The following is a 127,138-nucleotide window of genomic DNA, read 5'->3' as shown; positions in this document are numbered from 1 at the left end:
GACTTAATAGTAACTGTCGGTAGGAAGTTTCAAACACATTTTTGCCATGTTCGAAGCTCTTTATAATAAAATTTTTACTACTTTTACATTTTCTCTGTATTTATATGATATCTTTGAAAATTTTATTTATATTAATTTACGTTGTAAACATAACAAAAAAAGTGTGAACAATATTATACATTTTTTACAAATGTGTACGTTTATTTAACATTTTACAATAAATTTACATTGTAATATTAATATAAACCAATAATTATCTAATAAAAAATTATTAGTTACTCAAACTGTGCAAGGATATCCTCTCATCTTGTACGTATATTGGGTCCATCATGAGTTTAGAAATATTCGGATTTTGGGGTAAAGTAAAGTAAAACACACTTTTTTGTAGGGAGGTCCAAGACGCCTGCATTTTAATTATTAAATTATTACAAGTTAAGTTCTAGCAACTGTTTGATTGTATTGTTTAAATAATAGTTTATGTTGTTTAAACAATATAATATGTATTTTACAATAATTTTTTACATACACGTATTTTCACAATACTTAACAATGTTATCATAACAACATTATCAAATGACACCTAATTATCGTAAAAACAAGAACTAAGCTTTGCTTGAAAGTTTGGACTCACTACTGCCTGACCAAACCAAATTAAATAAGGATAGAAATAGTGCTTCATGCACTACAGAATTACGTGATAAAGGGTTTTTTTTTTTCCTTTAAATATAAAACCTTTCGAAAATTTTCCATTGTTCTTTCAATCAAATGGCTCTATAGTACGCTATTTAAAAGGGGTAGTTCCATACTCCCCGTTAGTTTTATACAAATATATGATTCTTTGAAACAGGTTACATTACTGCAAAATGTAGATATTTGTGAATGCTACAATTTGAATTCAAAATTTTATATATATTTCACTAATACACTAACCTTTAGATAAAAATTTTTTTTTCTTTTTTCGGTTCGTTAATTAGTTTTTTTTTTTTTGTTTGTACATTTTAAAAACAAAATTTTCCACATTTTTAGTATACAAAATTAGGGGTGTCCTTTCAACACGGCACCTAAAGGATTTAAAATTGATCCACCTAAATGAGATAGGGTATTAAAGCAACAAAATAATAAGTGAAAATAGTACTCTCCTTACATGTTTAGAGAGGGCATATTATATAAAGAGGTGTTATGTTCACAACATTTTCACAACAAATTGTAGGTGTTAAGTTGTCATTAGTTCTAATTTGAATCTTACAACTTAAATTACTTTTTGGTTCACCTATAACAACTAATAACAATTTACCATTTAAGATTTGTTTTGAAAATATTGTGAATATATTGTGCATATATCATTTTCCTATTATATAAGACAGTCTTGTAGCTAAGTAGGAGTGATCTCCCCAAATGGTTTGGATAATCATCTACCTATATTTTGATCACATGACTTATTAGTCATCTAAAACAATCACATAATTATTATGTTATCTAAAAAAGTCAAATAATTATTAAATAGAGTATTGATTATAATTTTTTTTAAGTATGTTATTAAAAGTATATTATAGTAAGCTCATAAAGTTTACTTAGTGGATTGAAAAAAATTTCTCCAAATTGATATAATGAAAAATCTCTTACCTTATCATATATGAGAAAAAGGATATAAAGCTCCAAAACAATTGAGGCATATCAATAAAGACAGCTTCGTCTTACCAAATTAAGCTAGTTTAATTTCCTCTCCAACATTACTCATCTTATTTATTTATTTTTTTTTTTAAGTTTTAGTTTTACTGTCATCTAAATTAATAGGTTTTCTTTCTCTCTCAAAAAAAAAATTAATAATAATAATAGGCATTCTAAGAGGGTTTGATGTGCTAAGAGGTTTCTTTGTTCTGTGAAACTTTTTTTTTTTTCTTTCTTTTTTGGATTTCTTCTTTTACTTTCTCAATTGGTGATCTGGCTGCGCATGATTGGTATAACCTACTTTTGAGAAAGACTCGTATAAATCTACATATAAAAGAAACAAAATGAAGCACGCCGAGCTTGACCGCATTATTAGTGAGTTTGTATCTTTCTCTCAAGACTCGTATAAATCTACATATAAAAGAAACAAAATGAAGCACGCCGAGCTTGACCGCATTATTAGTGAGTTTGTATCTTTCTCGAGAGAAAGATACAAAATCAGCACACCATGATTGACTGCTTTATTGGTAACTTTATTAGTGCTCAAGACTTTTGGAAGGCAACCATTATTAATTCCACCTTCGGGAATCAACTTAAATGAATAAGTTAAATAATAAAATGCCGGTTGGAAGTTTCAAACATATTCTTGCCACTTGCCACTTTATTTTATTATTATTTAATAAAAAAATTTTAGTATTCATTTTTCTTATGTGTGTATATATATTGTGGGGAGTAAAAGGACCCAAGCAGGTATTTGGGCCTTTGGGCTCTAATAAGGAAGGTCAATCTGTTCTTAATTAAGAGCCTGTTAGTACTGCAAATCGGCCCATACGCCGAGGGTCCGAGGACACATCCGAGGGTGAGTTTCTCCTTGGATAAACCCAGGAGGACTCGGAGATTCGCTAGAATGATCAAGACAGAGTTCCAAAAAGACTGTTGGTTAAAAAGGGGATCCCTGTACTCTCTAGAGGCACCAGTGTTAGAGAAATATCTTAGGAAAATGCTGCTACCTCCACATTAAAGACCCTGCACCCACCTCCCAGGCCGCATTAATGGGAAAGTGACCCCTGAACAGTAGAATTGAACCTTCTGGTTACTATTTAAAACACTTGAAAAGGGTGGTGTCAGAGAGGGAGGGGAAGATTTGAGCAACACGTGGATAAAGCACCAAGAGAAGAAGTATTTAAGGAGGGTGAAGACCAAAGAAAGAGGGATCGGTCAATTACGAAGGAAGAAATTAAGAATTGTAACATTTAAGAAAGAAAGAGAAATAATACAAAAGTTGTCCTCGGCTTAGGTCCGAGGAGGTTCCTTTGCAATAATCATTCACTATTTGCAAGTATCTTTGCACCTGAGCCTGTTGTCAAGTTTCCAGCACTTCTAAATTAGATTTCAAACCCACACTTTACAAATTTCATTATTTAAGGCTCATTGGGCTTGAGCCCACAGTTGTCTCTGGGTCCAGGTGCAATTGTGCACTTACAATTGGCGCCGTCTGTGGGAATCTAGTCTTTAACGAGCTGGGATACTATGGCAGGCCTAGGCTTACACCATGCAGAGTCTCAAGGATCACAACCTGAGGATCTTTTCGAGCGTCTTGAGCGTCGGAGGGATCGAGAGGGAAGTGTTCATACGGAATACCCTAGGACGAGCCATACTCATGGCGGAGGCAGCACCACCCACGAGGATGGTGTTAAGGCCATGCAGAAGGAGATTAATCATCTAAAAAGGAAACTACGTCGCGTCAGACGCAAGCATTCACCGTCCTCATCTAATCCTTCTTCAGTGGAGGCCCGGGGAAGTAGCTACAGCTCGAGGTCATGGTCGCCCCCCAGCGCAACATCCTCTTGTGAGGAGGACGACCTACCAGCTCGCAGGCACAAGAAGCTCCCCTCCAAGGGCTTGGGGAACGATGCTATGAGTCGGGCGTTGCACCAACTCTCTAAATCGCCATTCTCACGGAGGATTGAGAAGGGGAGACTCCTCAGGAGGTTTACCCAGCCTACCTTCACCATCTATAATGGCCGGACTGATCTGGTGGAGCATGTGAGTCACTTTAACCAGAGGATGGCGGTGCATTCTCATAATGAGACCCTGATGTGTAAAGTTTTCCCCTCTAGCTTGGGACCTGTTGCTATAAGGTGGTTTAACGGCCTTAAATCGGGGTTTGTAGGGTCGTTTGGGGAGCTTACTAGAGCATTTGCGTCGTGGTTTATCACGTGTAGCAGAGTGCCTCGACCATTGGACTCATTGTTATCTATGGCCATGAGGGAGGGAGAGACGTTGAAAGCATACTCTGACCGGTATTGGGAGATGTTTAACGAGATAGATGGTGATTTTGATGAGGTGGCACTCAATACCTTTAAGGTAGGCCTTCCTACTAATCACGACTTGAGGAAGTCCTTGACCAAAAAAGCCTGTCCGCAGTGTACGTCGCCTCATGGATCGTATTGATGAATACAAAAGAGTAGAGGAAGACCAGCAGCAAGGAAAGGGTAAGGAGAAGGTTATCTCGCAAGAGAGAAGGGATTTCAGGTCGGACAGATATCACAACAACAAGCCAAGAAGAGATTACACCGGGCAGTTCGGCTCAGCAGCACCTCAGACCGTAAATACTGTGTTCCGAGAACCAGTACACCAGCTACCGGAGAAAGTTCGTAAGGAGCCCTACTTTAGGTGGCCTAGTAAGATGGCAGGGGACCCTGCGAAGAGGAATCAGAATCTCTTTTGCCAGTACCATCAGGACGTGGGTCATACTACCGAGAAGTGTCGGACCCTCTGGAACCACTTGGAGCAGCTTGTCAGTGAAGGAAAACTGAAGCAGCACCTTTATCAACCTAACGGGCAGGGCAATCAGTCCGGCTCAAATAATCAGAAGAATAATTCATCTCGGTCAGCATTGGGAACAATTAACGTTATCTTTGTTGCACCTGGCAGGACCGGCTGAGGTCCCACCAGGGTGATGGCAGTTTCGCATTCTTAGGCCGAAGAGGCAGGCTGCAGGCCGAATAAGTTGAAGGTGAATTTACCCGTCTTGGGATTTTCAGAGGAGGATAAGGTTGGTACCATCCAACCCCACGACGATACTTTTGTGGTCAGTGGTCACTCTTAGGATAGGGAATTATGACGTAAAAAGGGTGATGATTGATCAGGGCAGCGGTGCAGATATCATGTACCATGATTTATTCAAAGGGCTAAGGTTGAAGCTGGAGGATCTTACTCCTTATGACTCGCCACTTATAAGCTTTGAAGGTAAAGCTGTTGTACCGAAGGGACAGATTCGTTTGCCCGTTCAATCTGGCTCAGAAACAGTGGAGGTGGATTTCATTGTGGTTGACGCGTATTCCCCATACATAGCCATCCTTACCAGGCCATGGCTGCACACTTTGGGTGCTATCTCCTCTACCTTGCTTGTTAAGGTTAAATTCCCCTCGGGGGAATATGTTGAAGAGATCCTCGGCAGCCAATCCGTGGCCAGGCAATGCATATCGGCTGCAGTGCTGCATCAGACAGAAGCCGAGTCCTCGGCTTTGGTCATCAAAGACTTATAGCAATTAACAGCTCTGGATGCGCCCGATGCGATGACAGGAGAGGAAGCCCTATGTGAGGGTTTGGAAAAATTTTTGATAGCAGATGACCCTAAAAGATTCTTTCAAGTTAGCATACGTTTGCCACATCAGGAGAAGATGGATTTTTTGGATTTTTTGAAAGACAACATTGATGTTTTTGCGTGGGATCCTTATGAGGCTTCAGGCGTAGACCCAAGTTTCATTTGTCATCATCTGAATGTCAACCCCACCTTTGTTCCGAGAAGGCAGCCACCTCGGCGCTCCTCCAAGGAACACTCCGAGGCTGTCAAAGAGGAAGTGCTCAAACTCAAGAGGGCTGGGGCTATTAAGGAAGTTTTCTACCCCGAATGGTTGGCGCATACGGTTGTGGTCAAAAAGAAGAATGGAACGTGGAGAGTATGTGTGGACTTCACGGATTTGAACAAGGCTTGCCCCAAGGATTCGTTCCCAATGCCACGTATTAATCAGCTGGTGGACGCCACTGTTGGACATCCTCAGATGAGTTTTCTAGATGCCTTCCAGGGTTACCACCAGATTCCATTGGCATTGGAGGATCAAGAAAAGACCGCTTTCATTACTCCAACAGGGAACTATCACTACAAGGTCATGCCGTTTGGGTTGAAGAACGCTGGGGCTACCTATCAAAGAATGATGACCAGAATGTTTGAACTACAACTTAGGAAGACCATTGAGGTATACGTGGATGATATGGTGGTGAAGAGTAAAACAATACCTTCGCACGTTAAAGATTTGGCCGACACCTTCCAGGTGCTTAGGAAGTACAAGTTGCGCCTTAATGCCTCAAAGTGCTCTTTTGGTGTGGGTTCTGGAAAGTTCTTGGGTTATATGATTACTTATAGAGGTATAGAGGTAAACCCGGCACAGGTCAAAGCTATTCAGGACTTACAGCTGCCTCGGAACCCAAAAGAGATCCAAAAGTTGACCGGAATGATCGCCGCACTCAGCAGATTTATCTCTCGGTCAGCTGACCGGTGCCGTCCTTTCTTCCAATTGTTGAATAAATGGAAAGGGTTTCAATGGACCGAGGACTGCGTGTTAGCCTTCCAACAGCTCAAACAATATCTTTCTCGGCCACCCATTTTGTCTCGGCCAGAAGTGGACGAGGTCCTGTTTGCGTATCTGGCAGTGGCCGTTCACGCAGTCAGCCTGGTCCTCATAAGGGACCAGGGCGGGGTGCAGAGACCGGTATACTACGTCAATAAGTCCTTGAATGAGGCCGAGGTGCGCTATCTACTTTTGGAGAAAGCACTGCTAGCCGTAGTCCATGCCACACAGAAGCTTCCTCACTATTTCTAGTCCCACACTGTGGTGGTTCTGACCCAACTGCCCCTCAAGTCAGTGTTACGCAGTGCCGATTACTCTGGCAGGGTGGCTAAGTGGGGAACCATTTTGGGAGCCTTAGATATTAAATACATGCCTCGCACCTCGGTGAAAGGCCAGGTCCTTGCTGATTTGGTGGTAGAGTTTGCCAAACCATTGTTAAAGGAAACTCTAAAGGAATCACACATGGATGAAAAATCAGTTGGTATAATCACAGGTGCAGCACCTCCGACTTGGAGAGTGTATGTGGATGGGGCAGCTAATCAGCGAGGGTCTGGTGTTGGACTTGTCCTAATATCCCCTGAGGGAATTATCTTCGAAAAATCTCTGAGATTGGCATTCTCGGCTACTAATAATGAGGCCGAGTACGAAGTAGTCTTGGTGGGCATGAGCATGGTACATAGGATGGGCGGAAAGGAAGTTCATATGTTCTCGGATTCTCAGTTAGTGGTCGGCCAGGTCACGGGGACCATGGAGGCTAGGGATTCAAGAATGCAAGAGTACTTGGCCCAGGTCAAACGTCAGCAAGCTAGATTTGATTCTTTCGCCTTATCTCATGTTTCTAGAAGTGGAAACACTCATGCAGATTCTTTGGCAACGTTAGCAACGTCCTCGGCTCAGTGTTTGCCCAGAATTATCCTTGTAGAGGATTTGCTAGAGCCAACTCTTACCACTGTCAATTCAGCCTGTATCCATCTGATAAGGCCTGGACCTAGTTGGATTGACCCGGTGATATCTTTTCTGAAAAATGACATCCTTCCTAAAGACAAGTCTGAAGCAGATAAGGTTCGTCAAAAGGTGTCGCGTTTCTGGTTGTCCGAGGATCAGAAATTGTATAAACGATCCTTCTCAGGACCATACTTATTATGTGTGCACCCTGAATCAACGGAGGCGCTTTTAGAAGAACTGCATGAAGGGATTTGTGGGAGCCACACTGGAGGGAAGTCCTTAGCTCACAGAGCCCTGACCCAGGGATATTGGTGGCCCAATATGTAGAGGGAGGCTCAGGACTACGCCAGAAAGTGCGATCAGTGCCAGAGGTTCGCCCCTAACATTCATCAACCTGGAGGGGTTCTCAATCCTCTCTCCAGTCCTTGGCCTTTCGCGCAATGGGGATTAGACATAGTAGGGCCATTTCCGAGGGCTGCAGGAAACAAAAGATGGCCGCTCGTGGGGACCGACTACTTCACTAAATGGGTCGAGGCTGAGCCCTTAGCAAATATTAGAGATGTTGATTCCAAGAAGTTTATTTGGAAAAACATCGTTACCAGATTTGGTGTACCACACACACTTATTTCGGATAACGGCGTTCAATTCGACAGCAAGGCTTTTAGGAAATATTGTGGTGATATGGGCATCATAAATAGATACTCCACTCCAGCTTATCCTCAGGGAAATGGGCAAGCCGAGGCCGTTAATAAAGTCATAGTTAGTGGGCTCAAGAAAAGGTTGGACGATGCGAAAGGCAGATGGGTAGAAGAACTACCACATGTTTTATGGACCTATCGAACTACGCCGCGCAGGTCCACTAGAGAAACTCCATTCTCTATGACTTATGGGGCCGAAGCAGTGATACCTCTGGAATTTGGTTTTCCCACCCTAAGGACGAGTTCTTTTAGCCCAGAAAACAACAATGGCCTCCTGGAGAAAGACCTGGATTTAGTTGAGGAACAACGCGAGGCAGCTATGGTCCAAATGGCTTATTATCAACAGAAACTTAAGCGGGGGTATGACGCCCACGTGAAGCTAAGGCCACTCGCACTTGGGGATCTTGTACTAAGAAAGGTTGTGGGCACTGCTAAGAACCCAACTTGGGGTAAGCTAGGGCCGAACTGGGAAGGGCCCTATCGCATTGTTTCAGTAGCAGGCATAAGGTCGTACCGACTAGCGGACCTAGATGAAAGAATTGTACAACGCCCATGGAATGTAAATAATCTTCGAAGGTATTATTATTAAATAAAAGGTGCTTTTGTTGATTAGCAATTCAAAGTTATGAATACATTAGAGGCTTACAAGTTACTATTCCTAAGTGTCAAACAGAAACTTGGTTAAGTATGGTCCTCGGACCATAAACCTTGTGGAAATTGATATCTTATCATTTGTTAAACAGAACCTTAGTTATGCCGGGTCCTCGGGCCTTCTACTTTGGGAAAATTAACATTTGAAGTTACTATTCCTAAGTGTCAAACAGAAACTTGGTTAAGTATAGTCCTCAGACCACAAACCTTGTGAAAATTGATATCTTATCATTTGTTAAATAGAACCTTAGTTATGCCGGGTCCTCGGGCCTTCTACTTTGTGGAAATTAACATTTGAAGTTACTATTCCTAAGTGTCAAACAGAAACTTGGTTAAGTATGGTCCTCGGACCACAAACCTTGTGGAAATTGATATCTTATTATTTGTTAAACAGAACCTTAGTTATGCAGGGTCCTCGGGCCTTCTACTTTGGGGAAATTAACATTTGAAGTTACTATTCCTAAGTGTCAAACAGAAACTTGGTTAAGTATGGTCCTCGGACCACAAACCTTGTGGAAATTGATATCTTATCATTTGTTAAACAGAACCTTAGTTATGCCGAGTCCTTGGGCCTTCTACTTTGGGGAAATTAACATCTGAAGTTATTGTTCTTATATATCAAACAGAAACTTGGTTTTGTACGGTCCTAGGACCACAAACCTTGTGGAAACTAATATCTTACCATCTGCTAAACTAAATCTTAAGTTGTACATCTTTAAGTGTTAAGCAAAAATTTTGTAAGGTATGGTCCTCGGATCTTACACTTTACTACAATTATTGCCTCGGGGTACAAAGTTTAACTACCATGGGAGTTTCCAAAGTAAGGCACCATATACCATTTAAACTAAGTTAGTTTTTGTCAGGTTCTTGAATGTTTTACTTTGCACAGCAAGTATGTGCATGGCTGTTTAGAGTTGTAATTGTTCAACTGTTGAAGTTAGACTTATTTATTTTGCTCTTTCTTTAGCTACATGCTAGTGAGAACTTTCATGGCAAACATAAAAAGAACAAAGTAAAATAAACACAACTCAGATAAAAATTGAATAAAGCTGTTCTTCATTAATTATCATGGAATACATCGTTATATGAAAAATTGCAAGTACAGAAAAAGTCCTAAGCTAGGCCCTAAGCTTTTGGAGGGGGTCTTGAAGGGAAGTGCTGCCAGCCTCGGTGCTTTTCAACTCCAACTAAAAGGCAGACAAGGCTTGTTTCCCTTTGTCAGTTGTAGTTGTTGGAGGAACGATGGGCTCCACACTCTCGCTTTGTTCCTTCTCGACACCTCTACACCCATCCTTCTCTTTATTGGAACCTTCAGGTTCTGTAGGATCCGGGATGAGTTCTGGCATCAAGGGAGGAAGAGCAGGAGAGGCAACAACAGGAGTGTCTTCAATCTCCTGTATGTCAAGGGGAAGCCAAACGTTCTTGGGCTTCCTCAGCTTGGAAGCTTGAGGAACCCCTGCTGCGTTTAAAGCCTCCCCCCAAACCTGCTGACAGTATTCTCGGCATAAGGCCGCGAAAGCTTCTGTCAGCTGGTCCTGTGTTGCAGCCACACCCTCCTGATAACTGGCCTGCTTCGCAGCCTCTAGTGAATGCTTAAAGTTGCACGCTTCCTCCTTCATCCGCGCAAGCTCCCTTTCCAAGTCAGAGCGTTCCTTTTGGGCTTGGGAAAGCTCATCATCCTTTTGGTGAAGGAGCTTATGTTGCCCCTCCACTTGGTTCTTCATCGTCTTCAGGCTGGCTTCGGCACCGTCCTTCTCTCTTTTTAGATCGGCCAGCTGAGAGGTGAGCTTCCCATTTTCCGCTAGGGCCTGGCATAGGGACTTTTCTGTCTCTTGTCGTATCTCCTGTTCCATTCCAGCTCGCTTCCGAGAATCCTCCACGAACTTCTCGGCAGCGAAAACTTCTTGGATGGCCTGTGATAAATGTCAGGGGGTTAAACGCAGTAAAGTGTTTACAAACAACCCTAGAGTATAAGTACGAAGTGAAACTTACCAGAGCCAAGTCCCTTTTCAAAGAAAGGAACAGCTGAGGCTGGCTCATCTTTTCCAAGGCTTCCATATCCTTGGGCAGCAGAAAAGGACGCTCCAACGCATCGGCCAGGTGGAGGGCATGGCCTTGTTGGAACGCCCTGATGTTAGATTGGAGGGGAATCGGCGCTCCATCCAATCTCAGTTCAGAAGACCATATGGCCAGTGCTTGGCGCACCTCGGCCATGTCTCTGATCTCCCCACTTTGAACTGAACGGGCGCCCTTTGCCCTTGTCCAGCTTCTGCTGCTGAGCTTGTGGTGGCTGCTGTTTTAGTTTTTTCTGTCTGTCGCCACCAGCCTCCTCGGTCTCTACCTTCCTCTTCTTCTTAGGCTCTTCAGTGGGAGGCTTGGGGTCTGTTAGAGGAGGGGGTGGTGGCAAGGATGGGGGAGCTTGAGATCCCCTCGCTCCCTTCTTGGCGACTCTCTCGCCTCTCACGGTCAGAAGGCCCTTAAGCACGTCTATATCTTCTTCAATAGAGCTGTCGTCTGGACGTGCTATCACTAGGCCGACGATCCCAGAGGTCTCGGCGGCCTATTCTTCCTCGTCAAAAAGGACGACAAACTAGCTTCCTCGAGGTCTTTGGGCATCCTTAAGCTGAAACTGGTTTATCTCCTCGTCCAATGTGTTCGACGAAGACACTTGCTCATCTGGGATAACGGTTGCCTGAGAGTGTGCTGCGAGGGGGATTGCCGCGATGGGTTGCGTGTACAGGATGGTGTGGGGGTCGTCGGGAATGTCGTGGTCGGCTAAAAAGTGTGGTCTGGCTACATGGATTCTCCTACGCCTCCGGTCACTCGCAACAATTGCGTTCTCGATCTCTAGGAAATTCGAGGATATAAGGTCGTACCCTAGTATCAAGTGAGCCGCTCTAAGCTGCAAGTCCTCACTCACGAAAACTTCTGAGCGTAGCACTCGGTTCAAATCCGCAACGTTGCAGTGGCTCAAGCGCGGGCGCACGTGTTGTTTGTCTGCAAAGAAAGACACCAAAACAGACAAACATGGTCAGATTTGTAGGACATGTGATAAATCAAAGTTAAACGGTTTGTAAGTGTAAATGAACATGTCAAGATGTTTAGATGGAGCTATGGGGTGGGAAGTTAGATCCTAAGGAGTCACACCTGGGTCTCCCCATTCGACTGGGCAGTGGGGGCCGTCGTGCTAGTTGCCTGAGGCGATGAGGTAGTCGTCCTTCATGCCTTTATTGGACTTGAGCAGACAGGAAATCAACCTAACTACACTAGAGCGGGATTTGATGTAATAGCCTACCCTAGTAAGTTTGTGGCATTCGTACATAAAAACGACGTCATGCCAAGTAAGGTTTAAGCTCATTTGCTCATTTAGAGCATCGACGCTTCCTAAGACTCTAAAGACATTAGGAGCGCAATGGTCTGGACACAACCGGTGGTTGCGAAGGTATTCCCTGGTCACACTTTTCATAGGGAGGGTCATTCCACCTTCTATGAAGGCAATCATAGGGATGATAACCTCTCCCGTTTTCCTAGACCCAGCCACAGCTTCCGCCGGACAGTATCTTAGACCTACGTCGCTGGGAATGTGGTATTTGGCCCTAAAACCCTCCATCCCAGCGGCGGTGTCAACTAAACACTTGAATCTACCCGTCAGTAAGAAATGAAAGGGCGAGTTTTAAGAAAGAAAGTGGTTAAGAAGGGAGCCGAGGATAGAATTCGAAGAGAAAGGAGTAAAGAAAAAATTTGGAACTTACGAGTTTGAAGTTGTGCGAGTTTCCACGGGTTTCTGTAGAGAAAAGGCGAACAGCTGATGTTTTCATGTGATTAGGCTCTGAAGAAATAAATGAAGGAGCATGTTTCCAAAGCATTATGACGTGCGGGAAGCGGCCTTGAAATTGCATCTGTCCCGCCCAAGTTTTCAAGGAGCAACAAGGGCCGTTGGATGCTCATCTCACCGTTGAACATGGGGAACAAGGTGTAACTTACGGTCATAAATGCGCGCGTTTTTGAAATTGAAAGCGCCAAATGGCATCTTCTGGAACACGAAACAATCTCCACATGCATGGTTATTTACAAAACGTGTGGGGAAAGTTCTCGTTGGATCAAAACCCTATTTTTTCTTCTCGGATGCTGAAAAATAGAGTTTTGAGGGGCTATTGTGGGGAGTAAAAGGACCCAAGCAGGCATTTGGGCCTTTGGGCTCTAACAAGGAGGGCCAATCTGTTCTTAATTAAGAGCCTGTTAGTACTGCAAATCGGCCTATACGCCGAGGGTCTGAGGATACATCCGAGGGTGAGTTTCTCCTCGGATAAACCCAAGAGGACTCGGAGATTCGCTAGAATGATCAAGACAGAGTTCCAGAAAGACTTTTTGTTAAAGGGGGGATCCCTGTACCCTTTAGAGGCACCAGTGTTAGAGAAATATCTTAGGAAAAGGCTGCTACCTCCACATTAAAGACCCTGCACCACCTCCCAGGCCGCATTAATGGGGAAGTGACCCCTGAACAGTAGAATTGAACCTTCTGGTTACTATTTAAAACACTTGAAAAGGGTGGTGTCAGAGAGGGAGGGGAAGATTTGAGCAACACGTGGATAAAGCACCAAGAGAAGAAGTATTTAAGGAGGGTGAAGACCAAAGAAAGCGGGATCGATCAGTTACGAAGGAAGAAATTAAGAATTATAACCTTTAAGAAAGAAAGAGAAATAATACAGAAGTTGTCCTCGGCTTAGGTCCGAGGAGGTTCCTTTGCAATAATCATTCACTATTTGCAAGTATCTTTGCACCTGAGCCTGTTGTCAAGTTTCCAGCACCTCTAAATTAGATTTCAAACCCACACTCTACAAATTTCATTGTTTAAGGCTCATTGGGCCTGAGCCCACAGTTGTCTCTGGGTCCAGGTGCAATTGTGCACTTACATATATATATGTGTGTGTGTCTGTGTCTTTATTTGGTCTTCTATCTCTGGAGAGCAAATGGAAGGGGCTGGCTCATCCTGGAAAAATGTCCAGGAGAGTAGGGGTGGATTATATGAGTGAGAGAGAGAGTAGTGGGATAACTTGAAAAGATCATTGTGAAAATTAATTTGATTATCGGACAAGTCTTTATATAGTGATTGGCCAGGTTAAAAGCAATGGTAACGTTGTTCCAACCACTCTTGACTATTGCATTGATCTATGTAAATGATAATCTCTTATTCTTAGATATTTCCAACATTAAAAAAAAAAAAAAAAAAAAAAAAGCAACTTCAGTCTATGGAGAATTCACAAAAAAATGGCTACCCAAGTTTGAAATCCTGAAAAATGATGCTCATAATGGTGAATGGATACAGTATCCCAAAACAGAACACCCCAAGGTTTGGAACGAAGATCACTTCAGCATGTTTAATTGCTAAATTCAATTCTAAAAATGATGTTTGTGCGGAAATAAATATCTTCATAAATTCTATTTAGTTTTTTATGTCAACAAGCATGCTGAGCAAGTTCGAGGAAAACTCAGATGAAAAAGATAAAGAACCATTATACCAACCACAAAAGCCAGTCACAGAGGAATGAATCCCGAACATTTAGCCTTGGCTAAGCAAGAATTATCTTCTCTTCTTTCAGAAGGCCTTTCTTGTATCTTTAGAAGGGGCAAAGAGAAAGCCCTCTATAAGAAGGTATCTGCCTGTGAGAGGGGATCCATGCCCATGGAAAAGTTGTAGGTTCAATAAGGCCTTTTGACAGATCCAAAAGTAGAAGAAGATGATGTCCGAGAGAGAGAGTAGTGTAAGAAGATCATGGAGTAAGAAGGTTACAGAAACTGGTTAATTGCATATATGAAGCATTTTTTAGACCAAAATGCATTACAGTTCACTGATAATGATGGTAGAAAGGTAATCAGTAATAAGGTTAAGGTAATCAGTGATAAGGTTATCTTTACCTTTGATGTGTTTGACCTCTAGATATGAACATGTTGGCTATAGACTCGGACCCTCCAAGCGCAATTTCTTCATTTCTGGTGGATTAATCTAGGAGAATACAGGCAAAAACAAGCCCTGAACATAAGAAATGGAACACAGAACAAGATACAACAACCATGACACATTCCTATTGTCTTACTTTGACAGTTGTCAACCATGTAAGGAGAGATTATATGAGTGAGAGAGAGAGTAGTGGGGGTGTAAGAAGATCATATATATATATATATATATATATGAGAAATGTTTTGTCCACAATATTTTCACAATAAATATTAGATGTTAAGTTATTACTGAATTTCTCAACAAAAAAAAAAAGAAGGTTGTTGCGGGACGTTATTAATGAATAAAAAAAATATAATTTTAATGCTATATCCAAATTAAAGCTAGTAACAATTTGTTACCTAAGATTTATTGTGAGTGTTGTGAAAATGTTATATATGGACGTAACAATTCTCTATTTGTATAACTGAAAGTTGACAAACTTTAGCTCAAAATTGGTTTGGACTTATTTAAAATTTTTATTATATATTTAAACAAACCATATAATTTATTTAAAAACTTATGTGACTAAAATTACATATGAATGATCTCTTCAGCTATTACATAGTGGGTTGGAAGAAGACAATCTCAAACTAGTTAGAAGCTAATTTGTTTTTATTGAAAATTATTAGTTACTTCTACAATAGAGTGACACCCTCTCACATAAATTGTAGAACCATCATGAACTTAGAAATATTCAGGTTTTGGGTTCAGTAGTCAAGCTAAGCCAATCTTAAACTAAAACACACATTTTCAAATCACGACCTAAGAAGCCTGAATTCTTTAAGGTGTAGGTTTCTCATCTTTCTAATTATTAAATTCCAACTAACCATGCTCTGAGTATTCTAATGACTGGAACTGATCTTGATCAAAAGTTTCTACTCACGGGCTCACCAAATGACCAAACCAAAATAAAAAGGATAGAAATTGTACTTCATGCATTACACAATTACGTGATAAAGGTTTTTTTTTCTTTTTTTAAATAAAAATTCAAAAATTTTCGAATTATATTTTAAGGTTTTTCCCTCTTAATCCTTAGTTCTATTAATAAAATGTCAATAGTAACAGGTTATGTTATCACAAAATGCAGAATTTGTGAATGCTACAATTTGAATTCAAAATTTTATATTTATTTCACTAATACACTAACCTATAGATAAAAACTTCTTCTATTTTTTTTTTTGGTTTGTTAATTAGTTAATTTTTTAAAAAACATTTTAAAAGCAAACTGTTCCACATTTTTAGTATTCAAAATTAGGGGTGTCGTTTCAACACAGCACCTAAAAGATTTAAAATTGCTCCACCTAAGTGAGACAGGGGTGTTAAAGCAACAAACTAAGAAGTGAAAATAGTACTCTCCTTACATGTTTAGAGACGACATATTATATAAAAAGGTGCTAAGTTCACAACATTTTCCACAACACTTCACAGTAAATCATAAATAGTAAGTTGTTATTGGTTCTAATTTGAATCTCACAACTTAAATTACTTTTTTGCTCCATTCATAATAACCAATAACAACCTACTGCTTAAGATAGTCTTGTAGTTGAGTAGAAGCAACCTCCTCAAACAATTTGGATGATCATCTACCTATATTTTAATCATAAGACTTATTAGTTATTAGTCATCTAAAATAGTCACACAATTATTATGTTATCTAAAAAAAAAATCAAATAATTATTAAATAAGATATTGATTATAATTTTTTTAAAGTATGTTATTAAAAGTATATTATAGTTGTCATCTAACACAGTCACATAATTATTATGTTATCTAATAAATTCAAATAATTATTAAATAAATTATTCATTATAATTTTTTTTAAACTATGTTATTAAAAGTATATTATAGTACACTCATAAAGTTTACATGGTGGATTGAAAAAAATTTCTGGAAAATTTCCTACCTTATTATACATGAGAAAGAAGAGATAAAGCTCCAAAACAATTGAAGCATACCAATAAAGCTTCGTCTTACCAAATTCAGTTTCCTCTCCAATATTCCTCATCTTAATTTTTTTTTCTATTTTTTAAAATTTTAGTTTAATTGTCATTTAAGTTTTTTTTTAATGAGATATTGTCATTTAAGTTAATAGGTTTTCTTTCTCTCTCAAATAATAATAATAATAATAATAGGCATTCTAATGCGAGCATACAGAGGCCCGCTTAATTTTCTAGTTATTGATATGTAATTTAAATATTGGTGTTTTGGAATCGGTCAAAGGAGAGGTTTTGTTCGTATTTGGAGGGTTACAAAATTGAGGCATTGGCTAGATGGGTAATGTTTATTTTTTTTGGGTACCAATTTAACTTTTTGGTTTTATTTATTTTTTATTATTATTATTTTTTTGTATACAAATTTTTTTTTTTTTTTTTGGATTTTTGAGGTGTTATAAATGTTTAATGTCTATTTTTCCCTTCCTATAAGCAGCTTCGGCCTTCAGCTAGTCCGGTTCCAACAAGGCCATTGTTTGTGGTTCTTAATCGTTTCAAGTCGGAGGTAATTATATCATATTATGTATTTTGATTTTTGGATTTTGATTTTGATTTCTTTTTAATGAGTATCGTTTAGATCTACTTGTTTTAATCGTTTATTTGCATTGGAGAGAAATTGAAGAACTAAAAAGACCATAAGGTATATAGTACATTTAAACCATCCCAACTAGGGCTCCAAACCCGAGCCGAGTCGAGCCGGGTATTAAATGTTCAAGCTTGTTCATTTAATTTTTTTTTGAACAAGGGCTGAGCTCGAGTTTATTATCAAACAAGATTTTATGTTCAAGCTTGACTTATTTTCTTGTCAAGCAAACTCGAGCTTATTCACGAGCTACTTGAATAACTTATTCTTTTCCTATATAGTGTGAAACCATGACTAAAATATTTTATATTTTCATAATTTTATGAATTTTGATTATGAATAGACTATTTATATTATTAATAAGCTACAAATAATAATTTAATATCATATGAACCTACTGAAAAATTTATACAATACAATTTGAAGTCTATATAAATATATTTTAGACAAGTATACATGTAAAAATATAATATTATATATAGTTAAATTAAGTCCTCCTGTTTATGAGCTTGTTCGCCAACACATTATTTTGCTTGAGCTTGGCTCGTTTTTTAATCAAGTCTAAACTTAAGACTGGAGTTTTGACTCATTTTCTAAACAAACGAACATAGACAAGTTCATTCTTGAGCCGAGCTTGAGCTGTTCATAAACAGGTTGGTTCATTTATAGCCCTAATCCCAGCTATAAAATTAGTCACTACAAGAATTTTGGTCTTTTGCGACCAATGTTTTAGCGACGACCAAAAAGTTGTCACTATTAGGCATACATTAGCAACGGAAATATAAGGTCATCGCTAATAAGTGTATTGTAGCGACGACATTAAGGTAGTCCCTAATAAGTCCTTGCTAACGCCATGGAGGAAATTTTATTTACTTTTGGAAAATGGAGGGAAACTTTTAGCAACGACAATAAATTTTGTTGCAACAACATTTACATCACTAAAATAAGGTTTATTTTAATGACGACATCTATCATCACTAATAATCATTTTTAGTGACGGCCTTATGTTTCATCACAGATATGTGGCCAAAAATATATAGTAAATATATTACATATATGCTTTATTTAGCAGTAATGACACATTGGTGGTTGCTATTAGGAAGCTATTAGTGATGACACAACATGTTGTTGCAAATATATCTACCTAAATATAATGGAGGGTAAAATTTTCACTCTCAAAAAGTGGTGGGAATTATTGGAGGGAAGCAGATCTTATATTAGCAACGAATTAGGTTGTCTCTATAAGGGATCTTTTAATGAAGACAAAGATTGTCCTCACTAATATGTGGCCAAAACAATTTTGATATAATATGATTTTTTTTTTATCAAATCCTCCAAATGTCTCTTAAAATATTTAAAATGACATAAATTCCTTTGTTTGAAATGATTAAAATACGATTAACCTTGTCTAAATGACCAAAATACCCCCAAACTTATATAATGACCAAAACAAACTTGAAGCCTCCAAAGTAATTTAAAACTTTCCAATCCATTAAAAAAAAAAGAGACAACGGAAGGCTTGTTGCTTCAAAATACTCTCAAATCATAATGTTAGCTGTAAGGACACAATTCAAATTCCCAAACCACGACTGGGAGGAAAATGGGCTTGAAAGGCCTTTCTTCACAATGAATTTGTAGAGGATGGGTTTGTAATTTAGATTTCAAGGATGGCTTAGACAATCACAAAAAGAACGGGCTTTGGGCCCAATGGAACAAAACAAATAATTGTTTGCAAAAAAGTAAGATTGAGAATTCCTCCTCGGACTGTTTTCGAGGATAGTTTCTAATAGTATTTCTCAAGTTTGGATACAAATATTGATCATCATATACTTTTTCTTTCTCAAAAAGCCTCTCCTTTCTTCGTATGCCTTCCCTCCTATTTATACTCCTCCTCTTCTCTTCATCATCTTCCACTTTATGGCTGCGACCCTGATTTTTGGATACTTGTCCCATCCATTCTTCCCTAAAGCCCGCTGGGATTTGGGACCAAGTTCCAAGCTCTATGCTCAGGTCCCATCCTTCCATCTATACTGTCAGCGTATCAATTACAGGGTCTTTAATATATGGGCGGTGGTAGCAGCTTTACTTTAGACATTCCACCGCTCTTTCTACTGTCCTCCACGTATACTGTGTATCCTCGGCTTAACATTCCGAGGACAAATCTACTCCTCGGACGGTATGGGACACTTAAATACTCCACGATCATTTTGATGTTTTCGGATTTGGGTTTCTAGCCCAAAAGACCTTGTTGGGCCGTCCATTATAAATTACTGGGCCCAATACCCCTACATTAGCCATTTGAAACCTGAAATCGATAAAATAATAAAAATTGAAAAAGTTATGATTCCACTCAAAAAACTAACTAATTCTCATAGTTATCAAAATGTGAATCGTATCGTGAATCAATTTTTGATTTTTCTGTATCATATGTCATAAGAAAGGTATTAGTCAATATTTACCAGATTAATAAATTCATTATAAATATATGAAAGGTATATTCATTATAAATTCATAATATATTCAACTAATAACCAATTCAATCATCAATATATATATGTAATAATATTTACCAAAAGTAAGTAAATAAATCAAATTAAAATATATTTATAACATACATATTCAAATTAATTAAAATCAGAAGTGATAATACATGATATATGAGCCAAAATAATAAATTTTTTCATCATTTTGCCTAATCAATTTTATCTAAGTCAATGTTAACAAGATGTTCGTCATCTTTCAAAACTATTTCTTTATTAACATTTTCTAACAACTACTCCAATACCCAATAATCCACTGAAAATCTTCCCACTAAACCTAATTTAACAAAGTTTAGTGATTTCGAGACCATCTATTAAGTTTGACCAGGTTTGACCAAATTTAACTGTGCCTTCATTTAAATCTAACAGTTTGATTGTAACCATAATTTACTAGAATTAAACTTTCATTACACTTTTTGAATCCAACAGCTAGATCTCAAATCTAAGGATAGCGCGTGATGGACATATGTTGTGTACCTGTATGGCTATGTTCTCTTAATCTGACCATCCAATTATTCTCAAATTTCATCAACACCAATATGTCACCAAACTCTTCAATCCTAATGATCAAGATTCGAATATGAATTTCACCAAGTCTAGTGGTCCCGGGACCATCTATTAACATTCACAGGCTATGTTCTAGAAGTATCCTGTATGTAAGGGTAAAAATGGTAAAGGTGGAAGATAAGAAAAAGGGCAGGGGAATATCTAAGATAAAACTGTTACCACTGCCCCGACATTGAATGCTCTGCAACTGCTACTCTGGCCACATTAATGTGGAAGTGAGACCGGAACATCAAGTTTGAAACTTGGCCCCTATCTCCAGAGACTTTAGGGGAGGTGGATAGGACAAGTATCTAAACCAGCAGTCTAACCATGAGGTGGAGGATGAAAAGGGGGAGAAGGAGGGAGTATAAAAGAGAGAATGGACCTTAGGCAAAAGGGATTAGAAAAAGAAGAGAAAATACACTGTAAACCTTACTATCTATAATTGAAATATATCTTGGGAAGAAGTAATATAAGTTATCCTCGGCTTGTGTCTGAGGAGAATGTTTCATTCATATTCTCATGAATAGCTCCTTGTGAGTATCATTGTGACCAAAGCTCATCATTCTTTGTTATCTAAACATCATTAGAACCTAGATTTCAAGTCCACTCTCTACAAATTTTATTGTAAAAAGGCTTTTTAGGTCCATTCCCTTCTGACTGTGGATCTGGGCTCGAATTGTGTCCTTATAATTAGCGTCGTCTGTGAGAAATCTTGTGTTTTAAGAGGTTTAAATTATGGTAGGCTTAGGACCACAACACCATGCTGAGTCTGTGGGTTCCCAACATGAGAATCATTCCTTGCATCTTGAGCATGAAGAGGACCGAGAGGGTAGTGTACGTACTACGCACACTAGCAGAAGTAGGAGTCATTCACGAGGAAGAAGCAGAGTTCCTCACGAGGAAGAAGCTAAGGCCATACAGAAGGAAATTGACCACCTAAAAAAGAAGTTACGTGACGAGAGGCGTAGGCAAACTTCTTCTTTCTCCAATCCCTCTTCTGAGGGCTCTAGGGATGACAACTACAGATAGAGGTCGAGAACTCCCGCGGATGAATCTTTCTCCCACGAAGAAAATAACATGCACAGGCGGAAGGGTAAAAATTCTTCTTCCAGGGGCTTGGTAAATGATGCTATGGGCCGGGCATTATATCAAATCTCCAAGTCACCCTTCACACGCAGGTTGGAAGAAGGGAGGCTCCCTCGGTGCTTAACACAACCAGCATTCACCATTTATAATGGCTGAATAAATCCTGTAAAGCATGTGAGTCATTTCAGTCAACGGATGGCTATACATTCTAAAAATGAAACTTTGATATGCAAGATCTTCTCCTCCAGCCTAGGACCTATGACAATAAGATGGTTTGATGGCTTGAGGGCAGGTTCAATCAATTCTTTCAAGGAACTTATTAGGGCATTTGGCTCTCATTTCATCATATACAGTAAGGTTCCTCAGCCCTTGAATTCATTATTATCTATGGCCATGAGAGAAGGGGAAATCCTGAGAACATACTCAGACAGATACTAAGAGATGTTCAATGAGATTGATGGAGACTTTGATGATGTGGCAATAAGGACCTTCAAGGTCGTCCTACCTGCGGAGCACGACTTGAGGAAATCTTTGACCAAAAAACCTGTCAGCAGCGTACATCAGCTCATGGATCGCATTAATGAATATAAAAAGGTTGAGGAAGATCAGCACCAAAGGAAGGGAAAGGCGAAGGTTATCCCTCAGGAGAGGAGGGATTTCAGGTCGGACAGATACAACAATAATAGGCTTGGGAGAGATTTTGCCAGGCAAGCTGGTCCTATCACCCCACATGTGGTTAATACCATTTTTAGGGAACCAGTGCAACAACTGTTAGAGAAAATCAAGCATGAATCATATTTCAAGTGGCCCAATAAGATGGCGGGGGACCCCTTGAGACACAACCAAAACCTCCATTGCCATTATCACTAGGAAAGGGGTCATACCACTGAGGATTGTCGGACTCTGTGGAACCATTTGGAGCAATTGGTTAAGGAGAGAAGGTTAAAGCAATTCTTGTATCGGCCTAATGAGCAAGGAAACCACTCAGGAGCGAGGAACTAGGGTGGCACTTCATCAAGGCCTCCTTTGGGTACGATCAATGTTATTTTTGCTGCACCTGGAAGAATTGGCTCTTATCCTTCCAGAGTGATGTTTGTGGCTCGGACCCTGGCCGAGGATTCTAGGGATTAGCTGAAGAGGATTAGAGCGAATATCCTACCAATTTTAGGTTTCTCAAAAGAAGACAAAATTGGGACTATCCAACCATATGACAATGCTTTAGTGGTTACCTTGAGGATAGGGGGCTACGATGTGAGGAGGGTGATGGTTGATCAGGGTAGTGGTGCAGACATCATGTACCCTAACTTGTTCAAAGGGTTAAACTTAAAGTTTGAAGATCTTACAACTTATGATTCACCCTTAATAAGCTTTGAGGGGAAGGCTGTTGTACCAAAGGGGCAAATTAGGTTGCTTGTGCAATCAGGCCCAGAAGTGGTAAACGTGGATTTCATTGTGGTAAATGCCTATTCTCCCTACACGGCCATTGTGGCGAGACCTTGGTTGCATTCTCTAAGTGTCGTTTCCTCAACATTGCATGTCAAGATCAAATTTCCTTCCGGGTATTAGATAGAGGAACTGCTTGGAAGTCAATCTGTGGCTCGATAGTGCATGACGGCTACAATTCTGCATCAGCTTGAACTAGAGTCCTCGGCCTCAGCTGACGGAGGGTCATAGCAATCAAAGTCTCTGGCCACGACCAGGGTACCATCAGTAGAAGAACCTGCATGTGAGGAATTGGAGAATGTTCTTAAAGACGACGACCCTGAGAAATTCTTTCAAGTGGGAGTTCAATTGCCACCTGATGAGAAAGCGTAGCTAGTTATGTTTTTGAAGAAAAATGTGAATGTATTTGCATGGAATGCTTATGAAGCCCCTGGGGTTGATCCGAGTTTCATTTGTCATCATTTGAATGTCAATCCAACTGTAGTACCGAGGAGGCAACCGCCTCGGTGCTCCTCTAAAGAGCATTCTGAGGCTATCAAGGAAGAGGTGCTCAAACTCAAAAAGGCTGGTGCTATCAAAAAAGTATTTTATCCTGAATGGTTAGCTCATACAGTGGTAGTAAAAAAGAAAAATGGGAAGTGGAGAGTATGTGTGGATTTAACAGATTTGAACAAAGCTTGTCCTAAAGATTCTTTCCCAATGCCTCGGATAGATTAGTTGGTGGATGCTACTGTTGGGCATCCACGGATGAGTTTTTTGGATACTTTCCAAGGTTATTATCAAATACCTTTAGTAGTGGAGGATCAAGAGAAGACTGCATTTGTCACTCCTACGGGAAATTACCATTATAGAGTAATGTCTTTCAGTTTGAAAACCGCAGGGGCTACCTATCAAAGGATGATGACTAGGAAGTTTGAGCCACAGCTGGGAAAAACTATCGAAGTATATGTGGACGACATGATGTTGAAAAGTAAAGCGGTTTTCACAAATCTAGAGGATCTAAGTGATACTTTTGAAACGTTGAAAATGTACAAGTTGTGACTTAATGCCTCTAAGTGTTCTTTTGGTGTGAGGTCGGGCAAATTTCTAGGCTATATGGTAACTCATCAGGGAATTGAAGTTAATCCGGCTCAAGTCAAGGCCATTAACAACTTACACCCACCTCGGAATCCCAAAGAGGTTCAGAGGCTGACAGGAATGACTGTTGCCCTCAACCGGTTTATTTCTCGGTCCGCGGATAGGTGTAAACCTTTCTTTTAGTTGTTGAATAAGTGGAAGGGATTTGAATGGACCGAGGAGTGTGCTTTTGCTTTTTAACAGCTTAAAGAGTATCTCTCACGACCACCCATTATGTCTCAACCAGAGATTGATGAAGTTCTGTTCGCATATATTACGGTGGCTAATCATGCAATTAGTCTGGTTCTTATACAAGATGATAATAATGTACAGAGGCCAGTTTATTACGTGAGCAAGTCTCTACATGAGGCCGAGGTGCATTATTTACCGCTAGAAAAAGCAATCCTGGCAGTGGTGCACGCTACGCGTAGGCTTCCCCATTACTTCCAGTCTCATACAGTTGTTGTTCTAACTCAACTCCCTCTTAAGTCTATACTTCGGAGTGCTGACTACACGAGAAGGATTGCCAAATGGGGTACTATCCTAGGGGCTTTTGATATCAAATATATGCCTCGCACCTCTATCAAGGGACAAGTCATTGCGGATCTAGTAGCGGAGTTTGCTGAGCCCTCATTAAAAGAGAATGTTAAGGGATTAGACGTGGATGAAAAATCAGTTGGTATGATCTTATGCAAATAACCTTCATTGTGGAGAGTGTATGTTAATGGAGCAGCGAATCAGAGAGGATTTGGTGTGGGGCTAGTTTTGGTGTCTCCTAAGTGAATTACTTTTGAGAAATCCTTGAGATTGGGATTCTCGGCCACCAACAATGAGGCAAAATATGAAGCTCTACTAGCCGGAATGGACATGGTCCAAAAAATGGGTGAAAAAACAGTACAAATATTCTCGGATTCACAATTGGTGGTAGGCTAAGTGGAAAGGGAGTTAGAGGCAAGTGATCCAAGAATGCAAGGACACCTAACTCAGGTCAAGTATATACAATCCAAATTTGAATCTTTTTCCTTATTACATATATCCAGGTGTGGGAATACCCATGCTGATTCTTTGGCCACACTCGCGACGTCTTTAGTGCAAAGCCTACCTCGGGTCATCCTTGTTGAAGATCTATGGAAACCCATTGGGACGAGTAGTGACACCATCTGAATTCATCAAATTAGGGTGGGACCTAGTTGGATGGATCCAATAGTACATTCCTTAAAGATGATATTTTGCCCAAAGAAAAGTCCAAAGCAGATAAGGTACGCAGGAAAGCACCTCGGTTCTAGCTGTCTGAGGACTAGAAATTATATAAGCACTCTTTTTCAGGACCATATTTGCTATGTATACACCCAGAAGCAACAGAGTTACTTTTAGAAGAGTTGCATGAAGGAATTTGCGGAAGCCACACAGAAGGAAGGTCTTCAGCTCATAGAGCCCTTACCTAGGGATATTGGTGGCCCAATATGCAGCGTGCAGCACAGAATTATGCAAAGAAATGCGACCAATGTCAGAGGTTCGCTCCCAACATCCATCAACCAGGGGGTGTCTTTAATCCTCTGTCTAGTCCATGGCCTTTTTCTCAATAGGGCTTAGACATTATGGGGCATTTCCCAAAAGTAGCAGGGAATAGGAGGTGGCTGTTTGTTGGAACAGATTATTTCACTAAATGGGTTGAAGCTGAGTCATTGTCGAATATCAGGGATATGGAGGCGAAGAAGTTTGTCTGGAAAAACATCGTCACTAGGTTTAGAATCCCCCATACTCTCATTTCAGATAATGACCTACAATTTGATAGTAATGCCTTTAGAAGATATTGTTGTGATCTAGGCATCACGAATAGATATTCCACTCTAGCTTATCCTCAAGGCAATGGGCAGGCTGAGGCGGTCAATTAAGTGATAGTCAATGGGTTTAAGAAAATATTAGATGGTGCTAAGGGAAGATGAGTGGAAAAACTGCCACATGTCTTGTGGATATATCAAATTACACCACAAAGGTCCACAAGAGAAACACCCTTCTCTATGACTTATGGAGCCGAGGCTATAATACCTTTAGAAACTGGGTTCCCAACATTGAGGACGAGCTCCTTCACTCCAGGCAACAATGATATTCTATTGGAAAAAAAGCCTAGACTTAGTTGAGGAATGACAAGAGAATGCCATGGTTTAGCTAACTTACTATCAACACAAACTCAAGCAGGGGTATGACTCTTATGTAAAGCTATGACCACTTGCACCTGGAGACTTGGTACTAAGGAAAGTTTTGGGCACTACAAAGAACATAGCATGGGGAAAACTGGGGCCCAATTGGGAAAGTCCTTATTGTATTACCTCAGTCACGGGCATAGGGGCTTATAATCTTGAAGATCTAGATGAATATGTTGTACAACGCCTGTGGAATGTAAATAACCTACGAATGTACTATTATTAAATGAAAGGCACTTCGGCCATTTTTATTTCTACTGACACTGTATTGCGTTGATTGTCATCTTTTACTAAGTATCAAACTGAAACCTGGTCATGCCTAGATCCTCGGACCACATACCTCGTCTAAATTGATATTTTTATCAAGTGTTGAACATAACCTTAGTTATGTCTGGTCCTCAGATCATCTACTTTGGGGAAATTAACACTTTAGTTCATTTTTCTAAGTATCAAACTGAAGCCTGGTCATGCCTGGATCCTTGGATCACATACCTCGTTTAAATTGATATTTTTATTAAGTGTTGAACAGAATCTTAGTTATGTCTGGTCCTCGGATCATCTACTTTGGGGAAATTAACACTTTAGTTCATTTTTCTAAGTATCAAATTGAAACCTAGTCATGCTTGGATCCTCGGACCACATACCTCATCTAAATTGATATTTTTATCAAGTGTTGAACAGAACCTTAATTATGTCTCATCCTCGGATCATCTACTTTGGAAAAATTAACACTTTAGTTCATTTTTCTAAGTATCAAACTGAAGCTTGGTCATGCCTGGATCCTCGGACCACATACCTCGTCTAAATTGATATTTTTATCAAGTGTTGAACAAAATCTTAGCTATGTATGGTCCTCGGATCATCTACTTTGGAAAAATTAACACTTTAGTTCATTTTTCTAAGTATCAAACTGAAACTTGGTCATGCCTGGATTCTCGAACCACACACCTCGTCTAAATTGATATTTTTATCAAGTGTTAAACAAAACTTTAGTTATGTTTGGCCCTCCGATCATCTACTTTGGGGAAATTAACACTTTAGTTCATTTTTCTAAGTATCAAACTGAAGTTTGGTCATGCCTGGATTCTCGAACCGCATATCTCGTCTCAATTGATATTTTGTTAAGTGTTGAACAGAGCCTAATGACGTTTGGTCCTTGGACCACCCCTTCTAGGGAAATTAACACTTCTTGTTATCCATCTATCTTATGTACTTAGACATACTATTGAGCATTGGTTGAAATTTAACTATGTTTAATCCTTAGCCTGTTTATGTTTAACTTGAATCCAGGCCAAAGTTTGCATTTCTGCTTGCAAAACTTGAAGACTCCCAAATATAGTGATAAATGGATGGAAGCCCATGAGCATCACTTAAAGTATTTGCAAGTATATTGAACATATTTATTGCCTAGTTCATTCCAGATTGCTCCCTTAGAATTGTTAGTTAATTTATGAAAGTAAACAAACTATTGTTCTAAGTGTGGTAAACAAGCATCAAGAACCATGAACAAGATAACAAAACAAGCATCAAATGAAAGAAATAAATTTGCTTTTTCATTAATTCAAAATTTCTTTGGAAGTAAAATTACTTGCAAGTCGTCAAAATTACAAAGGATAAAAGTAAAAAGGAGAACAGGGAAGGAACGAGCTATCATGGGTTTAGCTTTATCTTTAAAGGGCCTCTGGGATCTTTCGGAAGCTAAGGTTGCTCCGAGGAGTCAGCAGCTATCCCTTTGCCTTTCCAATCTTCCTTCAAGGTTATTGGAATTGTCGCTAAGACAAGCTCCATTGTCTGGTCACTCTGTTTGTCCTTGGAAGATTCCTTGGGGTCATTGGGAGGCTGTTTATCCTTAGATGCCGCCCCTTCTGTTAGTTCAGCATGCTTGGAAGATTGATTTTCAGTGGAGATAGGATCTTCAGCTACCTCACTTTGTTTGTCCTCTGCTCCTTGAATGTCAGCACCATCCTTGATTTGGGGAGGGGTAGAGGCTTGAATGGCTAGGGGGAAGTAGACATTCTCTGCCTTCCAAAGGATGGAAGAAGCATCAATCCCAGCTCGAGAAAGTGCCTCATTCCATACTTGGAGGCAGTAATGCCTACATACATCAGGGACTTGAGTTTTGAAAGTTTCTGTGGTATCTGTCACGCCGACCTCATAACCTTCTTATTTAGCTAGGTCCTTTGCTTTTTCAACCTCCTCTTTTTTTTGGAAATCCTCTTCTTTAGCTTTGATGGCCTCCTCCTTTTCCCTCTCAGACTCCTTTAAATCTTTCTTAAGACCCTCAATCAGCCTTTTTGCAGCAGCAAAGTTCTCGTCGGCTTGCCTAAGCTGCAGTCTTTGGTCCTCGGCCTGCTTCTCGGTTGTTTTTAGATCAGTATTCAAACCAGACTTCTCACTCTTTGCTCTGGTCAAATTATCTAAGACCTCTTTTAGTTTCTTCTTCTGTAGGTCAAGGATTTGGGCCTTGTCACGCCTTAATTCTTCATCCTTGAGGGACTTGTACGTACTAATAACAATCTCCTCTGCCCTGTGAGCAGACTGAACAACCTATGTGTAGAAAACGGCAAGGTAACAAAGCAAAGTTAAAAATTTAAAGTGTAAATAGAAATGGAGGTAAACAAGACTTGGACGAGATCCTTACCATAGCAAGTTCCTTCTTCAAGGTCATGAAGACATTCTGATCTCTCATTCTTTTGAGCTCACCCATGTCCTCAGGTAGCAGTAAAGTTTGCTCCAGTGCATCTGCTACACAGGCGGCTGTCCCTTCATCAGAATTCTTAATGGTTGAGTTTGCAATGACCGCTTGGTCGTCCACAGTCATCTCAAGAGCCCAGATTGGGGCATATATGGCTACGTGAGACTAGGTCTGTTTATCTGACCTCGTCCGCACTGTGCGGGCTTGCTTTCCTCCTTTTTCGGCCCCAAGTTCCTTGGGAAGAAGGTCTTTCCCTTCCTCAATCGCGTCTTTCCCTTTTGGCTGATCCCTCTTTCTTTTGTGGTCAGCTTGGTTAGTGCATTGAGATCGGGTAGGAGGAGGAGGAGGAGGAGGGAGCTTGGATTTAGGGATTTTCTCGGGTCCTTTATCTTTGGCCTTAGTTTGGGGTACCTTAGGAAGCTCTTGGGACCCCACCTGAGCTTCCAGTACATCCTTAAGGTTCAACTTTGGCTTGTGTTGGATACCCATGATATCATATTATTATGTGGTGTCTTGTAGGTCTGAGGAGGATGTGCCGAGAACAGCAATTTGGTCTTCAGGGGAATGAGGTCGATTGAAAACCTCGTACTCGTCCTCAAAATCAGGTACTTCAACAATATCTTTTTCTTCCTTTATACTAGGTTGAGAAGAGGTTGCTTCACCAGTTGTAGGCTGATTTGGAATTGGGACAAGAGGGATATCGTCTAATATGGGTTGTAGGGGTTGTATGGGTTGTGTGACCAAGGTACCTTGGGGAATAGGAGCTCCCTCAGGTAACAAAAACCCTTCAACGACAACGCTTATCCGGTGTAAGCGTGGATCCTTGGCTCTGATCACACACTTCGGCGCCTAGAAAGCTTTGGAGATGGGATTGTAGCTGAGGATTAAATGAGCCGCTCGGAGTTGGCCGTCTATATGCACAAACACTTCGGCTTGTAGTATTCTATTTAGTCTCCCGAAATCAACGAGGTGAGAATGACGATCCGCTGCGTATGGGTCTGCAAAATGGTTAAAAGAAAAAACAAGGTTAGAATAAGTAACAGTGAAGAAGAGTGGTTATGAAGGGTTCAACTAGATCCAAAACTTCACTTGGTCTCTCCTCCCTTGTCGGACAGGGCACGCCGTCATGCCAATCCCCTGATATGATCAAGAAGTCATTTTTCAAAACCTTATTGGATTCATGGAGGCATTGGATTAATGTAACTTCTGGATGCCTAGATTTTAGGTAATATCCTCCTTGTTTCTTTAGGTAATATCCTCCTTGTTTCTTTAGGAAGTGGAGGTCATAAACCCAGTTCACATCATGATGGGTGAGTCCTAGGTTAATCTTCTCATTTAAGGCATCTATGGAACCTAGAATCCTAAACATGTTTGGACCGCACTGAGTAGGAGTTAGTCTAAAAGCCCTAAGATAATCCCAAGTAATAGTCCCCATAGGGATTTTCATCCCTCCTTCGATGAATGCTATCATCGGGATTACTACCTCTCTCGTTTGTCTTTTTTCTAAATACTCCTCTCCTGTACAGTATGTAATAGACACCCCCGGTGGAATTCAGTACTTAGCCTTAAATTGTGTAATTTTTTCATTTGAATCAACTAGGGATGCAAATCTACCCATTTTTTGGAAACAGTGTGTGTGAATGGTGGAAGAACGAAGAAAGTAGGGGAGTCGAGGATAAAGAAACACAAGAGAAAGAAGGAAGAAAAACAAAAAGATGATAAAAAAAGAGTCTGGGAGAACTTACTTTAAAAATGACAAAGTCTACTTAGCCAGATATTTGGTAAGTGTGAAAGCACGTGTAGATTGCAAAAGGTGGCAAATACGTTGTACGAGTGTTATGATGTATGAGATGGTTTTTGAAATGTAGTATTTATATGTCATTGGGAATTATGAAGCGGGAGAATTCCCGTCTCTGTCCCAAGGCAATCCTCAACCGTTGGATACGTGTCACATTGCTGAACGTGGGGGACAGAAAGACGCTAGAATTTAATTTAGGGACGCTTCACATGCCGAAACGTCAGGAGTATGCGGTGGGCAGTTTAGAAATCACCATCCCTATCATCAAGAATGCATAGTGTCCACAGGATAATGGTGACAGATGTCGAGATCCTCATTTCCTCCCGAGATCGCAAATTGAGAATCTCGAAGGGCTATTGTAGGGTCATTAGGCTCAGGAATATGTGTAAGATGGCCCAAGAGTATCTTTTTGGCTAAAGGCCCAATCCAAGGACACCGAATGGTCCGAGGATGGATGAATGTCAACTCAGAAAACAATACTAAACAATAAAGAGGTTATGCCTGAATAGGTATGTCCAAAGGGACAGTCCGAGGATGATTGTGTCCTCGGCTATGTAAAGCCGAGGTAAGTGAAGACCTGGTTAACATTCACAGGCTATGGTCTCTATGGTCTAGAAGTATCCTGTATGTAAGGGTAAAAATGGTAAATGTGGAAGATAAGAAAAAGGGCAGGGGAATATCTAAGATAAAACTATTACCACTGCCCCTGCATTGAATGCTCTGCAACTGCTACTCTGGCTACATTAATGGGGAAGTGAGACTGGAACATCAGGTTTGAAACTTGGCCCCTATCTCCAGAGATTTCAAGGGAGGTGGATAGGACAAGTATCTAAACCAGCGGTCTAACCATGAGGTGGAGGATGAAAAGCAGGAGAATGAGGGAGTATAAAAGAGAGAAGGGACCTTAGGCAAAAGGGATTGGAAAAAGGAGAGAAAATATATTGTAAACCTCACTATCCATAATTGTAATCTATCTTGGGAAGAAGTAATATAAGTTATCCTCGGCTTGTGTCTGAGGAGAAGGTTTCCTTCATATTCTTATGAATAGTTCCTTGTGAGTATCATTGTGACCAAAGCTCATCATTCTTTGTTATCTAAACATCATTAGAACATAGATTTCAAGCCCACTCTCTACAAATTTTATTGTAAAAAGGCTTTTCAGGCCCATTCCCTTCTAACTGTGGATTTAGGCTCGAATTGTGTCCTTACACGTTCTATCTTATTAAAAATTAGAAAAAAAAAATGATCATAAGGTATTAATTTAGGTAAGAATTTTAATATGTAACTAATTATGTTTACTTAAAAAAATAATTTGATTAATTATCTATATTTTATGATAAAAATTGTGTTTAATTTTAAATGTATCTATATGTATGCATGAATGCATGTGTTACGTGCTTTAAAAAAAATTAATTTGACTAATTATTTATATTTTTATAGTAAAACTTTTGTTTAATTTTAAATGCATCCATGTGTTTGCATGGAGCTATATGCTAGTTTATTTATAAAGAAACAAACTCACAAACAAAAATAATAATTTTTTTTATAAAAAAAAAAAAACTTAATAGCTACTCCATCTTAGCAACCCAACATTATGTTCTATGCTATATTTAATATTCTTCTAACTTTTTGTCAAGTAATAAATAAATAAATGGAAGGCGATGCTCTAAATGTTCTTGATCCTTTGAAGAATGTAGATTATATCCCATATTTGATGATATTTGTATTTAGCTAAATCTTTAGTAAATATTTCTTTCTCTTTTGTAAATAGAGAGGGAATGTCCCTACTCATCTTCTTGCCTAATGAGCTGTTTTTCTATCTCGGTATAGGCTAGTTCCCATCTCCATTCTACCTTTATCTATGGTGAAAGCTTTAAATAGAGCGTGAAAAAAAGCATAGTAGCACCAAAATATCAAAGTCTCAAACTTTTAACTTATAAATACCAAAAAACAATAGTGTCAACACATGACCATTTTAGAATTCAGGCTTAATTATAACTTATTTTGCCTAAACTTTATAATCTTGTAACATCTTATAATCATTTCTTGTGCTGCTCTTGACCTAAGGCTTGTGTGAAGGGCAATAGAATAATAGGAGCAATTTATCAACATAATCATGCAAATCTTGAAAAGCAATTAGTTTTTGGCATATTGATGACGTCCATGATTAATAAAGTGGTTTTTCAAGATGACATGATTACGATTGCTTTTAAATTATAAGTCATAGCATGATTTCCACGTAATATTAATCATACTATATCTTATACAATATGGTGCAAAAATAATCTATAAAACATGCAAGTCATAAGGTTATCAACAAAACAAAAAACAAAAAAAAAAAACATGCAAGTCATATGTAGTTTATCAAGGCTTTCTAAAAATAGAAAGTAGTCTATCTAATCTAAACTCGCTCGAGCGAATATAAAGGAATTAGCCTAGCTTAAAATGGCTATTCTTCTTTTTCATTACGCTTTCGTTCGTATAGAACCTCGCGAAATCTCCATTCCCCTCTCTTCTGCTTCAACTTTTAACTCATTATCATCAGGTAATCCAACATTCTCTCCTTTGTTTTCTTTTGTAAGACAATTGGGGGTTCAGAATGTTTCAGTACCTCCAATTTCTTTCATTCTAAACTCAAATCTTAGGCTTTGTGTTATGGGTTTTGCAATTTTGCAATTTTTTTGATAGAAAGGTTATGGGTCATGCAACTTGTACTTGGAAAGTATTTAATTCTTAAATGTGGGATGGTTTTTCAAGCATTGTTGCATTCATTTATTCCCACTTTTGGTAATATATATTTTTTGATGACATGGAATTCACCAAAGCAGTGCCCTTTGGACCATTTCTTAGAACTTTAACAGAACCAAAAGAACCTTTTGTTCTCCCATTGATGACCACGAATACACGACCCATTTGCCAGAATCCTAAATCAGGCAATTTACGAAAATTGTAGTTCTCACTTTTGGTAATATACAATAAGTATTTGAAAAAAATGCTAAACTAATGTGCTTTGAGCTTAGAGTCTAATCATCACATCTAAGCTCATGTTATATGACATTGACTGATCACAGGTGCATTATGGCCCCTCGCCGTAGGCGTAATGAATCTGCATCCAATGACTTTGATGAATATCGTTTCCATAACCTCGATGCCCAGACCTTATACCATGGTATCTTTTCCAAACGTCGCCTTTATCTGGAACGGGATGTCGCCTTGTCTGAACTCCAATTCACTTGTATTCCTCATGTTTTCGAGTCTCGGGGATGGATTTCATTGACCTCTGGTTTTCCTACACCTCCCACGAACCTTATACATGAGTTTTACTCAAACATCCATGACATAACAAAGGATGGTTCTTTTTCTGTCATGGTTAGGAATATCAGCTTTGAGGTCACTCCTGATTTAGTCTCCACGGTTTTAGGAATTCCTCGAGTCATGGAGTCTCCATATCCATACACTGCTGGGACTGCACCATCCCAAACAGATATGTTGACTCTATTCTGTGGAGAACGTACCATTTGGCCTCATGGGATTTTAAAGGTTAAATCTGCATCATTTATCCCTGAATATCGGTGGCTGAACCGCATCATGTGCACCAACCTCTTTATTATTGCTCACTTGTCTACACTCCAGGTACCGAGGGCTCAACTGTTGTATGCCCTCATCACTAATGTGCCTATCGACATTTGTAGACATATTTGTCAAGTGATCATTGATGCCTTCAAGTCTAACTGGTCACGTACTGTACTCCCTTTCCCTTGCGTCATTACTCGGCTTATTAAAGCCCAAAAGGTTCCTATTTGTCCTCAGGACATTCTGGCAAAGCCCTTATCTGCCATTGGGAGTCGTACTCTTCAACTCAGCTCATCTCATATGAAACGTGCAAGGGAAAGTGATTTTGAATCCGATGATAACTTGGATCGAGAAATTGATGAGGTTGCTAATGCTATTGCTGCTGAGTCCAGACCATCTACATCTGGTGCTCAGGCTGCTCAAGCAAAGCCCTTATCTAAAAGTGCAAGGCATTCTATTTCTGATTCCGATGATGACTTAAATCAAGAGATTGATGTGGTTGCTGATGTTGTTGCTGCTAAGTCCAAACCATCTACATCTAGTGCTCAGGCTGCTCTGGCAAAGCCCTTATCTGCCACTGGGAGTAGTACACTTCAGCTCAGTTCATCTCATGTAAAACGTTCAAACCACATTGTCTGTGATTACGATGATGACTTAGATCGAGATATTGATGAGATTGCAGAAGCTATGGCTGCTGAGTCCAGACAGCATAAATCCGGTGATGCTCAACCTACATTATCTGATATGATGGATCTCCTGCAGCAGATTCTACCTTGGTTGCATCAGATTTTACCGGGCTTAAATCATATTGAAAAAGATATTAAAGAGATTAAGGAGCGCCAGGCTAGAGCTCGTTGAGACATCCCTCTCTCATTTCATAATAACAAAGGGACTAGATTTGGCTTTTTGGTTTCAGGGGAGTTAGGAGTAAATAATATAATGATGTATTTATGTTCTTTGTGAACTTGCTGGTTTTTGTACCTTGTGAACTTTGATGTTTAGTTATAACAGTCTGCTTTTGTACTTAAAACAGACTGTACCTTATACTCTTTGCTTCTTGTAGATTCTGAATTGTAAATATACGTATCAATTTCTTTCAAACTTTTCTTTTTTCTTGATTTGGTATTAAAATTCGGAAGAATTTAATATTCTTTTGCTCAACTGGCACTTCTATATACTTTCATGTAACTTTCTGGTGACCATGCTATTATTTATGTGTAATCATGCAAGCAGAGAAATTTTTATGAATGATTGAATGGTGGCAGGCTATGTAACTTATTTATTTCTTTTCATAATGTGGAAAGACAAGTTATTTAATCCCTAAATGAATAAAAAGATTGGGCTGTCCCTTAGAGAAAGGCATTCAAATTTTTTAAAAGCATAGGGAAAAAAGATTTGAGAGTGGCATGTGAATCTAATTAATTTAGTTCTCTGTTAATTATAAAATAACAATTGCAATCCTTACAGCTTTGATATTAATTATAAAATAATATTGTTTGGCTTAAGACTTTAGCTGTTAAATAAATATATATATTTTTCATTGGATCAACTCAGTTAGTTGGTCAAGCTCGGCCTTAACCAGGTTCAAGCCTTGCATGCTCTTGACTGATGGACAGCCTGAGAATGTGAGATCATTTAATACAGATTTATCTGCATACTTTCTATACTAGCCAAAATTGGATGCTGACAAGGGTAATTTGATAACAAGTATTCAGAAATTTAATAAAATCTTGTAAAAAAATTGATGACCAAGGAAGAGAGATAAGCAGCAAGAAATAAAGGAAATTTTTTTTAAAGCCAATGAATAGCTTTAGAATCAGAAGTGAAATTATATTGGTCTAATTCATGTACATGTATATAAGCTGTATGATTTTGTAATTTTTCACAGACAAAAATGAATGCCCCTGACAATATTTGGGCTAGTGATTGAGGATGTTCAGAAGGGAAACTCTAGTTTTGACAATACTCCTAGAAAGGCATTCAAGAACTTCTTCAAGATCTTGAATGTTCAATTCCAAATTCCCAAGCCAGGTCTGTACATTATCAATAACCAAAGAGTAATCAGATTTGCTTGGCTTGTGACTGATGAGAGATTGCAATGCTTCATCTACCATCTCAAACTCATTTGCATCTGTTTCTTCACACTCACATGCCACTCTTTTGTGGTGAACTAACTTGGAAACCAAAGACCAGCTGCTTGACTTTGATTGCAACTTCGATTTAGCAATAAAAGTCAACAGGGAGTCAAAGCCAGTTAGAGTTGCAGCTTCTAGGTCTTTTAACAGGCTAATACTGAGAATCTCTTCAGTATTCTTGTAATTAAACTTATTTTTCATGCCCTTTAAGACCATCTTCATTTCCTTTTTTACTCCCTTCCTTGAGGCCAAGTATTTCTCAACCTCCCCTGAGATCTCCATTTTATTGCCTGGTCTTCTGCGCAGAGTTGATTGGAGTTCACGTGTGCATTCCTTTGTTTGCAACAAGGCATCTCTTGCCATGTCACAAATATCCAAGAGCCTGAGAGATCCATCCAACATCTCATTAATCAATTTCTCACATTGCTCTTGGGCTAAGGCTTGTGTGAATGGCAATAGGAGCAATTTATCAACACAATTATGCAAATCTTGAAGGCCATTTAGCTTCTGGCATATTGATGTTGATGATGAAGATGTTGCTTCAAGATCTCTCAATCTGCACAATTGGTCATTGAATTCTAAAATGAGAGGGTGTGTTCTACTGGGTAAACTGTTAGAGCGAGTGTGTTGATGGGATTTTGCATTGAAAGTAGAGGCAGCCATGTTTTCCTTCAACAAGAAATAGGCCTTGCAGTTGAATGTAGAATTTGGTTTTGCAATTTGCAGTGGCATTCCTTCTATATATATTTTTTGAGGTTAGGGGGACATGAGGAATCTCATCCTCCTGGATTATCAATCAGTCATAACATGATTGAGATTGGGATCTGGATTTGGATCTGGATATAAACACACACTCAGCAATGTTTTTGCAATGTCTCCCTCTCACCAGTTCTCCAATTCATTAAATAAAATCTAAAATCACAGGAATATTTTCACATAAGATAATCATATATACCATATGTTGCAAAATAATCTATAAAATATGCATGACATGGGTGGTGTTGACATACATTGAACCAACTCTCCAACTCACTATCTCAGCAATGTTTTAGCAATGTCTCCTGTAACCAGTTCTCCAACTCACATTCAATTACTTTTAAATTCAAAAATCACAATGGAATCTTCCTAAATTTAATTAAATTATATGATATAATGAAGGACAAGAAAAGGCAATAGCCATTTTATTTAGTCCTCATGCCTGCCTTCCAGGCAGACAGTAGTCTGTACCCCTCGTGCACACATAAATATCATTACTTGGTTAGCCATTATGCTGCTTAATGATTTAAGTAGTTAATCAATGTGATTGTTACATCTTTTTTGTGCCACAGGCAGACAAGATCTGGATATGTGACTTCTCCATTTCTGTTCATAATGTAGAAAATTTTATTTATTGTGTTGATTCAATATAAACATGGGTTGTCCCTACTGCCAGGATTTTTAATTGCATTAGCACACAAAATTCAAGTAAACCACGTGATTCTCAAATGATTTTAGATGTGTATTCATCAAATTATTTTGAGACAATTGGAATATTGACAGCTCTGTTGTCCTGTTGTCCTTTCTGTTTTTAAGTTCAACTCCCGGAAGTGGAGGAGCTTGGTTCATAACCAGATTCAAGCCCTGCATTCTCTACATGCACAGTGTTATACGTTGAGCGGAAATTGGAACTCATAGGCTGGATTGATAAAATATTCTAAGGGACCAAATCTAAATTTCAATTACCCCAATTAACTCTTTCAATTAATTAATTTCACAAGTTCTTATGGATTGAGCTAGTGACATGATGATTTACTATATTTTTGTTATCAGATTTTGAACAGTTGACTTGAGATTTTAAATTTTACGAGGTATTTAGCAAGGTCAATATCCTAGAATTTACAAAAATTGAACCATTCATGTGTTTGAAATGAATACTCTTACAATAGAATTCAATAGTGACATGAGCTAATATATGTCAAAGGCAGTGGATTAACTTTGAAGTAGAAGTTCTTAATAAAAAAATTAGAAGTAGAAGAGCAAAATATGTGTTTTTCATTCATGTGTTTATACAAAAAGAGAAGGTCTATCAACTTGTACAAATTTGCAGACAAAAATGGATGCCCATGATGATTTCAGGGCTAGTGGTTGTGAATGTTGAGAATGGAAACTTGGGTCTTGACTAGACGCCTAGACAAACATTCAAGCACCTCTTCAACATCTTGAATGCTTGACTCCAGCTTCCCCATCCTGTTCTGTGCATTCTGAACATGGATGGAGTAATCAGATTTGCTTGTCTTGTGACTAATGAGAGTTTGTAATGCCGCATCTACCTTCTCAAATTCATTTGCATCTGTTTCTTCACCCTCACATGCTATTCTCTTGGGATGTACCAGCTTGGAAACTACAAACCAGCTGCTTGATTTTGATTGCAGCTTTGGTCCATCTATGAAGGTCAAGAGTGATTCAAAAACCAAGATAGTTACAGCCTCTAGCTCTTTTAACAAGCTAACAATGGCCAGATCTTCATTTTTCTTAGAGTTAAACTTAGTTTGCATGCCCTTTAAGGCCTTCTTCATTGCCTTTTTTACCACCTTCCTAGAGGCCAAGTATTTTTCAACCTCCCTTGCAAGCTCCATTTTACTGCTATGTCTTCTGCGCAGGGTTGATTGAAGTTCACGTGTGCATTCCTTTGTTTGCAACAATGCATCTCTTGCAATACCACACACATCCAAGAGCCTGAGAGATCCATCCAACAGCTCATTAAACCATTTCTGATTCTGCTCTTGGGCTAAGGCTTGTGCAAAAGGCAACAGGAGCAAGTTATCAACACAGTCGTTTAAATCCTGAAGGCCAATTAGTTTCTGGCTTAATGATGCTGATGATGAAGAGGTTGCTTCAGAACATCTCAGTCTGCTCAACTGGTCGTTGAATTCTGAAATGAGTGGGTGTGCTCTGGTGGGAAAGCTGTTAGAGCGAAAATGGTGAAGGGAGGTTTGGTTGACAGGAGAGGCAGCCATGTTTTCCTAAAACAGTAAAAGAGTTCTTGCAGTTGAATGTACAATCTTGTGTAGCAATTTGATTTGCCTTAGTTAGCAGCTTCTCAATATATATGATGGGGTGAGGTGGACATAAGGAATCACAATATTTTCAAACGTCAATGAGTTGTAACAGGATTTTGATCTGGATTTAGACACTCTCTCAGCATTGTCTATGCAGTGTCTCCCTCCTGCCAGCCTCCCAACTCAATATACAATTATTTTGTGCCTCTTATCTTACAGGACCATCTTTGCAGAAGATAACCATACATACTGAATTGGGAAAAGATATTTTAAATATAAAACACATTAGCAGTGTTGACACCATCCCTTCTATCACAACAAAGGGCAAAGCTTGTCTATCCACTTTGGCCTGCCTGCCTTCATGGGAACCAGAAGGCTACAGCAGATACTTATTAAATTACAAGTGATGGTCATGGTTATATATGGTAGAACTTCTTTGTTTTCTAATGAAATTTTTTCTATATTTCTGATAATTGGATGGTGTAATACGTTTCTACTAAATATTGTTATATTATAGCTGCGCACATTGCATGATGCTTTGTATGGTGAATGATAAATTAACAATTCATGTAATATACATGCTTAAAAGGAAGATGGTACAGACTTGATCCAATCTTAAATTCATTGTTGTCCCTTTTGTCTCTTTCTCTCTATATGCAGACTTTTTATAGTAGAGGGAAACTTTAATTATATCTCCCCTTTTTTTTTTATGCCCAGCTACTTCGTTAGTTTTTTGTAGTCATTCTTGGAACAGCTTCATGTATTTAGAGAACTGACTTTTTATTGGGGAGTTCAAACCTTTGGGAGGCTCTAATTGAGGCCGATATCTTCCAATCATTAACACTTTTTGGATACAATAGTTTGATCAGATACAATTATTTGATCAGGATCAGGCCATCTTCCCTGTTCTGGATTTTATTAGCAGTTGTAAGGATAAGTACAAGCGCTCTATAAACAAAATGGCAACATTGATTTTCTAGTCCTTACTAGCCATTGGCGCAATCAAAAAATATTGAACAATTTTTTAAAGTTAAGATTGAATCACATTATTCTCATAACGGGTGAAGTTCTATGTTCAATAGCAGTTTTTCAAGTTTGTTAATTCTTGCAAATAAAACTTGTTTACTAAAAAACTAATAGCATCACTTCCAAAAATATCCACTTGTCTTTTGAAGATCTGGAGTTGAGCTAAAAATAAATAACTCTACTATATGTTCACTAGGGGTGTCCACAGGTCAGTTCGGGTCGGGTTTGTGCCCAACCTGCTACCAACCTGACTGGCTCGAGTTAAGGACTTTCAGACCCGCCACCGACCAACGAGGTTGTCACTGATGGAGGTCAGGTTGGTCCAAACCAGCATTCATAGAGCAACGACAGAAACTACCTAAATTCGGCTAGATCTTCGTCAAATCCAACAAGTCCTCACCAAATCTGGTGAGATATCCACCAAATCTGGCGAAGATCTTGTCGAATTTGGTGGATTTTGAGTAAATCTTTGTCAAAAAACTCCAAATATTGCTGATTTTTGTAAATTTCGTCAGAAAACCTTCAAATGTTGCCAGGTTTTTTTGATTTTACAATCGGGTCAAGTGGCTTGGGTTTTGAGAGAGGAAACCTACCAAGCGACCCGAAGGTGTTGGATTCTATGGGTGGGGACCTGCCGCCAATCGCCTTAGTGGTCAGTTTAGATGGTTGGCAGTTCGGGTTCGGTCAGGTGGGTTGGGTTCCCTAGAGGGGTGGACACCCCTAATATTCACTAAACCAAGAATTTATTTCTTATAATTGAAATTTTTTTGCAATTAAAAAAAACAATTAATAACAATGCTCAATTGTAAATTCATCTCGTTAAATGCACTTACTTTCTAGTAGGGGTATGCAACTAACTCGCCAAAATTGACTCAATCCAACCCAACTTACCGAGTTTGTCGATTTTTAGAATTGGTGAGTTGGGTTGGATTGTGAATTTATTTTTACAGTGGGTCAGGTTCGGTTCGGGTAATAAGATTTACAAGTCTGCCTAACCCGGCATGACCCACCTATATTTAATATATATTTAAAAATATATAAAATCAAGTTTGTTATTTACTCTTTTGCCCCTCTTCCTAAAAAAATCCAAACTCTAAGTTCTCCTTATATAGTTTGTGTTAGTTTGGTGGCATGCTTAGGATTATTTGGTTGTAAATTTGCTTTTATTTATGGTGGTATTGTTCAAATGTTCAATTTATTAATAATAATAATAATAAAAATAAAAATAACAATAGTATTTTTTTTTTTAAAGCTGTCCAACCCGATCCAACTTGATCTACGTGGGTTGGATCCCTGTGATGTGTTGGGTTGGGTTAGATATGTTTAACCCACCATGGTAGGTTGAATTGAAAAAACCCCTTAACTTGACCTATGCACACTTCCACTTTCTTGGAGTCAAGGTATTAAGACTGTGTTTGTTTCGATAGAAATTGATTTTTGGAAAATATTTTCCTTATTTGCGGGTGTTTTGGGGTGCCTAAAAGTGTTGGTCAACCGAAATTTTTTTTTGGTTAACTATAAAATAAAGGCACTTCTAGTGTAAATTTTTTTACACTTTCATTTGAGGTCATTTCATTTTTCTTATCGCCCAAAACTAATCAACAAAACCTCCACACCCTACCCCGAAGCACCATCTCGCACTAATGTCCCAGGTGTCCAATCGACAACCACTACCAGTCATCAATCATAGTTTTTTTTATTTATTTAACGATTTTTTTAATATCTAAAATTCTTTTTTTTTTATTATATACTAGTGGCAGTATGATTTAGATTCTTATCCAAGAAAATCATATATCCTATACAATATAATTCAAAATAATCAATAAAATATGCCGTAAGTAGTCCATCTAGGCTTTCCAAAAATAGAAAGTAAGGTCGCGTTTGGATTCACGTTTCGCGTCCACGTTTGTGGAGTTTCACCTTTCCTTTTTTTTTTTTCGGCATGATAAATTTCACTATTGTGGCTACTGTTCATGAACCGTAGCTACAGTTGTTGACTTTTCTTTCGTAAACAGTGCACTTGTGCACTGTTTACAGGACTCACAAATATCATTTTTTAGCAATTTTTTCATTAAAAATTGATCCTACAGTACTATTTACACATTTAAAATTATTTTTTTTATAATATTTTTACATATTTAAAATTATTTTTTTACAATATTTTCAGTTTGAAGTGTTTTCAGTTTTATGGATAAGTTTTATCCGATCAGACCCTTAAGTCTATCCAAAGTCCAAACTCGGTCAAGCGTATATAAAGGAATTTGCCTAGTTCAAAATGGCTCCTCTTCTTTTCTTTTACACTTTCGCTCGAAGAGAACCTTGCGACTTTCCAAAGTGTTTTTTTCGAATTTTGGGGAGAAATCTCCAGTCCCCACTTTTCTGCAACGGTTTTTCACTCAAAATCATCAGGTAATCTTGCTTTCTTTCCTTGTTTTTTTTCTAATACTCTGGGATTTAGAATGTTTCAGTACAAATTTCTATCATTCGAAGCTCAAATCTTAGACTTTGAGTTCTGGGTCATGCATTTTGTACTCAAAGATAGTATTTTTTTCATTCAATGTTGGATTTTTTTCAAGCATTGTTGCATTCATTTATTCCCACTTTTGGTATGTTTTATTTTTTATGTCTTGGAACTCAATAAGGCTGTGTCATTTGGACCCATCTTAAAAAGTAAATTACAAATACACGACCCCACCTGTCGGAATCCTGAATATACTCCAAGAAAAGTTATAGTTCCCTCTTTTGGTAATATACAGCAAGTATTTGACAAAATGCTAAACTCGTGTATTGAGCTTAGAGTATAACAACCCTGCATCGTCACATCTAGCTCGTGTTATATGACATTGACTGATCACAGGTGAATTATGGCCCCTGGACGTAGGCATACTGAATCTGCATCCAATGACTTTGATGAGTGTCGTTTCCATGACCTCGATGCCCAGACCTCATACCATGGTTTCTTTTCCAAACGTCGTCTTTATTTGGAACGTGATGTCACCTTGTCTGAACTCCAATTCACTTGTGTTCCTCGTGTTTTCGAGTCTCGTGGATGGATTTCATTGACCTCTGGTTTTCCTGCACCGCCCACGAACCTTGTACATGAGTTTTACTCAAACATCCATGACATAAAAGAGGATGGTTCTTTTTCTGTCATGGTTCGGAATATCAGCTTTGAGGTCACTCCTACTTTAGTCTCCGCAGTTTTAGGAATTCCTCGAGTCCTGGAATCTCCATATCCATACACTGCTGAAACAGCACCATCCAAAACAGATATGTTGACTCTATTCTGTGGAGAACATACCATTTGGCCTAATGGGATTTCCAAGGTTAAATCTGCATCATTTATCCCTGAATATCAGTGGCTGAACCGTATCATGTGCACCAACCTCTTTCCTATTGCTCACTTGCATACACTCAATGTACCTAGGGCTCAATTGTTGTATGCCCTCATCACTGATATACCCATTGACATTTGTAGACATATTTGTCAAGTAATCATTGATGCCTTCGAGTCTAACTCGTCACGTACTGTACTCCCCTTACCTTGCATCATTACTCAGCTCATTGAAGCCCAAAAGGTTTCTATTTATGCTCAAGATGTACGGGAAAAACCCTTATCTTCCTTTGGGAGTCGTACACTTCACCTCAGCTCAGCTCATATGAAACGTGCAAGGGACAGTGATTTTGATTCCGATGATGACTTGGATCAAGAAATTGATGAGATTGCTAATGCTGTTCCTGCTGAATCCAGACCGTCTACTTCTGGTGCTCAGGCTGCTCATGCAATGCCCTTAGCTAAATGTGCAAGGCATTCTGTTTCTGATTCTGATGAAGATTTAAATCGAGAGATTGATGTGATTGCTGAAGTTGTTGCTGCTGAGTCCAAACCGTCTCCACCTGCTGCTCAGGCGGCTCTGTCAAAGTCCTTATCTGTGACTGGGAGTAATACACTTCAGCTCAGTTCATCTGATGTAAAACTTTTAAACCACATTGCCCATGATTCCAAAGATGACTTAGATCAAGATATTGATGAGATTGCAGATGCTGTGGCTGCTGAGTCTAGACCGTCTACTTCCAGCGCTGCACAACCTACGTTATCTAATATGATGAATCTCTTGCAGCAGATTCTACCTCGCTTGAATCGTATTGAACAAGATATTAGAGAGATTAAGAACTGTCTGGCTAGAGCTCACTGAGACACCCCTTTCTCATTTTGTAATAAAAAGGAGAGTAGGTTTGGCTTTTAGGTTTCTGTGGAGTTAGGAGGTTGATAATTTAGTGATGTACTAGTGTTCTTTGTGAACTTGCTGGTTTTTGTACCTTGTGAACTTTGATGTTTAGTTATAACAGTCTGTTTTTGTACTTAAAACAGACTGTACCTTATACTCCTTGCTTCCTGTAGGTACTTATTTCGTAAATACACGTATCAAATTTTTTCCGAACTTTTCGTTTTTCTGATTTCCGAAGAATTTAATATTCTTTTGCCCAACTGCCACTTTTATTTACTTTCATGTAACTTTCAGGTGACGATGCTATTATTTACAAGTAATCATGCAAGCAGAGCAATTTTGATCAATGATTGAAATGGTGTTATGCTATGTAACATATTTATTTTTTTCATAATGTAAGAAACAAATTATTCAATCCCAAAATGAATTAAAATATTGGGTTGTCCCTCAGAGAAAGGAATTCAAGAATTTTAAATTAGGGAACAAGAATTGAGAGTGGCATTTGAATCAATCAACTTCCCAAAGACGATCGGAATACTTACAGCTTTGATATCAATTATGAATTAATATTGTTTGGCTTAAGCCTTTCCGTCTTTACTGGTCAAATAATTAAAATTTTTTTTTCATTGGGTTAACTCTGTAAGGTGGTCAAGCTTAGCCTTAACCAGGTTCAAGCATTGCATGCTCTCGACTGTTGGACAGCCTGAGAATGTGAGATCATTTAAGACAGATATATCTGCATATTTTCTATCCAAAATTGGAGGCTGACGAGGGCATTTTGATATCAAGTATACAAGAGTTAGATAGAATCTTGTACTAAAAATTGATGATCTAGGAAGTGAGATAAGCAGCAAGAAATAAGCAAGATATATTTTAAGGTAATGAATAGCTTTAGAATCAGAAGTGAAAATATATTTGTCTAATTCATGTACAAGTATATAAGCTGTATGATTTTGTAATTCTTTACAGTAAAAAATGAATGCCCATGACAATTTTTGGGCTAGTGGTTGAGGATGTTCAGAAGGGAAACTCTAGTTTTGACAATACTCCTTGAAAGGCATTCAAGCACTTCTTCAAGATCTTGAACATTTAATTCCAACTTCCTAAGCCAGGTCTGCACATTACCATTAAGCAAAGAGTATTTGCTTGGCTTGTGACTGATGAGAGATTGCAATGCTGCATCTACCATCTCAAACTCATTTGCATCTGTTTCTTCACACTCACATGTGACTCTTTTGTGGTGAACTAGCTTGGAAACCAAAGACCAGCTGCTTGACTTTGATTGCGACTTTGATTTAGCAATAAAAGTCAGCAGGGATTCAAAGCCGATTAGAGTTGCAGCTTCTAGGTCTTTTAACAGGCTAATAATGAGAATATCTTCAGTGTTCTTGTAATTAATCTTAATTTGCATGCCCTTTAAGATCTTCTTCATTGACTTTTTTACTCCCTTCCTTGATGCCACGAATTTCTCAACCTCCCTTGTGATCTCCATTTTATCGTCTGCTCTCCTGCGAAGAGTTGATTGGAGTTCACGTGTGCATTCCTTTGTTTGCAACAAGGCATCTCTTGCCATATCACATACATCCAAGAGCTTGAGAGATCCATCCAACATCTCATTCACCAATTTCTCACACTGCTCTTGGGCTAAGGCTTGTGTGAAAGGCAATAGGAGCAACTTATCAACACAATCATGCAAATCTTGAAGGCCATTTAGCTTCTGGCATATTGACGTTGATGATGAAGAGGTTGCTTCAAGATCTCTCAATCTGCTCAATTGGTCATGGAATTCTGAAATGAGAGGGTGTGTTCTAGTGGGTAAGCTGTTAGAGCGAGTGTGTTGATGGGATTTTGAGTTGAAAGTAGAGGCAGCCATGTTTTCCTTCAACAAGAAATAGGCCTTGCAGTTGAATGTACAATTTGGTTTAGCAATTTGCAGTGTCATACCTTCAATATATATTCTTTGAGGTTAGGGGGACATGAGGAATCTCGTCCTTCTGGAATATCAATTAGTCATAACATGATTGAGATTGGGATCTCGGGTCTGGATCTGGATCTGGATATAAACACACACTCAGCAATGTTTTTGCAATGTCTCCCTCTAACCCGTTCTCCAACTCATTAAATAAATTCTAAAATCATATATACAATATGTTGCAAAATAATCCATAGAATATGCAAGACACGAGTGGTGTTCACATACATTGAACCAGCTCTCCAACTCACTATCTCAGCAATGTTTTTGTAATGTCTCCCCTAACCAGCTCTCCAACTCACATTCAATTACTTTGAAATTCAAAAATCGCAATGGAATCTTCCTAAATTTAATTAAAATATACGATTTAACAAAGGACTAGGAAAGGTAGTAGCCATTATATTTAGCCTACATGTCTGCCTTCCAGGCAGACAGTAGTCTATACCCCTCATGCACACATAAATATCATTAAATTACCTGTTTCATGCAATGCAAAAAATTTCTTGTGTGTATATAGTATTGGTCTTCCTAGTACTACATGCTTCCTGTAGGTTCTTAATTATATGCACATAACACATGTATCAAAGTCTTTCATACTCTTTCTATGTCCTGAATATTATTATTCTTACAAGATAGAGTATGTCATGGTCAATGTTATTTCTAATGAAACTTTAATTTCTCCCACATTTAGCAGCAATGTTTAGTGTTTAGTATATCTGTACCATCTTGGAGCTTCTAAAGAGCTTCACTTTGTCCACAAGGTGCAACTCCTGTCTCTAATCACATGTACATGTATAACTGTAAACGCTAGTATGCTGGTTAATGATTTAATCAATGTGATTCTTACATCATTTTTGTGCTATAGGAAGGCAAGATCTGGATATGTGACTTATCCATTTCTGTTCATAATGTAGAAAAATTTATTTATTGGGCTGATTCATTATAAACATGGGATGTCCCTGCAGTGAGGATTTTTAACTGCATTTGCACATGAAATTCAAGTAAACCATGTGATTCTCAATGATTTAGATGTGTACTCATCAGTTTAATTGAGACAATTGGAATATTGACAGCTCTGATGTCTTGTTGTCCCTTCTGTTTCTATGTTCAACTGCCTAAAGTGGAGGAGCTTGGTCCTTAACCAGATTCAGGCCCTGCATTCTCTAAATGCAAAGCGTTATATGTTGAGCAGAAATTGGAACCCATAGGCTGGATTGCTAAAATATTCTAAGGGACCAACTTTAAATTTCAATGACTCAAACCACCTCCTTCTATTAATTAATTTCACAAGTTCTTATGGATTGAGCTACTGAGATGATCATCTACTATATTTTTGTTATCAGATTTTGAACAGTTGACTTGAGATTTTTTATTTTACAAGGTATTTTGTTAGAACCATATCCTAGAATTTATAAAAATTGAACCATTCATGCACTTGAAATGAATACTCTTAGAATAGAATTCAATAGTGATATGAGCAAATATTTGTAAAAGACAATGGATTAACTTTGAAGTAGAAGAGAAAATATGTGTTTTGCATTCATGTATCTATACTTGTACAAATTTACAGACAAAAATGGATGCCCATGATGATTTTAGGGCTAGTGGTTGTGGATGTTGAGAAAGGAAACTCGGATCTTGACTAGACGCCTAGACAAACATTCAAGCACATCTTCAACATCTTGAATGCTTGACTCCAGCTTCCCCATCTGGTTCTGCACATTCTGAATGTGGATGGAGTAATCAGATTTGCTTGTCTTGTGACTAATGAGAGTTTGTAATGCCGCATCTACCTTCTCAAATTCATTTGCATCTGTTTCTTCACCCTCACATTCTATTCTCTTGGGCTGTACCAGCTTGGAAACTACATACCAGCTGCTTGATTTTGATTGCGACTTTTGTCCAGCTATGAAGGTCAAGAGTGATTCAAAAACCAAGATAGTCACTGCCTCTAGTTCTTTTAACAAGCTAACAATGGCAAGATCTTTATTTTTCTTAGAGTTCGAATTAGTTTTCATGCCCTTTAAGGCTTTCTGCATTGCCTTTTTTACCACCTTCCTAGAGGCCAAGTATTTTTCACCCTCTCTTGTGAGCTCCATTTTACTGCCATGTCTTCTGCGCAGGGTTGATTGAAGTTCATGTGTGCATTCCTTTGTTTGCAACAATGCATCCCTTGCAATACCACACACATCCAAGAGCCTGAGAGACCCATCCAACAGCTCATTAACCCATTTGTGATTCTGCTCTTGGGCTAAGGCTTGTGCAAAAGGCAACAGGAGCAAGTTATCAACACAGCCATTCAAATCCTGAAGGCCAATTATTTTCTGGCTTAATGATGCTGATGATGAAGTGGTTGCTTCAGAACATCTCAATCTGCACAATTGGTCGTCGAATTCTGAAATGAGTGGGTGTGCTCTGGTGGGAAAGCTGTTAGAGCGAAAATGGTGAAGGGAGGTTTGGTTGACAGGAGAGGCAGCCATGTTTTCCTAAAACAAGGAATGACTTCTTGCAGTTGAATGTACAATCTTGTGTTGCAATTTGCTTTTCCATAGTTAGCAGCTTCTCATATATATGATGGGGTGAGGTGGACATAAGGAATCACAATATTCTTAAATATCAATGATTTGTAACATGATTTTGATCTGGACCTAGACACTCTCTCAGTATTGTCTATGCAGTGTCTCCCTCATGCCAGCCTTCCAACTCAGTATCCAATTATTTTATGCTTCTTCTCTTACCGGAGCAACTTTGCAGAAGATAGCCCTACTTATTAAATTGGGAAATTATCTGTTAAATATGTAACACATTAGCAGTGTTGACACCATCCCTTTTAACACAACAAAGGGCAAAGCTCGTCTATCCAGTTTGGCATGCCTGCCTTACTGGGAACCAAAGGCTACAGCATGACACTTATTAAATTGCTAGTGACGGTCAAGGTTATATATGGCAGAACTTCTTTTTTTTGTAATGTAATTTTTTTCTACATTTTGTGATAATTAGATGGAGTAATTATGTTTTCACTAAATATTGTTATATTATACTTGCACGCATAACTCATTGCATGATGCTTTGTATGGGGAATGATAATATAACAATTCATGTAATATACATGCTTAAAAGGAAGATGGTACAGACTTGATCCAATCTTAAATTCATTGTTTGTCCCTTTTGTCTCTCTCTCTATATGTAGATTTTTTTAAGTAGAGGGAAACTTTAATTTATATCTCCCCTTGTTTTGTGTGCAGATTCATTGTTTTTTGTATCGTAGTCATTCTTGGAACAACTTTATATTTTTAGAGTATCTAAAATCACAACTCAAATTCTGTTACTTTTTATTGGGGAGATCAAACGTTTGGGAGACTCCAATTTAGGCCATCTTCCAATCAGTAACACTTTTTGGATACAATAGTTTGATAAGGATCAGGCCATCTTCCTTGTTCTGGATTTTACTAGCAGTTGTAAGGATAATTACAAGCACTCTATAAACAAAATGGTAACTTATTGATTTTCTAGTCCTTACTAGCCACTGGAGCTATTAAAAAATATGTAAACAATTTTTTGAAGTTGATATGTCGAATCACATTATTCTCATAATGGTGAAGTTATATGTTGTGTTCAATAGCAGTTTTTCTAGTGTGTGAATTCTTGCAAATAAAAGTTGTTTACTAATAAGCTAATATCATCACTTCCAAAAATATCCACTTGTCTTCTGAAGATTAGGAGTTCAGCTAAGAATAAATAACTCTACTATATGTTTACTAAACCAAGAATTTGTTTCTTGTAATTGAAAATTTTTTGCAGCATAAAAGAAATCCAACAAATAATAATGCTCAGTTGTACATTCATCTCGTTACATACACTTATTTTTTGGGAGTCAGGGTATTAATGGTATGTTTGTTTAGACAAAAATTGTTTTTTTTAGAATATATTTTCCTCATTTGCAGGTGTTTAGGGTGACTAAAAGTATTGGTCAACCGAAAATTGTTTTTTGATTAACTATAAAATAAAAATTAACCGAAAATTGGTTTAGCAAAAAATGTTTTCCACTTCCATTTGTGGTCATTTCATTTTCCGCCTCACCCAAAACTCATCGACAAAACCTCCACACTCCATTCCCCAACTGCCCAATTGGGCAACCACCATCCTGCACTAATGTCCCTAGTTTCCAATCGCCAACCACCACCAATTATCAATCATGATTGTTTTTATTTAAAATTCTCCTTTTTTTTAACATTTACACTTTCATTTGCAATCATTTCATTTTCCGACTTACCCAAAATTCATCAACTAACCTTCACACCCCACCACCCACTATTAGCTACCCAACCACCACCGCCCACTAGCGTCCTAGGTCTTTAGTCGCCAACTTTAGCCGCCAGCATCGATAGTTGATCACGTTTTTTTTATAAAAAAAAAAATCTAAAAGTCTCATTTTTTATTATTATACTAGTCGCAAACGCGCGTGTTGCGTGTGATAATTTTTTAGATAAAATTCTATTTTAGTCCCTAGACTTTATAAAGAGTTTAAAAAAAAAAAAAAAAAAAAGTTTTATCATATTTTTCATAATCTTGTCTATAACATTTTTTACCATTATCATATATATATATATTGGTTGATGATTTGTATAAAATAGACATTAAATAAAAGGTAGAACTATTCAATAATTTTTTTTAAGTCAAGGTATATGAAGATTATGATATATATATATATATATAATTTCCCTAGTTAGAGTTTGATTAGTTTTAAGTTTAAATTTTGTTTGTTATATTTAATTGTTGATTTTATTGCACTATAAAGTTTTTAATGTCCTATGTATAGTCATCTCTATTTTATTTCTTACTCCTCTTTACCACTTTTTTATTTTCCAAATAACAGTTATTAATTGATGTTTGATTTCATTTCTTTTTTTCTTCCTTCATTTATTCTTTATTACTTTGTTTGTTCCCTTGCTAATTGTAAATTTTATGGTTATCAATAAGAAATAGATATCATGGATGGCTTAAATAGTTATAGATGTAGTTACGTTAGTGGTATGTCAAAGGGGTTTTTTTTTTTTTTTTCCTTATGAATTTTCAAAGAAATATAAAAGACATTTCTCTAGTTTGATCTCAATCAATTAAGATATCCATAATATATTAACAGAAATAATAATGAGCCTTAAATTTTTTTAATGTATGAAGTGGTTAGGTTAGTGGTATGTCAAAGGTTTTATAAAAAATAATTTAAAAATAATTCCAAGGAAATGTAAAAGGTCTTTTTTTGAAAAAAGAAATGATGACTTTTTGAATTGTAGAAATATGATTGTTTTAATTATCTTGTTTATATATTTCATTATTAAGTTATAAACATCTAAATTGAAGTAGATGAATATATAAATGCAAAAGTTTATGTAAAGTTACAACTGCACAAGATAAATATGTGTGTGTATATATATATATATATATATATATATTTTATTCAGGAATCATTATTTCATTGTTCACTTATAAATATCTAAATTAAAAATATTTTTTGAAAAAAAAATTCTAAATTAAAATAGATGAATGTGTAAAAAAATTTTAGTAGATAGTAATATAAATCATTTTGTAAGGGCACAATTTGCTTCCCTAGCCCAAAACTGAAAAGGACTAAAGCCCAAAGAGCTCAAAACAATGAATTTGTAGAGGGTGGGCTAGAAACTGGAATCCTATGAGTTGGACAACAATCAAAGTAGGTTAAACAATACAATAAAGTAAGAATAAACAATTTTATGCGAGGAAAATCCTTCTTGGCAAAGTCCGAGGAAGGTAGTTCTTATATATTTCTCTTGGACTTGAGCACAATTACAGTTCTTGAGTGTGCAATGTTTTTCTATAGATTATCTAATGATCTCCCTGTAATGAGATTTTTCTTCTTTATATTCCCTTTCTTTATTTCCTCTCAACCCTCCACATGTAGATCAAGTTGTTGGCTTTGATCATTGTCCCACCAGCACATTTTTGAAATTTTTGTGGGTAGTTGTAAGGCTGAAGGTTACTGTTCAGGTATCACCTCCACATTAATGCAGTCAGAGTAGCTGCAGAGCATTCAATGTGGTGGTAGCAGTTTTCTTCCAGATATTTTTTAGCTTTCCTTTGTCTTATCATTTTGTGATGTCTATCCTTATTAGTGTGGTCGTCTGGTGCCCTGTTCTTGACAAAAGGTCGGACCTTTGACCTCTACTCTGCTTAGTCGAAGAGGTACTTCTTCTCGAACTACAATCCCAACCCCTCATGACCAAACTTCTTCCCCGAAAATTTAACTTGTATGCCCCCACTATTGTCTACCTGTCCTCGGACGTTAATGTCCTCGAGCACAGCCCACGGCCCAATACCCATTTTTAAGCCCTTTATCCCTACACAATTTTTTTCTCAATATTTTATGTAACTTTTCCCATAAGATCAATATTGTTGGCATCCTTTAAAGATGATACATAATATTTTTTAGAAGAAGATCTAGAAGAAACAGAGACGATGCTGACACATAATATAAAATTATTAAGTTTGCATGATTTAAATATGTGGCAAAAAAAATATTAATGTATTTATGATAAAAGTTTTTATCTAAATGATATATAGTAGTTCATATTTTTTTAGACTTAATTCAAAAAGTTCATTCTCAATAGCCTTTTTAAGTATAAAAATTACTCGATCTATGGGCCTAGTCACATTCAAAATGTACTATCTAAATTATAAATTATATGACCCTTTATCACACAAATATATTGATTCCCCCAACGTATGGTAAAGGGAGGCAGGTTTGTGTCTAGCCATGTTCTTGATTTGTGCCACATAATTTAACAGTATGGAGGATGTGACTGGATTTAAATGTTGAATAAAATAAGATGAGAGGAAAAAAGAGTAAAAATAAATTATATAGCAACACACATCAAACTATCCAAGTCATTCTATGTAACATAATAACATTATATCATTATATACTATATGCATAGTGTAGTAGGATAATATTTAATCAAAGGGAATATAAAAAATAACAACTTAAAACAAAAAAATAAATTGCATCAACCCACAGTAGAATTCTAATTAACATAAAAATTCATCAACCTAAGGAATTGATGCAATGAAAATAAAAAAAATAAACAAAAAATGAAAAAATTGAGAGAGAGAGAGAGAGAGAGAGAGAGAGAGAGAGAAAATGTTAAAAAAAATGATATTAAGGTAGAAAGTAGTGGGGAACTGAAGAGGTAAAAGAGAGGGAGAGTTTTAAAAAATTAATAATAAAAATAATGGTTAAAAGATATTTTAATTTTTAAATAATGGAATTTTTAAGTCACCTTTAATGAGAAAATGTTTAAAAATATATATATAACAAAAATTGAAAACAAAAAATGATGGCGTGACTGCTAATGTGGCTCAATGTGAGCGTAGCAACATTAAATGCTACTCTTCAGCTTTTAGATATAGATATAGACATAGATGTGTGTTTGGAAGATGAAAAAATGTAAAGAGTAGTGGAAAATATATTTTCCATAACATTTTCAGGAGCTAGCGCAACTAAACACTTGATTATTTTTCTGGATATTATTTTACGTTGAAATTATTTTAAAACAAACCAAAAAAAAAAAAAAAACTTAAATGTTTAAATTTAATTATGATAACTTGGTGTTTTTATCTCATTATGAATCAATTAGGCCTTTTGAAGCTATAATCAATTATAGTATGCAATTCTGTTTACATGTGTGATTCCAAAATCTAAATAGTGGTAAGGGATATGGTGTTTAAATAAACCTAGGTGTTTATCTCAATATGATTACAAAACAAAAAAAAAAAAAAAAAAAACTTTTTAATACATTTTTACTTAATCATTTATCAAAGATTAGTCTCTTCTTGATTTTTCATGATGAATGGAGGCTTTTGAGACTCTTTGCCGTGTCAGGCTAGTCATTCAGCAATAAATGCGACTGTATCAAGTAGGTGAGCTTCATTAATGTGGAGGTGACTATAGAATCATCAGGAAGCTTTCTTAAACAATGTCATATGTCCCATAATCCTTCCTTGGTAGCTTGGATAATGCTTCATCCTAGTCCGCTTGATAATTGTCTTATCCTTGAATGGGGTTCTAGTCAAATTCATGTCTTTGGACTCAAGGTGATATATTGCTCACTTCGAGGTCCAAGGTTTGACTTTGACTTTGTCTTTAGGGCTTGCCCTTAAAGGCCTATGTTGAGCTTATTTTCGCCCATGGCCCAAGTGGGCCAAGGCTATTTGGGCCCTAAATGAAGCCATCTCCTTACAAAAGCCTCCATGATCTCATGCCCATTTACTTCATGGGGTGAGATCAAGGCAAAATACATGGGTTGCTTTGAAATTTCTTATTTGACATTTATAAGTGTAGCTGTCTAGGCATTAAATGGGCAATGGAGTGACTCTTCGATTTCCAAACTATTGTGCCACTTGTCAGTATTTGGACGGTAAATGCCAAAAGGTGGAGCGTGTAGTGGGGGAAACCCAAGCGACATGGTTTGCTTTTCCTACTTGTATTTTGTTCTACTTAAGGCAATGTTTACCACCTCTTCTCCATTTTTGCTTTGTTTCATCACCCTCTCTTAAGAACCTTCATTTTGCGAAGTTCCAGCCAATTTCTTTTGCTGCTCTTTACCTTTGGCTTGTGTGAATGGCAATAGAATAGGAGCCATTTATTAACACAATCATGCAAATCTTAAAGGCCATCTAGTTTTTGAACCCCTATATATTTACATTGTACTTGCAATGTAGATTTAACAAAATGTTACAAAAATTGTACACATTTGTAAAAAGTGTACAATATTCACTATTTTTTTTCTTTCTAAATGTGTACAATATTGGCATTTTTAATTTGCCTACAATGTAAATTTATATTATATTGTACAATATAAAAGAAGAATTGGTTTTCTCACATATTAACATCGACATTTAGGAGCGTAGCTAGCTTTGGACAAGGGGCAATGGCCCCCCCCCTAATTTAAAAAAAAAAAAATTATTATATATATATATATGTGTGTACTAATTTTAGCAATTTTATTCTATAAAATTACATTTTTCCCTTAAACAATATCATTAACTTTTTTAAGAGTAATGCTATACTCACAAAATTTTTGACAATAATTTTACAAACTGTTTTGGTAGAAAATTCTTATTGGTTCACACATAGACCCACCACTCACATCATTTTTTTATTTACTAGTAACTATTTATTACATCAATAATTTATATATAAAAAAAGTTTGTAGAGTTAGTATTTTTCTCATTTTAGTGATTATTAAAAAAAAATTATAGATCTAAAATCTAAAACAAAATATATAAGCTCAAAAAAAAAAAACTCAACAACAAAAATTACCAATAGTAAAATTAAAAAAAATTAAGCTCAATTAACTAATTTTATTTAAAATAAACAACGATGTCATTTAAAAAATTATAAACAAAAATAATTTTGTTCTTACTAACAAAAAAAAAAAAAACCCTCAAACCCTCTTAATTCAAAACTCTGGCTCCGTCTTTGTCGACATTAAATAAGTTGTCTTTCAATTTGCTCAATTGGTCATCCTTTCATATCAATTTTTTTTTTTTTTATAGGACATATCAAATTATTAATAGGCCACAACAAGATTACGATTACTTTTAAATTCAAAGTCACAGCATGATTCCCATGCAAAATACAGTAATCAATATATATCCTAATCCTATGCAATATGGATCAAAATAATCTACAAAATATGCCAGACATAAGTAGTCTATCTGGGCTTTCCAAAAATAGAAAGTAGTCTAAATAAACTCGCTCGAGCCTGTACATAAAGGAATTTGCCTAGTTCAAAAATGGCTCCTCTACTTTTCCTTTACGCTTTCGCTCGAAAACAGCACTGCCACTTTCCCATTTGCTTTTTCAACTCTCGGTGAGAAATCTCCAATCCCATCTCTTTTGCTACGATTTTTCACCCAATATCATCAGGTAATCTTTCTTTCTCTCCTTGTTTTCTTTCTAAGACTCTAGGATTTAGAATGTATCAGTACTTCCAATTTCTTTCATTCAAAGCTCAAATCTTAGGCTTTGTTTTATGGGTTTTGAATTTTGTACTTAAAAGATAGTATTTTATCATTCGATGTGGGATTTTTTTTTTCAAGCTTTGTTGCATTAATTTATTCCCACTTTCTGGTTTTTTATTTATTTTTATTTTTTTTTTTTACGTCATGGAACTCAATTAGACTGTTATTTGGACCCACTCTGACGAGTAAACCACGAATACACGACCTTAACTGCCAGAATCCTGAATAAGGTAATCTAAGGAACTTTATAGTTCCCACTTTTGGTAATATACAACAAATATTTGACAAAATGCTAAACTCGTGTTTTGTGCTTATTAGATTCTAGCAACCTTGCATCATCGCATCTAAGCTCATGTTATATGACATTGACTGATCACAGGTGCATTATGGCCCCTCGCAGTAGGCGTACTGTATCTACATCCAATGACCTCGATGCCCAAACCTCGTACCACGGTGTCTTTTCCAAACGTCGCCTTTTTCTGGAACGTGATGTCACCTTGTCTGAACTCCAATTCACTTGCATTCCTCGTGTTTTCCAGTCTCGTGGATGGATTTCATTGACTTCTGGTTTTCCTGCACCGCCCATCAACCTTATACATGAGTTTTACTCAAACATCCATGACATAAAAAAGGATGGTTCTTTTTCTGTCATGGTTCGGAATATCAGATTTGAGGTCACTCCTGATTTAGTCTCCACGGTTTTAGGAATCCCTCGAGTCATGGAGTCTCCATATCCATACACTGCTGAGACTGCACCATCCCAAACAGATATGTTGACTCTTTTCTGTGGAGAAAAAACCATTTGGCCTAATGGGGTTTCTAAGGCTAAATCTGCATCATTTATCCCTGAATATCAGTGGCTAAGCCGTATCATGTGTACCAACCTCTTTCCTATTGCTCACTTGCATACACTCAATGTACCCAGGGCTCAATTGTTGTATGCCCTCATCACTGATGTACCCATTGACATTTGTAGACATATATGTCAAGTCATCATACATGCCTTTGAGTCTAACTCGTCACGTGCTGTACTCCCCTTCCCTTGTGTCATTACTCAACTTATTGAAGCCAAAAAGGTTCCCATTCGTCCTCAGGAAATTCGGGCAAAGCCCTTATCTGCCATTGGGAGTCATACACTTCAACTGAGCTCATCTCGCATGAAACGCCCAAGGGAAAGTGATTTTGAATCTGATGATGACCTGGATCGAGAAATTGATGAGATTGCTAATGCTTTTGCTGCTGAGTCCAGACCATCTATATCTGGTGCTCAGGCTACTCTAGCAACGCCCTTATCTAAACGTGCAAGGCAATCTGAATCTGATTTTGATGATGACTTAGATCGAGAGATTGATGATGTTGTTGCTGCTAAGTCCAAACTGTCTACATCTGGTGCTCAATCTGCTCTGGCAAAGCCCTTATTTGCCACTGGGAATAGTACACTTCAGCTCAGTTCATCTCATGTAAAACGTTCTAACCTGATTGTCTGTGATTCCGATGATGACTTAGATCGAGATATTGATGAGGTTGCAGATGCTATGGCTGCTGAGTCCAGACCATCTACATCCGGTGCTGCACAACCTACATTATCTGATATGATGGATCTCCTGCAGCAGATTCTACCTTGCTTGCATCAGATTCTACCTCGCCTAAATCGTATTGAACAAGATATTAAAGAGATTAAGGAGCATCAGACTAGAGCTCATTGAGACATCCCTTTCTCATTTCATAACAAAAAGGGGAGTAGGTTTGGCTTTTTGGTTTCAGGGTGTTAGGAGTTGATAATTTAGTGATGTATCTATGTTCTTTGTGAACTTGCAGATTTTTGTACCTTGTGAACTTTGATGTTTAGATATAACTGTCTGTTTTTGTTCTTAAACAGACTGTACCTTATACTCCTTGCTTCCTGTTGGTTCCGAATATTGCAAATATACGTTTCATTTTCTTTCAGACTTTTCTTTTTTCTTGATTTGGCCTTAAAATTCCCAGGAATTAATTTTTCTTTTGCCACTTTTAATTACTTTCACGTAACTTTCAGGGGACCATGCTATTATTTACGTTTAAGCATGCAAGCAGAGCAATTTTTGTCAATGATTGGAATAGTGGTAGGCTATGTAACTTATTTATTTCGTTTCATATTGTAGCAAGACAAATTAATCAATGCCTAAATGAATAAAATATTGGACTGTCCCCCAGAGAGAGGCATTCAAGTTTTTTAAATTCATAGGGAAAGAAGATTTGAGAGTGCATGTGAATCTAATTAAATTTAGTTCTTTGTTATTCAACTTCCCAAAGACAATCGGAATCCTTACAGCTCTGATATCAATTATAAATTAATATTGTTTGCCTTAAGACTTTCTGTCTTTAACTGTTAAATAAATAATATTTTCTTTCATTGTGTAAATTCAGTTAGGTGGTCAAGCTTGGCCTTAACCAGGTTCAAGCCTTTCATGATCTTGACTATTGGACAGCCCAAGAATGTGAGATCATTTAAAACAGATTTATCTGCATATTTTTTATCCTAGCCAAAATTGGAAGCTGACAGGAGTATTTTAATATCAAAGTATTCAAGAATTAAACAAAATCTTGTACTAAAATTAGATGATCTAGGAAGAGAGTTAAGCAGCAAGAAATAAGTGAGAAATTTTTTAGGCCAATGAATAGCTTTAGAATCAGAAGTGAAAATAAATTTGATTCATGTACATTTATATAAGCTGTATGATTTTGTAATTGTTTACAGACAAAAGTACGCCCCTGACAATTTTCGGGCTAGTGGTTGAGGATATTCAGAAGGGAAACTCTAGTTTTGACAATACTCCTAGAAAGGCATTCAAGCACTTCTTCAAGATCTTGAATGTTTAATTCCAACTTCCCGAGCCCGGTCTGCACATTATCAATAAGCAAAGAGAAATCAGATTTGCTTGGCTTGTGACTGATGAGTGATTGCAATGCTGCATCCACCATCTCAAACTCATTTTCATCTGTTTCTTCACGCTCACATGCCACTCTTTTGTGGTGAACTAGCTTGGAAACCAAAGACCAGCTGCTTGACTTTGTTTGCAACTTTGATTTACCAATAAAAGTCAACAGGGATTCAAAGCCAATGAGAGTTGCAGCTTCTAGGTCTTTTAACATGCTAATAATGAGAATATCTTTGGTGTACTTGTAAATAAACTTAATTTGCATGCTCTTTAAGATCTTCTTCATTGCCTTTTTTACTCCCTTTCTTGAGGCCAAGTATTTCTCAACCTCCCTCGTGATCTCCATTTTATAGCCTTGTCTTCTGCGCAGAGTTGATTGGAGTTCACGTGTGCATACCTTTGTTTGCAACAAGGCATCTCTTGCCATATCACAAACATCCAAGAGCCTGAGTGATCCATCCAAAATCTCATTAACTGATTTCTCACACTGCTCTTGGGCTAATGCTTGTGTGAATTGCAATAGGAGCAACTTATCTACACAATCATGCAAATCTTGAAGGCCATTTAGCTTCTGGCATAGAGATGTTGATGATGAAGAGGTTGCTTCAAGATCTCTTGATCTGCTCAATTGGTCATTGAATTCTGAAATGAGAGGGTGTGTTCTAGTGGGTAAGCTGTTTGAGCGAGTGTGTTGATGGGTTTTTGAGTTGAAATTAGAGGCAGTCATGTTTTCCTTCAACAAGAAATAGGCCTTGCAGTTGAATGTACAATTTGGTTTAGCAATTTGCAGTGGCCTCCCTTCAATATATATTTTTTGAGGTGAGGGGGACATGAGGAATCTCATCCTCCTGGAATATCAATCAGTCATAACATGATTGAGATTGGGATCTGCATCTGGATATAAACACACACTCAGCAATGTTTTTGCAATGTCTCCCTCTCACCAGTTCTCCAACTCATTATATAAACTCTAAAATCACAGTACTATTTCCATATCAGATAATCATATATACAATACATTGCAAAATAATCAATAGGATATTCAAGACATGAGTGGTGTTGACATACATTGAACCTGCTCTCCAACTCACTATATCAGTAATGTTTTTGCAATGTCTCCTCTAGCCAGCTCTTTAACTCACAATCAATTACTTTTAAATTCAAAAATCACAATGGAATCTTCATAAATTTCTTTAAAACTACGTTATAACGAAGGACAAGAAAAGGCAACAGCCATTATATTTAGTCTACATGCCTGCCTTCCAGGCAGCCAGTAGTCTGTACCCCTCATGCACACATAAATATCATTAAATTACCAGTTTCATGCAATGCGAAATCTAGAAATTTTCTTCACTGTATATAGTATTGGTCTTCCTGGTACTACTTGCTTCCAATAGGTTCTTAATTATATACACACGTATCAAATTCTTTCATACTCTATGTTTGCCCTGAATATTATTATGCTTACAAGATTGAGTATGTTATGGTCTGTGTTATTTCTAGTGAAACTATAATTTCCCCTGCATTTAGCGTTTATATACGTTCCAAGTTGAATTTCAAAAGAGCTTCACTTTATCCACATGCTGCAGCTCCTGTCTTCAATCATATGTACATGTATAACTTTACTGTAAACACTAGTATGCTGCGTACTGATTTAATTGGTTAGTCATTTGATTGCTATATCATTTTTGTCCCATAGGCAGGCAAGATCTGGATATGTGGCATCTCCATTTCTGTTCATAATGTAGAAAATTTTATTTTTCGGGCTGATTCATTATAAACATGGGTTGTCCCTACAGTCAGGATTTTTAATTGCATAAGCACACGAAATTCAATTAAACCATGTGATTCTCAATGATTTTAGATGTGTATTCATCATTTTATTTGAGACAATTGGAATATTGACAGCTCTGATGTCTTGTTGTCCTTTCTGTTTTTATGTTCAACTGCCCAAAGTGGAGGAGCTTGGCCCTTAACCGGATTCAAGCCCTGCATACTCTAAATGCACAGCGTTGTATGTGGAGCTGAAATTGGAACCCATAGGCTGGATTGCTAAAATATTCTAAGGGACCAAATTTAAATGACTCAAACCACCTCCTTCTATTAACTAATTTCACAAGTTCTTATGGATTGAGGTAGTGAGATGATCATTTACTATATTTTTGTTATCTAATTTTGAACAGTTGACTTGAGATTTTAGATTTTACGAGGTATTTTGTGAGAATAATATCCTATAATTTATAAAAATTGAACCATTCATGCGCTTGAATTGAATACTCTTAGAATAGAATTCAATTGTGATATGAGCAAGTATTTGTCAAAGGCAGTGGATTGACTTAGAAGTTGAAGAGCAAATGTGTTTTTCATTCATGTATATTTACAAAAAGAGAAGGTCTATCAACTTGTACAAATTTACAGACAAAAATGGATGCCCATTATTATTTCAGGGCTAGTGGTTGTGGATGTTGAGAAAGGAAACTCGGGTCTTGACTAGACGCCTAGACAAATATTCAAGCACCTCTTCAACATCTTGAATGCTTGACTCCAGCTTCCCCATCGCGTTCTGCACATTCTGAACATGGATGGAGTAATCAGATTTGCTTGTCTTGTGGCTAATGAGAGTTTGTAATGCCAGATCTACATTCTCAAATTCATTTGCATCTGTTTCTTCACCCTCACATGCTATTCTCTTGGTGTGTACCAGCTTGGAAACTACAAACCAGCTGCTTGATTTCGATTGCAACTTTGGTGCAGCTATGAAGGTCAAGAGTGATTCAAAAACCAACATAGTTACAGCCTCTAGTTCTTTTAACAAGCTAACAATGGCAAGATCTTCATTTTTCTCAGAGTTCAACTTAGTTTGCATGCCCTTTAAGGCCTTCTGCATTGCCTTTTTTATCACCTTCCTAGAGGCTGAGTATTTTTCAACCTCCCTCGCAAGCTCCATTTTACTGCCCTGTCTTCTGCGCATGGTTGATTGAAGTTCATGAGTGCATTCCTTTGTTTGCAACAATGCATCCCTTGCAATACCACACACATCCAAGAGCCTGAGAGATCCATCCAACAGCTCATTAAACCATTTCTGATTCTGCTCTTGATCTAAGGCTTGTGCAAAAGGCAAAAGGAGCAAGTTATCAACACAGTCATTCAAATCCTGAAGGCCAATTAGTTTCTGGCTTAATGATGCTGATGATGGAGAGGTTGCTTCAGAACATCTCAATCTGCTCAATTGGTTGTTGAATTCTGAAATGAGCGGGTGTGCTCTGGTGGGAAAGCTGTTAGAGCGAAAATGGTGAAGGGAGGTTTGGTTGACAGGAGAGGCAGCCATGTTTTCCTAAAACAAGAAAGACTTCTTGCAGTTGAATGTACAATCTGGTGTAGCAATTTGCTTTGCTTTATTCAGTAGCTTCTCAATATATATGATGGGGTGTGGTGGACAAAAGGAATCACAATAATTTCAAATATCAATGAGTTGTAACATGATTTTGATCTGGATCTAGACACTCTCTCTGCATTGTTTGTGCTGTGTCTCCCTCCTGCCAGCTCTCAATTCAATATCAAATTATTTTATGCTCCTTATCTTAGAGGAGCATCTTTGCAGAAGATAACACTACCTATTGAATTGGAAAATAATCTGTTAAATATGCAACACATTAGCAGTGTTGACACCATCCCTTCTAGCACAACAAAGGGCAAAGCTCGTCTATCCAGTTTGCCTGCTGCCTTCCTGGGAACCAGAAGGCTACAGCGCGACACTTAATAAATTACAATTGATGGTCATGGTTATAACTTAGACTTTAATGTATAACTTAGTCTTAAAATTTACCTAATTTCTCAAGTTTGCTCAATATATATTATCTGTGAGGTTGACATGTGAAATCTCACTTTTAGATATTAATGAGTCCTAACATGATTTTGATTTGGATCTAAATGCTGTGCCTGCCAATGTTTGCAAAAAATAACCATTATGGATGGATCCGGCTTCAAGTTATATTGGAGTGACTCATGTTATTTTATGGAATGATGAATATAAGATTTTTAAAAAGCTATGAAATGATAAGGAAAATTTAATGGATGATTCATCAGATGACAACATGATTGTAAATAATGTAACACATATTACACAGTCATGGCTATTTTATAGTACATCTGTGAACAAGTAACACAGCCATCTTGTCTCCCAGAAACTAAGGCTGAGCTATTGTTAGAATGGCTAATGCTTATCTTTTATTAGAGAAGTTGGTGCTGATAACACACGGGTGTTGAATATTTGATATATTATTGCACAATATTTTATGTCATGAAGGGAAGTATTCGTGTGATTTTATTAGTTAAATCACATGTGTACACTTGTAAACGCTAGCATGTTCCTTAATGATTTAATTGGTTATTATATGTGATCCCTGTGATAGTAACATGATTGTTCTGCCATAGGCAGGCAAGATCTGCATACATGACTTCTCTATTTCTGTTCATAATGTAGAAAATTTTATTAGGTTGATTCATTAAAAATATGGGTTGTCCCTCAAAGATAGACATGCAGGATTTTTAATTGCTTAACCATATGAAATTCAAGTAAACCATGAGAGTCAGAGTCTCAATGATTTTAGATGTATTTTAATCAATTTATTTGAGACAAGCAGAATATTGACAGCTCTAGTCTTGTTTTTTCTTTTTCTGTTTTTGTGTTCAGCTTTTTGAGTGGAGGAGCTTGGTCCTTAACCAGATTCAAGCCCTGCATCACTAAATGCACAACATCGTAATTTTATGGGTCCCGTGAACAGATGCCCTTGGGACATTTTTTAAAGAACCATTTTAGGAAAGTTTTGATGCTACTTTCATAGGAAATATAAAAAGTTGTCAAAAAAGTCAATTGATTTTTTCTTTTCTCACAAAAAGTTTCTAAAAATGGTTAAATAACAAATGCCCTTAGGCCAAGCAGAAATTGGAACTCATATGCAGGATTGCTAAAGTCTAGGCCACCAAATTCAAATTTCAAAGGCTCAAACCTCGTCCTTTTAACGTATTTCACAAGTAGTAATGGGTTGAACTAGAATCATTCCCTATATTTTTATTACCAATATTGTACAGTAGACTTGTAATTTATAATTTTATGAGGTATTTTGCGAGTCCACTATCCAAGAATTTATTAAAATTGAACCATTCTTGCACTTGGAATGAATACTCTTGGAATATATTTCAAGGAAAATTATTGTTACACACACTGTCTTGCACCCAACAGTACACACACAGGCTAAATCGTGTGTTCAAAACTTGATTTCAACTGTGCATCCCATACACACTGTGTAACTGTCATTGCTCACATTTCAAAAGTGATACTAGCAAATATTTATTTAAGACAATGAATTGAGTTAGAAGTAGAAGACAAAATGTGTGTATTTCATTCATGTATTTGTACAAAAAGTGAAGGTCTATAATGTTGTACAAATTTACAGACAAAATTGTTGCCCATGATGGTTTCTGGGCTAGTGGTTGAGGATGTTGAGAAAGGAAACTCGGGTCTTGACGAGATGCCTAGACAAACCTTCAAGCACCTCTTCAACATCTTCAATGCTTGACTCCAACTTCCCCATCCAGTTCTGCACATTCTGAACATGGATGGAGTAATTAGATTTGCTAGTCTTGTGACTAATGAGAGATTGCAATGCCACATCTACCTTGTCAAATTCATTTGCATCTGTTTCTTCACCCTCACATACTATTTTTTTTGGGTGCACCAATTTGGAAACCACAAACCAGCCGCTTGATTTTGATTGCGACTTTGTTCCAGCTATGAAGTTCAAGAGTGATTCAAAGACCATGACAGTAACAAATTCTAGCTCTTTTAACATGCTAACCATGGCTAGATCTTCATTTTTCTTAGAGTACAACTTAGTTTGCATGCTCTTTAGGGCCTTCTGTGTTGCCTTTTTTACCACCTTCCTAGAGGCCAAGTATTTTTCAATCTCCCTTGTAAGCTCCATTTTACTGCCATGTCTTCTGCGCAGGGTTGATTGAAATTCATGTGTGCATTCCTTTGTTTGCAACAATGCATCCCTTGCAAATTCACACACATCTAAGAGCCTGAGAGATCCATCCAATAGCTCGTTTAACCATTTCTGATGCTGTTCTTTGGCTAAGTCTTGTGTGCAAGGCAACAGGAGCAAGTTATCAACACGGTCATGCAAATCTTGAAGGCCAATGAGTTTCCGGAATAAAGATGTTGATGCTGAAGAAGTTGTTTCAGAACCACTCAATCTGCTCAACTGGTCATTGAATTCTGTAATGAGTGGGTGTGATCTAGTGGGAAAGCTGTTGGATCGAAAATGGTGATGGCAGGTTTCATTGACAGGAGAGGCAGTCATTTTTACCTAAAACAAGAAAGACGTCTTGCTGTTGAATGTACAATTTTGTGTATCAATTTGCTTTGCTTTAGTTAGCATCTTCTCAATATATATGATAGGGTGAGGTATACATTAGGAATCTCAATATTTTCAAATATCAATGAGTTGTAACATTATTTTGATCTGGATTTAGACACTCTTTCAGCATTGTCTATGCAATGTCTCCCTCTTGCCAGCTCCCCAACTGAATATCCAATTATTTTAAGCATCTAAATTACAGGAGCATCTTTGCAGAAGATAACACTACATATTAGAAGCATTGAACCTGCTCTCCAACTCACTATTGCAGCAATGTTTTTCCAATGTCTACTCTCACCAGCTCTCCAACTCACATTCAATCACATTTAAATTCAAAAATCAGAAGAGAATCTTCTTAAATTTATTTGAAATATACGATATAACAATTGACAAGAAAAGGCAATAGCCATTATATCTAGCCTACACGCCTGCCTTTCAGGAAGATAGTCTGTACCCCTTGTGCACACATAAATATCATTAAATTACTAGTTTCATGCAATGAAAAATAATGTTTATTACAATCAGGCAGTAATTCCTAAAATCTGGAAAATTTTCTTCAGTGTATAAAGTGTTGGTCATCCTGGTACTACTTACTTCCTGTAGATTTTTAATTATAAATATGTGTATGAAATTCTTCCATACTCTTTGTTTGGCCTGAAAATTATCATGTTTACATGATAAGAGTATGTCAAGGTCTCTGTCATTTCTAATGAAACTATAATTTCACCCATATTTAGTGGCAAAGTTTAGTATTTAGCATATCTTTACCATGTACTTTGTCCACATGCAGCAACAGCTGTCTAAAATCACACGTACAGCTTAATAATTTTTTTACATCATGTTTGTGCCATAGGCAGGCAAGATTTGCATGTGCGACTTCTCCATTTCTGATCATAATATAGACAATTTTATTGGCTGATTCATTAAAAACATGGGTTGTCCCTACAGTCAGGATTTTCAATTGCTTAAGCACAGAAATTCAAGTAAACCATATGAGTCACAATTATTATAGATGTGTATTAATCAATTTATTTAAGACAATCAAAATATTGACAGCTAGGATTTCATGTTTTCCTTTTTTGTTTTTTTGTTCAATTCCTTGAGCTAAAACAATCTAAGGCACCAAATTTAAAATTCAATGACTCAAATTCTGTTAATTAATTTCACAAGTTCTATGTATTGAGCTAGTGAGATGACCAATTACTATATTTTTATAACCAAATTTTGTACAGTTGACTTCAGATTTTAAATTTTACGAGGTAATTTGTGAGACCGATATCCTAGAATTAATAAAGATTGAACTGTTCTTGATCTAGAAATTAATACTCGGAATATAATTCAATAGTGACATGGGAAAATATTTGATGGAGGCAGTGAATTGACTTAAAAGTAGAAGAGAAAATATAAGTTTTTCATTCATGTATTTGTACATAAGAGAAGGCCTATCAACTTGTATATATTAACAGCCAAAAATGGATGCCCATGATAATTTCTGAGCTAGTGGTTGAGGATATTGAGAAAGGAAACTCGGGTCTTCACTAGACGCCTTGACAAACATTCAAGCACCTCTTCAACATCTTGAATGCTTGACTCCAACTTCCCCATCCAGTCCTGCACATTCTGAACATGGATGGAGTAATCACATTTGCTTGTCTTGTGACTAAAGAGAGATTGTAATGCTGCATCTACCTTCTCAAAGTCATTTCCATCTGTTTCTTCACCCTCACATGCTATTCTCTTGGGGTGCACCAGCTTGGAAACTACAAACCAGCCGCTTGATTTTGATTGTAAATTTGATCCAGCTATGAACGTCAAGAGTGATTCAAAAACCAAGATAGTTCCAGCCTCTAGCTCTTTTAACAAGCTAACAATAGTTAGATCTTCATTTTTCTTAGAGTTCAACTTAGTTTGCATTCCCTTTAAGGCCTTCTTAATTGCCTTTTTTGCCACCTTCCTACAGGCCAAGTATTTTTCAACCTCCCTTGCAAGCTCCATTTTACTGCCATGTCTTCTGCGCAGGGTTGATTGAAGTTCACGAGTGCATTCCTTTGTTTGCAACAATGCATCCCGTGCAATACCACACACATCCAAGAGCCTGAGAGATCCATCCAACAGCTCATTAAACCATTTCTGATTCTGCTCTTGGGATAAGGCTTGTGAAAAAGGCAAGAGGAGCAAGTTATCAACAGAGTCATGCAAATCTTGAAGCCCAATTAGTTTCTGGCTTAATGATGTTGATGATGAAGAGGTTGCTTCAGAACATCTCAATCTGCTCAATTGTTCGTTGAATTCTGATATGAGCGGGTGTGCTCTAGTGGGAAAGCTGTTAGAACGAAAGTGGTGGTTGATAGGAGAGGCAGCCATGTTTTCCTAAAACAGAAAGACTTCTTGCAGTTGAATGTACAATCTTGTGTAGCAATTGGCTTGCTTTGCTTTGCTTTATTTAACATCTTCTCAATATATATGATGGGGTGAGGTGGACATAAGGAATCACAATATTTTCAAATCTCAATCTACTAACATGATTTTGATCTGGATCTAGACACTCTCTCAGCATTGTCTACGCAGTGTCTCCCTCTCGCCAACTTCCCAACTCAACATCCAATTATTTTATGCTTCTTAATTTACAGGAGCATCTTTGTAGAAGATAACACTACGTATTGAATTAGAAAATGATTGATAAAATATGAAGTTATTAAATTGCAATTGAAGTTAGATGACCTAATGTTTGATAAATAATTATGCCACCAATGATGCTATATATGAAGCTGGGAAATGAGCTTATGGGAGACAATATTGCAGTGACACCTGATAATAAGATATTATGTCTTATTTAATTTTGTAAAACAATTACAGATAAACCAAACGTTGCAGAAATTATTGAAAGAGTGATGCCCCATTTTTTTGGCTGGTGTATCCATTTATATTAGACAAGACTGCATTGTCCTTTGTTCTCATAAATTGATAATCTCTCATGGATTGAAAACTTGGTAAAGTACAATAAAGGAAACATCCTTGGAAGGAAGGTGGGTTTCACAGCAAGAAAAGCCTTTCACCATGTTCCCTTTTACTATACTAACCACCAATATTATGGTCCTACCTTTCTTTATTCCGTAGTACTACGCAAATTATTAATCATTGCTGCTGGAAACCATAAGATTCATATATTTCTTACAATATAAGTAAGCATATGAATTTAGAAAGAAATGCATATACATATGTTTGCAATTACGGTAAATAATTAACATAACAAGATTTTAAAAATCTATGAATTTCTAATTAGAATTTAATGGATACAGCAGACAAGACAACCTGATTGTAATTAATGTAACACATGTTACACAGTTATAGTAATTTTATAATACATGTGCGCACGAGTGACATAACCATCTTGTCTCCCAGAAACTCAAGCTGAGCTATTGTTAGAATGGCTAATGCTTATTTCTTATTTGAGAACATGGTGCTGTTACCACACGTATGTTGAATATTTTATATATCAATGCTCAAACTTTTATGTCATGAAGGGAAGTACTCGTGTGATTTTATAAATCACGTACACCTGCATATGATAGTTCGTTTCTTAATGATATCATTGACTTGACTATGTGATTGTTGTGCCGTAGGCAGGCAAGATCTGCATAAGAGACTTCTCCATTTCTGTTCGTAATGTAGAAAATTTTATAGGCTGATTCATTAATAACATGGGTTGTCTCTCAAAGGGAGACAGTCAGGATTATTAATTGCTTAAGCATAAAAAATTCAAGTAAACCATGTGAGTGTCAATGATTTTAAATGTGTATAAATCAAATTATTTGAAACAGTCAGAACATTTATATCTCTTGTTTTGTTTTTCTTTTCTGTTTTCTGTTTCAACTCTCTAAGTGGAGGAGCTTGGTACTCAACCAGATTCAAGCCCTGCATCCTCTTAATGCACGGTGTATATCAAGGGAACCAGTAGGTTAGAATGTTAAAATATTCTGAGGAACCGAATTAAAATTTCAGTGACTCAAACGACCTCCTATTATTTATTTCACAAGGTCTAATGGATTCAACTAGTGAGATGATCATTTACTATATTTTTATTACCAAGTTTTGTACAGAGGTCTTGAGACAAACTTTTACGTGGTATTTTGTGAGATCCAATATTCTAGAATTTTTAAAATTGAACCATTCTTGTGCTAGGAATGAATACTCAATTATTTCTTAATGAGAGTGAATTGACTTAGATGTAGAAGACAAAATATATCTGTATTTCATTCATTACTGTGTACAAAAAGAGAAGGTCTATCATGTACAAATTTACAGACAAAATTGATTCCCATGATGATTTCAGGGCTAGTGGTTGAGGATGTTGAGAAAGGAAACTCGGGTTTTGGCTAGATGCCTAGAAAGACATTCAAGCACCTCTTCAACATCTTCAATGCTTGACTCCAACTTCCCCATCCAGTTCTGCACATTTTGAACAAGGATGGAGTAATCGGATTTGCTTGTCTTGTGACTAATGAGAGATTTAAATGCCGCATCTGCCTTGTCAAATTCATTTGCATCTGTTTCTTCATCCTCACAGACTACTTTATTTGGGTGCACCAGCTTGGAAACCACAAACCAACCGTTTGATTTGGAATGCAACTTTGGTCCAGATATAAAGGTCAAGAGTGATTCAAAGACCATGACAGTTACAGCTTCTAGCTCTTTTAACAAGCTCACCATGGCTAGATCTTCATTTTTCTTACAGTTCAACTTAGTTTGCATGCCCTTTAAGGCCTTCTGCATTGCCTTTTTCACAACCTTCCTTGAGGCCAAGTATTTTTCAACCTCCCTCACAAGCTCCATTTTATTGCCATGTCTTCTGCGCAGGGTTGATTGAAGTTCACGTGTGCATTCCTTTGCTGGCAACAATGCATCCCTTGCAATACCACACACATCCAAGAGCCTGAGAGATCCATCCAATAGCTCATTAAACCATTTCTGATGCTGCTCTTGAGCTAAGGCTTGAGTGCATGGCAACAAGAGCAAGATATCAACACAGTCATGCAAATCTTGAAGGCCAATGAGTTTCTGGCTTAATGATGTTGACGATGAAGAGGTTGTTTCAGAACCTCTCACTCTGCTCAGTTGTTCATTAAATTCTGAAATGAGTGGGTGTGCCCTTGTGGGAAAACTGTTGGAGCGAAAATGATGAAGGGAGGTTTGGTTGACAGGAGAGCCAGCCATGTTTTCCTAAAACAAGAAAGATGCCTTGCAGTTGAATTTAAAATTTTGTGTATCAATTTGCTTTTCTTTAGTTAACATCTTCTCAATATATATGGTGGGGGTGAGGTGGACATAAGGAATCTCATTATTTTTATATATCAGTGAATTGTGACATGATTTTGATTTGGATCTAGACACTCTCTCAGCATTGTTTATGCAATGTCTCCATCATGTCAGCTTCCCAACTCAATATCAATTATGTTAAGCTTCTAAAGTCACAGGAGCATCTTTGCAGAAGATAACACATATTGAATAGGACAATGATCTATATGATATGCAACAGCGACATCCACAGCATCTCTTCTGGTACAACAAAGGGCAAAGCTCCTCTATCCAGTTGTGCCTGCCTGCCTTGTTGGGAACCATGGGGCTACAGCACTACACTTAATAAATTATTAATGATGCTCATGCTTATATGTGGTATAGCTACCTCATTTATTTTTATTTCTACTAATTAAATATTGTTATTATGGTTTTAACAATATTTTGAGTTGCACGCATTGCATGATCCTCTGGAAGATGAATGATTTAATTATTCATGTAATATACAGTCTTAAAAGGAAGATAATAGACTTAATCCAACCTTAAACTCATTGTTGACCTTTTTGTCTCTTTCTCACTGTCACAAAATATGCATCTTTTCTACAAAGTAGAGACCAGAATAGAGAATTTTCATTTATATTTCCCTTTTTCTGGTAAGGACAGAAACTTTGGTGGTTAATCATCGGGGCATTTTGGAAAATCTATGATCACAAGTCCAGATCTCTTACTTTTAGTTGGGGACATTAAAATTAGGGAGAGTCCAATCAAGGCCAACTGCCAATCAATAACACTTTTTGGATACAATAGTTTGATGAGGATTATAATTGCTGCCTCATACTTTTTTTGCTATTCCCTTGTTCTGGATATTATTAGCAGTTATCATTCAAGGCTGATTTTTTCGAGCCAAATAAGTCTGGAACATTTTGTCATGGTTGATGCAATCTATTGAATGGTACTTAGCTACATTTTGTCTATGCCACCTTACTCTAGTGCACTAGAGGAAATGTCAAAAAAACACTACTGAGAACGGTGTTGATTTGTTCAGAAGCATACTATGTTAGACCTAAAAGATATGTTCCACAATCACAAATTCGTAGAAAAAAATTTCTATGAAATTTATGAAGTTTCTGTGGATCCATATATATATATATATGAGATTTTAGGAAGTACATATGTAACACTCTGGTTTAAGTTTAACACATAATCAGGCACTCTAATTCTCCTTGAAATGTTGACTTCTAGCTCTATTTTGTCCAACAATGCTCATTCTCACACCCATCTTACTTGTCTTGCAACCTGTGGAAAGTGCATCATCCAATCTCATAATAACACAAAAAACGTGTGGCTTCTTGTTCACATGCTACACCTTTGTAATGCACTGGTTTGGGTACCTAAGGATGCGAACATTGCAAGAGAGAAACTCCTTCCAACTTCATTCGGGTGCCACAGTATTGTGGCCGACATCCAAGGTGAATTTAGGTTCTTTTTTGCTTTTTACAATCTACAACAAGACCTCCTTATTGACGCCACTCTCATTTAAGTGTTGGGGAAATATAAACAAAATCACCTCTATGTCTAGTGTGAATTAAATGACTTCCAAGTAATCACAATAAATATAGAAATCAAAGAACATTCTATATCTGTACATCACAGGTCCACAACCCATTCTATCTACAACAGCGCAGACTGGACAGAATTATATATACATATATACATATATACATTCAAAGTTCCTCCAATGTCCTCCTTACCTTTCCCATCTGTTACCCTTTTAACTATTTCTTCTACCTCTTCTCCATCTGTTTCCCCAACAACTTTTTAATCTTCTTTGTTGCGCCTTTTATCTTGATAATTAATCTGTGAAACCACAATAAAGCAAGTAAGCAATGAACTTTTTCTTCTTCAAAAAAGAACAAAAGAAAAAAAAAAGCACACATTAATCAAATTCAAAGGCTGTGGTCAAGAAAAGTACCCGATCCTGGCAACCATATACATGTCAATATAAGTGGGGGTGACCGTGCCATTCCTGTAGCGCAATACAATTTTCCCACTGTCCCTTATTCTGTATGCAAGTATATATGACTTTTGTTCATCTCCCACATAAACTCTGACATTGACCGGACGATCTGGATTGTGTTCGATGCCGAAATCGTTGTAGCACATGTATATGTGATCCCCAGCTGGGATTATAAACTCTTTGAATTCAAAATTGCCAGGATCCCGGGTCACTTTAACCACCATAGTTTCGCTAGACTCATTTTTAACCTCAGTGTTCCTTGAACACAGGCTAGCCATTGAATTAATGCAAGTCTCTAAAAGAGAGAGAGAGAGAGAGAGAAGAAAAAAAAAAAAAAAACGAAAGCAAAATAATCAAGAGGAGTTGCGTTGATTATCTATGTATGCATGACTTTGGACGATTCAACAAAAGCAAAACAACTTAATAATCTAAATAAAAACATAATTATAAGTAGGGCTGTCCAGAAGGATCCGGCAACCCGACCCACCCGAAGAACTTATAAGGGATACATTAACAACTTAATGTTCTGGTTCAAAAAAAAAAAAAAAATTCTTATGATATCATTATCATTATCACTATAATCTTGTTACAAATTGATAGCTTTTCTTCTTCTCAAAAAAAAAAAAAATAATAATAATAATAATAATTGAAAGCTTAATTTCATTTTTTTTTTTTTTGAGCATTCAATTTAATAAAATACTCAGAACATAAAAATCCCCCAATTAAATCAGATAAGAAACGCTAGCTCTAAGATTTAAAATTTTTAATAACTCATTAAACAACCAGTTCAATTCATGGATTATTAAACCTTCACTTGATGATCTCAATTACACGATTTAATAAGAAATATTTTTATATATTATAATTGAAATATGAAAATTCCTGAATCAAATTTAAAAGCCTAAACATAATCATAGATTTAAAAGTTAAAAAAAGAAATTATCAAAAGCAATGAAAATTAAATAAAACCGATAACGAATTCTGGAAAGAACAGTTTAGACTACTAACTTGTGAGTTGTGAGTGTTAAATTGGGTGTAAATGGAGCAATAACACCAAACCGGTTGAAGTAGTAAACTTCTAAGAAAAGAATTCCTGCCAAGTTTGCCAGAATCCGGCGACAGAAATGTTAAGAAAGGGCAGGCTGTAAGGAGTTTTCGAATCTCAACATATACAATGTTTGTCCGTTTGGATCCAGCGTTTTGCTGGCTGAGTTTTTTTTTTTTTTTTTTTCGTCTCTGCTGCGGGGTATAAATAGGCGCGCACAGTATACGTACTGTACTACTGCTTACCTACTTCATCAGCAATTTTTTATTAAAAATTAGACCCAGCATTATTTATATATTTAAAAATTATTTTATTATAATTTTTAATTCTCAATAATAGACCCACAACAATCTCCAATTTTTTGGGCAGGCTATCTTGACTGCCGTACGGATTCATTTATACTGGATTAATAGTGGTCCACAAAAACTCAATTGCTTGGCAGCCAAGTCACTCAGCTTAACGACGTGAATGTTTAGTAATCCTTAATAATTTCTGGATTTAAAAAATAATTTTTTAAAAACTTTTTATGAAAAAAATAAAAGTAATTGATTTCTTTGAGAACCATTTTATATTTCTCATACAAATGATATTAAAAATTTTCCAAAATGATATTATCATAAATGTTTTAAATGCATTAATCTCACATAATTATTGATGAGGATCAATTAAGTATAACCCGTCTTTGGTTGTCGTTCATGACTTGATCATGTCCAAAGAAATTATTTTGTAGAACTGAAAATTTTATTATTATTTTTATGATATTAAACATTGTATTGGAGAATTATTTTAAAGATATTTTATCTTTGGTAGATTAGAGCACTAACATTTGTGATGAGATTTTTTTAAGTTGTTGGTTTATTTTATTTAATATTTTTTTTTATGAATTATTTAAATTAAATAGACTTTTATTGCTTATGATTTTGACCAGTACACTACACATTTTAGAAGGCCACTATATTTTGAATTCATTGTTATGGTTGCGTTCAGTGTCGACTGAAGCTATAGGCGAGAAGTTAGGTGGCCGCCTAAGGCCCCCACTTGTAAGAGGGCCTAGTAATAATAATATATTATATAATATTAGTTTTTCATCTTAAAAAAAAAAACCGTTTCTCACAAATAAAAAATGACTGAAGGAACATGAAGAGTAATACATGTAATTTTAGTCTGGGGGTACAAAGCAGGATTTGTTAATTCAAAGACCAAGATTTAAATCTAGTAGGTCCATTCACTTTCACTCTATTTAAGCATGGACAAGAGCACCGATTGTGTAGGTCTGCTCAAGCCACGGTTGGTGCCTTGGTGGAAAAGTTGGGACTTATTAAAATGCCTTGGAGAAGGGGAAAAGAAAATATCTACTTGTGGACAAAGATTTTTTGTCTTTTTTTGTCTTTTTCTCTCTGTCTCTCTAAGTAACGGTGGACAAGTATCACATTAAACATGGTGAAGTGAACCAACCCAATGTTGACTTTGCATAATAATATGATTATTTTTATTTTTTAAAGCAACAAAACTTTTAATTTCTGGTAAAACTACAATGATTCAAACGCCAAAACCTTCCTGACATAATTCTACATTTTCTTGTGTACAACGGTATTTTTTTGGATTGAGATCTTCTAGAGTTTCTAGGGTACTCTACCATGTAGAGTTCTTTTAATCTTAACCTTTAATTTATAATAAAAGGTCTAGATTTCGCCATATCATTAATTCACTAACAAATCTACAAAAATAATGATTTTAAAAAATAACTGCTCATAAATGATAGGTATTACCGGATTCAGATCCTCTAGAGTTCTTAGGGTACTCTACCAGTAGAGTTCATTAAATCCTAACCACTCTTTAATGATTTAATGGTTTAGACCATTAAATCATTAAAGAGTGGTTAGAATTTAATGAACTCTACTTAGTAGAGTACTCTAAGAATTCTAGAGGATCTGAATATATTTTTACGGTCTCTATTCTCTTGCGGCGGCCAATCATGCATCCACATTAACCATTAAGTTTTCTCTGTTCGACTTTGACTTTGGACTGAGCCACAAGTGTAGAGTAAAAATCGGAATAAATCTAGAAGCTCCCTTTCGTTTGTACTACGGAAGGAAAGGCATTGGTGAGAGCGACTAAGCATCAAATAAAAAGTACAAAGTTGACAGTAGCTTGGTCAAATACAAGATAAGGTGCACGGTTGCTGGTGATTAGGGGTGATTGACAAGCTTGTTTAAATATATTTTTATATATTTTAAATAACAATTCACACATTTTTACACATATTTTTATTTATACGTATATCAAAAATACTTAAACTACTCTCCAAAACACTCTTAAGTGCGCATGAACAAGAAGCTAATATATTTGATAGTAGTTTGGTCAAATATATGAAAAAGATTTTCCTGTTCTTGATGATTTAATTTGATTTTATGATAAGTGGACAAAAAGCTAATCAAATGCTTGAAAAATCATTAACTTTATTTATTTATTATTATTTTTGAATCATTAATTTCATAGCAAAAAGTTATAATAACATAATAACAAATAACAATATACAAACATATAACAAACACGTTAAATTTCCTAATTATGAAATTATATAAAGTTAGGTTATATTTATACTATACATGTACCCATTCATACAAATAACATTATAAAAAATTAAAAATTAAAAAGAATATACACAATCAGTACCTGATACGAACTCAATATATATATATATATATATATATATATATATATATATATATATATATATATATTGAGTAAAGACCTTATGCAGGAGAGTATGAAATTCTGCCGTATAGCGTTTTGTATGAGTAGTATTTCATTTAGCCCTTCACCTCTCCCATCTTCTTATCAAACCAAAAATATAGAAGATTAAGAAATTTGGTTGCACCCTCTTTTCTAACTTCTTGAACTCTTTCACTTTTAATTTCATTAATTTCAAAAATAAAAGATTTTCTCCCTTTAATGTTAGTTTTTCATGTTATAACACCTATTATTTTATATATTCTTCTTTCACAAAATATTGAAGGGCCAAGAGAGAGAGAGAGAGAGAGAGAGAGAGAAATTTGTGATCTATGTTGTTGTTTGGTTTTAGACTCGGTTGATATGTGATTTGTTTGGTATTAGGATGGATTGATATGTGTTTAGGGTGTGCACAAATATTTTTAAGGGTAAATTAAACTAATAAAAAAATATTTATTTTTTTCTGAAAAGTACTGGTCCCTGAAATTTTAAATTAGCGTTATTGATCCCTGAAAAATAAAAAAGAAGAAAACTATTAAGTTTTTCCGTTGCTGTCTGTGAGTTTCATTGCTTACGTGGTTATCAAAAAAAAATATTCTGATAATTTTTAGGTGACATGGCAATGCATGACTCAAGAAATATGAAATATCCAAACCCGTCTGAAACGGGTTTTCCCAATTCAATTGAATCTAAAGATGCTCTAGCTTGATATTCAAACCCCTTTGGTGCTCTCTCCCAAATAATCCCATCAACTACCAAGTCCCAAAGAACACGTTGCCACCGACGGCATATGAAATACTAGGCGATAGACAACGCAAAGCTTGCAACATTATTCAAGTCAGGGGGTTCAACATGTGGAGCTGCCCCTGTCAGGGAAAAAAAATACAAGTGTGGCCATGCAGTACATTTTTTTCCAATACAACAGTAAACTCTAATCTAAAGCGACAAATAAATACCCATAACAATGGTGCCAAAAACGGGGCAATGTTTTTTCCTATTGTCACTCTTCCAAGGCGGATCGGATTACAAACCAGATCAAACACAAACTAAACTCAACATAGCCCATTAGTGTCAAATTATTTCATACTCTTTGTTCAGCCTGATTATTATGCTTACAGGATAGAGTGTCATGCTCTCTATTTTTTTTTTTTTGGCTCTAAAATAGAATTCTACTCTAGCCTAATCTAAATGTATATGTGTATGAGTTTCTTTACTAGAAACTTGAATCCTGGCCCTTGACTCCCACATCTTACAAGTACTTATACTGGATCGTGGAGTGACCACTGTGGCAGGGGTACTCTGTTATTTCTAATGAAACTGCACTTTTGTCCACATGCAGCAGCTCCTGTCTTAAATCATACACACGCGTATTACTGTAAACGCTAGTATTTAATTGGTCAATCAATGTGATTGTCGCATCATTTTTGTGATATAGGCAGGCATGATCAGCATACTGGGCTGATTCTTTAAAAACATGGGCTGTCGCTACAGTCAGGATTTTTAATTGCTTAAGCACACGAAATTCAAGTAAACCATGTTAGTCTCTATGATTTTAGATGTGTACTAATCATTTTATTTGAGACCATCGGAGTATTGACAGTTGATGTCTTGTTTTCCTTTAGTGTTTTTATGTTCTACTCCCTAATGTGGAGGAGATTGGTCCTAAAACATATTCACTCCCTGCATTTTCTAAATGCAGTGTTATATGTTGAGCAGAAATTGGAACCCATAGGCACCAAATTTAAATTTAAATGGCTCAAACCACCTCCTTCTACTCATTAATTTCACAGATTCTAAGGGATTGAGCTAGTAAGATGATCACTTATTATAATTTTTTTTTATCAAATTTTGTACAGTAGACTTGAGATTTTAAATTTTACGAGGCATTTTGTGAGACCAATATCCTAGAATCTATAGAAGTTGAACCATTCTTGCACTAGAAATGAATACCCTTGGGCCTTGAAATAGAATTCAATAGTGACATGAGCAAAAATTTGTTAAAGGCAGTGAATTGACTTAGAAGTAGAAGAGCAAATATATATTCTGTTTTTCACTCGTGTATATACAAAAAGAGATGGTCTACCAACCTATACAAATTTACAAACAAAAATGGATGCCCATGATGAATTCAGGACTAGTGGTTGAGGTTGTTGAGCAAGGAAACTCGGGTCTTGACTAGACACCTATACAAACATTCAAGCACCTCTTCCACATCTTGAATGCTGGACTCCAACCTCCCCATCCAGTTCTGCACATTCTGAACATGGATGGAGTAATCAGATTTGCTTGTATTGTGACTAATGAGAGTTTGTAATGCTGCAACTACCTTCTCAAATTCATTTGCATCTGTTTCTTCACCCTCACATGCTATTCTCTTGGGGTGCACCAACTTCGAAACTACAAACCAGCCACTTGATTTTGATAGTAACTTTGGTCCAGCTATAAAGGTCAAGAGTGATTCAAGGACCAAGATAGTTACAGCCTCCAGCTCTTTTAACATGCTAACAATGGCTAGATCTTCATTTTTCTTAGAGTTCAGCTTAGTTTGCATGCCCTTTAAGGCCTTCTGCATTGCCTTTTTTACCACCTTCCTAGAGGCCAAGTATTTTTCAACTTCCCTTCTAAGCTCCAATTTACTGCCATGTCTTCTGCGCAGGGTTGATTGAAGTTCACGTGTGCATTCCTTTGTTTGCAACAATGCATCCCTTGCAATACCACACACATCCACGAGCCTGATAGATCCATCCAACAGCTCATTAAACCATTTCCGATTTTGCTCTTGGGCTAAGGCCTGCGCAAAAGGTAACTGGAGCAAGTTATCAACACAGTCATGCAAATCTTGAAGCCCAATTAGTTTCTGGCTTAATGATGTTGAAGATGAAGAGGTTGCTTCAGAACATCTCAATCTTCTCAATTGTTCGTTGAATTCTGATATGAGCGGGTGTGCTCTAGTGGGAAAGCTGTTAGAGCGAAAATGGTGATGGGAGGTTTCGTTGACACGAGAGTCAGCCATGTTTACCTAAAACAAAAAAAGATGTGTCGCTGTTGAATGTACAATTTGTGTATCAATTTGCTTTGCTTTAGTTAGCATCTTCTCAATATATATGATGGGGTGAGGTGGACATAAGGAATCTCAATATTTTCAAATATCAATGAGTTGTAACATTATTTTGATCTGGATCTAGACACTCTTTTAGTGCTGTCTATGAAGTGTCTCCCTCTTGCCAGCTCCCGAACTCAATACCAAATCATTTTAAGCTTCTAAATTACAAGAGCATCTTTGCAGAAGATAACACTATACATTGAATTGGACAATTATGTACAAGCTAGGCAATGCTTAAGAAGCATGGAACCAGCTCTCCAGCAATGTTTTTGCAATGTCTCCTCTTACCATCTCTCCTACTCACATTCAATCATATTTAAATTCAAAAATCACAGGAGCATCTTCTTAAATTTAATTAAAATATATGATATAAAAAAGGACAAGAAAAGGCAATAGCCATTATATCCAGCCTGCACGCCTGCCTTTCAGGCAGATAGTACTCTGTACCCCTAGTGCACACATAAATATCATTAATTACCAGTTTCATGCAATGAAAAATAATGTTTATTACAATCAGACAGTAATCCTAAAATCTGAAAATTTTCTTCAGTGTATATAGTGTTGGTCATCCTGGTACTATTTGTTTCCTATAGATTTTTAATTATAAATACACGTATCAAATTCTTCCATACTCTTTGGTTGGCCTGAATATTATCCTGCTTACAAATGTCATGGTCTCCGTTATTTCTAATGAAACTATAATTTCATCCACATTTAGCTGCAGTGTTCAGTACTTAGTATATCTTTACCTTGTTGGAGCTTCTACAGACCTTCTCTTTGTCTGCATGCAACAAAAGCTATCAAAAATCACACATAAAGCTTAATGATTTAATTGGTTAATCAGTGTGATTGTTACATAATTTTTGTGCCACAGGCAGGCAAGATCTGCATATGCGACTTCTCCATTTCTGTTCATGATGTAGACAATTTAGTTGGCTGATAAAAAAGGTTGTCCCTACAGTCAGGATTCTTAATTGCTTATGCACAGAAATTCAAGTAAACCATATGAGTCTCAATTATTTTAGATGTGTGTGACTATCTCAATTATTTTAGATGTGAATTACTATTGAAAGCTTGGATTTGTGTGAATACACAAGAGCTTGTTTAGACCCCAGTTTAAAAGATTACGACTAAATTGTTTTTACTTTAACTTATATAAGTGTGGACCAAGAGTAAATGAAGCGCAATAAACCGATAACTACTATAGTGCATAAACATAAACAACAAACAATAAATATAGAGCACAAGAGAAAGGGAAGAGAGATGCAAACACAAGATAACACGACGATGTGTTATCGAAGAGGAAACCGAAGAACTCGACGAAAACCTCTCCGCTTCCCTCCAAGCGGTAAATCGCTCTACTAGACAATAAGTTAAGATATACGAATAGCAAGAAATCCTCCAAGCCTAATCTACCCAATGTACCTAAGCCCTTCAAGCTCCTACTCCAACAAGTCTTCTTGAAACCGTGTCTTGTCTAACTTTCTGGATCTTGCAATACGCCCGATTGCATCCACCAAGCCTTACGGGTTTCTTTTGGCAAATCCCCAAAACTTTCCAAGCTCCAAAACACTCTCTACACTCTGAATAGGTGTGAATTGTATTTGGGTACAAATTTCCTCTCAAGGTATGGTAATGGGAGAGGGAGGGAGAAAATGCTACAATAATTTCTCACTAAGAATGGGTAGCTCTCTCTCTAAAAGATGGGTGTGTGCTGTAGAAAACCTATTTAGGTTTTTTCTCTTTGAATGATCTCTTTTACTTTTGTGGGTAATGAGGGTATATATAGTACGGGTGAAGGGTAAGAAAGTCACACTTAAAAATCCTTCAGGCAGAGAGTTTCGCAGGTATCTTGCGAGAAGGCCTTACCCGTGAGACACACGTGAAATCCTCCAGGCTGGCATAACTCTTCAGCTTCCAGAATGTGCTTCTCACGTGTCTCTTTTGCGGGTTAGCTTCTCACGAGCTTCTGGCGAAATCCACTTGTTCTTCGTCAACTTAATACTAAATCCAATGCAATAAAATTCCACAAAATACAAAGAACAAAATTAAAACAAATACAATACTTTTTATTATGGAATAGAGCCAACATAAAACATAGTTGTAAATCACAACTTTACAACTATATTTTTATTACCAAATTTTTTACAGTTGACTTGAGACTTCAAATTTTACGAGGTACCAATATCCTAGAAATCATAAAGATTGAACTGATCATGAACTAGAAATGAATACTTTGGAATATAATTCAATAGTGACACGGAAAAATCTTTGATAGAGGCAGTGAATTGACTTAGAAGTAGAAGAGAAAATATGTGTTTTCATTCGTGTATTTGTACAAAAAGAGAGAGCCTATCAACTTCTAAAAATTTACAGCCAAAAATGTATGCCTAGATAATTTCTGGGCTAGTGGTTGAGGATATTTAGAAAGGAAACTCGGGTCTTGACTAGGCGCCTTGACAAACATTCAAGCACCTCATCGACATCTTGAATGCTTGACTCCAACTTCCCCATCCAATTCTTCACATTCTGAACATGGATGAAGTAATCACATTTGCTTGTCTTCTGACTAACGAGACTTTGTAATGCTGCATCTACCTTCTCAAAGTCATTTGCATCTTTTTCTTCACCTTCACATGCTATTCTCTTGGGGTGCACCAGCTTGGAAACTACAAACCAGCCGCTTGATTTTGATTGTAACTTTGATCCAGCTATGAAGGTCAAGAGTGATTCAAAAACCAAAATAGTTGCAGCCTCTAGCTCTTTTAACAAGCTAACAATGGCTAGATCTTCATTTTTCTTAGAGTTCAACTTAGTTTGCATGCCCTTTAAGACCTTCTGCATTGCCTTTTTTACTCTCTTCCTAAAGGCCAAGTATTTTTCAACCTCCCTTGTAAGCTCAATTTTACTGCCATGTCTTCTGCGCAGGGTTGATTGAAGTTCACGTGTGCATTCCTTTGTTTGCAACAATGCATCCCTTGCAATACGACAGACATCCAAGAGCCTGAGAGATCCATCCAACAGCTCATTAAACCATTTCTGATTCTGCTCTTGGGCTAAGGCTTGTGCAAAAGTTAACGGGAGCAAGTTATCAACGCAGTCATGCAAATCTTGAAGCCCAATTATCTTCTGGCTTAATGATGTTGATGATGAAGAGGTTACTTCAGAACATCTCAATCTGTTCAATTGGTTATTGAATTCTGAAATGAGTGGGTGTGATCTAGTGGGAAAGCTGTTAGAGCGAAAATGATGATGGGAAGTTTTGTTGACACGAGAGTCAGCCATGTTTACCTAAAACAAGAAAGACGTTTCTCTGTTGAATGTACAGTTTTGTGTATCAATTTGCCTTGCTTTAGTTAGCATCTTCTCAATATATATGATGGGGTGAGGTGGACATAAGGAATCTCAATATTTTCAAATATCAATGAGTTGTAACATTATTTTGATCTGGATCTAAACACTCCTTCAGCGTTGTCTATGCAGTGTCTCCCCACTGCCAGCTCCCCAACTCAATATCAAATTATTTTAAGGGTCTAAATTACAGGAGCATCTTTGCAGAAGATAACACTATACATTGAATTGGACAATTATCTATAAGATAGGCAATACATAAGAAGCATTGAACCAAGTCTCCAACTCACTATTGCAGCAATGTTTTAGCAATGTCTCCTCTCACCAGCTCTCCATCTCACATTCAATCATATTTAAATTCAAAAATCACAAGAGCATCTTCATAAATTTAATTAAAATGTACGATATAACGAAGGACAAGAAAGGGCAATAGCCATTATATCCAGCCTACACGCCTACCTTTCAGGCATTTAGTAGTCTGTACTCCTCGTGCACACATAAATATCTTTAAATTACCAGTTTCATGCAATGAAAATGTTTATTACAATCAGACAGTAATTCCTAAAATCTGGAAAGTTTTTCTTCAGTGTGTAAAGTGTTGGTCAACCTGGTACTACTTGCTTCCTGCAGATTTTTAATTATAAATACACATATCAAATTCTTCCATACTCTTTGTTTTGCCTGATTATTATCATGCTTACAAGATAGAGTATGTCATGGTCTCTGTTATTTCTAATGAAACTATAATTTCTTCCACATTAACCTGCAGCGTTCAGTACTTAGTATATCTTTACCTAGTTGGAGCTTCTACAGACCTTCTCTTTGTCCACATTCAACAAAAGTTATCGAAAATCACACATAAAGCTTAATGATTAAATTGGTTAATCAGTGTGATTGTTACATCATTTTTGTGCCATTGGGGCAAGATCTGCATATGTGACTTCTCCATTTCTATTCATATTGTAGACAATTTTATTGTCTGATTCATTAAAAACATGGGTTGTCCTACAGTCAGGATTTTTAATTGATTAAGCACAGAAATTCAAGTAAACCATATGAGTCTCAATTATGTTAGATGTGTATTAATAATTTTATTTGAGACAAAAAAAAAATGCTCAGATGTCATCTTTTCCTTTTTTGTTTTTATGTCAATTCCCTAAAATGGAGGAGCTTGGTCCTCAACCAGATTCATGCCCTGCAATCTCTAAAAGCTCAGTATTATATGCAGAGCAAAAATTGGAACCTGTAGGCTGGATTGCGAAAACAATCTAAGGCACCAAATTTAAAATGTAATGATTCAAACCACCTCCTTCTGTTAATTGATTTCACAAGCTCTATGGATTGAGCTACTGAGATGATATTTACTATATTTTTATTACCAAATTTTGTACAGTTGACTTGAGATTTTAAATTTTATGAGGTTTTGTGGGAACGATATCCTAGAATTTATAATGATTGAACCATTCTTGAACTAGAAATGAATACTTTGATAGAGGCAAATATTTGATAGAGGCAGTGAATTGACTTAGAAGTAGTAGAGAATATATAAATATATATATATATATATATGTTTCTCATTTCTATATTTGTACAAAACGAGAAGGCCTATCATCTTGTAAAAATTTACAGCCAAAAATGGATGCCCATGATTATTTGGGGCTAGTGGTTGAGGATATTGAGAAAGGAAACTTGGGTCTTGACTAGACACCTTGACAAACATTCAAGCCCCTCATCAACATCTTGAATGCTTGACTCCAACTTCCCCATCCAGTTCTGCACATTCTGAACATGGATGGAGTAATCACATTTGCTTGTCTTGTGACTAATGAGACTTTCTAATGCCACATCTACCTTCTCAATGTCATTTGCATCTGATTCTTCACCCTCACATACTATTCTCTTCGGGAGTACTAGCTTGGAAACTACAAACCAGCCACTTGATTTTGATTTTAGCTTTGATCCAGCTATGAAGGTCAAGAGTGATTCAAAAACCAAGAAAGTTACAGTTTCTAGCTCTTTTAACAAGCTAACAATGGCTAGATCTTCATTTTTCTTAGAGTTCAACTTAGTTTGCATGCCCTTTAAGACCTTCTGCAATGCCTTTTTTACCACCTTCCTAGAGGCCAAGTATTTTTCAACCTCCCTTGCAAGTTCCATTTTACTGCCTCCCTTGCAAGCTCCATTTTATGCTTCTTAACTTACAGGAGCATCTTTGTAGAAGATAACACAACATATTGAATTGGAAAATGATTGATAAAATATGAAGTTATTAAATTCCAATTGAAGTTTGAAGACCTAATGTTTGATTAATAATTATGCCACCAATGATGCTATAAGAAGCTGGGAAATGAGCTTATGGGAGACAATATTGCAGTGCCACATGGTTATTATGTCTTATTTAATTCTAGAAAACAATTATGGATAAACCAGAAGTTGCAGAAATTATTGAGAGAGTGATGCCCCATTTTTTGCATTGTCCCTTGTTCCCATAAATTGATAACTCCTTGCAAACTTGGTCGAGGACTATGAAAGGAAACCCCCTTGGAAGGAAGGGGGGTTTCACAGCAAGAAAAGCCTTTCACTATGTTCCCTTTTACTATAGTCACCACCAATAGTATGGTTCAACCTTTCGTTATTCAGTAGTACTACACAACTTACTGAATCATAGCTGCTGGAAACCATAAGGATTCATATATTTCTTACAATATAAGTAAGCATTAGAATTTCAAAAGAAACGTATATGCATATGTTTGCAATTACTGTAAATAACTAACATAGCACTATTTTAAAAATCTATGAAATGCTGAGGAGACTTTGATGGATATCACAGACAAGGCAACCTGATTGTAATTAATTTGACACGTATTACACAGTTACAGTAATTTTATAATACATGTGCGCACGAGTGACATAACCATCTTGTCTCCCAGAAACTCAGGCTGGGCTATTGTTAGAATGAATTATGCTTATTTCTTATTAGAGAACATGTTGCTGATACCGCACATATGTTGAATAATTTATATAGCAATGCTCAACTTTTATGACATGAAGGGAAGTACTCGTGTGATTTTATTAGTTAAATCACATACACCTGTATATGCAAGTATAATGCTTAATGATATCACTGGCTATACTATGTGATTGTTAATTGATTGTTGTGCCATAGGCAGGCATGATCTGCATATGCGACTTCTCCATTTCTGTTCATAATGTAGAAACTTTTATGGGTTGTCTCTGAAAGAGAGACAGTCAGAATTATTAAAATCTTAAGCATACAAAATTCAAGTAAACCATGTGAGTCTCAATGATTTAGATGCGTATTAATCAAATTATTTGACACAGTCAGAATATTTACATCTTTTGTTTCTTGTTTTTCTTTTCTCTTTTTCTATTCAACTCTATTAGTGGAGGAGCTTGCTCCTTAACCAGTTAACCGGATTCAAGCCCTGCATCCTCTAAATGCACAGCATATATCAAGAAGAAATTGGAAATTTGGAACCCCTAGGTTAGAATGTTAAAACAGTCTGAGGCACCAAATTTAAATTTCAGTGGCTGAAACAACCTCCTTCTGTTATTTATTTAACAAGGTCTAATGGATTCAACTAGTGAGATGATCATTTAGTATATTTTTATTACCAAATTTTGTACAGAGGGCGTGAGACTTAAAATTTTACGTGGTATTTTGGGAGATCCAATACCCTAGAATTTATTAAAATTGAACCATTCTTGTGCTAGGAATGAACGCTCTTGGAACAAAATTCAAAAGCGATAGTAGCAAATATTTCTGAAAGATAGTGAATTGACTTAGATGTAGAAGACAAAATATCTGTGTATTTCATTTGTTTATGCTTACAAAAAGAGAAGGTATATCATGTTGTACAAATTTACAGACAAAATTGATGCCCATGATGATTTCTGGGCTAGTGGTTAAGGATGTTGAGAAAGGAAACTCGGGTTTTGACTAGACGCCTAGACAGACATTCAAGCACCTCTTCAACATCTTCAATGCTTGACTCCAGCTTCCCCATCCAGTTCTACACATTCTGAACAAGAATGGAGTAATCAGATTTGCTTGTCTTGTGACTAATGAGAGATTGTAATGCCGCATCTGCCTTGTCAAATTCATCTGCATCTGCTTCTTCATCCTCACAGACTACTTTTTTCAGGTGCACTAGCTTGGAAACCACAAACCAACCGTTTGATTTGGATTGCAACATTGGTCCAGCTATGAAGGTCAAGAGTGACTCGAAGACCATGACAGTTACAGCTTCTAGCTCTTTTAACATGCAAACCATGGCTAGATCTTCATTTTTCTTAGAGTTCAACTTAGTTTGCATGCCCTTTAAGGCCTTTTGCATTGCCTTTTTTACTACCTTCCTTGAGGCCAAGTATTTTTCAATCTCCCTTTCAAGCTCCATTTTATTGCCATGTCTTCTACGCAGGGTTGACTGAAGTTCACGTGTGCATTCCTTTGTTTTCAATAATGCATCCCTTGCAATACCACACACGTCCAAGAGCCTGAGAGATCCATCCAATAGCTCATTAAACCATTTCTGGTGCTGCTCTTGAGCTAAGACTTGTGTGCAAGGCAACAGGAGCAAGTTATCAACACAGTCATGCAAATCTTGAAGGCCGATGAATTTCTGGCTTAATGATGCTGATGATGAAGAGGTTGTTTCAGAACCCCTCACTCTGCTCAATTGGTCATTGAATTCTGAAATGAGCGGGTGTGCTCCTGTGGGCAAACTGTTGGAGCGAAAATGGTGAATTGAGGTTTGGTTGACAGGAGAGGAAGCCATGTTTACCTAAAACAAGAAAGACACCTTGCAGTTGAATGTACAATTCTGTGTATCAATTTGCTTTGATTTAGTTAACATCTTCTAAATATATATGGTGGGGGTGAGGTGGACATAACATAAGGAATCTCACTATTTTTATATATCAATGAGCTGTAACATGGTTTTGATTTGGATCTAGACACTCTCTCAGCATTGTTTATGCAGTGTCTCCCCTCTTGTCAGCTTCCCAGCTCAATATCAATTATTTTAAGCTTCTAAACTCACAGGAGCATCTTTTCAGAAGATAACACTACATATTGAATTGGACAATGATCAATATGATATGCAACAGCAACATTCACACCATCTCTTCTGGTACAACAAAGGGCAAAGCTCCTCTATCCAGTTTGGCCTGCCTGCCTTGCCGGGAACCATAGGGCTACAACACTACACTTTATAAATTATTAGTGATGTTCATGCTTTTATGTGGTATAGCTTCCCCAGTTGTTACTGATTCTACTAATTAAATATTGTTATTATAGTTTTAGCAATATTTTGAGTTGCACGCATTGCATGATCCTCTTGAAGTTGAATGATAAATTAACAATTCTTGTAATAAACATGCTTAAAATGAAGATGGTAAAGACTTAATCCAATCTTAAATTCATTGTTGTCCTTTTTGTCCCTTTCTCACTATCACAACATATGCAGCTTTCCCACAAAGTAGAGACCAGTGGGGAGCGAACTTTAATTTGTATTTCACCTTTTTTGGTAAGGCCAGCAACTTTGGTAAATAATCATCAGTGCTTTTTCTGTTGCAGTCATGCCTGGAATAACTTTATATATTTGTAGAATCTATGATCACTAGTCCAAATCTGTTACTTTTTGTTGGAGACTCCAATTGAGGCCAACTTCCAATCAATAACACTTTTTGGATACAATAGTTTTGTTTTGTTTTTTTTTTTTTTTTTTTTTGAGAATGGATACAATAGTTTGATCACGATTATATTTGCTACCCCATGCTTTTTTGTTATTTCCATGTTCTGCATATTATTAGCACTCATCATTCAAGTTTTTTTTTTTGGGGGGGCCAAATAAGTTAGGAGTATTTGTCATGGTTAATGCAATATATTGAATAGTACTTTGGGTACATTTTGTATATGCCACCTTACACTAGTGCACTAGAGGAAATGTATAAACAAAAAATTTTATAACGGTGTTGATTTGTTCATAAGTATGCTAAGTTAGACATAAAAGATGTTTTCAATGTTGTGCAATAGTGGAGACATCCACATGAAGCAACAATATTTAAAGTGATTTGGCCATAGTGGTAGCTCTAGGAATTTTTTCTAGGATGATCATTTTAAAGACTTAAATTATACAAAATCTAATAAAAAACAGAATTTGGATATATTGACATCACAAAAAAAAAAAAAAAAAAAAAAAAAAACACATAACAAATATATGAAGTTTTACAATTTCCGTCTATTAAAATGATAATTCAACTCAACTTTAATTTTTGTTGTTGCAATATTTTTGTTGTGTGCATAACATTAATCCATTAACAATTTAACTCAACTCAAATTTTTTTTCATGTCAACAACATTATTTTTTGTTGTTACTTAACGTATTGGTCTTTGTAATTTATAATTGTGTTTACGCTTATCGGTCTTTATTAACTAGCATAACATTTTCGGGGTGCCAACTGCCAACCACATGTCTTTGTCTTTTAAAACTCTCTCTCTCAAAAAAAAAATTTTTAACTTTTAAGTGGTAAGTTTGTTGTTGGACTTTTTTCCCCCTAAGATTTAAGATAAGCAAACTAATAATTTTTGTTATTGCACTTGCTTTTTTTTTTTTTTTAGATTTCAGATAAATAAAATTTGTTTTTGGGTTTTTCTTTTTGTTTAAACAGGTCGTGGATACTGTCAAGGGATGCCAAGTTTTAATTTTGTTGGGCTTAATTACCTAAATCAACCACCTAAAAAAAATTTAGGGTGTTCATTTTCTTTTTAGGGTATTCATTTAGAAAAATATTTCAAAAATAATGCATATAAATTTATTTATTTATCTATGTCATGGTGTTCATTTGAATACCGTCACCATAAGTTGTCACTGTTAAGCCAACTTCATGTCTACATCCACATGCAATGTCAACCAATATCCACTATTAACGATATGGATTACAGTCACACTTAATCAAACCTTATAACACTCACAACTCACACAAACACTCGTGAACTTCACTAACATAAAAAAAACCTCTCACAAACTTCACACACTCAAAATCACACTACCAAAGCCTCGATGAACCCAATAACTCTCTCAAACTCACAAAACAAACAAACTTTCAATACATAAAGAAGGGTAATCTTTCAACCCCAAAAATAATCTAGCAAATTAGTCTTCGAATACACTCATTCATGTTTCTCTAGAAATCTTCTCCTCTCATGTGGGAGGCTTGGACAAAAGCTACCAAACCCTTTGCAACAATGTCTATTTATAAGGCTTCAATCCTATTTTTTGATGGACAAGGAATACATATAATTACTTCTCCAATGAGAGAACATTTTTCCTTCTATATAAAGGACAATCCTTGTCTTCCACACCAAGGAAAAAACATTTCCTTCCATGCCAAGGAAACCCAAATCAAATCTAATTAGGAATTTGAGACAATTTCTAACATTCAAAAATAACATAATTTCATATAAAAATTTTCTGAGAAATTTATGAAGATGCAGTGGATCCATATGTGGTTTTAGGATGTTCATATGGAACACTCTAATTTTCCTTTAAAATGTTGAAATCTAGACTTTAATTTCTCCAACAATGTTCATCATCACAATCGTAGAGATCTTTTAAGGCCATACTCAATAAACAATTTTTATCAAGGACCTAGCAGGTGAGGCCTGGAGAGTAAGTTTAATGAATGAGCATGAAGATTAGGCATCATGAGATGCTATTTTCTCAAGGAAGACCTTAGACTTCAATGTATAACTTAGTCAAAAAATTTATCTGTATTTTCTCAAGTTTACTTAATATACATTAGCTGTGAGGTTGACATGTGGAATCACCTGGTCAGTTATTAATGAGTCCTAACATGATTTTGATTTGGGCCTAACTGTTGTGCCTGCCAATGTTTGCTCAATGTCTCCCCCAACTCAAAATTACCAAACAATAACCATTACAAATGGATCCGGTTTCAAATTATATTGGAATCACTCATGTTATTTTATGGAGTGATGAATATAATATGTTGTGCACGAATGGCACTGATGTGCTACTTTGATATATAATTCCAAATATCTTAAGATGGACGTATTAAGTTTCCCAATAAATTGTAATTGTAGTTAGAAGACCTAATGTTTGATAAACAATTATGCCACAAATGATGCTAAATATGAAGCTGGGAAATGAGTTTATAGGAGACAAGATCGCAGTGCCACCTTGGTGCTAAGATATTAGTGCTATTTAATTCTAGAAAACAATTACAGACAGATCAGAAGTTGCAAAAATTATTGAGAGAGAGATGCTCCATTTTATGCTGGTGTATCCCTATATGGAAGACAATACTGAATTGTAACTTATGCTAACTTGTTAACCCTTCACAGATTGAAGAGTTGGTTAAGTGCTATGAAGAGAAACACCCCTGGATGAAAGCTGGGTTTGTCAGCAAGAAAAGGGCCATTTTTTATGGATAATTTTATTTTAAAAATTATTTGGTAAAGGAACATTGCTCTAAACTTAATTAGCAAAATGGCCTTTTCTAAAGCTCATCTTTCAAAGAGACGAGTTCAATTCAATAAAAGAGTTCCACCTATGTTATGTTATGTTGGCATGGGTAGTGTGACATGACCATTTTCATGTTTGAGTGGAACTCGTTTTTCCTAAAGACAAGTACACTTGGATGCACATCTAGTCAGCGTACCAAAAACATGGCTGCGGGAAAAGCCTTTCACCATTTTCCTTTTTATTATGATAACCACCAACTAATTACTGTCCAACCTTTTATGCATATATTACTATAAATAATTAACATAACAAGAATTTTTTTTTTAATCCAAGATAAAAATCCTACTCTAACCTAATTTAATTGTATGTGTATGTGAAACTCCTTCTTAAAAACTTGAACCCCAGCCCTTGTCTCCCACCCCCACAAAAACGTGTACTTATGAAATGATCATTATACTAAGGGTGTGTGGTGGTCATAGCAAAATTTTGAAAACGCTATGAAATGCTAAAGAAAATTGAATGGATGATGAAAATGACAACACAACTGATTGTGATTAATCTTAACACCTATGACACAGTTATGGTAATGTAATTATGCAAGTGCGCACGAGTGACACAGCCATCATGTCTCCAAGAGAAAGTCAGGTTGAACTATTGTTGGAATAGCTAATGCTTATCTTTTATGGGAGAAGATGGTGCTGATACCCTACGTGTGTTGAATAATTTACATATCATTGCACAATATTTCATGTCATTAACATGTGATTTTATGAGTAAAATATACTTGGTAATGAGTTGTGAAGCTGGTGGTGGGGAGACATTGCAAATACATGGCTCAGATAGCATTTAGATCCAAATCAAAAACATGTGATATTCATCGAGATTTGAAGAGAAAGAGATTCCTTTTGTCTCCCTCACTTTGTGATATATATATAACCAGTAGATGTCAAGGGAAGAAAGGCAAACCTTTAGACTGAATTAAACAGTCAACTCCAAAGCAGTCTTTTTTTCTGACCTGAAAAAAGAAATGGCTTCCTCTCCTTTAAACCAAAAATCCAATTACCAAGCTCGTTCTATTAGCTTACCCTCCAAACCACACCCTCTCATTGTACAATGCAATGAGCACTTGTGCAGATTAGGTGCTTCTGATGCTTCCTCTTCAACATCATCATCCTTAAGCAGCAAACTAAGTTGCCTTCAGGATATGCATGAATGTGTTGAAAAGTTGCTTCAGTTGCCACTAACTCAGCAAGCCATTGTGCAAGAGCACAATGACAAATGGGTAGAAGAGCTTTTGGATGGATCACTCAGGCTCTTGGATGTTTGTACCGCGGCCAAGGATGCCTTAATACATACAAAAGAGTGTGCACGTGAACTTCAATCAATTATTCGTAGAAGACGAGGAGGAGATATGGAGCTTGAAAGGGAGGTTCAGAAATATTTGATGTCTAGGAAGGTTGTTAAGAAGGCAGCCCAGAAGGCCTTAAAGGGTATGGAAAGAAAGTGTTCTGAAAAGAACCATGAGAATCTAGTCATGGTTAGCACATTGAGAGAAATAGAAGCAGCCACCCTTGATGTGTTTGAATCCTTGTTGTCCTACGTAGTCGGCCCAAGGTCGCGATCAAAATCAAGCAACTGGTCCTTGGTGTTCAAGTTGGTGCACCCCAAAAGAGTAGCATGTGAGAATGAAGAAACAGATAAATCTGAACTAGAAAAGGTGGATGCTGCATTGAACTCTATCACTGGTCAGACAAGTAGCAAATCTGATTACAATGTGCATGTTGAGAATGTCCAGTACTCGCTGGGGCAATTGGAACCGATTGTTCAAGATCTTGAAGAAGGACTTGAGAGCCTTTTCAGGCGCCTAATCAGAACCAGAGTTTCACTTCTCAACATCTTCAACCACTAGACAGAATGATCATGATGCAGTATCATGAACATCTATTTTTGTTATTAATTATAAAAAAGAAGGAAAAGATGTAGTTATCCACACTTGTACATTGATATGTGTATTGTCTATTCAGATTCAAACTAAATATACTCTTTCAGAGAAATTTTCTTTGCTACACTACTTCTTTAATATCTTCCTCACTATTTATTTTTGATTGCGAAGCATGGATATAAAATCTCTATAATGTGCATTTTCTGATTCTCCAAAGTGATAGGTATCTTGCATAAAATCATCTATCGAAAAAACTGAGAAAATATGAAAAGGATATCTACATCAAATGATCCCATTAGTCAATTAGCTACACTTGTCAAAAGGTAGAAATTATGAGACAAATAATGTGATTGGAATCTCAATCATGTGAAAATTTTATCAATCCACGGATTCAAGTTGATTTTAGATTACACTTTAAATCTGATATCAGCAAGGTATGACCCAAATTCAAGCTGACTCAGCAGGTCAAAAGAGTTAGACCCGAAAAATGAATCATTTGAGAGTGAGGACAATTTGTGGCGTAAACTAATGAAAACTGAGTCAGTTCTCTGAGTCAAATGTGCCACATGAGGATTTTATGCATTTAAATTGATACAAGAGCTGTCAAGATTCCAATTGTCTCAAAGGAGATAATTGAAGATTGATTCATAATTAATAAGATTCACATGGTAGCAAGACAGATTTTTTAAGTTTTTTTATTAGTATGCATAAGCCATGTTCCTGCATTATAGACACCATATTCGCATCTCTTGCCAGATCCTGGCACAACACTCATCACAATTTGACAGACCACATTAACATGCAACAACAGCAACAACCAAGCTACTCCCAAAATTTTGAGGTCAATTATGAATCTTCAACAAACTAATTAAAATTGGCCACGTTTTTTTTTTTTTTTGTTCCCATTGTTCTATATTGAAGTCTTAATTAATATTGTAGTGGCAGTGCAGACAAAGGAGAAACAGAAAGTAAATGATGAAGGCCTTCAGAAACTGCGTCCTTATCTTTGTAAAGGTACAAATTAAATAAACAATACTATGTAGAACAACATATGAAAATTTTTATAGTACTTATGTGCTCAATCAGATAATAAAACAGAAATAGCAGGACATTAATATAAGCAATGCTGACCTTTTCAAAAAAAAGAAATAATAATATAAGCAAGGCTGACTTGTGAGACTACCAGAAAGGTCCAAAATAAGAAGCTTCACCACATGTTCATTATTGATGTAAAATGTTGCATTAAAGAACAGTGAGAATGAAAGTTTGCACCAATGGCTTGAACCTCTTGTCTGTCAAAGTGGTACACACTTGCAGATAGCAAGGCATCATACTAGTTTATGTTGTTGAAAATTAGGGGTGATTCCAGATGTATCACTTTAACTTATCTTATAAAAGTCGCCCCTAGTAATTCTTGAGCTGATGTCTTGACTTTCTTCCACAATGTCTTCTAAAACAATTTTGTGATCTTTAGAGGTGAATTTCGCCACCTTCAAAGTTGTTTCTGATGATTTTTTACATAGTTTGAAGCAGTCACTTTCAAGGTGTTTGAACTAAAGGTTTTTATGTTTTTTAAATCCAAGAACTGGTTGATATGAAAGGTGCTCATACTAGCCAGAACTTGTGAAAACTAAGTCAAAAAGGGGTCATATATCTGAACTTTTAATTACAGATATGCATAATTAATTCACCCCAAGCATAACTAGAATGTCTAATTTCATAATTCTTCATGCTAATTTATTAGTCTGGTCAGCAAGAGCTGGTATATTCTTTAGCCTACAGCTAGGCTGCCAGCGTAATTTGTTTTTACAAAATCTTCACTCTTTGTTGAATAAAATCTTATTCATCCAAAAAGAAAAGACAGATAAAAGAAAATGACATGAGTGTATTTGGTATCAGCTTATAAGCTCATTTTTTAGCTTTTAGCTTTTATTTACAACTTTTTAAAACTTCACTTTTTTCTATTTTTTCTCACATTTTTAAATTTTTTTAAGGTACAAATATAATTTAGCACACTTTTAGCAAAAAAGTTTCAGCAAAAAACTAGCTAAACTACTCCTAGATGGACACGATCATATGCTGGGCAAACCATGCAAATGCATTGTAATTTACATCAGAGGCAAAAAGTCATATATCTTAATAATTAGATGTTTTTTTCTTTTAAAATTCTTTCAATAAGATTTAGAAAGATGAAATATCCAAAATTAATCATAGTCATACTATCTAACAAATGAAATCACCTGAACAGAACCACATGAGCATGTTAAATTGTTTTCTCTCCACCGGCAGATCAGCCACGTGCAATTATTTTCTGACAGAGAAAAAGAAATTACATAACACACACGACTGAGAATGGCCGTTGCCTTGTCTTTCCTCGTTATAGAGCGGATGGTATTGAGTCAATGATCCTTGTGTGCTACTGGCAGTACCTTCTGTAAAGATTCTTTGTCATTTCACAATTCAGAATAATTGAGCAATGAGTTGGAGAGCTAGTTGGAGGTTGGAGGTTGGAAGTGGGGAGACAAGTATCAACATTGTCTCGGTTGTTTTTAGATTCAAACAGCAATTTTGTCACCCCTGGTGAATATCTTGAGAAGTAGAGATTCCTCATGTCTTCATGACCCCATAATTAATAGTCAGCAGATGCAGGGAAGATAGCCAGAATTACTTGTACGTTCAACTCTACACATTCTCTATCCTGAGGAAGAAAACATGGCCACCCACCATGCTCGCTCTAACAGCTTTCCCTCGGAGCCACACCCACTTATTCCACAAATAGATGAGCATTTATGCAGACTGAAGAATTCTGAAGCTACCTCATCATCATCAATATGCCACAAACTAAGTGACCTTCAGGACTTGCATGATTGCGTTGATAAGTTGCTTCTATTACCCCTAACTCAACAAGCATTCATCCAAGACCATCATAGGAAATGGTTTGATCAGCTGTTGGATGGATCTCTCAGGCTGTTGGATGTTTGTAGCATTGCTAAGGATGCCTTGTTGGAAATGAAGACAGGCATACATGAACTTCAATCAACTATGCGCAGAAGACAAGGAGGTGAAACAAGGCTAGCTATGGAGGTTGGGAAATACTTTACCACAAGAAAGGAGGTCATAAAGGCAGTCCAGAAGGCCCTAAAAGGCATGGAAAGTAATTCCATTGACAAAAACCATGAGACTCAGGCGATCATTAGCACATTGAGAGTAGTAGAAACAGTCAACTCGGCTGTCCTTGAATCCATGTTAACCTTTATAGCCGGAAAAAGGCTGCAATCAAATTTGAGCAACTGATCTTTGGTCTCCAAGCTGGTGCATCCTAAAAGAGTAGCATCCAAGGGTGAAGAAAAAAATGGTAATGAACTTGAAAAGGTAGACGCCGCATTGCAGTCACTCATCGGTCACAAGAAAAGCAAATCCGATTGCTTGACGAATGTGGAGAGTGTATAAAACTGGTTGGGAAAATTGGAGACAAGCATTCAAGACCTTGAAGAAGGGATTGAGAACCACCTTAGGTGCCTACTCAAAACCAGAGTTTCCCTCCTCACATCATCAATCGCTAATCCAGAAGATCATGATTCAGTATCATGGTTTCTATTTTTGCTTTTCACTAACAGGAGAAAAAAAAAAAAAAAAAAAGGAGAGACCTATAGATTCTCTAGTTATACTTGTACATGAAAGTGATACGTATGGAATTATCTTCTGATTCAAAATCAATATACTCTTTTATACAAGTCTGCTTCACTAGTTTCTTTTAGGAGCTTTTACTTTTACCATTTAAAAAAAATGGCTATATACCTGCATCTATAAATTAATCCAATACTGAACAAATGAAAATAATGATCAACCATGTCTGAACTGTATTTAGGTTCTCCAAAATCACCTACGATTATAATTTCTTGGCAAAGGGAATTTCTTTTTTTGTTTAGATCCTTGGAAACTTAAATTGTTTAACCTAATTAATTAACCAAAAGGTTATTTAGGTTGATTTATCAGATCTAGGACTAGGTTAAACTCATGCAATCATATTACCAATAAAACCAATAATTTCAAGGTAAAAAACTTGGGGAAGATTTAACCTAACTATTTTCAAGGTAAAAAAATTCACTATGATAGAATGAAAGTTTTACAATAGATTTTCTTCCTAAAATCTAAAGCTACCTTTTGTAGTACTTACTCACACAACCACATGCAGCTCCAACTCCATGAACTCTTGTATCTGAATTTGCTGAACACAAACACCCACATTTGTGACTTTGAGACCCCACTCAAAGGTTTTAGATTACCATTAGTAGTAGATCTTTATGTAGTAACTTGTTTCCACTAGCTCTTGATTGTAGATCTCGTTTTGGTAGATACTTGTTAAGTTAAAAGGCTACAAAAACCACACAAATCTCACTGGAGTAACTCACAAAACTTTCAAGAACTTATAAAACGTAGTTAGAGTTTTCCTTTTATATCAAGTAGTGTTTAACTCAAACCCTAAACGTTTTTGCAGGCTTTATGCTTGATTAAAATTCTGCAAAGCTGCAATTTTTTATTGATCAAGCTTTTTATTTGATTTGTCGAGCTTCGCAGTAACTTACTTCTTATTTCTGCAGCTTGACAGCTCTTGATTCTTAACTTGAGCATTTTTGAGCAATGTCTAATACCTAATCTAGACATGTTTTTGTTCTCAGTTTGACAACATACATAAATTTAGAATCTAAACAATTAATCCTAAATATTTAGAACCTAATAGAACTATCTGTATAATATTATCTTAATGGTTACTTCTCATCACACCTTGTTAAATTGGTGTGAATTATGGGGTGAATAAGCTGAACTTAACTTTGATGCCTGCCTAGGAAAGTTTAAGGACCCAAACTATAGGTTCAACTTAGTTTCAATTTACATGTAAGGGTACCCAGATTGTTAACATTGTTTGAACCTGGGTAATGCTTGTCTCCATGCTTGAAAATTAAATCCCAAAACTGGACCTAATAAATAATGAGGCTGCTCAAGGTTATGAAAGCTAATATTGTAACACCCCAAAATCATAAGCAATAAAATTCTATTTAATCTGAAAAATCCATAAAAATATTAAATAAAAGAATCCAGCAACCTTAAAATTTCATCACAAATGTCAGAGCTCTAAATCCACCAAAAATTAAAAACATCCTCAAAATAATTCTCCAGTACAATGTTTAATACCATAAAAATAAAAATAAAAATATTCAGTCCCACAAATACTTCGTAACTGTTGACTCACAGTAATCTCTACTCCAATAATCCCTCTAATGTATCTGTAAGGGGAAATAAAGGGGGGTGAGATAACTCAATAAGTGGAATTCACTAACATTGGGGTGTGGGAACAACCTTTAAAAAAATAGTTCTTACAAACAATTCACTACTCATACCTCATCAATATTTTATCAACAATATATTTCATATAAAAGAAATAATAATCTTTATATAGTGAGTCATCATAGTGTATATGTATCAATACCATCACAAACACAATTTCCTAGGCTTTACTCGTGGTCAACATTTACGCCCAGTTGACAGGGTTGTGCTATCCCCTTTTCTAGGATTGGAACCTCATTTTCATCACCTTTCTTAAGAATGGTTCCTTTGGAACCTAAAGGTGCACTCCCTTGCTAAGGAGCTTCCTTTTTGGATCTTCAATAGTATACTCCCTTGTTAAGGAGCTACCAAATGTGCACTGTCCCCTTTTCTGGGACCGTCCCTTGCTAAGGACTAGCTGCAGTATGATTGTCACTTGCTAAGGACTAACACAATACTGAGCTTTTTAATCACGACTTGCCATAGGTTTTCAAAACATATTCAAGATGCTCACATAAATAATCCATTCAAGATGCTTACATAAAAATATCTCATTCATAATTCTCAAAAATATAAGGAAATATTCACACATACAAATTTAAATAAATTTAGGTTTTTCCACAAGTTTTTCATAAAACGAATAATTAATGTGCACATCAAGCAATTATAAAATATCCATTTAAATATATAGAATAACAACATATTTTCTTGATATAAAATAGTTTAATTAATCAACATTGTTTGGGAAAACCCCCCAAAATTAGCAAACACCACTTACCTCTTAGTTGCAAAAAATAAAGGAAATCAACCTCCATTGAATCACAACAAATCTATAGAATTAGAACCTAGCAACACCAAAAATAGGTTCATCAATACACAATTTTTCACTTAAAAATCTATTTTCACGCTTAAACGGTTTTATCATAGACAAAATTGTTATATCCAAAATCCTCTATTTATTCACTTAACTATCCAATTTAATATTGGAAGCCACGTATAGCCTTAATTTATCCATCTAGTTGCTTAGCATTCCCACTTGATGCTTCCTATATTTGATTATATATATATATATATATATATATATATATATATATATATATATATATATATATATATATATATATTCAATCTAACATGGCTCCCACGTACAAGCCTTAATTCATTCATCTAGTTGCCTATTCCCCCATTAAAGCTGCTGGACAAGTTTTAGAAAACAATAAAATGGTGATAGTTGATTTGGTCAACAATGGAGGCTAGGTGTGAATACATATTAACACAAGCACATTTATCCCTTTAACATAGTCACAAAGTCCAAGCCTATTACTCTATTTGTTCAATTTCAAAGTCTATGGTGACCATACGGCTATATATATACAATTCCTACTACCATAATCATCATGGTCGGCTAGAGAAGCCAAAACTCCCTTTTAAAAGCTTTAAATCTTCATAGTAAAAAATTATTATTATTATTATTATTATTATTATATATAATCAAATATAGGAAGCCATGTAGAAGCCTTAACTATCAATCTAGTAACCTATAGTTCCCATGATGCCGTTGGACTTGTTTTAGCCAATAACAAAAAGGTGATGGTTGATTCGGTCAACAATGGAGGCTACACCCTTTTCTATTAGTATAGAGATAGTCTAAGTTCATAACAATTTCTACCTATGACTATTCCAACTTCTTAATTCTAGAGCATTAGAAAATCATACTTGTAGACTCCAACTCAATGCCACAGTGAAGGAAACAAGGTTCAGTTTTCGGCTGAAACAAAAGGAAATACACGTGTGACTAAAGAGGAAGAAAGCTAGGGTTTTATTTATTTAATTATTTTTTAAAAACTTAACAAGGCCCATATATATTTACTTATGTCACCTCACTTGGGCTTCATATTCCATAGCATATTTCTCACTTTTAATATCTTAGGCTCAAATCAATTTAATCCATTTAATTGTAGGCCTCTTTTATAATTTACGTATAATAATTAAATTGGTATAAAAAAATACGCGGTGTTACAAATATGCTATCTGAACTGTCAAGTTGTTGGCTTTATAAAGCCTTGACTTAAAATTCAACAAAGTACTCACAAGAAAGAGAGGAATGAAAATTTTATTAAAGTACTTCAAACTCACAAACAAAGATATTAGACTACTGCTTTGAGAGCTCACTACAACTTTTTCTCTCACACACTTTTACATCATACATCTATCCCCTTTTATAGGGTGAAGTTACAAGAGCTGTCCTTATTGTCATGATTCTTTGTTTCATAACAGAGAATTCTAGAATGTGAAAGACTCAAAGACACAAATGTTATGAAATGACAATAGACATAAACAGTTATGAAAAAACAAAAAATATAAACAGTTATGGAAAAACAAAAGACACAAACTGTTATGAAATGTCAAGAGACACATTTTGGTTTACCACTTCTAACACAAGATTCCTACGGTCTCAACTCTCAAAGGAGCTCATTAAACACTGAGAAATGACTTTGGATTCACGATTCCGAACAAAACAAATAAAAACAAAAAAGAACAGTCACGTGCCATAAATAATTCAATGGGTTAAGCAGATCATGCCTGTTTACCAGTCAGCCTTAATCATTTCCCTGCATTATGGAAAAACATGGAGAAGTTGCATAATGCAGATTTGATCAATTAATTAATCAACTCTCTTGAAATAATGTTTCTCCATGTACAATTTCATCATGGAAATGAGTATGCAAACACGGGAGAAATAGTTTTGTAGAGCAACTTCAGCTGAAAGCATCAAACAAGCAAGCATAATAATAATATAAAACACCAAAGAAAAAAAAAGAATTAAGGTGCAAAGACAATAACCAACTATATCTTGCCAAGAGCCTTGTATCATTGAAAGGAAATAAAATATATAAATAAAACATAACTGCATCTCGTTGTTGATCGACCAGGCATGACACATGACTTAATACATGATGTTAGAAATACTGAATTGAATAGTATTGTATTTCTCACTGAAAGAATATACATGAGTGCCTTTATATAGGAGGCATATGAGTGCAGTACAAGTAAATATGAGTGTAGTACAAGTAAGAGTGCTATACAAGTAAGAGTGCTAAACAAGTAAACTAGTTGGGCCTAAAGCCCACAACACTATATATGTTAACAGCCCCCCTCAAACTCAAGGTGGATGTGAGACCAACTTGAGGTTGTCAACCAAAGTACGAAGGCGTCCCTTAGGATGTGACTTGGTGAAGATATCTGCAAGTTGATCTGTAGAGGAGACTGAGATTAACTTGAGAGCACTATGGACAAGATGATAACGGATAAAATGACAATCGATCTCGATGTGTTTAGTCCGTTCATGGAAGACATCATTGTGAACAATATGAATGGCACTTTTGTTGTCACAATAAAGAGGAGTAGCAGAGGATGTCGACACACCTAAGTCTTTGAGAAGCCATCGTAGCCAAAGAAGCTCAGATGTGGTATCAGCAAGGGCACGATATTCTGCTTCAGTACTAGAACGGGCCACATGAGTTTGTTTCTTGCTTCGCCAAGAAATCAGAGAAGAACCAAGAAGAAAGCAATAACCAGTGGTGGACCTGCGATCAGTGGGATCTCCTGCCCAATCAGCATCAGAAAATGCACGGAGAACAAGAGGAGACCGAGCAGAGTAGAAAAGACCATGGAAGAGAGTGCCCTTTAGGTACCGAAGAATGCGCGAACAGCGGCATAGTGAGTCGATCGTGGAGCGGACAGATATTGGCTCACCCGGTGAACGGCATAGGAAATGTACGGACGAGTAACGGTAAGATAAACTAGGCTGCCAACTAAGCGTCTATAAAGAGAGGGATTAGACAATAGTTTCCCCCCTGAAGGAGTCAGACGCACATTAAGCTCGACTGGAGTGTTAACAGTCTTGCTATCAGTGAGTCCAGCTCTAGACAAGAGTTCAGAGGCATACTTGGCTTGAGTAATGTAAAGTCCATCTGTAGAATGAGTGATTTCAAGACCCAAGAAGTAGCTGAGATGTCCAAGATCTTTCATCTCAAACTCGCCGACCGAGAAAATCTTTGAGTTCTTGAATGCCACTGAGGTCATCACTAGTTATGATCATATTATCCACATACAGAAGAAGTAAAATAGTGCCCTTGTCAGTGCGACGAAGAAATAAGGCAGAATCATAATGACTGGCCATGTAACCCAAACGAGAGATGGTAGAGCTAAACTTGGCAAACCAAGCACGTGGAGCTTGTTTAAGGCCATAAAGTGCACATCGAAGGTGACAAACCTTGTTTGATTCAACAGAGAGACCAAGAGGAGGTTGCATATAAACTTCTTCACTCAAATCCCCATTAAGAAATGCATTTTTGACATCCATCTGGAAAATATCCCATTTACTGGCAGCAGCAACAGCTAAGAGGGCACGAACAGATGAGATACGAGCAACCGGAGCAAAGGTCTCTTCATAATCAATCACATACTCCTGTGTAAAACCTTTTGCAACAAGACGAGCTTTGTAGCGCTCAATGGACCCATCAGAGCGAGTCTTAATCTTGTAGATCCACTTACAACCAACCACAGATTTCCCAGGGGGGAGAGTGACCAAGTCCCAAGTATGGTTTTTAGATAATGCATCAAGTTCCTCTTTCATTGCAATCTGCCATAAAGGGTCAGTGGAAGCCTCACGATAGGTGTGAGGCTCGTGCAATGTAGCAAGGGCAGTGTAACAATGATAGTCAAGTAAATGTGTAGGAATGGACCTTACCCGAGTTGAGTGACGAGGTGGAATGTCTTGTACATGATCTTCAGGCGGAGCAGGAGCAGGGGAACCAGGATCAAGGTTGGGTAGCTCGTCTTCGACCTGTTCATCTTCCACCTATTCATTAAAAGGAGAACTAGGAAAGGGATCAAGGATTTCTGGTGGTTGGACAGAGAAGTTAATAGGAGAATCAAGAGCAGCTACAGGAGGATCAGGATCAGCTATAGAAGGGTCAGGAGCAGCTACAGAAGGAATTTGCGTCTCATCTGGAAATAGATCTAAGACAGAAGAGGAAGATAAAGAAGCACGGAAGTGAGAGAGCTCGACAAAGAGGCGATGTTCCCAAAAGACAACATTGCGGGAGACACGAAGACGATGAGAAATAGGATCATAACACTGATACCCCTTTTGAGTTTCGTCATAACCAAGAAAACAACAAAGTCTTGACCTAGGCTCAAGTTTGTTATGCTCACGTGGCTGAAGAAGAACGAAACAAGCAGAGCCGAATGAGCGTAGGTGGTGATAGTCTGGAGGTGACCCAAAAAGGCGCTCATATGGAGTTTGATTTTGGATGACAGGACTGGGAATGCGATTAATAGTATGAACAGCATGAAGAGCAGCTTTGCCCCAAAAAGGAGCAGGAACTTTGGCAGAGAGAAGAAGAGCACGAACAGTGTCAAGAATATGACGAAGTTTTCGTTCGGCTCTACCATTTTGCTGAAAGGTACCTGGACAAGTTAGTTGATGAACAGTGCCAAAGGAATGCAAAACAGCTTGGAAAGCATATTGAGTGTACTCAAGAGCATTATTAGATCGAAAAATTTTGATACGTTTAGAAAATTGAGTTTCAACCATTTTTGCAAAATTAGAATACACTTGCAATAATTCAGAACGATGTTTCATATTAAAGATCCAGCTATAGCGAGAGTAATCATCAACAAAGACAACAAAATATCGAGATCCACCAATACTAGAGACAGAGGAAGGTCCCCAAACATCAGAATGAATAAGGTCAAAGATATCAGTGGATATAGATTCACTAGAATTGAAAGGCAAAGCTGGTTGTTTTCCTAATTGACATGAAACACAATCAAAATTTTCTGTAGACACTGAACCTAGCAAACCTCTAGAAGCCAATTGTTGTACACGGGAAGAAGATGCGTGACCAAGTCGAGCATGCCAAAGAGCAAGAGAAGGAATAGAGGAAACTGCAGCAGCTGCGGCAATAGAAACAGGAGCAACAAGTGGAAGACGAAGGTTGTCCACGGGAAACATACGCCCAACTCTGGGACCGGTCCCTAGCTCCTGTCCCGTCCTTGGATCTTGCACAATACACCCAGAATAATCAAATATGATTCGATAACCCAACTCAGCTAATTGTCCCACAGAAAACAAATTGTAAGAAAGGTCAGGAACATTAAAGACCCCAGAAACGGAGAAGTTGGAGGTTGAAACGGAACCTATATTATGACCAGACATTGTGGAACCATTTGCTGTGCGAATAGTAAGAGGGTGTGGTGCAGGTTTAAGTTCAGAAAATAAGGACGAGTGAGGTGTCATGTGATTGCAACAAGCAGAATCCATAAGCCAAGAGGAAGGAGACATACCGGACAAAGCTGAGAGAGAAGAGGAATAAGATGCATTACCAACCATACGAATGACATTGGCGATGATGTTTTTAAGGTCATCTGTGGTCATGGTGAAAGTGCGACCTGAAGACTTAGACTGTGCAAAGACGGGAGCCATTGGTTGGACACTCTCAATGTTAGCAATAGTGGCAGAAGAACCTGAAACAGCTGATTTATTGCGCTGAAAGCAAGTCTCAATATTATGGCCAAAACGTTTGCAAAAATTGCAAAAGCGTTTACTAGATTGTCTGCGATGATTGTTGCAAAAGGAAGAAGACCTGGGCCGCAAAAAGTCAACTCCAGAAAAAAGTCAACGGTCAAAGGTGACGTCAGCAGCGCGCTGGAAGGTGACGTCAATGATGACGTGGCAGGCTGACGTGGCAAGATGATGTGGCAGGCTGACGTGGCAAGCTGACGTGGCAGCTGACGTGGCAAGCTGACGTGAGCATGATCAATCTGGCGCGTGGAGACTCCGATGACTGTGAGGTTTTCACGAACAGGTAGATCTGAGCAAGACGATCTTCTTGGTACCTTCGGAAAATTTTTCGAAGCAATATTCACGGCGGTGCCGGAAAAGGCAGTGGTCTTTGCAGTGTTCGAACTCCCCAACGGCGGCTGCTACAGGTCCGGAACCTGAGGACGATGTCTGGAAGACTCGAAGGTTCAACGGCGAAAGGCTGTGGCAGTTGTTGTGATAGCGGAAGCAATATTAAGAATGGAGTTACACCAATAAAGACAAGACTGCGAAGAAAAGGTCAGAGCAGTGGCTCTGATACCATGTTAGAAATACTGAATTGAATAGTATTGTATTTCTTACAGAAAGAATATACATGAGTGCCTTTATATAGGAGGCATATGAGTGCAGTACAAGTAAATATGAGTGTAGTACAAGTAAGAGTGCTATACAAGTAAGAGTGCTAAACAAGTAAACTAGTTGGGCCTAAAGCCCACAACACTATATATGTTAACACATGAAATGCCGCATGCACAGTGTCCTAATATGTTTTTCTGTAGGCACCTTCACACATTAGGAATTTAGGATCAGCAATGTAAGTTTCAAGAACATTCGTAGCACCTCCTCCTAGGTTGCGGTCAATCTTGCGTGCAGCATAGGCATCCCATATAACAATTTTAGAGATCAGCAACATTAACTTCATGTATAACGACACTAGAGGTCCGGTTACTACTTATTCTAAAGTCAATCCTACCCTCACCAAAAACTGATCCCAAGCTGTCTTGACTTCAGAATTACACTTCTAAAACTATCACAAGACATATTTTGTTCACGGTATGCCAAACTAAAAAATAAACTCAACACCATGTGTAGTGAATAAACATTAATCAAGCAAGATTAAAGAAGAGAAAAATAACACTGAATTTTTGCTAGGTTTGAGCAGTATGCCTAACCGAGCGGCTATCAATCCACTTAATGAGAACTTTGGGAAGTTGAAATGAACGGTCCTAAGTCCTTCAAGAGTACAAGGAATTTTCTAGTGATCACGAACTGATTGGCCTATTGTAGCTAAAAATCACAGATTTCTTTGAATTCACGAAGGAACACATCCTTGTTTTTTGTGAATTTGGAGTGATAATGGGGTGCAAATTCATTGAGTAAAGCTTTCCATACCTCAGCAGAATTTTCCTACCACCCATCCGAATACCTCTTCTAATAACATGGCAGTAATCCAGGGTAGTAGTTGATCTGACTTTGTCCACGACATAAAATCCGTATGTTTTTTTCTCTTGCAACTTCAACAGTTGAGACAGTCACAAATCTTTCAGGTGTTGGAAATCTTCCATCAAGAGAGCCTAACATTTCTTGGCTTTCAATTAGACCTATTGACATAGGACAACCATAACAATTGAACGCTAAAACTAAAAGAAAGGAAAATAAAAGGATAGAAACTTAAAGGTCAACACCTAGGCTTGCTTGGAGTCAGCACCATGCAAGAAAACCACAAGGAGTTCTTAGTACCTATGGTTGGCTTCAGCACTAAACCAAAGGAACCAAAAGAAACTTTTTTTCATTCTTCAAAATCTTGTCCAAAAAGAGTACAATAGTTTGCTTATATAAGGAAATTAAATTCTAGTTCTAATTGGCGTAGAAAACCTAATTGCCTAATTAAGTTATTACAAAAATAATATTGCTTCCAAATATTAATAGTCTAATAAACTACTAAGATCTAAAACATAAAAATACAATTAACTTACAATCTCTTTGTGTCTCCGGCATCACTTATGATTTGTGTTTTCCATAATAGGAAAACGGATTGCGTCAACTTAAGGGATGCAAAATTTACCAATATTAAGAGTTGATGGATAAGGATACTTTGTAGTGGTAGACAAAGAAGCAACAGCCATGGATTTGAGAAATGAGTAAGAAAAAAATAAAAGATAGTCTCTATATGTATGACACACGGCCAAAATCGCTTTCAGTTGGATTGAATACTTATTTACATATTGGTGTTACATCTATAATCTCATGATGAAATAATAAAATATACACAGATACAAATTGATAATTGCACTTATATTCATCACTGTCAGAATTGGGATCGGGCTTTTCCCATCCCCTTCTCATCAATGGACTCCTGAGGATTCAATTTGTACTGTTTTTTTGTCATCCTTATCCATGGATATAGACTTATCCTTAATAATTGAAGTTTTATCAGCCACACCACCTGAGTGGAAAGTTCCAGCTTCTACAAGACTTTTGATCTCTTCCAGTATTTCTTACACTTCCCTGCTTACTGCTCTATTCCGCTTACTGCAATTTAAGGAACACCGAGAAGGCTTTTTGTTGTCGACCATCTCTTCCCGAATCTGATTGACTCTAAGCTGAAGCTTTTCGACATCATCAAGCCACTTTAGGACTTGACTTCTTATTTCATTTCCTTCTTTCTCAGCTACTTCCTTCTCATCTATGACTTCCTTGCTACGATCCATAAGACTGTTCATCTCCCTTCCCATAACATCAAGGTTTGATTGAAGATTGACGGGGGGATTGATCTTAGAACAGACAAAGCAACAAAGAATCTCAGTAGTTAATTCAAATAGTGCTCCAACAGCTACGGCTGCAATTTCCATACCAGGAATTTTACTACGTGAGCTGATGAGGAACGCAGGTTTGTACTGTCTTGCAGCAGGCATAACTGTTAAGGAAGAAGCCCAAAGATGAAGTAAATTTACAATTTTACAATGATATGATATGTGCTTCAGTTGAGGCCTTTTTTTTGCTGCTCTTGTCTGCTTCAGTTTGCTTCAGTTGAGGCATTTTTTTCCTGCTCTTGCCTGCATATGCACATATTCACGAGCGAGGGAGAGAACATTGAAGAGAAATGAAAAATTTAGCAAAAAGTGAGATAGGAAAAGTGGAATACTATTAAGTACAAAACTATTGTTGAAAAGTGAAAACCAAACATGTGAATGTAAGGGGTTCTCTGGTTTTTTTTTTTTTTCATCACTCATCATTTAAAATACCCCAATTCCTTAATCCCTACCCATTTGGCACCATCACTCAGTTATGTTTTCAACCAAAAAACTAAAAAAATTGAGACCCACACACTAACCCAATGTCATAAAACTTTTCTCTCTCCTTTTTTTTTTTTTTCCTTTTTCCCGAGTCTCATCTTTCTCTGCCTCTCCCCTTACAATTACTTGCTCCCCTGCATCTAAAACCCTTATACAGTTTTCAAAAACAGGTGGTACCACAAGCTCAATATCTTCCTCATCCCTATCTGTTTCAACCACAACACCACAAGCCCTTTCTTGAGCTTCCTTCAAAATCTTTTCCTCTCTCATTATCAAGTTGTATATGGCTCCCATCTTTGAAATAGAATTCATCCATAGTCCAAGCTTGCCATCATCAGGCCACAAAATTGCATAGTTGTTCCCAGAAAACATGAGGCGGCCTCAAATTGTGGGTCCCAAATTTGCAGATTTGAGTTTGCTTTTGAGTTTACAGATGGGTTTGTTAGTGTAGATGGGTTTGTTGGTGCGATGGGTTTGTTCTGGAAATTTGGGTTTGTAGATTTGAGTTTGCTTTTTTTTTTTTATGATTGAGAAATCTGGGTTTTTTAATTTTGTTTTGGATTTCATTTTCACTTCTATGGATTTTGGATTTTGGATTTCGGATTTCTTTAAGGAGATTATGGATTTTGATGATAAATTGAAGGTTGATGTTGTAGTTTCGGATGAAGGTAAGATGTTAGTTTTGGATATGAAGTCATGTGAAAAATAAAATTTTAAAAAAAAAAAAAGATAAAGATGAAGAAGACCAAACCAGGCCCAGCGTGAAAGGGAAAAGAAAAGAAGAAGAAAAAGACCAGTGTGCAAGGAAAAAGAAAAAAAGAAGAAGAAGACTCAAACTCACCGAACACAGTGAGAAAAAAAAAGGTCAAAAGTTGCTACTCCCTTAGTGTGTGTTTAATTACCAAAATGTCATTGGAAACTGAAAACACCTAAAATGTATTTTCAGTTTCCATAACTCATCACTCAAAAATCAGAGAATTGAGCGATGGAAACAAAAACTGGAAACAAAAACCAAACAAACTTCTCAGTTGTGGGTCCCACCATTTTTAAGTTATGGGTGATGAAAACAGAGTTATGAGTGATGGATACAACAAATCCAAACAGCCCCAAAACATTTTGTAAAGATTTCAAAATTTGTGGTAGGTGGGATATCATATCATACGTGTGAATGTATCAAAGGGTACAATATGTGGTGTGAAAAAAATATCAAGTAGGCAATGATATTGCTATTCATTGGAGCAACTACTTTCTGTAATTTGAAAATTTTAAAAATATCTAAAATATTTTTATAGTGGGTTGTGGACTTGTGGCTGCCTGTATATATTTTGTTTTTTGTTTTTGTTTTGGTTGAATTTGGTGAAGTGGCGTACAAAATTGGTAAGTTAATGTTTAATGTTTTACTATTAGCTAATTTTTTAGTTAAAATGACCGGTTATAAAATTATTTATTTCTTTATTTTTATAATTTCATAACTATTTATTTATGACATTATCGATTTAACCATCGATCCAACCAAGGTCCAATCATAAAGCCAATAATCACTCTCTATTTTGATTCTTTGACCGTACCGGTTTTTAAAACTATCATTTATAGAGTCAAGAATTGACTCAAGCTCATATCTAGGGTCCGTTTGGATACACTTGAAAACTGAAAACACTGTAGTAAAATAATTTGTAAATGTGTTAATAGTGTCGCGAGTCCCATTTTTAATAAAAAAAATTGACTGAAACAGTGATGAACAGTGCGCCACTATGCGTGAACAGTACGGTTACTGTTCACGCACAGTGGTGAACAGTACCTCTTGTCTCCTGTTGAAATCCGTGCGCAAGAAAAAAAAAAGTCTGAAACGTGAAATTGAAAACGTGGACACAAAACTCTCTATCCAAACCCACCCTTAGACCCCTTTTTTTTTGTTCTTTTGTTTTGTGAAAGAGCTCATATGATATCAAGGATTTTACCAAGCTTTAAACTAGTAATAGCAAAGCCTTAAGTTCACATCTCTCTGAAAAATTATCTAAAGAATCAAAACTAAGAAAACCATTCTCGAGACATTTCATTGAATGTGCCTTTTTAGTAATGAGAAGTAGCGTGGGTTCTAGTTAGATCAACTAGTAAAGTCTCTGATTGTTGAATAAAAGATCTGGGATCCAATCCTCGCTTACACCAAAAATTGATTAATATCTTAGTCTGATAATAAAGAGTTATTATCAAGAGTGGACGCTATAGGTTGAAACTCTCAAAAAAAAATATGAGAAGTAGCATTTACTAGCTCAACACTGCTTAGTGGAGTAAAACTATTAGAATCATAGACTCACATGCTTAGAAATTTTCAAGCTTATCTATAACACCCGGCTTCTAGACTAAAATTGATGAATTATTTAATTATTTTGAAGTAGATATTATTTTTATATTATGATCACTACAAAGAAATAAATAAAAGAAATATAAGAAGATGTGACGTGTAGAGTTATTTTGTAGGTTATTGATTTTAACCTTTAGCCTTCATTCTTTTTTCTTTTTCTTTTTCTTTTTTTTTTATGGGATTTAGCCTTCATTCTTATCAGTTAGGAAAAAGGATAAGAGATTAAAGGTCTGTTTAGATACCGCTTATTTTGCTGAAAACTGAAAACATTGTAGCAAAATAATTTTTAAATGTGTGAATAATGCCATGTGACTCATTTTTAATGAAATTTTTGTTGAAAAAAGAGGTTAGTGAGTCCTATACCTGGAAAAGCACTTTGCTTGCTGAAACGCGCTTCTCAAAAAAAAATAACGCAAAACATAGACACTGAGAATTAAAAGCTGTATCTAAACGGGTATTAAAACTTACTTGGATTAGGAGTTTAAATATTATTGGAATCCTTTAGATATCCAGCCTATTTAAACACACTAGCAAGCCATTTAAAGAACCACTAACCCTAGTTTCATAAAAATTTTCAACAATTTCCATAAACTAACACAAACACAAACCCCCAGATTTTTCTTGTCACTTATATGAATATCCATTCCTATGGTCTTTCACACTCTCTAATCTTAGTTTCGATTCAATCCCAAGAACTTTGGGATCTCAGAAAGTCACAATTGCTGTAAATGACTATAGCAACAGCTTGTCATCATGAAAGCATAGCAAAGTTTCTCAGTTATGAAATAAGATAAATTTCCTCACAAACAATGTAGCAAATCATCATTCAAAACACAATGTTGAAACTCATACTTAGCATGCTAAAACAGTTTAACTAAACACATCTGTATTGAAATTGAAGTATTGCTGGCAAAAAGCATGTTAGTGCAAAAGATCGTGCATGCAATGTCAACCCCAAAATGCCCGAAATTCCTCATTTCTAAAATATTCATAGCTTTCAAACTATCACACACATTAGCCCTAGCAAACAAACACGAACGCAAGGCTTAAAACACCCATACATTGCAAAATGTAAAATCTTTATATTCAACCCAGGGGGTTAGCCGAGTTGGTTGGACTCTCATTCTCAAAGTACTTGTACTAGGCTCGACTGGATGTGCTCTCTAGTCCGAGTCCTGCTACCTACACTTTGAAAAGAATTTTCTCGACCAACGCTTTACTCTTTTGTGGACCCACCCGGTACAAACAGTAATTAATCTCTGATTAAAAACTTTGAGACAGACTGAAAACCAAAAAAAAAAAAAAAAAATCTTTATATTCATTAGTAACAAACTCAAAGTGCCCATAAAGTGACATCAATAATCAAAAATACATTTACCGCTCTAAGACGAAGTAACCGTCGTAGATTGAAGAGAAACATTATTGAGCCGCTCCAGAGCCAAAATAAGCGCTCGTGTACCCAAATTCCCTTCCCCATGAGCCTTAAGTGAGAGATAAAGCTGCTGAGCCAAAGCCAAGCCAGGCAAAGCCAGACCCATATTCTGACACTCCTTCAAACAAATCCCCAGATCCTTCACAAAGTGATTCACATAAAACCCAGGCTCAAAATCCCTCTTCAAAATCCTACTCCCATGCGCATCCAGCGACTTTGATCCAGCCGCGCCACTCGATATCGCTTCAAGAAACAAACCCACATCAAGACCAGCCTTGTGAGCATACACCATACCTTCCACCAATCCTACCATAGTGGAAGCAATCGTTATCTGATTCGCTAGTTTCGCGAATTGACCTTTTCCAGTGGCACCCATGTAATTAACTTTACCAAGGAGGGCAAAGAGTGGACTCAAACGTTTCACCACCGACTCGTCCCCTCCGGCGAATATCGCCAACTTTCCGTTTTTAGCCCCGAGATCGCCGCCGGAGACTGGTGCGTCGATGGAGAAGCAGTGTTTGGAGGAAGCGGCGGCGGATATCTCGGCGGCGAGGGAGGGTTCGGAGGTGGTCGTGTCGACGAGTATGCCACCGTGGCGGAGGCCGGAGAGGGCGCCGGAGGTGGGGTCGAGAAAGACGGAGCGGACGTCGGAGGGGTAGCCGACGATGGAGAAGACGACGTCGGATTGGGAAGCGAGGTGGTGAGGGGATTGGGCTAAGTGGGCCCCCATGTCGAGGAGGGGCTGGGCTTTGGAGAGGGTGCGGTTGAAGACGGTGAGGGTGTAGCCGGCTTTGATGAGGTGGGAACACATGGATTGGCCCATGACGCCGGTTCCGATCCAGCCCACACGGGTGTTGGATGGGCTAATCAGCTCTGTGTCTGTGGTGTTGGCCATGGAGCGAGTGATGAATGGAAAGAACGAATGGTAGAGGAGAGCGAGAAGAGTAAAACTCTTTTCGTTTGTATATATGGTGTTATTTTCTGATGGTGCACTGGTCTAATTTTCGTTTAATAAAATTTTTCATAAAAAAGAAACGTGTATGATTAAACTTCCCCCACATATTATTCCTAATTGCAATTGATTTTTTTTATCAGTTGTATGTCAACAACAAAGTATACACTCATAATACTCATCAGATTTTCATCACCTCTAGGTTTTTTTTTTTTTTTATTTAAAAATGTAGTAATCTCAAATTATTATGGACAGGGGCGTAACAAGGAATTTTTACATGAGGAGGCCGATTCGAATTATTGATATAAAAAACATAATTCATAATACTATTGAATATGAAATTTCAATTTTGATATATCTTAAATATTAATAAACATACAAAAACTGTCTAGTTCACCATAGACATATACAAAAATATCCACATACAAAAAAAAATTTCACATCAAAATTATGTCTGACGACAATTTTTCATGTAATAGAATTCATCCATAATCATTTTTATGGTAAAATTTTCAGCAATTTCTTTTTCTATATAAACTATCATATTAACCTAAAAAGAACTTTAAAAAATAAATTTTTAATTAGAAATTTTTATTTAGTTATATGGATGTTATTCATACTCAAGAAAAAACAAAATTCCACTATAATTTAAATAGTCAACCCATCATCATTCCTATTATTAAAATTTTCTTGTATTTTAATTTTTTTTAATTAAGAATAACCCCTCAAACAAAAGCAAAAATTAAACTAACAAAAGCAAAAATTAAACACACAAATACACAACATAAACCAAATAATTTAACAACACTCATTGCCACATGATATCTAACTAATCAAAAATAGATAATAAATCAAAAAAAAAAATTACCTTAAAAACTTTGTCTTCACAAAGTGCAAAGATAGGTGTGGGCCGTGTGGGTGTGGCAATGCCTAGTAGATCTTCCCTTCAAGACTCATCACAAACAACATCTCCATGCCTTCAATCATATATTTCTCTAAAAATCTATGAAAAATTAAAGAGCATGTGAATATTTAAGTAAGTGTATATAGTTAAGGAACAAAAAAACACTAAAAAGAGATGAAGGTGTAGTGCTGAAGAAAGAAAAGGAAACTGAAACTCACCCTCTGAATGATTTATTTTAAGAAAGAAGAAAGAAAATAATGGTTAGGTTTTTTTTTTTTTGGAATTGTGAGGACTGAGTTTGAGAGAAGGGCTGAGCTGAGGTTTTGTTTTGTTTGGGAGATACTGGTACCAGTGGAGTGGGCGGTGGCGTATACACAGAAGACAAGAAGAGAATAAAAAGAATAACAAAATAAAGGGTTCTAATTTTGAGTTTGAGAATGGGTTAAAAGTGTTATTTTGTTGGGTAGTGCCTTTGGATATTTAAATATAAGTGGGCCATGTTTTGTTTTATTAGAGGATAAAAGAGGCCTACAATTGAAACTAGAGTATACTGGGCCTAACAATGAATTGAACAGAAATGAGAGGGGGGGCCGAATGTACATCATTGGGGGCCCAATTAAAATTTCTATATAGGTTAGTGGACTTCTTCTTCTTCTTTTTTTGCGGGGGCCACAGCCCCCCAAGGGGCAACGTGGCTCCGCCACTGATAATGGATATAAATTATTAAAATTTACCCGAAAATAAAAGAGCTTCTGGTATAGACATGAAGTATATTAGTGATGACTTAGGAAAATTTTTATAAGTTGACTTTTTGAATTATTCGATGCCATATTCGCATCTCTTGCCAACACTCATTACAATTTGATAGACCACATTAACATGCAACAACAGCAACAACCAAACTACTCTCAAAATTGTGAGGGGAATTATGAATCTTTAGCAAACTAATTAGAGCTGACTACATGTATTTTTTTTTCCATTGTTCTAAATTAACGTCTTAATTAAAATTGTAGTGGCAGTGCGGACAAAGGAGAAACAGAAAGTAAATGATGAAGGCCTTCAGAAACTGCGTCCTTATCTTTGTAAAGGTACAAAAACAATACTATGTAGAACAACATATGAAAAGGTTTATAGTACTTATGTGCTCAATAAGGAGCTTCTCCACATGTTCATTATCGATGTAAAATGTTGCATTGAAGAACAGTGAAAATGAAAGTTCGCGCCAACGGCTTGTACCTCTTGTCTGTCAAAGTGGTACACACTTGCAGATAACAAGCATCATACTAGTTTATGTTGTTGAAAATTAAGAGGTGATTCCAGATGTATCACTCAACTTATCTTATTAAAGTCACCCCTAGTAATTATTGAGGTGATGTCTTGACTTTCTTCCCTGATGTCTTCTTAAACAATTTTGTGATCTTTAAGGGTGAATTTGGCCACCTTCAACGTTGTTTCTGTTGATGTCTCACATAGTTTGAAGCAGTCACTCTTAAGGTGCTTGAACTAAATGTTTTTTTGTTTTTTAAATCTAAGAACTGGTTGATCTTGTTATGAAAGGTGCTGGTACTAGCTAGAACATGTGAAAACTAAGTCAAAAAGGTGGTCATATATCTGACTTTTTAGTTTCAGATATATATGATTAATTCACCCCGAGCATAACTAGAATGTCTAATTTCATAATTCTTGTCATTGAGATTCAAACACTTCATGCTTATTCATTAGTCTGGTTCGCAAGAGCTGTTATATTCTTTAGCCTACAGCTAGGCTGCCAGTGTAATTTGCTTTTGTAGAGTCCATAGCAAATTGTGATCAAATGTAATCTATTTATAGTGTTTTGTTAGTTTAAATCGGTAAAAATACATTGTATAATTGATGTCAAAAAAAGGCTTTCTATAAATGTTCTTTTCTCCCAGCTCTCATTTTCAGTAGTTTTTCCTAGAAGATGTCAGGAAAAGAGAGATGACCACTTGCATACCTACTCTGTTAAAGAATAAAAATTTCCCTGATTCTTTGTTCTTTCCTTTTTTTATAAATAAATTTGATTGCTTTCAGTCTTACTTCTGAGTGAGAAAAATAAAAAAGATTTATTGACTTGACTCAAAACAGTTAAAACAACCAATTACTTAGGGAAGGATTTATCCTCTCTCTCTCTCTCTCTCTCTCTCTCTCTATATATATATATATATATATATATATAATCATTACAGTTAAAAATAATTTTCAGTCAATGTTTTGCCTGGACAATTGCTAGAAGAGTTTTATAGAAATACTAGATTATCTTCTTTTCCTAGTGGAAAATTATGATTACTTGTGGTTAAGAATAATCTTCTGGGAGGAAGGCTATGTTGTTTCAAACAGCTTGTGTGCTTTACCACCACTGCGGCAAGTCAGTTTCGTCAGTCTTAAAAATAAATAGCTAATAAAAAAATAATTTTTGTAGCCTTTCTCCTCAATAACCCAACATATCCGAGATTTAGGCCTAGTGAAAAGGTACAGATGGACTCAAGAGAATGCTAGTTTATTTCTCTGGATTGCTCGTTAACAAATTCTCTCTAAATGCCTTAGTTGGCATTATGAATATGTATCATCAGTTAATTTCATAGCTTAACTCTTAACCTTTTTTGCATCAGTGGAGTATTCCCATTCCTTTCTTGGAAATAGTCAAGTTTTGACTAACCCTTTTGTGTGGCTTGATGTATAATGATTTAGCATGGAAAACGGGTATATGATGCACAGACAGCTCAAAGAACCTTGTTAAGCACATGAAATAATGATCTGAATTATGTTCAACCCTATTTTCTTCACCACTAAAAGCCCATAATTAGATGCTACAAATTCAGAGTCACACACCAACACTCCTGATCTTCTTGTTCTCCTACATTGCTGGTCTCATGTCTAGCACTTGCACACTTCCCATTCATCAACAGTGTTAATATGATGGGTGGAAATTTAGAAATTAGTGTGATTCATTATAGTGTATACTATGGGTTGTGAATAATCAGCTTAAGCAAGATTAAAGAAGAGAAAAACAACATAGAGATTTTGCGTGGCTCATTAGTGTGCTTACGTACATGGGTGGGATTGAGTGGTTATCAATCCACTATATGAGAAATTCAATAAGTTAAAAAACATTAGGCATAGTAACAAAATTGTGAGAATTTTTGTATCATAAATAGTGACAAAATTCAAAATTGTGAGAATTTTTGTATCATAAAGGAATCGCCTTGAGATTAAAACTCATGGTCTATGGCCGTGACTTACGTTTCTTTTCAGGCAAATTCCTTTGTTTAGGCCTCCAAATGATCAGATTTCCTATTTTTATAATTTTGATGTTCTCTATAATTTCCAAATTAGACGTCAGAATAAGATCTTATTAGTTCTGGGACATTTACTAGTATAAATTTTGTCTTGTTTGGCTATAATATTTTGCTTAATTTTGGGCTTAACATAAATTAGAGTTTTCCTAGGATTCCATAAGGGTCTCCCAACTACCCTAGGATTTCATTTCATATATAGGAGGATGTAACTCCTTGTGCAATCATATTATTGAAGAATAAATTTCAAAGAATTAGGAAGCTGTTAATTAGCTAGGCATGACTTACCACATGATATACACCATCCACACAGTGGCCTAATATGTTTCTCTGAAGGCACCTTCACACATTAGGAATTTTTCGGATAAGCGATGTCAGTTTCAAGAACATTTGTGGCACCTCCTCTCCTAGTTTGCAGCAATCTTGCGTGCAGCACAGGCTTCCCATGTAAACAATTGTAGAGATCAGCAACATTAACTTCGTGTACATCGGCACTTGTGGTCCGGCTTCTACTCATTCTAATGTCAATCCTAACCTCAACAAAAACGCTGATCCCTGGCTGTTCTACATTGAGTATTTACACATGTATAAAGTAATTTGGGCTGATATCAGCTCTACTACACAATAGTAATATACGTAACAAATAATAGTGAATCTAAGCTTCAAATCTTCCATTCCAAATGTATTAAAAACTCTTACAAACTAGAGATTCTGGCCATTTTCCTTTTATTTTCTTGGATGAATGAGATTTTTATTCAATATGGTATAACAGTTACAAACAAACTAGCAGCTGTAGCTGTCATCAGAGCTTCCATTGCAGCTATGACCTTTGCTCACTAGGACGTTGAGATACTATTTGAAGAAGCTTGTATACACATCCAGTTGACCTTTGGGAACTCAAATGGCCTTGTATTTAGATCTTACATATCTCCCAATTTACAAACTAGCAGCTGTAGCTGTTATCAGAGCTTTCATTGCAGCTATGACCTTTGCTCACTAGGACGTTGAGATACTATTTGAAGAAGCTTGTATACACATCTAGTTGACCTTTGGGAACTCAAATGGCCTTGTATTTAGATCTTACATATCTCCCAATTTTAAAAGCATAAATCTTAGGTCCAACCTATTTAATTGTTCACTGTGCCTGTAAAATACCATCAAGAAGCTTTGCATACCCTGAATTGAGCCTATCACTTTGGGCGGAGGATGAAGTTTTCAGGGGGCAGTAAGTACCAAATTAGCTGCACTCTAGAGATACCTAATCAATTTTCACACCAACAACGATTTTTTTTTTATTTTTTGGAGCCTCCAACCCATATTTTTTGTCAATGTACATCTCTACTAATGTAATGCAGGCAACTAAAATTATGTGCATTTGAATAGCCTACCTATTCTAATGTCAATAATGGAACCATTCCCATTTCAAGAATTACATATTGACATTAGAATAAGTGATAGCTATTCAAGCCACTGAATATCATCTCAGTTAAATGTTCTAATAATGGAAGCATTCCCACTTCTTTACTCAAAATTAATATTTGCTAACCACAGATTATATTATTGGAGGTAAAAAAAAATTATGCTTAAAAACATGATCACTAAAACCAAAAGGATATAACGGATTAAGGGGGGGGGGGGGGCAAAAAACCCATGCACTCACCATTAACATTGTTCCAAAACGAGTTCAATCCAAACCAGTGCATCAGTAACGACGCCAATAAGATACCGCTTATTTCAACCTAGCCTATAGCCTCTACAAAATGAGATCTATTTTTACTTAATCCACTTTGGTTGCATAGACAACCATATAACATAAGTAAAAATACAAGGGAAATGAGCACAACTTAGCTCAGGCATCGTCAAGAGCAGGGACACCAGGGAGTGGTTTCCCCTCAAGAAGCTCTAAGCTGGCACCACCTCCAGTTGAGATATGAATCATCTTGTCAGCTAGACCAACCTTCTCAACAGCTGCAACAGAGTCACCTCCTCCAATGATCGTTGTCACCCCCTTGGCACTTAGGTCTGCCAGCTTCTTTGCAATCGCCTGCAAAAAGAAAACAGACATTCCTCAATTCTGAAGCCCAAAAGCATGAAATCTATCTTAAGGTTTGGTCTGGCGAGTATTCCCACTTTCCATATTGGAAGTGATCAACTAACTCCAACAATTTCTACCTAGGTCCTGTAGAGGCACTATTGTTTTGAAACCAAACCAATAAGAGATTATTTGGCAATTAGTGACACCTTTGAACCAAAAAAAAAAAATATATATATATATATATATATCATAAAAACTTTGAAGCAACCAAATGAAAAGCATGTTAATTGTAAGGCTTTCAAAATTTTGAGTGACCTAAGAACTTCATCACAAGGAAAGATCATGTGGCTTGATTTGAATAAGATAATTGAAACTCCTCCTTACAACAGCTAATTTGATGAAAAACGGTTCAAAAGATTGATGCCCACAGTCAATGTACTACAAATTTGGGCCACCTATGATCATGGCCATCCAAATTAATAGCAAAACTTAGTTGACTGACCATTCTTTGATTGGGCAACTTCTAAAAATGTAATTGAACGAATGCATGATATTGTGATATGGTTAAAACCTCAAAACAAATGTAAAGCTATTTATACCTCTGTTCCTGCTGCAAATTTTTCGAACTCAAACACGCCCATAGGTCCATTCCAAATGACAGTTTGGGTGGTATCCAGAGCTTCGCTGAATGTCTTGATTGAATCAGGTCCAATATCCAATCCCATCCAACCATCAGGGATAGCAGATGCTGGAACAACCTGCAAATACATAACTTAAAACTTTAGGATCTCTCAAGAGAATTCTTTATACTCACTTTACTTATAAGTCATTCTGGCCCAGTATACTTTATTCCATGAACACAAAGGCCTTCATGGACAAAAAGAGAGTTTTACCCATATATAAATACATATATAGACACACACATATTGGAGTCTACATCAAGTTTCTCCAGCTTCACTCCACCATGCAACTGAATCAAATGTTAAACGAGCTATGTAACAAACCTTGCTATTAGCATCAGCAGCAAATTTGTCAGCAATAACAACATCAGTTGGAAGCAGTAGAGACACCCCTTTTGCCTTAGCCTTCTCAATTAGTGTTGTTGCCAGATCAAGCTTGTCTTCCTCCACAAGGGAGGAGCCAACTGAATACCCTTGAGCCTTGTAGAAGGTAAAGATCATCCCTCCACCCAGCAAAAGAAGGTTAACGTTTTCCAACAAGGATTCTATCACTCCAATCTTGCTGGACACCTTTGAACCGCCAACAATAGCAGCAAATGGCCTCTTGGGATTAGATACAGCCCCAACAAGATAGTCAAGTTCCTGAAACCACAAAAAATACATGCATGCAAATCAACAATGCAACAAGAAATTGTATAAAATAAGCATTCAATCAATCAATACAAATACAATTCACATCAAAGAATTTTCTGCTACTCATCAGTGGCTACGCATAATCCAATTAGCAATGGAACAAGCTAGTTTGAGTAATGACTATCTAAAGACTTGTGCATTTTAAGGAAACAGATCAAGAGATCAGCTAAGTTGGGGAAGCTTAGTTCAAATAAGACTGGCTCATACTTAGACATGAGTTATTTCAACAGTCAATTTCTGGTCAAGCCAAGCTCATAGTCAACTAATTATCAAACTGAGAATACGTAGTTCAAGGAATGCATAGATAAACTCAAGTTTCAGCTAAGTAGTTATGACCAACATACCTTCTGCATGAGGAATCCAGCAACAGCTGGTTTCAAGAACTTAGCCACTCCCTCTGTGGAAGCATGGGCCCTGTGAGCAGTTCCAAATGCATCATTCACGTAGAGATCTGCAAGAGAGGCTAGCTTCTTTGAGAATTCAGGGTCGTTCTTCTCTTCCTCCTTATGGAATCTCACATTCTCAAGGAGCAAAACACCTCCCTCTGGAATTTCAGCCACCAACTTCTCAACTTCCTCACCAATGCAGTCATTTGCCATCTTAACCTAATAAGGAGCAAAAAAAAAAAAAAACAATAAGCAAAGGAAGCCTTAAACAAGTATATCTCTCTACAAAAGTATTAGCATTTATATTTTAGGTTGAGTAACAAACCTCAACTCCAAGAAGTTCAGACAGCCTTGGAACAATAGGCTTCAAACTGTATTTAGGTGTAACACCCTTTGGGCGTCCCTGAAAACCACAATCCAAGTCCAAACAATTTCATGAGTTACCAGTTGCAAAGATTATTCTAATCCTCTTTCATAATCCCACAATATTTCCCATCTCAATTTCAAACCAAAACCCAAGGACATTCATTCGACATTGCTTGGTAGTTATAAACTAAAAGGTACAAATTTCCCATCTTTAAAAACACAAACACAGGAGAACGGGTGGTTATAGCAGGAAGATGGAAAACTATATAAAAAGAGATCAGCAAAACAATCACTTATAGCAAGGGATTATTAATACAGTTTCTCCAAGTGAATGATATAACCGTAAAGAGCCCCAGAACAAACATAAAAACCGCGCAAATAACCTCCTTTATCAAAAAAAAAAAAAAAAAAGGAAGGTACCACACAACAACAACTATAACAATCATCAACAATAAAAGCTTCAAGGTCCAAATATCTATTCCTCAAGACTAGTCAAACTCAATTGTTAGAAACAATCTAACAGATTAATCAATAGCTACAGTTCTCAGATCTAAAAACGATGGGCTAGCATAAATAGCTTTAACACAAAATAGAAACCAAATAGCATAAAACCTGATATACCGGTGCTATACATGTGAATAGAAAATGAACATTAAAAACATAACCCCATGAAATACGATTGATCTAAAGATTCCAAAACATGTAAAACCTGATTTGCAATACGCTATTGAATAGAAAATGAACAATAAAACATAAACACATGCAAACTTTCCCAAAACAAAATGATTGATATAAAGAGTTCCTTCTCTTTCGAAAAACAAATTTCCAGATCAATCAATACAGATTAAACAGAAAAGTCAATATGAATGATCATCAAATCCAATCCCATATAGATCTGGATGGAACATCACAAAAAGCATCAACAAAATAAAGATCACTGTACTAAAACAGTGAAAAATTCAAAAGAAATCCTTTTTTGAATATGTTACACTAATGAGAAGTCCAAAAACCACAAATCCCACATGAAACTAAAAAAACTAATACAAACCCAGAATTCATATCACCAAAAAAGAAAACGTAAAATAGAGAGAAACCCAGATGGTAAGTGAGTGAGAACAAGTGAAACATGTCATACCAGGTGAGTGGAGAGGATGACTTTGGCACCATGGCTTTGCAAGTACTTGATGGTGGGCACAGCAGCGCGGATTCTAGTGTCATCAGTGATGTTAAAGTTGTCATCCAAAGGCACGTTGAGATCAACCCTCACAAACACCCTCTTACCCTTCAAATCTGCCTGTTTCAAAGTACTCACACTCCTCTTGGTAGCCATTACTGCCTTACAAAAAAACCAAAAAAAAATCAACACCCAGATCATAAAAATCAAAACTTGATAAGAAAAAGAGAGACTGGTTTGGTGGGTATATGTGAGATAAACTGACTTACAGAGATCGAAGAGATAAAATGCAAGATTTGAGTGTTTCGAGAGAGAGTGATTTTAGATCAAATAAAGACAATGAAGGGTGAGACAGTTCGAGAAGAGTATATATAAGGGTTTTTTTTTTTTTTTTTTTTTTTTTATAAGTATATAAGGGGTTTTGGGCGTGAGGAACAAACAAGTAGAATAGACGGATTTCTTGAGCGATAAGGTGGTCGTGTCTCTAACCTGTGTTCTAGACTTCTAGTCTCCTAGAGAAACCTCGGGCTCAAAAAGTGACTGGTTTCAGAAAAGTAAGAATTTTGGGCTTGGCCTTTCTCTCTTTCTATTTCTTTTCCTTTTTTATTTTTCTCTATTTTTGGGTTTTTTTTATATACACATTTAAAAGCGGATCTAACCCCTAAAAAGAGAGGATTCAATCTGAATATCTCTTTTGAAAATATCATTTTCCTTTTTGAGATTATTTTTTTGAGAATAATGGGATTTTTTTGCGATTGTTTTGGTGTTAGATATATGTGGCAATATTTGTTAAAAAAAAAAATTTGGTATCTATACTGATATAACGCATTCTTGTAAATAAATAAAATTGTGTTTGCTACTCCGCTAAAACTTTAACTAAAAATAATCATGCTTAGTATTTGTTTGAAAACAATTTATTTAATTTTTTGCTAAAAACTTTTTGCAGTAAGTGTGCTTAGTGGCAAAGCTAGAATTTTTTCTCAAGAGACCAAGTTAAATATAACCATATTCTTAAGTAAAAAGAAAAAAAAAAAGTATATAAGTTAACTTTAACTCACTAAGGTTGTGTCATAAGATCGTTCATGGTACTAAAACTATTTATGATTAATCTTGAACTCATTTTTTAATCTTTATTTATTTTATTTTTGTATATACCATGAAACAATCGCTCAAAAACTCATTCCAATATCACATTCAAAGAAAGCAATATTCCTTAAATTCATATCTTTGAGCTAGTATAGGGGTTCAACATTAGTATTCTTATTCTAGATAGAGAATTGTGTAGTATTCTCTAAATCTTAAACATTTTTTTTCTTAATATATTTATCAATTGTAGATTGGTTTCTTATTAAATTACCTCTCTCTCTCTCTCTCTCTCTCTCTCTCTCTCTATATATATATATATATATATATATATATTAAAACCTGAATATTAAATTTTAAATACTAATTATATAGTCACTTTTTTTCACTTAAAAAATGTAAAAAATTATTTACGCTCAAAAAATAAAAGAAACAACCTATGTAAATTTGTTTTTATATTAATGCTTCAATAGTCTATAATTACATATTCTACAAACAATATTATTTTCAGAGGATCTGAAAGCTCAGATTTGTGTAAAAAACACAAGAGCTGTTCAGAACCCAAATTAAAAGATTACGACTCAGTTGATTTTACTCTAACTTAAACTAAGTGCAGAATAAAGTAAATGTGAGCGAACAAGCAATAAAATTACTCTAAGTCATATTCAACAAATCATAGCAGTAAAATGAAAGCTAAAAGAGTAGGGAAGAGAAATGCAAACACAAGATAACACACCGATGTGTTATCGAAGAGGAAACCGAAGAACTTGGCGAAAAACCTCTCTACCGCCCTCCAAGCGGTAAAGCGATCCACTAGACAATAAGTTGTGATACATGAATAGTAAGAGACCCTCCAAGCCTAATTTACCTAGTGCACCTAAGCCCTCCAAGCTCCTACTCCAACAAGACTTCTCTGAAGCATATCTTATCTAACTTTCCAGATCCCGAAATGCGCCCAATTGCATTTGCCAAAACTTGGCTTCTTCCAATACTTTCCAGCAGCACCAAAACCTCACTTGACACTCAGAATGTGTGTGGTAAGTGTTTGTGCTATCAACCTCTCAAGGATATGAATATGGAGAGGTAGGAGTTGAGGGAAACCACAATGGATTGTGTAGATGATTGTGGGTATACAATCTCTAACTCTCAAGTGTTGTGGCTAGGGTTTTCTCTCTGAAAAGCACTCCTCACAATATGTGGGTAATGTAGGTATATATAGTGTGGGTATAGGTATGATGTATCAGATATGACAACATAGTAAAACAGAATGTTTCGCGAGTATCTCGCGGGAAAGCCTTACTCGCAAAATATTCGTGAAAACCAGCTATTACCATCTGTCATGACTCTTCGCATTCCAGTCATGTGCTAAGCACATGGCTTCACTTAGCAAGAAGGCTTCTCACGAGCTACCCGTAAAAACTCCTTTGATCTTCAATGTTGCCTTGAATCTTCACACTCTCTCTCACACACACAACCCTTACAAAAAAATCTCACATAAAATACAAGGTACATAAGATTGAACAAAATTACAATCAAATTTGGTACGGAATTAAAACCAACACAAAATAGTTGTAAATCACAACTTTACAGGATCAAACGTAAATATATACACACACAAAATGTATAACAAATAGCAATAACACTAATCACGGTAAAATAAGCAAATAGATAAGTTAGTAACCTTTGGTGAAATGTAAAAGAAAATATAATATAAAAAATAGTAGAAAAAGGTGCTAGCAATAAGCCACTAAACTGGTACTGTGTGGCGTTATCTACAAGCTAAATAAACACTTTTATTTATTTGTTAAAAGAGCAATACTTTTTAGTCTTTTTCATCTAAACAAATAGAGATCTCGGCAAAAGATAAAACTGATATAAAGAAACAGAAATGTACTACATTACCATTGGTCTACTAGTCACTAATTTGGAGGTCATTGATCATTGATTCACTTGAACAGAGGCAGGAGCGTAGCAGACTATAGGTACCAAAGAAAACTATTGAGTTGGCTGTAGTGCTGAGACTGCAGAGGCGGCAGTAGTAAGGAATTTTTTGTTTTATTCATATTTATTTTAAGTAAATAACATATATATGTCAAAGATTTTTATTTTTGGTATTTGGAGGAGCTAATGGGCCAAGGAATGGATTGGATTTTTTTTTTAAATCTTTTTTTGGGTTTTTTTAATAAATCTTAAGATATGTGAGAGACAAGTGAATTTTAACTGGGTACTAACCCATAATTTTTTTCCTCAAATTCTGGGGGGGGGGGGGGGGGGCGGGACAAGGCCGCCCTTAGTCTCAACGTGGTTGCACCATTGAGTGTGTTAAAGTATATTTGTATACTGAAAAAGTGAAAAAAAAAAAAAAAAAAAGTAAGAAAAAAAAGAGGTTTTAAAAGTTCTACATAAAAGCTATAAAAAAAAGAAGCTTAAATTTGTACCCAAACACACACTATAATTGTATTTAATTATGAATTCTTGCAAAAAAAAAAAAATTGTGGATAACTAGGTAATAGGTTCCCAAACTTCATTTTATAAAATTAATATTTAATTTTATAGGCA

At 36.5% G+C, this 127,138-nt stretch overlaps 19 protein-coding genes and 1 long non-coding RNA gene across 22 annotated transcripts; 4 read left to right on the top strand and 16 right to left on the bottom strand.

Moving 5' to 3' along the window:
* Positions 1-36,091: 36,091 nt before the first annotated feature.
* Positions 36,092-37,039, bottom strand: LOC142616009 (uncharacterized). Its single transcript, XM_075788905.1, has one exon. The coding sequence runs from the start codon at positions 37,037-37,039 to the stop codon at positions 36,092-36,094; it is 948 nt and encodes a 315-aa protein (XP_075645020.1).
* A 1,385-nt stretch (positions 37,040-38,424) lies between these two features.
* On the bottom strand, positions 38,425-39,303 carry LOC142616008 (uncharacterized). The gene has a single exon (XM_075788904.1). The coding sequence runs from the start codon at positions 39,301-39,303 to the stop codon at positions 38,425-38,427; it is 879 nt and encodes a 292-aa protein (XP_075645019.1).
* A 3,335-nt stretch (positions 39,304-42,638) lies between these two features.
* Positions 42,639-44,759, top strand: LOC142615081 (uncharacterized). Its single transcript, XM_075787769.1, has 2 exons — positions 42,639-42,780; positions 43,229-44,759. The coding sequence occupies exon 2, from the start codon at positions 43,236-43,238 to the stop codon at positions 44,565-44,567; it is 1,332 nt and encodes a 443-aa protein (XP_075643884.1). The 5' UTR covers positions 42,639-42,780; positions 43,229-43,235; the 3' UTR covers positions 44,568-44,759.
* Positions 44,760-44,898: 139 nt separating this feature from the next.
* LOC142616007 (uncharacterized) lies at positions 44,899-46,542 on the bottom strand. The gene has a single exon (XM_075788903.1). It carries the CDS (start codon positions 46,540-46,542, stop codon positions 45,601-45,603), a length of 942 nt encoding a protein of 313 aa, XP_075645018.1. The 3' UTR covers positions 44,899-45,600.
* A 1,631-nt stretch (positions 46,543-48,173) lies between these two features.
* On the bottom strand, positions 48,174-49,052 carry LOC142616006 (uncharacterized). The gene has a single exon (XM_075788902.1). It carries the CDS (start codon positions 49,050-49,052, stop codon positions 48,174-48,176), a length of 879 nt encoding a protein of 292 aa, XP_075645017.1.
* A 7,296-nt stretch (positions 49,053-56,348) lies between these two features.
* On the top strand, positions 56,349-58,578 carry LOC142615483 (uncharacterized). Of its 2 annotated transcripts, XM_075788225.1 has the most exons (3): positions 56,349-56,536; positions 56,791-56,861; positions 57,011-58,578. In XM_075788225.1, exon 3 carries the CDS (start codon positions 57,018-57,020, stop codon positions 58,335-58,337), a length of 1,320 nt encoding a protein of 439 aa, XP_075644340.1. In that variant the 5' UTR covers positions 56,349-56,536; positions 56,791-56,861; positions 57,011-57,017; the 3' UTR covers positions 58,338-58,578. The 2 variants fall into 2 exon arrangements, with proteins under 2 accessions (XP_075644340.1, XP_075644339.1); XM_075788224.1 differs by lacking the exon at positions 56,791-56,861.
* Positions 58,579-59,397: 819 nt separating this feature from the next.
* On the bottom strand, positions 59,398-60,276 carry LOC142616005 (uncharacterized). Its single transcript, XM_075788900.1, has one exon. The coding sequence runs from the start codon at positions 60,274-60,276 to the stop codon at positions 59,398-59,400; it is 879 nt and encodes a 292-aa protein (XP_075645015.1).
* A 1,722-nt stretch (positions 60,277-61,998) lies between these two features.
* Positions 61,999-62,877, bottom strand: LOC142616004 (uncharacterized). Its single transcript, XM_075788899.1, has one exon. The coding sequence runs from the start codon at positions 62,875-62,877 to the stop codon at positions 61,999-62,001; it is 879 nt and encodes a 292-aa protein (XP_075645014.1).
* Positions 62,878-65,035: 2,158 nt separating this feature from the next.
* Positions 65,036-65,914, bottom strand: LOC142616003 (uncharacterized). The gene has a single exon (XM_075788898.1). The coding sequence runs from the start codon at positions 65,912-65,914 to the stop codon at positions 65,036-65,038; it is 879 nt and encodes a 292-aa protein (XP_075645013.1).
* A 1,554-nt stretch (positions 65,915-67,468) lies between these two features.
* Positions 67,469-68,335, bottom strand: LOC142616001 (uncharacterized). Its single transcript, XM_075788897.1, has one exon. It carries the CDS (start codon positions 68,333-68,335, stop codon positions 67,469-67,471), a length of 867 nt encoding a protein of 288 aa, XP_075645012.1.
* A 1,971-nt stretch (positions 68,336-70,306) lies between these two features.
* Positions 70,307-71,185, bottom strand: LOC142616000 (uncharacterized). The gene has a single exon (XM_075788896.1). The coding sequence runs from the start codon at positions 71,183-71,185 to the stop codon at positions 70,307-70,309; it is 879 nt and encodes a 292-aa protein (XP_075645011.1).
* Positions 71,186-72,854: 1,669 nt separating this feature from the next.
* LOC142614414 (uncharacterized) lies at positions 72,855-74,426 on the bottom strand. The gene is made up of 3 exons (XR_012840432.1): positions 74,292-74,426; positions 73,239-73,578; positions 72,855-73,123 (listed from the first exon to the last, which is right to left on the bottom strand). It is a non-coding gene; the product is annotated as an uncharacterized LOC142614414 (long non-coding RNA).
* A 4,769-nt stretch (positions 74,427-79,195) lies between these two features.
* Positions 79,196-80,074, bottom strand: LOC142615999 (uncharacterized). Its single transcript, XM_075788895.1, has one exon. The coding sequence runs from the start codon at positions 80,072-80,074 to the stop codon at positions 79,196-79,198; it is 879 nt and encodes a 292-aa protein (XP_075645010.1).
* Positions 80,075-82,570: 2,496 nt separating this feature from the next.
* LOC142615998 (uncharacterized) lies at positions 82,571-83,449 on the bottom strand. Its single transcript, XM_075788894.1, has one exon. The coding sequence runs from the start codon at positions 83,447-83,449 to the stop codon at positions 82,571-82,573; it is 879 nt and encodes a 292-aa protein (XP_075645009.1).
* A 1,725-nt stretch (positions 83,450-85,174) lies between these two features.
* Positions 85,175-85,672, bottom strand: LOC142615997 (uncharacterized). The gene has a single exon (XM_075788893.1). It carries the CDS (start codon positions 85,670-85,672, stop codon positions 85,175-85,177), a length of 498 nt encoding a protein of 165 aa, XP_075645008.1.
* Positions 85,673-87,435: 1,763 nt separating this feature from the next.
* Positions 87,436-88,314, bottom strand: LOC142615996 (uncharacterized). Its single transcript, XM_075788892.1, has 2 exons — positions 87,619-88,314; positions 87,436-87,549 (listed from the first exon to the last, which is right to left on the bottom strand). The coding sequence occupies exons 1-2, from the start codon at positions 88,312-88,314 to the stop codon at positions 87,436-87,438; spliced, it is 810 nt and encodes a 269-aa protein (XP_075645007.1).
* A 4,738-nt stretch (positions 88,315-93,052) lies between these two features.
* Positions 93,053-93,934, top strand: LOC142615995 (uncharacterized). Its single transcript, XM_075788891.1, has one exon. It carries the CDS (start codon positions 93,053-93,055, stop codon positions 93,932-93,934), a length of 882 nt encoding a protein of 293 aa, XP_075645006.1.
* A 2,745-nt stretch (positions 93,935-96,679) lies between these two features.
* LOC142615994 (uncharacterized) lies at positions 96,680-98,478 on the top strand. Its single transcript, XM_075788889.1, has 3 exons — positions 96,680-97,174; positions 97,439-97,557; positions 98,466-98,478. The coding sequence occupies exons 1-3, from the start codon at positions 96,680-96,682 to the stop codon at positions 98,476-98,478; spliced, it is 627 nt and encodes a 208-aa protein (XP_075645004.1).
* Positions 98,479-112,330: 13,852 nt separating this feature from the next.
* On the bottom strand, positions 112,331-113,979 carry LOC142614612 (putative 3-hydroxyisobutyrate dehydrogenase-like 1, mitochondrial). Its single transcript, XM_075787163.1, has 2 exons — positions 112,939-113,979; positions 112,331-112,842 (listed from the first exon to the last, which is right to left on the bottom strand). The coding sequence occupies exon 1, from the start codon at positions 113,885-113,887 to the stop codon at positions 112,943-112,945; it is 945 nt and encodes a 314-aa protein (XP_075643278.1). The 5' UTR covers positions 113,888-113,979; the 3' UTR covers positions 112,331-112,842; positions 112,939-112,942.
* A 5,825-nt stretch (positions 113,980-119,804) lies between these two features.
* LOC142615711 (phosphoglycerate kinase, cytosolic) lies at positions 119,805-123,976 on the bottom strand. Of its 2 annotated transcripts, none has more exons than XM_075788479.1 (7): positions 123,766-123,976; positions 123,458-123,658; positions 122,282-122,359; positions 121,915-122,175; positions 121,202-121,519; positions 120,797-120,955; positions 119,805-120,206 (listed from the first exon to the last, which is right to left on the bottom strand). In XM_075788479.1, exons 2-7 carry the CDS (start codon positions 123,650-123,652, stop codon positions 120,012-120,014), a joined length of 1,206 nt encoding a protein of 401 aa, XP_075644594.1. In that variant the 5' UTR covers positions 123,653-123,658; positions 123,766-123,976; the 3' UTR covers positions 119,805-120,011. The 2 variants fall into 2 exon arrangements, with proteins under 2 accessions (XP_075644594.1, XP_075644595.1); XM_075788480.1 differs by having other exon boundaries at positions 123,458-123,654; positions 123,766-123,970.
* Positions 123,977-127,138: the final 3,162 nt, after the last annotated feature.

The sequence above is a fragment of the Castanea sativa genome, chromosome 11, assembly GCF_040712315.1.
Source record: "Castanea sativa cultivar Marrone di Chiusa Pesio chromosome 11, ASM4071231v1".
Classification (NCBI taxonomy): Eukaryota; Viridiplantae; Streptophyta; class Magnoliopsida; order Fagales; family Fagaceae; genus Castanea; species Castanea sativa.
This window is presented reverse-complemented; position numbering and strand designations above follow the sequence as displayed.

Excerpts from the sequence above, each read along its gene's own strand:
- LOC142616000 (XM_075788896.1), bottom strand. The coding sequence starts at position 71,185 with ATGGCTGGCTCTCCTGTCAACCAAACCTCCCTTCATCATTTTCGCTCC.
- LOC142616008 (XM_075788904.1), bottom strand. The coding sequence starts at position 39,303 with ATGGCTGCCTCTCCTGTCAACCAAACCTCCCTTCACCATTTTCGCTCT.
- LOC142616001 (XM_075788897.1), bottom strand. The coding sequence starts at position 68,335 with ATGGCTGCCTCTCCTATCAACCACCACTTTCGTTCTAACAGCTTTCCC.
- LOC142616006 (XM_075788902.1), bottom strand. The coding sequence starts at position 49,052 with ATGGCTGCCTCTCCTGTCAACCAAACCTCCCTTCACCATTTTCGCTCT.
- LOC142616009 (XM_075788905.1), bottom strand. The coding sequence starts at position 37,039 with ATGCCACTGCAAATTGCAAAACCAAATTCTACATTCAACTGCAAGGCC.
- LOC142615996 (XM_075788892.1), bottom strand. The coding sequence starts at position 88,314 with ATGGCTTCCTCTCCTGTCAACCAAACCTCAATTCACCATTTTCGCTCC. Across the intron at positions 87,550-87,618 it reads AATTTGACAAGGCAGATGCG|AACTGGATGGGGAAGCTGGA; the intron begins GCATTACAATCT and ends CAGAATGTGTAG.
- LOC142615998 (XM_075788894.1), bottom strand. The coding sequence starts at position 83,449 with ATGGCTGACTCTCGTGTCAACAAAACTTCCCATCATCATTTTCGCTCT.
- LOC142616004 (XM_075788899.1), bottom strand. The coding sequence starts at position 62,877 with ATGGCTGCCTCTCCTGTCAACCAAACCTCCCTTCACCATTTTCGCTCT.
- LOC142615711 (XM_075788479.1), bottom strand. The coding sequence starts at position 123,652 with ATGGCTACCAAGAGGAGTGTGAGTACTTTGAAACAGGCAGATTTGAAG. Across the intron at positions 121,520-121,914 it reads CTGGATTCCTCATGCAGAAG|GAACTTGACTATCTTGTTGG; the intron begins GTATGTTGGTCA and ends TTGTGGTTTCAG. Across the intron at positions 120,207-120,796 it reads AATTTGCAGCAGGAACAGAG|GCGATTGCAAAGAAGCTGGC; the intron begins GTATAAATAGCT and ends TTCTTTTTGCAG.
- LOC142615081 (XM_075787769.1), top strand. The coding sequence starts at position 43,236 with ATGGCCCCTGGACGTAGGCATACTGAATCTGCATCCAATGACTTTGAT.
- LOC142614612 (XM_075787163.1), bottom strand. The coding sequence starts at position 113,887 with ATGGCCAACACCACAGACACAGAGCTGATTAGCCCATCCAACACCCGT.
- LOC142615999 (XM_075788895.1), bottom strand. The coding sequence starts at position 80,074 with ATGGCTGACTCTCGTGTCAACGAAACCTCCCATCACCATTTTCGCTCT.
- LOC142616003 (XM_075788898.1), bottom strand. The coding sequence starts at position 65,914 with ATGACTGCCTCTCCTGTCAATGAAACCTGCCATCACCATTTTCGATCC.
- LOC142616007 (XM_075788903.1), bottom strand. The coding sequence starts at position 46,542 with ATGACACTGCAAATTGCTAAACCAAATTGTACATTCAACTGCAAGGCC.
- LOC142615994 (XM_075788889.1), top strand. The coding sequence starts at position 96,680 with ATGGCCACCCACCATGCTCGCTCTAACAGCTTTCCCTCGGAGCCACAC. Across the intron at positions 97,175-97,438 it reads CGATCATTAGCACATTGAGA|ACAAGCATTCAAGACCTTGA; the intron begins GTAGTAGAAACA and ends GGAAAATTGGAG.
- LOC142615995 (XM_075788891.1), top strand. The coding sequence starts at position 93,053 with ATGGCTTCCTCTCCTTTAAACCAAAAATCCAATTACCAAGCTCGTTCT.
- LOC142615997 (XM_075788893.1), bottom strand. The coding sequence starts at position 85,672 with ATGGAACTTGCAAGGGAGGTTGAAAAATACTTGGCCTCTAGGAAGGTG.
- LOC142615483 (XM_075788224.1), top strand. The coding sequence starts at position 57,018 with ATGGCCCCTCGCAGTAGGCGTACTGTATCTACATCCAATGACCTCGAT.
- LOC142616005 (XM_075788900.1), bottom strand. The coding sequence starts at position 60,276 with ATGACTGCCTCTAATTTCAACTCAAAAACCCATCAACACACTCGCTCA.